This window comes from Eptesicus fuscus, chromosome 10 (genome assembly GCF_027574615.1).
Source record: "Eptesicus fuscus isolate TK198812 chromosome 10, DD_ASM_mEF_20220401, whole genome shotgun sequence".
NCBI classification, from domain to species: domain Eukaryota; kingdom Metazoa; phylum Chordata; class Mammalia; order Chiroptera; family Vespertilionidae; genus Eptesicus; species Eptesicus fuscus.
In genome coordinates, this window is record NC_072482.1 from 16,549,685 (window position 1) to 16,688,680 (window position 138,996).

Genomic DNA, 138,996 nt, shown 5'->3' on the forward strand with positions numbered 1-138,996 from the left:
CTGGGTTGGTTCTGATGTGCAGCCAGGGCGAAGAACCACTGGCATTGGAGAAAGCCTGAGGGCCGAGGTCATGACACTGGGTTTGAATTGCAATTACAAGTTACCAGTCTTGTGGCCTTAGAGCAATTTACTAATCTCCCCATTCCATTTCCTCATCCACAAAATGAGATGATAACACCTACCTCATAGAGCTCTTGTGAGTATTCAATGGGATAATGTAAGCCAAGTATCTAACACAGTGTCTGATACAGCACGAAGCACAATTAAAGTCAGGGAGGGTATTCTTTGCATATAGACTAGTAACAATAAATACATGTCCAATTTGAGTGATTTTTCTAATGGCCACCCATCCAACAGTGCCTGGATAATTAGGAGATGCCAAATCACTTATTCATTCCCTTGTTAACACACACACACACACACACACACACACACACACACACACACACACACACAATCTGAGTGCTCAGTTAAATTTTAATTTCAGATAAATGACAGAAACATTTCAGTATAAGTATCTCCCATTCAATATCTGGACCACACTTACACTAATACTAAATAAATGTATGCATTGTTTATCTGAAATTCAAACTTAACTGGGTGTCCTGTATTTTATCTGGCATCCCTACTGTGTAATAGGTTTTATGATAGAGATTCAAGGTAGAAATGCTGAGAGTGAGTTCTAGGAATAATTAAAACCAAGATAGCCCTGCTGGAGTGGCTCGGTGGTTGAGCATCAACCCATGAACCAAGAGTTCCCTGGTTCGATTCCAGGTCATTTGGGACACATGCCCAAGTTGCAGGCTTAATCCCCAGTAGAGGGTGTGCAGAAGGCAGCCGATCGATGTTTCTATCTCTCTATCCCTTACTCTCTCTCTCTCTAAAATCAATAAAAACATATTTAAAAACAAAAACCAAGATATGAAAAACGACAAACAGATGGAATGCTGAGATGACGCATAAGAAAAGATCACAGCTAGTTGTGTAGTTAGGAAGGGCTAACAGGTAATATTTGCACTTGACCTTAGAAGGCAAGTAGAATTTGCCTGTATGTGAAGGAGAAAGGTGGCATTTCAGGCCACAGTAATGGTGTGAGCAAGGATGTGGGGGTGGGGAAAAGTAAAGTTATAGCTAATCTAGCTAAGAGCAATGAATTGAGCTGAATTAGAACCCAGCTTTTTCTGTCTCCAGAGTCCATGCCTACCAAATTGTACTAATTACAGAAGAATGAGGTCTACACAGGGTAGAAGCCAGTGACAACAGTTGTTTGGGAACAAACTGTCCAGGGACTAGAATGCCAGGATGAGTCTTCTGGGCTTAATTAAGAACAACTTAAAAATAATGAGGAAAGATACCACCTCTCAAGGACACTACATGCCCAAGCCAGAATTAACCGAGGGGCTTCAGAAACGTTTGGGACTGAAGGTGAGGAGGGCGGTAGGGGTCACAAAGCTGGTCAGTTGGCCAGATGCTGTCCTCACCACCCCAAGCCCCACCCTGTGTGCACATCCCTAGCACATGTAACAGTGTGACTGGGAACCAAAGAGTCCGTGGCATTTTATTGGCCAGAGATGCATTTGGCTTCAACTAGTTATCAATGTTCCAAGCATCCATTTTGTTCTTGTTTTTACCAAAAAAGTTTCAAAAGTGTGAATCTCCATTGTAAGACACCAAAAAAGAGAAAAGCAGCTTAAGAAGCTCACCCATGATTGTGCTGACTCTGAAAATGCTTTCCTGATGAGTGGCTGGGCCATGGCAACAGTCATTCTAACCTTATCTTGTTTGCAAAAATGTGTCTTCTCACCCAGTTGTTCCTCCTGTGGAGAGTGAGGTTGGTCAGGTTGGTTGAGACTTTGGAGTGGGGGCGGGAGGAGAGGGGCAGTCAAAGTGGATAAATGTGCATTGTCTGTTACCAATGACTCACCGGAGAGCACCTGATCTCCCCGGGCTGTGTATCTCCAGAGTGCCTCATCTTGAAGAGCAAATCACTCACCACACAGGCATTCACCCAGTTTACACATCCATCTGAAGCTCCAGAGGAAGTTAGGGCCCATTTATAATCATACCCATGACCTCAATATTGAAGAGCTTTGTGAATGATATGCCCTGGGGAAGGAGAGTCCTTTAGGCAGGGCATTAAATGAGACCTCTCTGGCCAGAGAAAGGACACAACCAAAGCAACTGCTGTTTGTCTGTATCTGCCATTGGGCAGGTACTATGTATCTTTGAAAAGTGGACAAATTTCCTCTGTAGTTATGAGTAAGATCACTTAAAATACTTTTACCTTGACCACACTGAATGTGGCTCAGAGATACCATATAACTAATTTATGGGGATATAAATCAGAGTAATGCCTTCCCCCCGCCCCAGTGGAAGAATGATTGACTAGAAAAGGGCACAATGTAATTTTCCAGGGTGATGAAAAGAGTCATGTCTTCATTGGGATGTTGGTTTCACAGTATACATTTGTTAAAACTCATCAAACAGTACACTTAAGATCTATGCATTTATTGTATACTAGAGGCCCGGTGCAAGAAATTTGTGTGGGGGCTGGGGGGGTCCCCTCAGCCCAGCCTGCACCCTCTCCAATCTGGGACCCCTTGGGAGATGTTTGACAGCTGGTTTAGGGATCGGGCCTAAACCTGCAGTCAGACATCCCTCTCACAATCTGGGACCACTGGCTCCTAACTACTCACCTGCCTGCCTGCCTGCCTGCCTGATCACCCCTAACTAACCCCCCTGCTGGCCTTGTTGCCCCACGCAGCCTGCTGCTCAGTCATTTGGTCGCTCCTCACTGACCCCCCTGTGAGTCTGATTGCCCCACACAGCCTGCTGCTCACTCGTTTGGTCGCCCCTCACTAGCACCCCTGCCGGCCTAGTCGCCCCACACAGCCTGTTTGGTCTTCCATTCGGTTGCGATGGTCACTTAGGCTTTTATATATATAGATTATAACTCAATTTAAAAAAATAACAAACTTTTTTTTTAATGCCTGCTGCCTGATTCTACAGCCCAGAGACCATGGAAATCATCTGTCACTGGAGCCTGAGTAAGCCCTGTGGCCTAAGGAAGGACTTCCACAAATTCTACATCCCCATAAAGCACTCCAGAAAAACACTGGTAGTGACAGTCCTATTTCCAAAGTTAGATATTTAAATTCTTTATGGCTATGCATTTTGTGTTTTAATTTTTGTTTTACATTTTAACATGCATTAGCTCAACTGGCCCAATAGGTACATGACTGTACAGATTTTCTTAAGTAAGATTGAGTAAATAAATGTTGTGATAGATTTTTGCTAGTTGCCTAGACCCGTGGTTGGCAAACTGTGGCTCGTGAGCCACATGCAGCTCTTTGGCCCCTTGAGTGTGGCTCTTCCACAGAATACCACGGCCTGGGCAAGTCTATTTTGAAGAAGTGGCGTTAGAAGAAGTTTAAGTTTAAAAAATTTGGTTCTCAAAAGAAATTTCAATCGTTGTACTGTTGATATTTGGCTCTGTTGACTAGTGAGTTTGCCGACCACTGGCCTAGACTATCTCATCCTCTTACTTTATTCATAGAACCCAAGTTTTATTCTTAGCCATGTTCCTAGTTAAAAATAGTTATCTCCTCAGACTTTCTTGCAGCTAGGGTGGCATGTGGCCAAGTTCTAGCCAATGAAATGTAAGCAAAAGTCTATTGAACAGGAATTTTGGAAAAACTATTATTTTCCTGATAAAAAGGGTCATACACTGGTAGATACCTTTCCCCCTTCAATTCTCCATCGCCCCCCTCAAGCACCACCCTCCATCTTTTGCCTGAAAACTAGATGAAATGGCTGAACAAAGTACAGATATTTTGGATGATGAAAATGCTAAAGATGGTAGAGAAGGAACAAAGAGGCTGTTTCCTTGAGCAGCTGCCCTTGTGCTGCATATCTTAACTGTAGCCTCTTTATTACATGAAAAACAATTCCCAAGACTGGTTAGACCACTGCAGTTGGTTTTCTTGAATATCCAGCCAAATCAAATTCTAGTACTTTATATTTAAATTTTTCAACTTGAAAAGTATGTTAGTTAAGTATAGTTGATCTATTATGCAGAAGACACAAGTATGAGACACAAATGATTGATTTCTAAGATATACTGGACTATACTATGAGCTCTTTGAGGATGGGGACCATGTCTGCTTATCATAACACCTTTTCATGAGCCCAGCACTGGAACACAGTACATGTATGATCTATACCTACTGTGTAGAACTCCCTGATGCCCCATGCAAGGAGCCACATTTCAAGAGACTCTATTTCCCAGGTCCCCAGATTTGTTTTCTCTATAGAAACTTGTCCTGATAGGGACAGTTCTTGCATTTAGGTGACTCTTCCTTCAACCAAACTTGAATTCTTCCTGAGGCTATGTAAGCACTTAATTCACTCCTTTTTATCTTTAGTTTTATTGAGATATAATTGACATATAATATTGTATTAGTCCAAACTGCATAATATAATAATTTGATAAATGTATAAATTGTGAAATGATGACCACAACAAGTGGTTACACAGTTACTTCTTTTTATGACAATAATGTTAAAGGTCTCCCTTAGCAATCTTTAAATATACAACACAGTATTACTAACTGTAGTTATCATGCTTTATATTTCATCCCCAGAACTTATAACTGTAAGTTTTTACCTTTTGACTCCAAATATCTTACCTTCTTGGCCGGTCTTTATTCAAGGCAGAGAATAACATATACTATCATTCCGAAAAGTATGAACTCAAATTCAGTGAAGATCCTGAAAGGTTATTTTACTTATGTTATCTCTGGGCTCACATTAATATTATGGCCTTCCTATGTGAGGATTATGTTGAGAATTGCCATAATGTTTTGTGATGAAACTGGGTTTGAGCTTCTTGGGATGGTGTGTTGCATGGAGAGACCTGATTTGTGTATCTTTTCCCAACTTCTGGTTCAGTGACTTCACATTGTAGCTTGAAATGGGCCATTGTGGAAGTATTTATATCATGGAAATAGGTAAATGCTACAAATCAGGGTTCTTCCCACCCCATTCTGGTCCCAAGAACTGGCTACTAAATATTTACCGGCACACCACCCTGCTTATCAATCCATGTTTCCTGTCTCGGTTATAGTGACGGCCTTGTCTTTGGATAGTGGGTTACAGTTTTGAAAGTCGAACTACATAAATTGTCTCATTTGGCTCTCACAGCAGCCCTAAGAAGTAGACAGGGCAGTTATTATTTGCTTATAATAATAATAATAATAATTTGCTTATTATAGTTTCCTACTGCTACTGTAACAAATTTTTACACACTTAGTGGCTTAAAATAGCACAAATATTATCTTACATTTCTGGCAGACAGAAGTCCAAAATGGGTCTTAAGGGGCTAAAATCAAGGTGTTAGCAGGGCTATGCTCCTTCTGGAAGCTCTAGGGGAGAATCAGCTCCTTGCCTTCTCTAACTTAGAGAGACCCCCGTATTCCTAGGCTGGAGATCCCCTTCCATCTTCAAGGACAGCAATCTGACTTCTGCTTCGGCGGTCGCATCGCCTTCTCCGGCTCTGACTCTCCTACCTCTCTCTTTCACTTATAAGGACTCACATTGGACCCACCTGGATAATATAAGATAATCTACCCAACTCAAGACCCCTAATCACAACTGCAGATCCCTTTTTACCAGGTAACATATTCATGGGTTCCAGGGATCAGGGTTATTTGGGGGAGACCATTATCCTGCTTATCTCCCTCACTTTTACAGATGAGGAAGATAACAGTCCTGTGCAAGTTCATGAAGCTGTCAGTGGACTTGGGCCAAGGCCAGTGCTCTGTCCACTGCAGTGTGCTGCCTCTCTTTGTGAACATTTGTCCAATAGCTGGCCCAGGAGAGGACACACTCTGGAGCGATGTGCATAGCATATCTAAGGATAGAGCCTCTGGGGAGCTGAATTTTGGATCTTCTGAGCCCTCCCAGGCCCAATCTTCTACTAGCCAAACTTTCTTAATTTTTCTTCCCAGCATCCCTGGGAGACTTGGGAGGTCAAGGTACAGTGACCTGAAGTCCCTAAGAGCTGGATTTTCTAAGTGTCAGCTGAGACATAACTGAGGACCTGCCAAGACACAGGGACACATTTCCTCCCACCCCCTCTTTAACCATTCATCAATCTGATTAACCCCTTTCTTTGCTGGGGCTTAGCCTCCAGCCTCATCACTCCCTACTCTCTCCTCCATGGTAACCACCACCTCCCTTAGTCAGATGAAATAGTGGGTAAACAGGGGACACTATTAGGATATCAGAACATGGTAAGGACATCTGTTCCACTCAAACTGATTGGAAGGTGATGGCCTTAGAAATCCAGACTGGGAGAGGGACGAGAGCCCTTGGCTACTCCTACTGCTCTATGTCAAAAGAAGTCAGACTAAAAGATGCTGATTTAGGAAGTCTTCATTCACACTCTCCTCCCAATTCATTGCGTTCATGAGTCACTTCTTGTTGTGAACTTTCATCTCCTTGTCTGGATTGATGCAAGTCGCCGTTTGCTCCATAAGGTCCTCTAACTTGGTGTGAGAGTGCTGGATCTAGCATCAGACTGCCTGAGTTCATAACCCTGGTTCCATTAGTGAGTACACAGGTGAAGTTGGGCAAAATACTTAACTTCTCTGTTCCTCATTTTTCTTAGAAATAAAATAGGGATTCTAATAATGTCACCAACTTTACACTTTTCATAAGGATTAAATGACATAATATGAGTAATGCACTTAGTACAGTGCCTGACACATACTAAGCTCTTAATAAATGTTAGTTATTATTGCTGCTGATCAGTGATTTTCAAAGTGTGCTCCCTGGATCAGCAACCTTAGCTTTACCCAGGAACTTGTTAGAAGTACACATGCTTAGGCCTATTCCAGGTCTTATGAAAGGAAAATCTGGGAGATTGGGAAGTAGGATTCTGATTCTGGAGGTTAAAGTTTGAGAAGCACTGGTATAGATGGTTCTAAGATCCTTTCCAGTTCTTGAATTCTACTACTTTCTGCTAATGTATCCAAGGCTCAAGGAAATCATTATTATTTGCCCATGTTGTTCCACAAACATTTATTATATCTCTGTTCATGCTGAAATCTGGGGGGTGCTGGGCTGGGGGAGACAAGACAAGACAGAGATAAGGCCTCATCTAATTTACAGTTCATCTTACTAATCTTAACTTATAATTTTAAAAATATGCTGTTTGTAAGTTTTTCTGCATTTGTTCATGAATACATGAGTTTCACTACATGAAAACAGTATTTTTTAAAGTGTTTTCTTGTGGTTACAGTTTGAGTAAAATATTAGCTAAGTGACCTTGAATCTCAGTTTCTTCATTCTAGAGCAGGATTTGTGATACCTATCTCACTAATTTGTTATGAAGATTAATATGATTAAATGTGATGACATGTATGAAATGTTCTAGTTTGTTATAGATACCAGTAATGGTCAGTTAGATCTCAATTTGAATCTAGTTCATAATTAAATATTGTTGATTAGTATTGATTTGGCCTTATGGTGTATATTATTAATATACAAAATAAAATGAACATAGATCAACTCTTTATAGGTTGAAATCCAGCTCCTGAATACTATAAAGAGCATGCACCACTTTCTCTTTTCTAGACTTCAGGCAATGAAGACCCTTTGTACTTCAGAGATAAGTCACAGAAGTAGCTGGTGTTTATCCTAAAGGCAACGTGCAGGCCAGGAGTCAACAGAAAGTTCCCACTCAGCTATAGGCTTCTCACTGTTTATAGTCAAAACTTTGAAATCCCCTCTGAAAACTCCCTTTTGATTATTATCTCATTAGCCAGGCAGTCCACAGATTCCAGAAGACTTTCACCCCTTGTTATTTAAAGTCCAGGACCTGCCCTGAGCTTGAACTGGAAATGGGGCTCCTTCTAATTCACCAAATTCCATTCAATAAACATCAAAGACCACGATGCACTGCTTTTGAAGTTCATGACTTCTTCAACCACAAGGGCTCACTCAGAGCTTGGAGACTTTCTAGATGAGAAGAGAAACTTTCCCCACACAGGGAGGACAAGCACCACCCAACCCATTGATATGAAGCACTGTATCTGTTTTTCCTCTATCTGCTAGGTTACTGAGAGAGTACTTTTCTTGAAACACTTTGCACTGAGATTTGAAATGTGAACCAAGATCTTGCTGCTCCGGTAAGTGCCGGACAGGGAAGAAAAGACTGCTGAAAAAGGCACCTAGAATCCTAACTACAGATAAGGACATTCCTTCTATTTACTGCCTCATCACTCCTTAGGGCACTAGGAGTATTCCTCACCCTTCCCTGCTGCTTCTCACTCTTCCTCAATCTCCACCTGCCCAAATCTAAGTGGTTTCTTTCTTATTAATGAATCCAAGTAAGCTTTGAAGTTTTAACAAGGCATTGATAGTCCCAGGTCCTATGAAGTGAGTTAGCACATCCAAATAAGAATGTTGTGAAGGTTTCTATGTTAAAAGCTCTTGATAATTGCTATAAGGGACACAGTCTAAGATGCCTTTGTCCATTTGGGGAGATGTTTTATCTATAGGATGTTCTTCAGGGATCTTGGATTTAGCATGTTGAAACCCCAGACATCATCATCACTCCATTTCACTGAGTGCTTGGTATATAAGTGACAGGCACTGTGTGAGGCCCATTTCTTACTTGACCTCATTTCAACCCTCATGACTCTGCAAGGTTGATTTTATCAACCCCATTTTCTAGGGGGAGACATCAAACCTCAGCCTGGTCAAATAATGTAGCTGAGTTTCCATGGTTAATTCAATAAAAGTGAGATTGAACCCCAAAACCCATGTTTTTCCCTACTTTGGTTAGTAGTGCAAATAGAAATCCAAGTGTTCACATCAGAACACTGAGCACTAACTCCTCCTTCTTCTTCACCCTCATATTTCCCATTCGATGGACCATCAAGTCTTACGACGTTTTCTTCTTAATGTATTTTATATCTTCCCTCCTTCATCTGCCTCGCCACTCATCACTTCACTGCTAAACTATTACAGTTTCCTCCTATCGTTTTCCTGACTCCAGTTTTTATGGCTTTCCAATTCATCCTCTATATTCCTCTTAGACTGATCTTCTAGGAGTCAAATTTGATTATGTTTCTCCTTTACTTGGATCCCTCAATGATTCATCCATAACCAATAATAATCATTATAACAGTTACCATGTGCTAGACATTGTTTTAATCACTTTACATATAGTAACTCATATGAGGTAAATACATAATTACTTGTATTATCCCCATCTTATACGTGGTGAAACTGAGATATAGAGAATTTTGTTCATTACCCAAGGATACCAGTTACTAAGTAGCATAAGGAGGATTTGAACCCTATAAATACAGTTCTAGAATCTGTGGCTTTAACCTCATTCTGTTTGCAAAATATGGGTGTTTTTTGTTTGCTTGCTTCATTTTTACTATTTTTAATATATTTTCTATTGTTGACAGTATTACAGATATCTCCCATTTCCTCTCTCTGCCCCCTTCCAAGTCTGGGTGTTTAATATGACTTATAAGATTCCTTATGTTCATTTTATTTTGTATATTAATTCAAAACTGATTGCTCTGATCTTCCTCCCTGCCCTATGCTCCAACCATTGGTAGCCCTTAGAGTTTTCTGAATGCACTGTGCCCTCCAATCTCAGTGCCTTCCAATCCATAGTTGGCTCCCTCTGCCTACATCCTATGCAATTGACTCTCTTTCATTCTCTGAGACTGAATTCAAGCATAACAGCTCTAGTAGAACTTCCCTATGATCACAGCTACCCTCTGAGGTTTATGCTAAAGGCACTATCTATACTATAGTGGTCGGTTCCTTATGAAGTAGGCTACAGGCTTCTTGAAAGGGATTAGCACATAGTAAGTGCTCAGCAATTTTTCTGGAGTGAAAAATAGTGAAGGTAGTAGAAGACAAGGGACAAATAAGTTCTAGAGAAAATAAAATAGAAAAAAAACTACTAAAAAGTTTGAGAGAAGAAGGAGATCATAGTGGCTAGGAATCCACCAACGTCTTCAGTTTACGTAAGAGAAAACTGAGGCAACAGAGAGTTTAAGTAAGTTTCCCACAGTCACACAGCTAGTAAGTCAAATCTCAAGTTGTCAGGTGTCAGGTGTCAGATCCCATACTCTACCTATATGAACTTTTTGTATTTTAACAGTATGGATTTAATTCACAGTGTATAAAATATACATATAAACTAGTGATTTCATGAGTATCATCATTTAGAATGAAGATAAGAAAATAATTAGCCCATTTAAAAAAATCATAGAAGGAGTTTTCAAAAGAACAAAAATCAGGAATGCTAATGACCGATTAAGGGTCATCTTTATGAAACACGTACTTAACTATGATAAAAGTTAACAGGCCCATAATTTACATTACTGTGGCAGATAGTTGATGAGATGTACTGTAATGCTAGGCTTACTTGACTCAATGAGAATTGATTGACTGGTTAAACCTTGTTACTGTACCCTCAGGAACTCTCATTCCATTGTCAATAAATTTCTTTACACTTAGGACCTTTGCCCAGAACACTTGCACTTTTTCCTCCCCCTTCCATTTCCTTCCACTACTGAAAAGCTAACTTTCCTTCTAACCAGCTTTTCACCCTCTTGGAAGAGTTTACATCCTTCCTCATTTCTCCTGTATCTCAAAGTCAAGAAAGGGACATATTCTCAGTACCCTCTACTCCACTTGCATCCAGATCGAGTTTGCATTACTTTTTACCTCCTAAACACAACAACCTCTCTTGTTTGTTTGTACTTTTAATACATATATATATATATATATATATATATATATATATATATATATATTTCCCCCAGAGAGAGGAAGAGAGAGAGAGATGGAAACATTGATGAGAGAGAAACACCAATTGGCTGCCTCCTTCACGCACCCCACTGGGGATCGAGCCTGCAACCCGGGCACGTGCCTGACTAGGAATTGAACCAGTGATCTCCTGGTGCATGGATCAATGCTCAACCACTGTGCAACACCAGCTGGGCCCTCTCCTGTTTTGAAATCTATGTCAGATTATCACCTTCATCTTTTCCCTGCTATCTAGCAGTCTTCCACATGCTGAAGACTCTGGCCACAACATCTGAGTGTGACTGCCTTTTCCTTCTTGAAAAATCTCTTCATTTGTCCTTTGCTGGCTTTGTGTTTCACTACTGAAAAGATGGGATTTCAAGTTCCCCCTACATGCAGCACCTAACTTTTTTTCCTTTCTCTTCTCTCCCTGGTGACTGCCATGTCTTCAACCATTATCTCTTTTCAAAGGTCTCTCAACGCCACATATCTTGCTCAAAACTACTCTGAGCTACATACAGGCTGTCATTTCCAAATGTCTCTTTGCGATATCTCCAAAATATCCTGTGTCTATGAGAAAAAAAATCAACACTGTCTTCCTTCTAAACCTGGCTCTCCCTCTATATCCTTTCTCCCAATGAATGGTAATGATATAGGAGAGAATGCTGAGTGACTTCCAATGACTTCCTCTCTTTCATCATCCCCACATGCCTTTGGTCACCATCTCTCCAATCAATCATCATCTTTCTGTTCTTACAGTTTCTCAACCAGGCCTCACTTTATGGGACACACTGCATCAGTTAACAGTATGGACTATTAGACTAACGGTAGAACATGTCATTCTCTGACTTGGATCTCTTCCAAGTGTCACCTTTGTGTATAAGATGGAGTTAAAACTTTTTAGCTTGAAAGCCAAGATTCTCTCCCCAATTTTTTTCCACCTATGTACACCCTATGCTATCCAACCCAGATTTTTTGATGTCACCTGAACCACCAATTCATTCATTCACTCAAGAAATTTAAAAAAAGTAACCCTAGTTGGTTTGGCTCCATGGATAGAGTGTCGGCCTGTGGACTGAAGGGTCCCGGGTTCAATTCCGGTCAAGGGCATATGCCAGGGTTGCGGGCTTGATCCCCAGTAGGTGACATGCAGAAGGCAGCCCATCAATGATTCTCTCTAATCATTGATGTTTCTATCTCTCTCTCCTTCTCCCTTCCTCTCTGAAATCAATAAAAATATATTTAAAAAAATAAGTAAAATTATAATAAGATATCTTAGAAGTTGCTAGAGTCATCTTTAACCTCTCAAAATATTTCCACTTTTCTTCACATACTTTACATATTCTAAATTTTAAAAATCATTATCAGTTTGATTCTGGATATAAATGAATACTCCACAAACCAACTTTCTGATTCAAGTGAAATAATCCACTCAACTTTTTAAGCTCCAAGCATTCAAGTAGCAATTCATTAATGAGGCTGAGTTAACTATTCACACATATCTCCCTTTTCCAAAGAACAACCTAGGAAATTGTTAAAGCAAGCCAAAACAGAAAAGTGACATTGAACTTTTGGTTTTCTAAGCATTGAAACCAAAAGGATAAGTCATGTTCTTAAATTCTAAGTGTCTGATGGTCATTTGGATATGACTGATTTGAAGAGGGCAAGGACAATAGCTAGACTGATGGATGAATTTATTATGTTGTAGACAGAAGGACTTCCAAAATTTTTCAAACATTTTAATAGCTAGGGAAATTAAGATCAACTTAAACTCTATTTAATTTGTACAATTGATAAACTTCAGTTTTAAAATATTTTAGAATGTCTACTAAGCATTTTTCAAAATCCTTCTGCAACAGAATCTGGAGCTTTTGTCACCTCCCTGTTCCAAAGCCCCACCTTTAAAATTTTTTATTTATCACTTGATTTTTTTTAGGGAGAGAAAAAGAGAGAAATCAGACACAGAGAGAGAAACATCAATTTGTTGTTCCACTTATTTATGCATTCATTGGGAATTGAACTCGAAACCTTGGCATATCTGGACAATGCTCTAACCAACTGAGCTACATGGCCAGGGCCCCAAACAAAAAGCATGAAGGTAGCCAATTAATCCCTAGGACACAGGATAGAATTGGTATTAAAGTACAATGCTATAGTTCTTTAAAAAAAAACAACAACCTCTGAAGCAACTATGGCTAAATGTTAATATCTGACCAACTGGATTCTTTTCTATTGGTGTGAAATGTTTCATGTCTTTACAATGAGAGGGAAAATATCCACATAGTCCAAAATCACTGGAGGTCTCAATAACTGGGAGAATTTTCTGTACTGTTTCTTAATTATCCAAGTTCCCTACTTGCTCCATGAGCACCTAGGCCAGAGCTATGTCTTCGGTTTCCAAAGGAAGAAATAAAAAGACTTAGGGGAAACCAAGTGATATGTACTGGCGTAAGGGCAGGTCCACGCTCAAGTCAGAATTAGAATCCCAAATACTGAATGTCATAATAGACATTCAATTAATACTTATTTGATTAATTGGCTGCTTGTTTAACAGGAGTGAAAGCTCAGCTCCTTGAGAAAGCTGGGATATGTCACCTTCCATTCACCACTGACATGGCAGTGCAGGCTCAAACTCGGGAGACCTTTGTGTGACTTCAGTAGTGGCAACAGTTTAATGTGGGACCAATCATACTCTCAAGGTTCCCAGCGTGGGGGTGGTGGACCCAGGGTTATGGGTACTTTTTATAGCCTCAGTGTGAAGCAAAGTTAATGAATCCAAGACTAGAAAGAACAACTGAATCTAAGGACAAGAAAGAGCAGAGCTATCCCCAAAGAAACTGATTTCCAAGCTGCTCCCTCATTTTGCCAGCATTTCAGTGGCCGCAGAGGTGACTAGATGGCGCTGGTTTGGTTGGTGAAGAGTCCACCAACAAGCAAGGGAATGCGTGGTAGTCCCAGTACAGCTCTTGACTTCTGCTCTCTCCTTCAGTTCCATGCAGCAGCATTTATTAAGCACTAACCTTCACTGAGCACCAACAGTAAGACACCACACTGTCCTTCTCCTCTCCCTCCTCAGTGTTCCCTCTCTCTCCCTCTCTCTCTCTCTCTCTCTCTCACACACACACACACACACACACACACACACACACACACACACACATGCTCTGCCCCCTTCCCCCTTTCCAGGAGCCAGCTACTCAGCTCATTCCCAGTGTCCTTGACTCATGCCTCCTTCTCTCTCTCCAACACCACTGCCCATGAAACTTTGCCTCAAACAGGCCGGTCCAGGCTTGTGGCCCTCCTCTTTCTCACATGCATGTTGGCCCATGTTCTCCTGAGAAATCTCTGAGTGTCCACCCACTCACCCAAATCCTCCCAGTCCTTTCCCCCTGGAAACCTTCCCTGAACCTATCAGCTCCTCAGCTTCCTGAAGAGTCTGTGGCACTGGAAACCTCTCCCGGCAGGGGTAGTTTCCACATAAACCTCTCTTTAGGGTGGTTACCTCACTCCCTTAAGCCTTCCAGCTGAAACCTTCGCCTGCGCTGCTCTGGGACAGCACCAAGGGCCTGGGGCACCCGCATACCCCTCTCTGGGGGACTCTGCTGTTGTGAGGCATGAATAGCTGAGACAGGGGTCTGGAAACTCAAGGAAATGGGGCAGAGCAGAGGAACCAGGGCACTGTGTGTCTTAGGGATACAAGTCCATTAATCATGTAGTATATCCCTTCGCTTTGTCTCAGCCAGGGCCTTAATACGTGCAGGAGGATTTTAGTGACAAGGACACCAGGTAATATATTCACTGAAGCTTCTCAGGGTAAATGTAATTCAATTTCATCCTCTCTGGAGAGAGAGATCAGAGTCACAGGAAACAAAATTGTGAGTGTTTGGTGTGTGTGTGTGTGTGTGTGTGTGTGTGTGTGTGTGTGTGTGTCTGCCTGTGTGTAAGCATGTGTGTGACTATTGTTTGCAGGAATGGTTCCTACTTGGCCATGGCTTTCCTGTGCCCTCACTGGGCAGCCACAGTCTGGTTAGAGCCAGGATTCACACTGAGAATGGGAAGGTCCTTGGGGACCCTGAAGACGGAGCTGGAGAGGAGTAAGAGAGCAAGAAGCCCCTTCCCCATAGCACCAGTGGAGACGTGAGGCCTGGAGAGGGCGCAGAGCTTGGCCCAGGCTATGGCTGAGCGAGAGCCGCAACTCAAGCCCTGCTCCTGACCTGTCGTGAGGCGGGGCACCAGTGCCTGGGGAGCCTACTTTGTCACCTATAAATCACCGCCGCTGAGAGAGCAGCAGCAACCAGACTCGCCCTCTCGTTAAGTTGCCATCTGAGACTTGGCTGCACATAGTGTCTCTCCGAGCCTTGACGCTGGGACTGGCAGCAGCCTTTCTCCTCACAGCCAGAGAGGGTGGGGAGGCTTTAAGTAAGTGCGATGTATGAACAGGTGGGGGAGAGGGCACACAGAGGAGGGGCCGATGAGGTGCGCCAAAGAGAAGCCAAGGTGAGCCAAGGAGTCAGCCATGGACGTGTGACTGCAAAGGCCCCTGGCCAAGTTTAACAAAGCGTTTCTCCTCGCAGCAGGGGAGAAAAGCCAGACCAGGCAGGTTCTGGGAGTCACCTCAGAAAATCCAGCCTCCTGAGCCCTTTGGTTTACATTAGCGTAGCATAGAAGCAAAGCTGGTGTTAGGATGAGCCCCAGATGCAGACAGGCTCCCTAGGTGATTCCAGTCTTTCTTAAGGAGGCCGCCATAACTGCATCTTGGAACCAAAGCTGGGCCCAACCTCAGGATGTGGTAGTTCCTTTGAGATTGCTGATCAACCATTGGTCTGAACCTGTCTAAGACCAAGACGTCTTGTGCCTCAGCCAGCCTAATCCTGAAAAATGCTTTCATCTTACCCCTCCCTGGATTAGATCACTCTCCTGGGTCCACATAGCTTCCTGTTTCATGTCTAAACTGTTCTTCCCCATGCGAGGCACCCCATTCCAGCCCTGCCTCGCTGCCATCCTTAGACCCCTCTCCTCATGCACACTCCTGAATTCATCAGAACTGCCTCCTCACTCTCCCCTGCATCCTCTGTGCTCATTCCTAACTCTGATGCCTTTTTTCCCTTCTCTCTTCCCCAAGAAATTCTGTCTTCTCCCTCTGCCTGAAAATAATCTCCTACCCACAAAGGTGTAACTCAGGCTCACTCTCTTCCATGAATTCTTCGTTACCAATCCACACTGATCTCTCAAAATGTCATTGTAACAACCCTGTGCACATCAGGGAGTGAAGAGTGTGTGCTCTGTAGAAAGCCCAGGCTGATGCCTGGGCAGCAAAATCAAGATTCAATGCGCCGACTCTGGAACCGGCTGGGCCTGGATTCACATTGTGCCACCACTATCCCATAGGCACATTTGTGCCTTTAGAAAGAGGCGTTCCCAGCCTGCACAGCTGTCCACAGCAGCCCTGGTGCAAATCTCTCCCCTGAGGCCCACCAGCTGCATGATCTGAAGCAAGTCCTTTTCTGTTATTGCAGTTCCTCCTCTGCAAAATGGAGATAATAGTGCCTCCCCCACTGGGTTGTTCTAAAAGTTAAGAAAAGTAATGTAAAGTGCTCAGCATTAGAATCCATTGGGTGCTCACTAACTATTAGCTATTACTGCCATTAGTCTCTACTTCTTTGATGAGCTACCTGGTATCTCCAGAAATTGGAAGGGGCATCAGTCATTTCTTAAGAGAGCAGCTGACTCGCCTACTTCCTTCTCTTCCCTTTCCTTTGCCATTATATCACCACATCTTTTAATTGGCAATTTCAAAAACTTCAGAACCAAAAATAATACAGCTTTGTGAAAAAGTATATCTGCGGACTAAGAGTAATCATATTTAGCCTAAAGCAATTCAGCATCGGGTATACAGCTTCCTGTTTCATGTCTAAACTGTTCTTCCCCATGCGAGGCACCCCATTCCAGCCCTGCCTCGCTGCCATCCTTAGACCCCTCTCCTCATGCACACTCCTGAATTCATCAGAACTGCCTCCTCACTCTCCCCTGCATCCTCTGTGCTCATTCCTAACTCTGATGCCTTTTTTCCCTTCTCTCTTCCCCAAGAAATTCTGTATTCTCTCTCTGCCTGAAAATAATCTCCTACCCACCAAGGTGTAACTCAGGCTCACTTTCTTCCATGAAAAAGAGGAAAAAATTAACCTCTAAATGGGAGGAGAGTGAGAAAGTTTTCCCTAAAAAAAGTTTTCCCAGCATTTGAGAGTGGGATGGTATCAGAACAAATGAAATGGATGAAGAAACCAAGGCATTATCGGGTTGACTTGGGTGTTTCTTACTGATTAACTGAATTGGCTTTGGAGTCTGATGCCCTAAGGTTTGATCTTCAATCTATCCCTAACTTGCTGTGTGAATTAGACAAGTTATTGAGCCTCTCTGTGTTGTAATTTCCTATCTAAAGATAGTAGATGAGTGAAATCATATAAGGGATATGGCATGGTAAGTGTCCCCATATTTGGTGGCATGCAATGAGAAAAGCTATGCCCAGTCAATGTTGATGGGATTAATAAAAGGAAGTTAGGAAGTTAAGAGATTGGTTAGGGCCCTAGCCGGTTTGGTACAGTGGACAGAGAATTGGCCTGTGGACTGAAGGGTCCCCAGTTAGATTCCGGTCAAAAGCACATGTCCAGTTGTGGGCTCGATCCCTGGTAGGGGGCGTGCAGGAGGCAGCCAATCAATGAATGATTCTCTCTCATCATTGATGTTTCTATCTCTCTCTCCCTCTCCCTTCTTCTCTGAAATCAATAAAAATATATTTTTAAAAAAGAGAGATTGGTTAGGGAAGAAGACAAGACACTAAGAAGAAAGGGAAGCAGGAAAGGAAGCAAGATGTCCCTGGAACGCTACAGTATACAACATAAATTCAGTAAGATGGCTCTTGCCAGCCAGGTGTAGGGCCATTGATGACTCTCACCATCCCACCCCTCCCCCGCCAAAATGAATCAGAGTCAGGGTCCAGGACAACTGGATTCAGGTTGAGGAAGAAGCAGGAAATATAGGGATAGTTTCATTTACCACAGTAAATATCTTATGCCTTGTCAACAATCTGACACATTTCACATGTGCATTAAATTTTGATGAAGGCATATACAAGCATTCAGTTAGTATTTAATTTAGCCTGGTAAATTATTTAACCAGAGCAGGACTCATGATTCCTGCAGTATCTATTTTGCATTTTATATTAAAAACTAGGGGCCTGGTGCACAAAATTCATGCACTGGGGTGGAGTCCCTCAGCCCAGCCTGCCCCCTGTCACATACTGGGAGCCATCAGGGGATGTCCTATGGATGGCTTAAGCCCACTCCCCATTGGGAGCGGACCTAAGCTGCAGTTTGGCTTCCCTTTGCTTGAGGCGACCGGGCTGATCAGGGGAAGGCGCCAGCCCCATCACCCCACTGCTACAGCCACTGCCAGTCACCGCAGTCGCCCAGGTATTTTCATCACCACAGACCCCAGTCCCTTCACCATGAAAAAATGACAACTTTCTTTAAGCATTTTCAAGATGTCTTTCATAGAATATGACATTTCTTTATTTTTCTTTTTATCCTCACCTGAGGATATGTTTCCATTGATTTTTTTCCCCTTCCCTCTGATCCCAAGCTCAGCCCCTTCCCAAGGCAAAAGCCTCCTCCCCAGGTTTAGGCTTGGGAAGGGGTCCCCCCCGACCTCCCATCTCAGGCTCTGCCCCTTCTTAAGCCTAAAGCCTCCACTCCAGGCTTTAGGCTTGAGAAGGGGTTCCCCCCAGCACCTCCCCAAGCTTAAAGCCTCCTCCCCAGGCTTTAGGCTTGGGAAGGGGTTCCTCCCAGCACCTCCTCAAGCTTAAAGCCTCCACCTCAGGCTTTAGGCTTGGGAAGGGGTTCCCCCCCCCCCAGAACCTCCGATCACAGGCTCAGCCCCTACCCAAGCCTAAAGCCTCCGCCCCAGATTTAGGCTTGGGAAGGGGCTCCCCCCCGCACTTCCCCAAGCCTAAAGCCTCTGCCCCAGTCTTTAGGCTTAGGAAGGGGTCCCTCCCCCCCCACCCTCACCCCCCGCACCTCCAATCGCAGGCTCAGCCCCTTTCCAAGCCTAAAGCCTCCTCCCCAGGTTTATGCTTGGGAAGGGGTTCCCCCCCCCCCAGAACCTCCGATCACAGGCTCAGCCCCTACCCAAGCCTAAAGCCTCCGCCCCAGATTTAGGCTTGGGAAGGGGCTCCCCCCAGCACTTCCCCAAGCCTAAAGCCTCTGCCCCAGTCTTTAGGCTTAGGAAGGGGTCCCTCCCCCCCACCCCCACCCCCCACACCTCCGATCGCAGGCTCGGCCCCTTCCCAAGCCTAAAGCCTCCTCCCCAGGTTTATGCTTGGGAAGGGGTCTCCGACCCCTTGCACCTCCGATAATAGGCTTGGCCCCTTCCCAAGCCTAAAGCCTCCAACCCAGGCTTTAGGCTTGGGAAGGGGACCCCCCCAGCACCTCCCCAAGCCTAAAGTCTCCGCCCCAGGCTTTATGCTGGGAAGGGGTCACCCCCCACACCCTGCACCTCCCATCGCAGGCTTGGCCCCTTTCCACCCGAACCTCCAATCGCAGGCTCGGCCCCTTCCCAAGCCTAAAGCCTCTGCCACAGGTTTAGGCCTGGGAAGGGGTACCCCCAGCACTTCCCCAAGCCTAAAGCCTCCACCCCAGGCTTTATGCTTGGGAAGGGGTCCCCTCCCCCAGAACCTCCAATCGCAGGCTCGGCCCCTTCCCACACCTAAAGCTTCTGCCCCAGGCTTTAGGCTTGGGAAAGGAACCCCTGTCCCTCCGATTGAAGGCTCGGCCCCTTCCCAAGCTTAAAGCCTCTGCCTGATGGCCGGCTGGGAGTGACCTGGGTGCCAAGGAGGTTCCCCGGACCCAGGTATGTATGCAAATTAACCGCCATCTTGGTTGGGTTAATTTGCATACTTTCCCTGATTGGCTGGTGGGCGTGGCTTGGGCGCAGCGAAGGTGCGGTCAATTTGCATATTACTCTTTTATTAGGTAGGATAATTTACACAAAGTAGAAAATCTTAATAAGCCCCAGAGTAGCCATCGCCCAGATTCAACAATAATCAACTCATAGCCAAGCTTATTTCATGTATATCCCACCCACTCCCTGCTGACACCCAAACTATTTTAAAGCAAATCCAAAAAAACTGTATCATTTCATGATGAGGATACTTCAAAAAGAAAAAAAGAGGGGGGCAGGGAGGGAGAAGAAACACATGCATTTTACATAAATTTTACTTACCCTAAAACAAGGGATGTGACATGGCAGAAAGGAAAGCAAGACACCCAGTTCCTAGGATGGACAGAAAGCGACTAATTCTACTCCATTTTAATTGCTTTTCCACGTTACATTTACACAGTCTATTCTTTATCATTGCTGTTGAATATGTTGCCCTGTAATTTCAGCTTTAATCGTCTCACTTAGATTTGCCTTATCAATTCCTATGGAATCAGAAACACCTGGCAAACAAGAGATACCTTATTGCATTTAATGCTGTATGTTGTAGTGCTCCATGGCACATCTAGCTTACCTTCCTATCCACCTTCCTTCTTAATGCCCTGCCTTCCTCCCTAGCTAATTTCTTAACTTCCTAATAACTTCCTAACTTCCTTTTATCTATCCCATCAACATTTACTGGCCCAGCTCCTAACATTTAAGTAGACAAACTAAAAATGAAACAGATACTTTGCAGCCCCGAAGGGAGTGGCACGAAATATTTAAAATGTTGAAGAGCAAGGACCTACAATCAAGATTACTCTACCAAGCAAAGCTATCATTTAGAATCAAAAGACATGTAAAGAGCTTCACAGACAAGAAAAAGCTAAAGGAGTTCATCACCACCAAATCAGTATTACATGAAATGTTAAAGGGTTTTATTTAAGAAAAAGAAGGAAAAAAATAAAAAACATGAACAATATAATAAAGAGCTAATATGCAAATGGTCCTCACGCCCTCACGCCATCATGCCATAACAGCTCAGACACTCAACACTGGGGAGAGAGGAATGGGGACCAGCCAGGCACAAATGAGCTCACAAGAGAGGAATGGGGACCAGCCAGGCTGCAGCTCAAGAGAGGGACAAGCCACCCACCCCATAGTCCCAGGCGTCAGCAGCTGTGCCTGCACCTGTGGTCCGGGAGAGGGACAAGCCGTACGCCCCACGGTCCCCGCAGTCCCGGGCACCAGCACCTGTGCCTGTGGCCCAGGAGAGGGACAAGCCATCCACCTCGTGGTTCCAGGTGCCTGCAGCTGTGGCCCAGGTGAAGCCACCCACCCATGGTCCCCTGCAGCTGTGGCTAGCCCTGTGTGAAGCTGGCCTGGGTCCTGGTGCCTGCGGCCAGCCAGAGGGAGGGAAGCCCGGGTCCCAGGTGCCTGCAACTGGCAGGAGGAGGGAATCCTGGGTCCTGGGTGTGGGGCAAGGCAGAGGTGATTAGGGGTGATCAGGCCAGCAGGGGAGCAGTTGGGGCAATCAGGCTGGTAGGGAATCAGTTAGGGGCAATCAGGCAAGCAGGCAGATGAGTGGTTAGGAGCCAGGGGTCCCAGAATGCAAGAGGCAGTCAGACATCCCCCGAGGGGTCCCAGATTGGAGAGGGAAGGGTGCAGGCGGGGCTGAGGAACCACTCCTCTCCCCCCATGCATGAATTTCATGCACTGGGCCTCTAGTGAACGATAAAATGGCAATAAAACATATCTATCAACAATTGAATCTAAAAAATAAAAACACAAAATAAACAAGCAAGCAGACCAGAAACAGACTCATAGTTACAGAGAACATTTTGACTGTTGCCAGATGGGAGGGAGTTTGGGTGGATGGGTGAAAAGATAAAGGGATTAAGAAGTACAAATTGGCCTTCGCCAGTTTGGCTCAGTGGATAGAGCATTGGCCTGCGGACTGAAGGGTCCCAGGTTCAATTCCAGCTAAGGTCGCATGCCTGGGTTGTGGGCTCGATCCCCAGTGGGGGGTGTGCAGGAGGCAGCTGATTAGTGATTCTATCTCATCATTGATGTTTCTATCTCTCTAACCCTCTCCTTTCCTCTCTGAAATCAATAAAAATAAAAATATATTTTTTTAAAGTAAAAATTGGCCTGGCTGCTTTGGTTCAGTGGATAGAGCATTGGCCTGTGGAATGAATGGTCCCAGGTTCGATTCCAGTCAAGGGCATATGCCTAGATTGCAGGCTCAATCCCCAGTAGGGGGCATGCAGGAGGCAGCTGATCAATGATTCTCTCTCATCATTGATGAAATCAATAAAAATAGCATTTTTTAAAAAGTACAAATTGGTTATTACAGAATAGTCATGGGGATGTAAAGTACAGAATAGGGAATATAGTCAATAATATTCATTTTTAAATATTATTTTATCGGTTTCAGAGAGGAAGGGAGAGGGAGAGAGAAAAACATCAGTGATGAGAGGAAATCATTGATCGGCTGCCTCCTGCACGCCCCCTACTGGGGATCAAGCCCATAACCCAAGCATGTGACCTGACCAGGAAACGAACCATGGCTTCCTGGTTCATAGGTGATACTCAATCACTGAGTCACACCAGCTGGACAGTAATATTCTAATAAATATGTATGGTGTCAGACTGGTATGAGATTTATCAGGATGACCACTTATATTTAATCACTGGGGTATCTATATCATAAAAGGCCTGTGGTCATGACGCCATAACAGCATCATGACCAAACAAGCAGTGGCTCTCGCAGCAGGCAGGGCGGGGCGGGAGCTACTAGCAGCGGAGGGCGGAGCGGCCAGCTGAGGCAAGCGGAAGCAAGCTACTCGTGCACGATTTTGTGCATGCTGGGCCTCTAGTACATTAATATAATATTGTATGTCAACTGTAATTGAAAAATAAAAAATTATTATTAAAAAATGAGGGGAAAACACCTAGTAGGCAGACACTGGAAGCTACAAGCTGGCAGGGACATGGTGAGTGCAGCTGAGCCTTGAAGAGTAAGAATGAATTCGCCACTGAATGAATTCGCCCCTGACGGAGGATGTGGGAAGTAGTTGAGGGTGCAACAAAAGCATTCAAGGCCGAAGAAGTAGCCTGGCAAGCGTCTGGGATGGAATTTGGGGTCTAGTTGAGGAACTGCAAAATGTACCATGTCGCTGGTACACAAGAAATGTGATGGACAAAGGGGCGGGGGGGGAATAATAAAGATTGAAAATACAGAATTAAGCATAGTCCAGATCTTGGAGGACAGTACTGATTGAACTGAGGGGGTGAGGGGGCCCTGTTGGAGTAGAGCTGGTGGGAGAAGGAGTCCTGTAGACAGATGATGCCTCTCCAAGCACCTGGATTCACTGCAGCCCTTTCAATTTCTACAGCGTATCCTATGAGAACATAGCCTTCAAAATCCAGCATTTTCTTCTATAGTTTACTAAGGACTGGTGCCTCCACCGAAGATTGTTCCTTGATATAGAAATATGTCAGATTAACAATATTATCCAAGGCACTCACATTTATTAGTATTTAGTTTGCAAACATTTGTTTTCCCAGAAAATGTTCTCAAAACAGAAACTAGGCCAGACCTTATTATTTTTATATATTTGTTTCACTTGATGCGACAAATCAAATGCTAATGGGAATGGAAGGATGGTAATGCAGATAAATCATTTTTATTCGGGTTATTGTTTTCACTAGGTTGACTGTAGCAGCAATGCACCTGTGCCTGGGGAAATACATTTGGAAATGTTCACTTCATGGCACAAGAGCTGTTTAATCATGTAGCTGAGACTTTGAGCTAGATTTGCATATCTCAAAATGAAACCCCGAGCTGCCAATTGGCGGCTGAGTTGGAGTGGTGCAGATAAACATGGCCATGGCATTATCTCCTCTGGCTATCACCACTGCTCCAATTTGTTTGGCAGTTGAAAATTTTACACTTCGCACTTGACTGGTTTCAGAGCCCCAGGGCTGGAGGGAGGATGTTTTTTTAAGGTCCAGGGGTCATGAATTTGAATTGCAATAAAGTATGCAACAGAGAGCTTTGGAGTGAGAAGTGTGATTAAATGACCTCTAATGTTCCTTGCATTTGCATAATACTCTGGTCCTTGGTCCACAGCTATCTGGAGCTCCTAAATGTGTAATTTTTTTTTCTAAAATAAAAGTTATCCAGACTTCAGGGAGATGACTTGGTGACCAGTTTAGATGATGTTGGCAAGAGTTTGACAAGATTGAGCTCTAGTTTCATACTTAGGAGATTTAGATTTGGATTTCATCAAGAATCTTATTCCAGGACATATCAGTTCCCCTGCATCAAGATATGACCTTGTTTTCACCTATAAGCTCTCCATTTGAGTCAGGGGCTCACTCACCTGTTTTTCTCATTTGTAGTCTATGGTTTTTTATAAATAATGTTTTGTTTTGTTTTAAGAAACCCACTTTATTTTTTAATTGTTTTTGTTAATCCTCACCTGAGGATATTTTTCCTTTTTTTTTTTTTTCTTTTTTTTTTTAGAGAGAGTGGAAGGGAGGGGGAGAGACAAAGAAACATCAATGTGAGAGAGACATATCAATCGGTTGCCTCCTGCATGTGCCCAACCAAGTCTGCAACCAATGTATGTGCCCTTGATCAGAATCGAAGCCAGGACGCTTCGGTCTGTGGGGCTGATATATATAATTTATTTCAGAGAGAGGAAGAGAGAGAGATAGAAGCATCAATGATGAATTATCCATTGACTGCCTCCTGCACACCTTCTCCTGAGGATCAAGCCTGAAACCCATGCATGTGCCCTGACCAGGAATCCTAACCTCCTGGTTCATGGGTCAATGCTCAACCACTGAGCCACTTGGGTCAAGCTGTAGTTCGTGGTTTTCTATGATCTGATTGTACTGTCTTGTTTGGCTGCCATCCATCCACCTCTCACCTTCATCTATAAGCTCAATTATGCCTCCAACTCCAGGAATAGATGTGATCTTAGAGAAGACACACTGTTTCTTGGGTACTTACAGCTGAAAATCCTTGTCTTTAATCCCCTACTCACAAGCCATCACTAGTGGGGTCTATTTCCAATCATTCAAAGGCTGCTAGCTTTCTTCATAATAACATCCTGCTCTGTGGACATTGGCTGATCTCCCACACTACCCCTGCTTGGAGCTACCACTGAAGTTTAAACCATAAGGCCTTGAAAATTGTCCTTGTGACTACAACTTCTAGATCCCTGGGACACATACCCTGTGGAACCCCACCATCATACATCTCCCAGCTGGGCTCTCATATGGACCTTCAGTCTCTATCTTGACTTGACAGCTCAGCCTGGGCTCATACTCCCACAGTTTCTGAGTCTGTCCCAGACCCTGCCAAGCCTGAAGCCTCACCTATGACTCTGGACTTGGTTCCTGGCCAAGGAGAAAGTGAAAGTGAAATGTCTGGCTATGCCAAAGCCTTGCCTCAGTTATCAGCACCACATTATCACTTTCTAATTGCTTTTCTCTGGTATTGATTTTCTTCTTTATATGTCCGGACCCTGATCTGTGACCCAAAGTTTGACCTGACCTTGGTAATAGTGTCCGTCTTACACTTCTTGCTTCCCTGGAATTCTCAGGGCCTCTTGAGCCACTGGATACTACCTTACTCTGGTGGTTGGCTCGGATGTACTCAGACCTTTCTAGCCGTAACCAACAGTAGGTGGGGGCCCAGGACTTTTAACCCCAACCCAGTGTCCTTTGTAGAAAGCCACAACATTTGATCTACCTCAGAGTCCTCTAGTCTCAACTCTGTAGAAAAGTACTATTCTGTGAGACAATAGGAATTTGTAAAAATAAATGAAAATTAAAAAAAATATATATATATATATGTTTATTTCATGGTCATGTGAATTTGGGAAGCTTCATTACAGGACTTTCAGAGTCTTTAATATGCTACTGATGAGCATTATAATATTAAAGGGATGGTGGGAAAGGGGCAGAGTACCTATATAGCTTCTTAAATTTTTTTGGCCTACAGAAATTTTTCTGTGAAATAGTCTACATGTCACTAGAAGTTCCCAGGAACACCATGTGGGAAATACTGAGTGATTTAAGCTCTTTTCTTTGATGCTGACCTGGAGCCAGCTGAACAAATTTCCCTCTGATAGAACTTACATAGAGGAAGGGCATCAAGACTTGTCTAAATATTACAATGAAATAGGATCCTTATCTTACACCATACACAACAATCAACTCAAAATGGATCAAAGGTTTAACCATAAAACCAGAAACTATAAAACTCCTGGAAGAAAACATAGAGGGAAAGCTTCTTGACATTGATCTTGGCAATCATCTTATGGATATGACACCAAAAGCACAGACAACAAAGCAAAAATAGATAAGTGGTATACACCAAACTGAAAAGCTTCTACACCACAAAGAAAGTAATCAACAGAGTGAATGGAATGGGAGGAAATACTTGAAAATCATGTATCTCATAAGGGGTTAATTTCCAAAATATATAAGGAACCCCTACAACTCAGTAGCAAAAACAAAACAAAAAAAATGAATAACCCAATTTAAAAATAGGCTAAAAGGTTGCATAGACATTTCAGAAGACATACAAATGGCCAACAGATATATAAAAAGACGTTAAACATCACTAATCTTCAGAGAAATGCAAATCAAAACCACAGTGAGATATTACCACACACCTGTTAGGATGGCTACTATCAAAAAGTTAAACGATAACAAGTGTTGTTGACAATGTAGAGAAAGGGAACTCTTGTACACTGTTGGTGGAAATGTAAATTGGTGCAGCCACTATGAAAAACAATATGGAGGTTCCTCAAAAAATTAAAAATAGAATTATCATATGACCCAGCAATTCCACTTCTGGGTATGCATTCAAAAGAATTGAAATCAGGATCTCAAAGAGATATTAGCACTCCCATGTTCATTGCAGCATTATTCATAACAGCCAACATATGGAAACAACCTAAAAATCAACTGACAGATAAATGGATAAGGAAGATCTGGTATATACACATAATGGAATATTGTTCACACTTATAAAGAGAAAATTCTGACAACATGGATGAATCTTCAGGACATTATGCTAAGTGAAACAAGCCAGTCCTTGAAAGATAAATATTGCATAATTCCATTCACATAAGCTATTTAAAATAGTCAAATTTATAGAATCAAAAGGAAGAATAATGGTTGCCAAAGGCTAGAGGGAGAGAGAAAATGGACAATTACTCATCAATGAGCATAAATTTCAGTTATGCAAGGTGAATTACTTCTAAACATATGCTGCATATCTTTGTATCTATAGCCAATTATACTGTACTGTATGCTTTAAAATTGTTAAGAGGTAGATCACATGTTAAGTACTCTTACTACAATAAAATAAAAATTTTAAAAAAGAAAAAGAATACACTTGTAATAATTAAAAGTATCAGAGAAATAGGACTTTTAATTTTAAATTCTTACTTGCATTTGTTCAAAACTTTATAAATTCAAGTTTACATATTAAAATGACTAAAATAAAAAACATTTTAATAACATTATAAATAATATATTTTTAATAAAAAATAAAATACAACAATATTAAGGACTAGCAAGGATGCTCTCGAACATACAATGGTACTACCACTGCGAAAACAGTTTGATAGTTTCCTATGAAGTTAAGCATACATTAACATACAGTATATTCACTATACTACTGAGCAATCATACACCTGGGTATTTGCCCTAAAGTAATGAAAATGTATGTGCACACAAAAACCTGTACACAAGTGACCATCATAGCAGCTTTACTTGTAGCAGTCCAAATGACCTTCAGTGTGTGAATGGTTAAACTGTGATGCATCCCTATCATGGGGTACCCCTCAGCAGTTAAAAAAAAAACAACAAACTGTTGATACACTCGACAATTTGGTTCTCAAGGTAATTATGCTGAGTAAGAAAAAGCCAATCTCAGCAGGTTACATACTGTATGATTCCATTTATATAACACTCTCTAAGTGACAAATAAATAACACTCTCCATCACTGCAGGGATGGAGAACAGTTGCCAGGGTGTAGGGTAGCGGGAAGGCATATAAAGGTTAACAGGAAGAAGTGTCTTTGTGGTGATGAAACAGTTCTGCATTTGGATTATGATGGTAGTTACATGAATCTACACGTGATAAAATGTCATAGTGCTATACACCAAAAAGAAATAATTATAAAAGTGCATGTAAAAATTGGTGTGAACTGAGTAAGGTCTGTAGTTTGGTTAATAACATGGTCAGTTTCCAGATTTGGGTAATGTTTATGGCTATACAAGAAGTTATTTAGGGAAGCTAGGTGAAGGGTAGATAGAAATTCTCTGCACTACTTTTGAAATTTCTTGTATGTCTCAAATTATTTCAAGAAAAGTTATTTTACTTTTCTTGCTTAATAAGGAGAAAGCCAAAACTAAAACTAAAACTATTCAACTTTGGTGGAGTCCAGATGAAAGGCTCTAGGAAGACAGGAATTGAGTCTACCTTATTTGCCATTCAGAGCCATGCCTGGCTGACTCCATTCTATAGCTGGTCTTCCTTTTTCCACTACTTACTAGCTATGAGACTTTGGGAAAGTCACAATTTGTCTCAGTTTCTTCATCAGTAGAGTGGAAATAATAATGGTTCCTACATCGTAAGACTGGCTGGTGTGGCTCAGTTAGTTGAGTGTTGTCCCATACACCAAAAGGTCACTGGTTTGATTCCCTGTCAGGGCACATGCCCAGGTTGTGGGTTTGATCCCCAGTAGGGGATGTGAAGGAGGCAGCTGATCAATGTTTCTCTCTTTCTCTCTCCTCCTTTCCCTTCCTCTCTCCCTAAAATCAATAAAAACATTTAAAAAAAGATTCAGGTTAAGGTTAAAGATGAATAGCGTCAAGGGCTTTGAATACTTTATAGGAGGAGGAGTTCCATGGAGGGACATATACACTCTATCCTATAAATATGTGATATATACAAACAGTTACATGATTGGCCTTATGTCTGGTCAAGATGGTTAACAGTACACCTGAGAAATGGTGAAGGAGCCAATGTATAAATAATATGAACTTCTTGCTTTTATAGTAATTCTTCACTATACCTATATTTTCCTTATGGTTTTCCCCCTTTTCAACCTACCTCACTTCCCAAAGCTTTGAAATGCATGGAACACCAATTGTTAGTGTGTTGCTTTTGACACAATGTTTCTTGAAATGAATACGAAGAAGGGCTTACACTATGGAACTTTGCAATATTTTCCTTGATTCATTTTTTGTTTGACTCTCTTAAGATCCTTTTTGTGTTTCCATCATTTTATGTAGATACATTTGATTATAATGTCCATACATCTGGTTCCCTTACGGAGCTGTGAACCTGAGGTCGGAACCTGCATGCCTTCATTTATTCAACATACTAGAGGCCCAGTGCACAAAATTCGTGCACAGGAGGGAGGGGGGAATCCCCTCAGCCCAGCCTGGACCCTCTCCAATCCGGGATCTCTCTCACAATCCGGGACTGCTGGCTCCTAACTGCTCACCTGCCTGCCTGCCTGATCGCCCCTAACTGCCCTCCCCCCTCCACCAGCCTGATCACCCCTAACTGCCTCTGCCTGCTGGCCTGTTTGCCCCTAACTGCCCACCACCACCTCCCCCCCCGCCGGCCTGGTCACCCCTTAGTGCCCCCCCTCCTGGCCTGGTTGCCCCACACAGCCTGCTGGTCAGTCATTTGGTCGTCCCTCACTAACCCCCCTGCTGGCTTGGTCGCCCCACGCAGCCTGATGGTCAGTAGTTTAGCCGTCCCTTGCTAAGCCCCCTGCCGGCCTTGTCGCCCCATGCAGCCTGCTGTTTGGTTGTTACGACCAATTTGCATATTACCCTTTTATTAGTATAGTGACTGAGCACCTACTGTGTTCCAGGCACTATTCCTGGTGCTGAGGATACAGCAGTGTACAGACAAATGGCCTGTTCCTGTTGGTAGTTACAATGTTGTATGGAATTCTTCTTTGTATTTCCATAGTGCCTGGCCCATGGTAGGTGTTTAAATGTTTCATGGATGGATGGGTGGGTGGAGTAATTAAAATGAATATTTCTGATGTCAGGTACACTTATTTAAGCAAGATAAACCAAAACCTGATGTGAAATTGCTTCCTGAGAGAATGAGAAACAATTGTCATGGCTATTGCAAATGAGCTATTGCTTTGCATCTTCCTCCATCCCCACAAGAATTTCTAGTTAGCATTTTGCCCTGTACAAAGCAGTAGGTGAACAAAACAAGACGATGTCAGCAATGTCCTTTGGAGAGATGAAGAACTACTAAAAGACTCTTAAGAAATCTTTGACCTTTTTTCTCATGAAGATATTAATTATAAGCAATTTCGGTGTTGAGAAATATAAAAAGATTAGCCAGAAAATAGCTGCTATGCTCCTCTCTAAAATTCTAAGCTTGAATTGTCTCCATTTGAATTTTGCCTCACTCTAATGTTTGTTTCGGCCAAGTCCAGGGGAGGATCTAAAATCAGAAAGAGGTTGGGGGGTGGAGTGCCACAGCAGGACAAGAGGCTGATTCTCTGAAGATTGTACTAAAATGCTCTTCACAAAGCTATTACTAACATTTTAAGTCTGTCCCATGTAACTCCTATCTTGGTTTTCAGGAGTGTAGATTCACTGGACACCATAGAAATATTCTAAAACTAATATTAATTTTTTTTAAATTCAACAATACATACAATATGGTACAAAACTTACAAGGCTCCAAAGAACAAATTGTCCAGCTGGTGTGGCTCAGTGTTGAGTGTCGACCTATGAACCAGGAGGTCACTGTTTGATTCCCAGTCAGGCACATGCCAGGTTGTGAGTTCCATTCCCAGTATGGGGCATGCAGGAGGCAGCTGATCAATGATTCTTTCTCATGGTTGATGTTTTTATCTCTCTCTCCCTCTCCTTTCCTCTCTGAAATAAATAAAAACTGAAAAAAAAAAAGGATCCAAAGAACAAATAATGATAAAAACGTGTCCTTCCTCTCCTCCTCTTGTCTCCTGGCCACCCTGTTCCTCTCCCTAGAGAGGAACATTAATGTGTTTCTTATATCCTATATATTTTATGAATATCTATGTTTTGGAAATAACAAGACTCCAGCATCCAAACATGTTTCACATATGCAGATACTTGGAAGTCAAATAGACTATGTAAAACTTTTTCAGATTTCTAACCCTAACAATTCCTGTTCACATCATTAATTTTATTTTCTACTTATTTTCAAGAAAAGAAGCAAAAAGGGATTATCTTGGAATTACGAAGGAGTGCTGGTGGGGACTAAAGCAACCCGGCTCTGTCATTAACAGGCAGATATAGTCTGACTTCCCACCTAAAAACTACAGGCTCTCTAGATGACATCCAAGCTCCTTCCAAAGGTAAGACCCTCAATTCTGCTAAACAAGAGATCACACTTAATTTTCTCCAAAGTTCAAGACGTACCCACAGGACTGGGCAATGCTGTACGTGTTGTACCCTCAGGACTGTACTAGTACAATGAGATAGATGATCCAATGACCCAGGTGCTACAAATCTGAGATTCTCTGATACAGTCAGTGCAGTTTTATGACTCATTACAGGTTACTTCATTTCTTTGACTATTGAGAAAACTTCAATCAAATATATATAGAAATATAAATAAGAATAACATCACTTCCCAAATGTTGATTAATCATAACTTAATAACATCACTTCCCCAATGTTCTTGACTAATCATACCTTATACATTATGCTCAAAACCACAAATTGATTAGTTGCAGATTTTATCAATGCAGTGTAAGCTTTAAAGTGTTGCCCCATCCATGCTTGGTATTATATCAACTCTTAACAGTTCCATAAGCTTTTACAGTAGGGTTAAGGGTCCTACAGCAAGTCTACAGAGCTGAGTGGGACTCTCTATAGGAGAATCACAATGGCAGATTTATCCTGCTAAGATTTATCCATGAGATCTGGGGTGAGGCTTGAGAAGCACTCCCTTCACAAGCTCTTCTATCAGTGGTTCTCAAACCAACTCTACTTTGGGACCTCCTGAGGAGCATTTTTTGTTTTGTTTTTGTTAATCCTCATCCGAAGGTATTTTTCCATTGGTTTTTAGAGTGGAATGGAGGGGGAGAGACAGAGAGAAACATTGAAGTGAGAGAGACACATCAATTGGTTGCCTCCTGCACGCACCCTGACTAGGTCCGGGGATCGAGCCTGTAACCCAGGTACCTGCCCTTGACCAGAATCCAACCTGGGACCCTTCAGTCTGTGAACGGACACTCTACCCACTGAGCCAAATCTGCTAGGGCCTGGGGAGCTTAAAAATGCAGATGCCTGAGTTCCATCCCCTGAGACTGTGATGTGATTGGTCTGGGGTACAGCCTAAGCATTGGGTTCCCAAAGCTCCCCTGCTCATTCCAATGTGCAGTCAGGACTGAGAGATTCTGCTGTAGATTTCGACCTGGGTTGCCTGCCTGGAAATCTCTTTGGATCAACAGAAATTGTTTACTTCCCTCCCGTGGAATTAGTGTAATCTCCATTATTAGCGCTACTCTTCGTGAAAGCAGAGCGTAATCTCAAGGCCACTCAGTGTGATCTGGAGACCAGCAACATCCACATCACCAGGCACAACAACTGACACAGAATCTGCATTTTGACAAGATCCCCAGGTGTTTCACTTGCTCATTCAAGTTTAAGGAGCTCAGCACAGTGGCCTTAACCACTCTGCTGTACACCTGAAACTAAAAAACGTATTGAATGTAAACTATACTTAAAATTTTTTAAAAATAAGTAAGATCATTTGAAACAGTGGGGGGAAAAAACTCTGGCCTGCCTTCACAGACTGCTCATTCCCAGGTGATTCTTGTCTACAGGACGGTGGAGAACCACTGAAGCACGCCCAACTTGTCCCCAGGGTAGGAGTCATTCTCTCCTTTGCAAAGCACCCCAATATGATTGCTTAAAAGCTCCTCTGCATTTAACCTAAATCATCCCCGAGGAAACAGTAGTCTCTCTAAAGAAAAACCATCTCTTCCTTAGCCCTTCATAATACGGACGAGTCTTTCCCTTGCCCGTGTGATCCTCATCAGGCTTCGACTCCCCAGCGTTTGCTCCCAATTCTGTTTCTTGCTCTTCTGGTTACTCCCACCCCCACCCCACACTGGAAACCTTCCAGTTCAGCACACCCCTCAAACTACACAGCTCAAACCAGAGGAAACCTCCAACGTGAGCAACATAGTATAGAAAGGAGACGATCAACTCGGATCAGAATATTGTATTTTTAATCATGCAGCAGGAGGTCGCTTTGTGTTTTGTTTTTAGAAAAGCTCCATATCATGTTAACTTAATATTAACCTTCTGTTTAACCACAACTGCTATATCCCTTTCTCCTGGGTCTTCAAGAGACACCACCAATACTTTCACAATTATGCATTGAACCTAAGTATAGGGCTTTACTTATATAAACCATGTACATTTCATCACTTGACCTTTGCCCACTGTTTCAGCCCGACGGAATTCTTGTTACTAGTCCTGGGTAAACAGTCTTGGATTCAGATTCAAATCTGACCTCTACAACTCTGCTGTAGGGCCTTATGCAAGCTCCTTGGCCTTTGTAAGCCTCCTTTGCACACTGTATAGATACAATAATAGTTCCTATCATAGGCCAGTTGTAAGGATTCAATAAGATAATGTAAAAAGCCCTTTGTAAAGTACAAAGCTGTGCAAATGGTTAAGAGCATCCCCAAGCTTTGAATAATTCACACTTAATAAACGTAATATTTTTGCATCCATTGTTTTCCACCCTCACAATAAATAAGTGGCCATCCTGAAATCTTCTGTAAAAAAAAAAATCTATCTCCTCCACTACCATCTATGACCCATTCTAGTTTGCCTTTTTTTTAACCTTTTTCTTTTTTTTAAAAAAAAAAGAGAGGAAGAGGGAGCAAGCGAAAAAAACATTGACACAAGAGAAACAGACCTGTTGCCTCCCTCACGCACCCCAACTGAGGATCAAACCCGCAACCTGCGTATGTGCCCTGACTGGGAATTGAACCCACAACCTTTTGGTATTCAGAATGATGGTCCAACCAACTGAGCCACACTGGCCAGGGCTAGTTTGCTTTTTGTGATGGTGAATTCTTTATAGGAGGGGAAACACAGCCTGAGAACCAGTTAAACCAAATACCAGGATAGTTCTCTAGAAACACCCATGTGGAAGTGGATGAAACAAAAATACCCTGTCGGGTCCCTGACACGGGTCAAAGTGTTCAGACAGGGTATCTACTTCCAGTTTCTCATGGGAAGAAGAACTCAAAATTGCTGATTCTAGCCATTGGAATTGTTGAGCCAGGGTTCCCAAGATAAGCTGTGATAAAATATGTAATATAATAAATATAATGTAATGTAATATATCGTACCATAAGATTTCTCCCAGCCTTACTGCCAAGAAAGAAGTTACTCGGGGCAATGTGGTTTCATACAGAAGCCAATGAACTTGTCTAGATCCCATGAGTGGTAAGTTTCCTAGATGGAAATGAGTAAGACGAATATACTCCAAGCTCTCACCATTTGTACCTCTCCATCCCTAAACCCTCATTTCTTAATATAGGGACAATCTCGAGAACAGGAGCCTGAGGTTTACACTGCAAAAGACTAGGAAATGCTCGGCCACTTAGTGCTCGGGAGTCCTTCTCTGTGCATCTCCAGGGACTTTTCCAGACACAGACATTTGCTAATTTGCATGATTTACAGAACAGAAAGGCTGAGGTTTTTATAACCTAAATATTTTCCCAAGAGATGAATCAAAGAGTTATAACGTGAGCACATGTACAAGGCAAGGATTCAGTATACTCAGACTACTCAGGTAACAAACACCTAATATTTATTAATAAATTAGTACACTTGAAGGCATTTTTCTGATATCAGTCCCTCACCACTATCCACAAACCCCGCCCACACAAAGGGAGTCCACACCACCTTTGATTTAGAATCTGACAACTGAGCATTAGAGAGTATGTTTATAAATGGGAGCAGAGGTGCAAATATATCAGACAAGAGCTCTTACAGACAGCTGCAGCCACTTTTAATTGACGTGATTGAATGATGCAGGAATCCCACCGAGACCAAGGCCTTGATCGAGGGCAAACTGGACCTATCACTACGTGTGGATAAAAAAACAAACCTTGAAAGCAAAGCGGGGCAAAGTCCCTATTGAAAAGGTGCCCTGGCACTCAGTTGTGACTTTCCAAGTGCAGCAATATGTTCCCGAACAGCTTGACCTCTAAAAGATGAAGTTCAAGTTCTTTGGTGGTCCAATTGTTAAGCCACTTAAATAGCAGGTCCTGGTGGCTTGAGGATTTCACGTCTCCAGCCCAGAGCGCATTAGTGTAAGAGGAGGACAAATAATCAAGCATTCTACATGGTGTCCAGGTGAAAACCAGACAATTGGCAACAGTGTGGTCAAGTTTCGGCCATGAGTATGAACAACACAACAAGGCATATGAAAAAGACAACGCAACATCTCATTGAATTACAGTAATTCGAAGGGGTCTTACATGTCCTTCACCCTTAAGAAAATTCGCAAGTGACAATCATAAAAAAATGGGAAGAATAAAAAACATAGATGTGGATGTTGAGACACGCAGACCGCTGGCAGAATTCACAGGGCGCCATCACACTTCTGAAGAGGCTCACAGTCCGGTGCGCTGGAGCAGTCTCAATGCGTTTGTGCTACATGAAGTGAACGTAAAGTGCGCAGAACAACTTGGAAAATATGTAAGAAGGCAAAACAGAGAAAATACGGAACCTAAAAAACTTTAGTGGTGGGTATTTTGCAACAGTTATATCTTGAAAAGATTTATAAACTAACTTCCCAGAAGGGGGGAAAAAAAAAAAAAAAAAAAAAAAAAGGAAAGAAAAGACTGGCCATATACTCTGTTACACACACACACACACACACACACACACACACACACACACACCAAAAGCAACAACAACAAGAAGAAAACCAACCACCCTGACACTAAGATGAGTAACTTCCAGAGTGCAGTCTCCCCTGCGTCCTACAACAGGTCGGGAAGATGGCTATAAACAGAGTCTAGGAGGGTCTGGCTGGCTTCCTGGCTCTTGACGCCAATAATCTCAAATAGCCGGTCCAGCTTGTCCTCAGCCTGAGGAATCTCTTCAATCACACGCAGCTCCTCAGGATTCAGAATGTGGAGCATGTCATCAAAAATAGGCTGCAAGTCACAGGGGTCCAGGCGTACCTGCCGCAACACCGTGTCCTTCTTTTCTGCACAGGGAAGAGAGAACAGGGAAGGGGACAGAGGTAAAGGGACTGTGCTGGGGGCCAGGGAGGACAGCTGAGAGTGACAGCCACTCTCTCCCCAGGCTATCCCCAACCCACCACCCCAAGGTGAGTGAGGGAACCTCTGGCACACTGTGAACCACACAGGAGTGTTTACTTGCATTGCATGTAAGAAAACAAAACAATATGTGCCTAATAAAGATCAGACAAAGATCTGCTTCAATGGGTTGTGGATGTGCGTGTCTTTTAACAGGAACTTTGCCTATCCCTAAATGACTTCTAAATTCTTCTAAAACTCAGAAGGAAAATACTGTAATACCTTTTAAAAAATCTGAAAAACTATCCCCCCCAAATACTTTACTATTTTCCCCATCAGTAGTTTGCTCACTAAAAAAAAGACCTCAACCCACCTTTTCCCCCTCTGTTTATTCCAAGTCAATGTAATCTAATTATATGATTGTCTACTTATGATGCCATATTTTAAAATTGAGCTGCTAAGAGCAAAAATACATACATAAGAAAATAATGCTTCTTGGGTCATGCCTTACAATGGGGTGAGAAACTATAACTTATCTATATATATAAAAGCCTAAGCGACCGTTCAACCAGTAGCTATGATGCGCAATGACCACGAGGGGGCAGATGCTCTGACCGGTAGGTTAGGTTGCTGCTGGGGCCCTGTCGGGCCCAAATCTGGTTCACCCGCACCAGATTCCCTTTCAATTGTGCACGAATCTGTGCACCAGGCCACTAGTTATTATAAAAATCTTTCTCACCTGGCCGGTATGGCTCAGTAGTTGAATGTCGACTTATGAACCAGGAGGTCATGGTTAGATTCCTGGTCAGGGCACATGCCCAGGTTGTGGGCTCGATCCCCAGTAGGGGGCATGCAGGAGGCAGCGAATTAATGATTCTCTCTCATTATTGATATTTCTCTCTCTCCCTCTCCCTTCCTCTCTGAAATCAATAAAAATATATTTTTAAAAAGCTTTCTCTAAAATATAACACAAGATATAAATATTTTACATAAGTATAAAATAGATAAATATAAATATGTAAAGTATTTAAAATGTAAGTATGTAAAATAGAACATACTTTATAAATTATAAAATAGAACATAAAATATAACCCTTCACTAAAATATAACTGGAATTAAACAAACTAGGAAATTCCTAACAAAATATGTCATTGATAAAGTGTGCATGTTAATTCCTCACCCTGCTATTAAAAACTGAAAGTGGTCAATTATGTACCAAAGGTACCAACCCATAATGCTTACAATATTGTTATTTACAACTAAGCTTAACAGTGAATTTTAATTCGAGTCACTAAAACCTATACTTCAGCCACTCAAGAGAGGCTAATGCTTTCAATCTGTGGGTTCTGCAAGCTTGGCAAGTAGTTTTCAGAAAACCTGCCAGACTACATTTTATCGGACCTTTTCTGAAACACACGTTTGATAGCATCATGAGCATCAAGGGTGACGGACACTCCCGGAGCACAGGCTCTCAGACGGCAGCCGGGCTGTCAAGAGTTCCCACGTGGATCCCCCCTGGCTGCCGACATGATTTATCCCGGGCTAGCCTCATCACATTGTCGGGACAGGTTCTCTAGGGCTGTGGGAGTGGCAGGGAGTCGTCCTGAGGGCTCTTCTGGGGAAGGCTTCATGTCTGTACCTTTGGTAATAAAGGAGCCCGTCCTGCTCAGCGCAGAGGAGCCGCTGGATGTGGAGTCGCAGCGAAGAAGGGGCTCGGACTCGTCCACGAAGAAGCCCTTGCTCTTCTCCAGCGGGGAGGGCTCCACGGTCAGGAGGGCGGAATTCTCAAGTTTCGGGTTGGGGCTGGGGATGGGGCTTGGGCTAAGTGGGCTGGGGCTCATCGGGAGAGCCAGTTTGTCGGCGTCCAGCTGTGGGAGGGAACAACAAAAAGAATGTGTTTGATGATATACTTACAAATTATAGAGAGAGAAAATGAAATTAAAATTTTCTCAGATGCTTTTCTGTCTCATTTAATATTTTACAGATAAATTCTCCCATTGACAGTCCTTACTAACGTATCATATTATTGTTAAACACACAAACTCACCATACACAACACCTGAAAAAAATTTTTATTAATTTTTTAGAGAGAGAGAAAGGGAGAGGGAGAGAGAGAGAGAAACATCGATGTGAGAGCGGAACATCAATCAGTTGCCATCTGCACACTCTTACTAGATAGAGCTCAAAACCCAGGCATGTGCCGTGAGCAGGAATCGAACCGGCAACCTTTCAGTGCATGGGATGATGCCCAACCAACTAAGCTGCACAGGCCAGGACCACACAGACTTTTAAACCCTTCAAAAACAAACATAAGAATATGTATAGCATTAAAAATCCGGAAGCATATATATCGAGCTGTCACCTCATAGGAGTAGAACTGGACCGGGAACAAAGGGGAAGATCTCCAGCTTACAAGGTAATTTTGTAGAGCTAGAAAAGGTCTTCGATAATAACTGGTATATTCCTCTCTGATATGGTTTGAATTATGTCCCTCCACCCCCAATTCATATGCTGAAGCTGTAACTCCCCGTATCTCAGAGTATGGCTGGATTCAGAGATAGAGCCTTTGAAGAGGTAACTGAGCCCTGGCCAGGTGGCTCTCAGTTGGTTAGTTGTCCTGATATGCCAAGGTTGTGAGTTCAATCCCCAGTCAAGGCACATACAAGAATCAACCAATGAATAAATAAATAAGTAGAACAATCAATCAATCTCTCTTTTTCTCTCAAAGCAATAAAATTTTAAGAAAATCTTAAGGAGATAATGGAGGTACAATTGGGTGCTAATCCAATATGACTGGTGTCCTTGTAAGAAGGCACAGACACACACAGAGGAAAGATCATGCGAAGACACAGGGGGGAGACGACATCTTCTCCAAGAGAAGCCTCAGAAGACACCAACCCTGGTGACACCTTGATCTCAAAGGGGTAGCCTTCAAAATGGTGAGAAAATACACTTCTGTTGTTTAAGCTTCCCAGTCTGTGCTGCTTTCTTATGAAAGCCCTAGCAAACTAATTACACCCTCTCTCTACAAGTAAGGAAACCGAGGCCTCCAGAAGTGACTTAATTAAGGATTCCCAACCAGTGAGTGCCAGAACTAAGTCTAGATTCTAGGTTTCCTGGTTTCCACTTCAAACTAGCTCAGGAATTGAAATTGTTTGAACAAACGAGAACAGAGCACCCGAAGCATGAGCATGAAGCTTGCCTTCCGTAGTGGGCACCTGAGAGACAATAACGGAGAGCAAACACAAGATGGTTCAGATGGAGAGAGTGGGCTTCATGGCCCCTCAGGCTGGTGTGCAGACAAGAATCAAAGCAGGATGACAGCATGCTGCAGCTTTGGCCAGGCGAGGTAGAATCAAGGCTGTACCCGGTGTATATCGTGAAGATGGGGGAAGTGATAGTGTTACCACCCCATTTTACAGGTGAAATGACAGAGAGGTCACACAGCTACTGGGAGAAAACCATGTTCATCTCAGGTCTGCCTGCCACCTCTACACAGCCCAGTCGTTTGACACTAACACTTCAGAACTCTGGCAGGTACACGTGGTATTTTCTAGTCCATCGACTTTATCTTTTCATTGGCTCTTCTGGCATGGATGAAAATCTGGGAGCAGGTCACACAGGGCAGGGTCCAGGGAGTGATGGGCACTCTTCCCAGAGCTGTTAATCACTACTCATTAGAACCCTCATGACGTCACTCACACAAGTCAACTTCAAGTTCCTCAGCCAAGAAGACATTGACCCTCCTTTCAAAGCATCACGGTGAATAGTTGTAAAACGCACAAAGCAAACACAACTGCCTCTTTTACAACCTTTGAGGCCTAAGAAATTCTTGCAGCGGACTGCAGATTCTGAAGACCACTGATTACCTCACGTCTAATGTTGTTCCAAGAGCATTTTTCCTCTGTACCACCACCCACACCTCACTTTTGCTTCCAGTGCAAGTTTAAGACTTGGGAAACACGCATTCCCAGCGGCCCCCGTCTGATCCACAGACAAGTTTTATGTATATGCTTTTAACATTTCATTTCAATAGGCCCTGGCATGTGCCCCTGCTCCCTGCAAATGCACATGGCCATTCATGCCAATACACGGTTTTTATTCACTCAGACAAAGAGCACTTGTCTACACTCTGGTTCTCAGGGACATTACATTGGACAACATGGTCAGTCAATATAGTGCACTATTCTTGCTTAAAAAGAAATTCCCACCCACAAATCACATGGTAACAGGCTAAGAAATAAGATGTCCACCCACCTATTTCCTGAACTCAGTTCAAAACTTTAAATATTTACCCCCCCTCCCCCACTTTTGCCAAAGGACTAATCATGTGATTTCCAACATAACTTGGAAAGACAGAATGCTGATGTGATGCTCTCCTGTAATTAGAAATGAGTCAAGTGAATATGAAAATGCCCCTAGGAATTGTTTTAGCATCACCACACTGGAGCTAAGCTAACATCTACCACTAAAGCCAGAGACCATGACAATCATCTTTCTAGAAAATCTATTCTGCTACTAAGGATACCCAGTAGCTGGTTGCATTTGAGGCTTCTCTAAAGTTATATGCATTTTTTTCCCTCTAAGAAGAAAAAAATTGATCCTAGGAACTTACTTTTTTCCTCTTTAATATTTACAATATCCCCCCAAATTGGTTTGCAACACAGCATGTAACTCAAGCACTGCGTTACCTATGGTAGCTCTCCTCAGAAATTGAGTCATCGGGATATTTGGAATCAATGAATTCTTTATTTTATTAATTCAGAAAGTCCTTGGTTCAGTATTGAGTTTATACCAACTGAAGAACACTTATAATAAGATTTAGAAACTAAAAGCGAAGACAGATATTCTAAACAAGAAAGCCAGATTTCCACAGAAGAGGGTCTTTTCTTACAAAAGCTTTGAGCATACACTTTTCAAAACAGTCACAAAATGAGTAACTTAATTTATTCCTTATGCTTCTTTGAGCTTTCCAAATTCTCTGCAGGGACATATTAACTTTATAATTAAGAAAACAATAAATGTTATTTTTGAAAGCAGTCACCACTGATAAGTATATTTTCCTTCTGCTAACTTGAAAATGTTGTGGCCGCAGCCTCTTTTATTTATATCGGTAGCCAAGAAACAGGATAGTTGGAAGAGCATCTACTTGGCTGAGCTCCTCTCTATACTTTTGTTAAATGTTCACGGGCACAAAAGGGCAACACCCCCCCCCCCCCCCCCCAACTTCTTGCAGTCAGGCAGATATTAAGATGTAAAGAAGGGCCCTGGGAAACTGGGCCAATGAAGGAAATGTATCCACCAGATATCTGAAGTCCCTTTGGAGAAATGTGAAAAGTACGGTTCTTTTTGTTTTATGGCCATGAGGTAATCGTGCTAACTTGGAAGACTCAATTGAGAAATGAGGTAGAGACAGTGAGGCAGACCAAAAGGGGAGGGGGCAGGGATAATAAAGAAAGAACCAGCCCAAAACAGATGGTTCTATTGTGGAAACTTCAAGAGCATGTACTATAGTTTGGCCAAATGAGCCCCAAATGTCCTTCTGATTAGTTTCTTTCCATGGAAGTACACTTAGTCCTTCCAGAGGCTGCAGCTATTAGTCCAACCTGATATGGGAAGAGATAAATGGTTCCCCTGACTCAACAGCTGAGTCACACGTAGAGGAGCTCCACTGCTGACCTGACCATCTTCCTTTGATTTCCAGAGCCGCCGAGAATGAAGAACCATCCAAATCGGTGAGTAAACGGGGTGTTGACTGAAATGTGTGAGCTTGAACACCTCTGGGCTACGGAGGTTTGTAGCCGTGTTTATGAGAACAAGGGTGTAACTTGTACTTGTGTTGTACTGGAATGAGCCATTTCCAGCTGTGTCCTTACAACCCTCACTCCTACCTCGACCAGAGCCCCCAAACTGAGTGCTCACTCTGGGTGCTCCACCAAATCACAACCAGAAACCGAAGCTGGAGCTTAAGTCTCCTCTTTTCATATCAAACCAAATGACCACTTCCCGGTTGCCTGGCCTTCCTTAAGATGCTAGGAAATGGAAGGTCAAGTGCGTCTCTAGCCCCTCGGGAGGGTGGAGCCGGGAATGGTAAAGGCAAGTCCTTCCAAGCTTTATCCAAGAAAAGGGCAGTATGTACATGAAACAAGATTTTGAGAGCACTTTCCTTCTCTCCTAAGAGCTAGCAGCATTCCTGAATATATTCTACCAACAGGAATGCGCCCAGAACTCTGGCTCAGAGCTATCTTTTCAGCATGCATTTCATTTTCCCCAGTCAACTCCTAAAAATCAAAGTCATGAAAATCCTGGAATATCATTGCAAGGGAAGGTGTGATCTTAGAAAAACCATTTCCTTCTGCAGACCTGTTTCCCTGTTTCTAAATGAAAAAGTCTAGACAAGGTCATCTCTGTTCAAATTATGTCATTTATTGTTTGTCTTTCTATTACTATTTCATTCTCTACTCCCATCCCAACCCCCACCCCAAATCCCTTTCTCCTTCCAAGTTACCGCCAACTGGTTCACTCAACTAAGGTTTACCTCTGAGTTAATTTCAATTACTACCCAATTACAATCTCCCTGTGGATGCACAATCTGTTTTCATAAAACTAATTAACAACTTTGATGCCTCAGTAACCCCCTGAAATGAAGCAGTAATTACCCAGGCTGGGTGCTCCTTACCAATCTGCTAAAATGATTCAACTTAACACCCCTGGCTCCTGGCACTGCCCATTTGGATTCCAGGAGACACCCTTTGTCCTCTCTGCAGCCAGATATGAAGAAAGCTTCTTAGAGTCAAAAGTCACCATTTCAACTAAACTTTTCCTCCAGACCTCATCTAACACTTAGAAAAAATTTCCATCACTTTAATAATGGTTTTTAAAAACCTATTTGCTAAATTCAATGAAAAATAATTGGTATTCCATCTGAGTTGACCAGCTTGTTACACAGATCCAGTATACAAAAAGGGACTTGAAGAAATAGGCCATTATTAATACTGTGCAAAATGATCCAGCATGAAATATATGTAATCCGTTTGCTGTTGAGGTAGCCTTTTATTAGCTCCATTTTACAGATGAGAAAACTGAGGCTCTAAGAGGTTTAAGTAACCCAGTCAAGATCACAAAGCCCCAGGATTCAAGATGGGATCTGTCGAGTTTCAACTAATCCTCTTTGCCAAGCCTTGTCACTTCCCTGTCTGGACCCACTGCATTTAGGGAAATTGACAAACCCTGTAAACTCAATATAAAGAGTCTAAGGAGCTGCCCTGGCCCCTTAGCTAGAGGGAAGGGGTCAAAGACAGGGTCTGCAAGGATCTGTCACTCAGTGGCAGAGCTTACATCCCAACTGGTTGACTGCCTGGAGACAAAGATGAGAGATTCTGTAAATACCAATCACTTCAACTGTAGCCAATAACTTTGTTGTCTATTTGAAAACTAGAAGCCCAGTGCATGAAAATTCATGCACTGGAGGGGGCGGTCCCTCAGCCCTGCCTGCCCCCTCCCACAGTCCGGGAGCCCTCAGGGGTGGGAGGCAACTCAGTGATCAGAGGAAGGTGACACCCCCATCACACCTCTGCTACTGCCACTGCCAGCAGTGCAAGCCTCAGCCGGCCATGGGCACCATCCGAGGCTTGCTTGCACCTCAGGCGTCAGCTGGGCAGCGGCCATCCGAGGCTTGCCTACAACTTGGGTGTAGGCTGGGCAGCCACCATCCAAGGCTTGCCTGTGCCTTGAGCCGGCCCTGTGCGGCTAGGGGGCTGAGGGGACTGGATGTGGCCATCTTGTGGCTGTGGGCACCGCCATCTTTGAGGGCATGGCAGTCAATTAGCATATTCCCTCCTTATTGGCTGTGGGGGCGCCATCTTTGTGAGGATGTGACGGTCAATTCAAATATTCCCTCTTTATTAGATAAGATATTTCAGATCCCAACAGACCAGTGACTATTTAAAAAAACAAATTCCATTTCTATTAAAGCTTTATCTCAAAGGAATTAATGCACAAATAAATACATAACTACAACTATTTAAGGATTATAATATCTAAAGCTTATTTCCCCTGCTTTCCCAGCTGCTCATGTAAATGAGATTTCATGACCTCCTGTAGGTCTATGTAGGTAAGTGCAATTGAGCTCCAATAAAAACAAGCATTATTCTCCTTGCCCTTTAAGCATCTCTTGATATCTGAATCTATTCAGTCCGTTTTTATAAGAATTCAGATAATAAGGAATGCTTTGTTATCCAAATCCAGGATTCCAGCTATAAACGAGGGCTCAGGTAATCAGAGTTACCAGCCTTGATACCAAGGAAAATACCTATAAACTATGATTTCTCCCTTAAAACAATCAAACAAACAATAACAAAAACACAAATACACCGCCCCAACAACAACAAAATTGAGGCAGGTTTCTTTAAAATCCTAAATGATAGTTTTACAGGCGGTGTTGATGAAATTGGACCTTGGTTCTTGAGTTTGTTTGGCAAAGAAAGAGTTCAGAGCCAAGAACTCAAATTATAAGAGCAAGTTATTCAGAAAGTTAGAGGTAATAGAAGGGCCCTTAAAGCTTAGGAGAGAGAAAGGCAGAGGTTAACATTCCTGGAGGTTTTAAAGGCTGATTGTTTAGGGGAGGACCTCAACACAATACTCATCAGCTTTATGCTGATGCGCCAAAATCAGATGTATTCCCCGACTTCATCCGTCCTCAGGTGTGGTTGACACAAATGGCACTAACTGGATTTGTGTTATCTCCAGAGTAGGGTGATGTACGTTATTTACCCTCTGGTGGGGGAGAAATGTAAACCACTTACTCTTAAGTGTCCTTGGTTAGGGAAGATAGGACTTTGCAGTTTATTAGATGGCTATAAACTGCTTGTCTGTTTAACTGTCTCAGTTTCCCTATCCCACTTGTCCTGCTTTACCAACCTGTCTCAATGATTTTAGATTCTTCTGAGTGTGAATTCTTGTTAAACCCATCGCAGAGTAGGGATTTGGGCAAAGATAATCCACATTTACCATCATAATTTTTGCAAACAAAAGGAAAAAAAGTTGAAGAAAATAGGCAGATGCTAATTTTTAAACTTTTTTTTTAAAGAGTTAGGTTATCAGTTATCAGAAATCTGGAGGAAGTCTTAGAAATGAAAATATGAACTACAAATATACACTCACGTATATAAAGCAAAATGATAAAATGCAAAGAATTATTGAATCTAGCTGATACGTTTATAGGTGGTGGTTGTACTGTGCTTTCAACTTCGTTTTGTAAGTCTTATTTTTAAAACTCAGGAAAATAAATTTAAGACATGGGCTAAGAGCCAAATAACCTTATGACAAAAATCCCCCAAACATTTCCGAGTCTTTTCATTGTTTAGGCTTTTGTTGTCTTTCCTTCTTTTTTCTTCTGCCCAGCCATTGCATTAGGTAGGGAACAGCACTGACACTTAAATCTAAAATCATCCATTGGCAAGTAGACATTGTTGACCTTACGCTGTCTAGAGCTCCCTGAGGTCATTGTGACACAGTCCAGTAAGCCAAGATAACCGAAATAGGGAAACTGAGACAGATAAACTGAACAAACTGACAGAACAATTTACAGCAGATACAGAAGGTCACCTTCCTAAAGATAACATCGAGGCCTCTGTTGTATCCCAGATCCAGAAAAGCAGCAAAACCAGGTGGGTGACACCAGGACCAGCTGCAATGACTAAACACAGTCACTGACACTGACCCGCCCTGGGGGAGCACACCTCGAAAACGGACTAACATTCTGCTGAAACCTCCCCTGAAACCTCCCCAGAGATTCCTGCCTGGGAGAAAGAGATAAAGCCTCAAGACAAAGTACCCATTTCATGCTCTCTCTTTGAGGAGCAGCCCCGCTATTCCCCTTTTCCCTCTTCTTCCCCCACAGGCATGCATTTTCTAAACCCTAAAGGACCCCACAAGGCTTGAACCAGGGGGGCAATGGGCAGCAGCAGCTGGCAGCTCGTACCAGGCTAACCCCTGGACCTGATCCCAAGGTCCCTTTTCTCTGATTTCCCAGACAGCGAGGGCAGCCTAGCATGGGCTCTCCTGTTGCTTCTTCTACGCCAGTGGTCCCCAACCTTTTTCTGGCCATGCCTAACCTAAGCAGCTCTAAAGTCCTGATGCCTCCCCTGTGACATATGGTTCTTATTATTCAAAAAGTGAACTCCTATTCACCTGGAGGTAGCCTAAAAGCCACTAACTTGGTCTAAACAAGCTTCCAAAGAACATGGCATCCATGAAAGAGATAAATAAAAGCGTGAAAGGACAGTTGAAGTACTGAGGAAAAAATCACTAATAAATTGTTAATAATAATAATAATAATAATATGAAGTGATATGAAAAGGTAGCAAATAAAGTTTCAAAACATATAATAGAGAACTGAAATGTATAAATGTCACAAAATATATTTATATACTGTATGTGAGGCCCTTAGAACCACAAGAAATGCAAAAAATATTCACTGTTAATAACTCCTTCTCAAATTGCCCCCCTTAAAAATCAAATTGCCCCCCTGTGAGGCATGTGCCCCACGATGGGAACCACTTGGCCTTTGCTAAGCCCTTCCTTGTTTTACCTCCCCAGCTTTAATAAGTGTTCCCTCATAGTCACCTGGACTCGCATTGTGAAATTTTTCCCGCACGAAGTCAAGAACCCACACGCTACTTATTGGCTGGCCCTAGGCAGACCCACCAAGGGCCAGGTCCCCCTTCCGGTAACAATTGGAGATCATGGTGTAGAAGCTGGAATAAGAGTGAATGCCAAGATGCACCAGACCACAGAGGTTGCAGAACCCAATGAACTCTATGCACTGCCCAGGTGAGTGGGGAGCAGAGCCTGCAGGGTGAATTCACCCAGAATCAAGGGGCTCACAGGGTTAACTTGACTGAAAACTGCCAAAATACCCCTCACCCACCCTAGATCTGTCCAAGCATCAGATAATGAAAGGATTTTGTTTCAACTGCAACCTTACTTAAGACTACATTTAAACTTTAGCCCAGACTAGCTGGCCATGGTGTGTTTCTCCCTTAAGTGTCCCAAACTCAGGTGAAGGTAGCTGCTCTAGTCTTGTGTATACAGTATACTAGTATGTCATCTGTGAATCCTGATCACTTCTAAGAGTTAATTTCAAAAGGCTACAAATCCTGAAGGCCACACATCCACCTACATTTAAGTCAAGGTGTGAGTGGCCAATCCTTGCCCTAAGCAAGAGAACTGTTCCTCTTCTGGAAGCCAGGGGGAAACCACAGGAAGTCACACAAGTAGTGAGTGCTGTGCAGAGCTGCCAAAGCTGGTAAGAACCAGCCGGCTCTGGAGGGCGGAGGGCAGGGCGTGCCCCGCCCAGCTGCTGGTGCATGTGTCTGCAAGCTGTCCGGGCCGCTGACATCAACAGTAAGGCTGCAGCCCTGAGCTGACTCACTGACTGACTAGCTTTCTCAACAAAGCAGGCTGGCTCCCTTGGTCCAGAGTCGGAGTCCACTCACATTCAGACGTGCTGCCGAGCCTCTAAGAGCTCAGCTCCATGGAAACGTGAGGTTATCATGCTGTTGGAAAGGATCTCGTGTGCCCTAAACATCACTGAATGAGACATATTAGGAAGCCTTTCCACAAAAAAAGCCTTTGGACAATTCTAACCACGAAAAAAAAAAGTTGCACGAGGCATGCCATAAGACATCGTGGAGGATAGAAAGTTCACAGGAAACTCGTGACTTTGACCTAAGGAGGCTTGAGCTCATCTGTGACTCAAATGTTTTGAACTTGCCAAATTTGATTAGATTAGCATTATTTCATAAAATGGCCCATTGGATTCATGTCATCATAATTACACTATATGTGGTACACAATTCCAAAGGTTCAAAAGGGGATACCAAGAAATAGACTTCTCCCTCGCTAACCACTGACTTCAACCTCTGGCTTTGAGGTCTCAGCTACTCAGTTCCACTCCCGGGTGGTAACCACCGTTACCAATTCCCTGTGTACTTCCAGAAATACTCTACGCTCACACCAATAAAGAGGTATGTATATTCCTCACCCTACCCCATCTCTTCCTTTTCATTTTTTACAACTTTTTTACATTCCTTTTTACAATATGTGACACAGTGTACACATTGTTCTACACTTTGCCTTTTCCCATTTGAAAGCAGTTTTGGGGGTTAGCACATAAAAGATCTGAGTCACTCTTTTTGACAAGTTATATTGTCTCACTGCATGGATGTTCCATGACTTACATAACCATCTCTCTATTGGAGGGCATTTGTGTTGCCTCGCCTCTTGTTATTACAAATGATGCTATAAGGAACACTTGTAGGACCTGTCGCTAGAAATGGAATGTCAGTGGTCAACTGACAGTTACTCTGGTAGCTAACGCCAGATGGCCCTCCATGGAGACTGGGCCACTGCACACACCCATTATCAGTGGATGCGTTCTTTCTCTGTTCCCTCACAACACAAGAATTTTCAAGGCCATACCTTTCCCTCTTTGCCAGTCTGAGTGGTTAAAATTATATCACTGTAGGTTTCGATCCGAACTTTTATTAGGAACGAGGCTTAAAATCCGTATACCTTGAAGAGCCTTTAGTATTTCCTTTTGTGTGAGGTACCTTGTTCACAGACTGCCCGTTTTCCTTTTGGGTTGTTGGTGTCTTAATTAATTTATAAAAGCTCTTCATTTTTTTAAGGAAATTAACCTCACATTGCAAATAACTTCTCCCAGTTATTTTGTCTTTAGATTTGCATGTTTTCCAGCTCATACAGTTATTAAGTAGTTAAATCTTTCTTGTATAGTTTCTGTGTTTCATATTATTCTCAGAATATGAGCTTTACCTATTGTAATTATTTTTTTAAAAATTCCCATTTTTCCCCTAGTAGTTTTTGGGTGATAAGCCACTGGTCATTCCAGCTTCTCCCCTGACTCAGCCCAACTGTGGAGAAATCAAAATTCCCTCTGTGACAATTTTTTCATGGGAAAATCATGAGTGATAGCTGTTTCAAAGAAATAGTGAGGGAAAAGCAATTTAAATGTTGAAATTAATTGGTACATAATAAAACCTGCTACAATTCCTCTTCAGCAAGTGTACCCACTATTAGCACTTGGGCTGTAACTCACAACCATGGGTGGAGAAGCTAGGCCAACAGTGGAAGCTACTAAGCTCTATCCAGATATGTTTTGGCTTTAAAAAATGAAAATATGATCTTCAGCCTTGGTAATTGATGACGGAAATACGCCTCTTTTCACAATATTGATTCTGATTTCTTCCCAATGAACCTTCTGAGAAAGCCAGGAAGTGTGTAGAATAAGGGGCTGAAAATGTCATCAACTGACAGACTCAGCTTTTTCTGAATGTTCAGCACATGTCTCCAGAAGAAAACAAAAGCCCACCGGAAATCCTCTATATAACAGTTTCACAGAATATATCCTAAAGGTTGGCTCACAAACCTATGACTGCTCTAAAAATGTCAGCATCTGGAGGGATGATTACGTTTTTATGTTTTGGTGTGTGTGTGTGTGTGTGTGTGTGTGTGTGTGTGTGTGTGTGTGTGTTTCATTTAGTATCTTCAATGCTTGGTGCAGGGCTCAAAATACAATGGGTGTTCCATGAATGTTTACTGAATAAACTGCTTGTGTTAAACCATTTCATCCTTAAAGGCTACTGGGGGGGGAAAAAAAGAGGCATGTGTATATGTGTGTGTTGGGAAGGGAGAGTACATCGATAGCAAGACCCCAAAAATCTGTTTCCCCAACTTTTCTTTTTGTAACCTGAATACCTCAAGCTCAACTACTATATTTCATTAACTCTATGATGCATATTTTTTCACATTTTAACATCTCTGAAATAGGGATGTATCTTACAACTATAATTGGCAGTATTATTTCTTTCTTAGCCTGGAAAGAAATAAAAATACTGCCATATAATGGCAGTATTTGGTACATTTTACAATTGACATGGCCTTCAACAAAATACAGAATATATTTTAATTCCATTACCTACCTATACCTCGCATGACCATGAAGCTTGCTAGATAAGCACAGATGTAAAGCACCCAGATGGTGTTTGGGACACAATAGATACTCAGCAAATAATGCTTCCCTTTCTCCTTAATGTGCATTATTGAAGGTAGAGTGGTATTATTTGCTCTTGAGTCTAAAAAAAAGAATGTGGAATTCAAATTCTGACATAGGATACACTGTGCCCCTACTATATGTCAAGTGCAGGACTAGGCATTTATGCTCACTATATCTAGTATATACACTCACCATCTCTAGTCCTCACCAGATACTTAACAAAGCAACTACAAAAAAAAAAAACACACACAAAAAAAACTGAGGCTTGGAGACACAATAGGATTTGCTCAAGGTCACACAGTAAGTAGCAAAAGCTAGATTCAAACCGAATCCAGAAGAACAAAAGCAAACTGTTCAATTTGTCAGTCCCTTCCATTAGTCCCTGGAGATTCAAAATTCAAACCCAGCACTCGAACATGAAGTGGCACCTTATTCCTATACTTTTAATATTGCAGATCAGTGAGTGGTTTCTGAAAAGCTTGCGACGGAGCAAAACAAAACAAGATTCTGAGTAAGTCAGACGTTCTTTGCAGAAACAAGGGTTTGAGAAGCCCCTCGTGTGAAAAAGCAGGGAGGGGGCTCCCTAGGCAGAAACCAGATGGGAAAGTCTTGGGGAAAAGACCGAAATACAGTCTTGAAAACACAGTCTGTTTGTTTTAATGACTTTCAAATCAACTCATGCATACCTGCCCTTGTTTTTTATGTGGGTGGGGTATTCCTGCTTTCTGATACTATCTTATATTTCCTCGCGCACCCACACTTCTATTTAACATTTGCTTATCCCACTGAATTGTAATCATTTGCACACGTGTCTCCATCTCAGCTCTGGAGCTGTCGAAAGGCAGGGCCCATTTTTCTTCTTTACATTGCACCAGGCCCCCAGCTGATGCTCCATCCAAGGTCATGGACTAACTGAATGAAACCTTAAAAGATGATAAGAAGTAGTACAGCCTGAAATGTCATTCCAACTCTAAAGGCTTATTCACAGACATCACTTCTCTACGCACAATGACCACCTTACACACAAGCATCGTTCAGTGTACCTGGGCCTGTTATGTGTCAGCAATCCTTTTATAAGGTCTCCTCATCACCCCAGGAGTTCCCCAGAGCCGGAAGCCACACCCCACAAATTAAGTAACCTGACCTTAAATGGCCCCACAACAGAGGGCAGGGGCTAGATCCATGCAAGCTGAGCCAACATCTTAAGGCCTTAGGACAATAATCCCTATTTTATAAGAGATGACCAACTAGCAAAGTGAAGACAAAGACAAATTGGAATAGCCAAGAAGCCAACAGTTACGTGTACAGCTGGTATTTGCCTCAACTCGTCCTCACTACAGTACATTTCTGAAAGTGGCTGGTCTCAGGCAGGTCTTAGGTAAGGACAGCTGCATCCTGCAGCTGGTAAGCAAAGACCAGGAACTGTAGTTCCCTCTGGGGCAGAAGCCAAGACCATGCCCTGTGCTCTTCTGACTGTAAATCTCTCAGTTGATTTTACAGAGCGAAGCCACCCAGTCTCCAACAAAGAGTCTACTGTAGGAGAGAGAGAGAGAGAGAGAGAGAGAGAGAGAGAGAGAGAGAGAGAGAGAGAGCTGTCTCTGGGATATACTCCATGTGGTTTCTGGAAAGGATAAGATACCCTTAGAAAGAATCAAATCATTCTACCACATCCAAGTCAATAACAACAACATTGGCTTCAGTTCATTTAGTTGTTAAATTACAGTGTGGCTTTTATCTACCGAACCTTATGGAAGGATGGAAGGAGGAACAAGATCAATTCTTTACACTTGTGAATCTCTGGTCAAAGCAGACAACTAAAGTAACACTTGGTATTATTTTAAATTGTTGTGGTTGTTTTTAACATTATCATTTTTAAATGTACACAAAATTCCTTCTTCTTCCCCTTTTCAAAGGGAAACAACAAAGGAACGCTGGAATTCAAATCCCACTAAGCATCACTTGAATACCTCACTTTTCTATATCCCACAATTCAGCAAGCTATTACCTCATTTAATTCTGATAATACTTGAAGCCCCATTTTAAACAGAAAAATCCGAATCAATAAAAATGCAAACAAATTCACCCCCTTCAAGGTGTGTGTGTTTTGGTGGTGTGGGGGGGATTGCACTGATTAAGCCTATCTACATATACAACGTTTCAAAAAGAAAAAAAGCATAAAAGGGAACCCAGACATTCAGTTGCTCAATTTTGTTTCCCTTTTCTGACAGCTACTGAAAGAACAGACTGTTATCTTCACACATACCATCACCTTTGTTTCTCCACTAGAGAAAACATCCCTGCCAGCCTAGGAACATTCGCCCAGGCAGAAGGAAATATTTACCATGTGCTGGAATGTCCGGTCCTTGGGTACTGAACCCGGATGGCAGCCCTTGTGCTCCACCATGAACTTTAAGCAGCCTTGGAGTTGGGAGTACCTCCCCACCCGACACTAAGTAACCCTCGTGGCAGGATTTAAAGGATCTATTAGTACGTGTATGAAGTGGAGCTGTCAGAAACATTCCTCCATCTCTCTTACCTCCAGGGCCTGGGAATAACTGCAACTATTAATAGGATAGTCAGTAAGTGCTGACTGTGGGTCCTAATTCTCACAACAGCCCACAGGACAGGCACTAATCCTGTTCCCATTTTCTCAGGGAAAAACGGAGGCAGAGAGGCCAAAGAATTTACCATAAAGTGAGAAGCTGCCAGACAGGAATTTAACCTGGCACACACCTCCACAGTGATGTTGCGATCTGGAGTCTTAATGGCTGATTAGTTGTACATCCAGTACTCTCGCCTCCCACTCTTGTGGATTTACTCCCTTAAATTATATAGGTATGTCTAAATTTCTCCCATCAACTACAAACTACCTTGATGGCACTGACTGTCTTACTTATTCGTCTTTGCATTGCCCAAGGTGCCAGGTATAATATTGCACACATCGTTTCTTAGGTAATATAGATTTTAAAATAAAATCACATCATCTCCTTTGCTGTTCAGCAGGGGAAACATAAACCCAGGCATGCAAGTACTGAAGGAAAATAACTGTCAAGCTTCAATTCTATTTTGCAACGCTCCTTCAAAGACAACGGGCAAATCATGCAACTTATTGCTGGGAACCTGCAGGAAGTATCCTGTAGGCCAAAGAAGAACCATCGCAGGTAGAAGGTGAAGCTGCAGGGAGAAAAGAAGAACTGCAGAAAATATTTATCTGCGGGTAAATCAATGTGCAAGCATAATAATTATGTGTTTGGGGGTTAAGAAATGTGCAGTGTTAAAATTCATGACAAAAAAACACACACACACATAATGCAAGAAGACTAAACAGGACTAAAGTCTTCTGAGGCTGTTGCACCGTTTGGAAACAGTAAGAAGTGCACATTTATAAAATGTTTCTCATAATTGAAGTCTGCATGTTGTAATCTCCATGGTATCCACACAGAGTCAAGTAAAAAATGTCTAACTGACAAGCTACCAGAAGAGAAAAAGTGGAATAACAAAAAATACTTGATTAACCCAAAAGAAGACAAGAAAGAAGAGGTGGGGGGGGGGAGGGGAAGAGAGCAGATAGGACAAATACAAAACAAATAATAAGAGAGCAGATTTAAACCCAAATATGAGTAATTACATTAAAAATATAACCACACTGAAATCCCCTAATTAAATGACAGACACTGTCAGACTAGATTTTTAAAAACCTTACATATATGCTACTTACAAAAGACTTTCTTTAAATAAACCTACAGAAAAAAATCAAAGTAAACGGATAGGAAAAAAAAGATAATATACAATTTGGAATGTTGTGTTAGGCTTTTGTTTCATTTTGTTTTTTAAATAGCTCTGGTCAACAATCAATGATTCTCTCTCATCATTGATGTTTCTATCTCTCTTTCCCTCTCCTTTCCTCTCTGAATCAATAATATATATGTATATATTTAAAAACATAAAAAATAAAAATAAAGTTTTAAAAAAATAAATAGCTTTGGCCAAGTCCCAGTAACTTCCTATGATTGTCCCACTGCTTTGCTGTTGCTTCTAAATGCTTACGTCCTGGAAAGGGAAGAGTCGATATAATTCTGAAAGGCTGGGTTCACTTTAGATGTTTAAAGAAGGGAGTACATAAAAATGCATCTCATAGCCAAGATAAAGAGTGACGTGGGTGAATGGTTAAGTGTGGTACAACCAGACAGTGCAATATTATTTAGTGCTAAAAACAAATGATCTATCAAGTCATGAAAAGACATGGAGGAAACTTAGATGCATATTACTAAGTGCAAGAAGCCAATCTGAAAAGGCTACAGACTGTATGATTCCAACTATAGGACATTCAGAAAAAGGCAAAACTATGGAGACAGTAAAAAGATTAGTGGTTGACGGGGAAAGATATAAATAGGCAGAGCATAGAGGATTTGGGGGACAGTAAAAATATTCTGTATGATATTATAATGATGAATGTGTCATTATACACTTGTCCAAACCCACAGAGTGCACAATACCCAGAGCGAACCCTAAGGTAAACTATGGATTTGGATGATTATAATGTGTCAATGTAGGTTCATCCTTGGGGAGAAATAAAAAGCCATACTGGTAATATGGATAATGGAGGAGTCTATGAATGTGTGGGAAATCTCTGTACCTCCTTCTCAATTTTGATTAAAACTGCTTCAAAAGGAAAAGAAAAAGGTCTAAAAAAGAGAGAGAACTCAAAGAACAGTGCACCAAAAAGTGAATTTTACTATATAATTTTTGAGTATAAAAAAATTTTTTTAGTGAAAAAGTCAGGCTCTGAATGTGTTTAATTTAAAAATGGCTAATAGGCTACCATGGTTAACAATGAACCAGCTGTTCTGGACAGAGGTCATTGAAAAGCACACTGGGGCTGATCCTTTGAGTGGAACATAACATAGGTACCTCATGAATAGGAACAAGCATTAACCATTTTTAAGCGCACATACACACGCAGTAGTTTTTACACATTAAGAGTCCATTAGCTCCTGGGGCAAAGTCTCAAATCCCCAGCAGCACCACAATACACAAAGAATACAAATCCATCATAAGATGGGAAGAATCAGTCCCAATTATGCGCCCAGGGTTCTGATTCCTTGTTTGACTCTGACAGATCTCAGAGGTAAACTACGAGCCTACAGTTACATACTGTGCAGTTAGTAAGATCTGGCAGCCAGAAATCCATGTTCATTAGCTATTAAATTAGAGTCCAGAATGCTGCAGGACAATGATGGACATTATTAAAATATGGAACAAGAAGCATAATATTGCCTTCTTAGCCTCCATCATAACACGTAGGCTATACTAGCACCAAAAAGAAAGCTGTAAGATGCTTTGATGCCACTGTTTTATAAAAAATAACAAAAATTAGATATGAGATTTTGTGTGTGTGTATATTATAGAGGAAATAGAGCAAGGAAAGAACTAAAAGGTGCAAGAGTTTGGTACTTGGGACTGTTCTGCTTATTCATTGATGCAGTGGTTTTTCTTATGAATCACCCTCCTGGGTATGCATTCTCTTTGGGCCCCCTGTTCCTAGCACCTATGACAGTGCCTAGAAATGAAGTAGGTGCTCAATAAACTTCTATGGAACTCAATGGAAGCATCAGTGAAACATAAAAAAGTCACTAGTGATAGTCAATACCCTATCATCATCAGTACCACCCCCCCCCCCCCCACAAATAGTACCCCAAAGACTAGGTCCAAATTCTAAGTGTTGAGTGTACACAGAGAAATGAAATGGATTTGCAGAAACCAAAAATGAAGCAAGTTTTAGTAAGCTTTTGGCAAATCTGACCCAACATCACAAACCTCAGGCGGTCCTAATAAGGAAGAATTGACTGTCACATAAATCACTGCTCTCCTTAAATTAAAATGAGGATGATCCCTCTCTCAATTTAGCACAGTAAAGCAAGCCCTACCTATCCTTTCTCTTGTGCCCTTTCAGCTGTCATTCTAAAAATTATTTAAAATCACAAAAGTAATCTTCGTCATTATAGCAAATGATTTAAAAAGAAGAAAATCACTTCTAAGTCTACCATCTAGGTTTAATAACAACATTAACATTTTTATGCATTTTCATTTTCTTTTTTTTATATATCCCCATGCTTACATTTGCTTTTTCTAATGAGAAATATGAAACGCAGTTCAGAAACCTCCTTTTCCCTTAACAATATATCAGTCATCTTTCTACCTTATTCAATATTGCACTTAGCCTGTCCTAACATGGCATCCATCGCATTTTATCTTTCTTGTAGGCATCATCAAGGAGACAATGTGACTTATTCTGAAGTATCTAAATCCTTCTTCAAAAAAAAAAATTTTTTTAAATTTAAAATAAAAAATAAATAAATAAATCCTTCTTCAAGTCTGTTGCATGCCCTGCCAGTGCTTTCCTTAAAGCCAACACTCCAAGGAAACATAATAATATCCGCCTCTGGATTCCCTCCATTCCATTCACCGAAGCTGTTTTCTTTAATTGGACATTTAACACCTCCCTTTGCTTTCCCCAAATCCAGCTACTTAAAGCCCAGTTTTAGTTGTGAGCCACACATATTGAGATCATTCCTCAGAAAGTCATGAGACACTGCTGTGTGCCTTTGAATGTTTAACAAGACATCTATTAGGAATTAGTTTTTTCCGAAATTCCACATTTCAAAGAAGTTAAAAATATGCCAGGAGTTTTAAAGACCACCTTAAGAGTCAATTAGCCACTACAAAGTTCTATATAGTCACTTAGATAAAAGATCCACCTAATGACTATTGGTATGAAAAGATAAAAAGCATTTGGAGTTCTTAAATATGTAAAATGGAGCCCCTTGATATATAAAATTTAGTGCTGAAAAATAGTGCATTAGAGTTAATTCACTAGCTCTTTCAGGTAATAAGTCTGGACCACTAGAAAATACCGCAGGCAGAATGGCCTTTTACATTTTAAGTGGGTTTTAGCAAGTCTCAGTAGCAGCATTTTTTTCTTACTTTGGGAATATGCTCCAAAACTTTAATCGAAGTCTGTGAGGAATATAAATCAATACCCACATTTGTACTTGATCCATGGCCTTTCAGGGAAGCACATTATGAATAGGAAAGGCTAAGTAAAATGATTTACATCATGGTTATACCTACCATTTGTAGAACACCTTCAATGAATCAGGCATTTTATGTACTTCATTTCTAGTCTTAATTAACCCTACAAAGTTGGCTTACAAATGAGATACCAGAAGCAGAGAAAGTTGAAGTCCCTAACCCTTGGTCACCCAGCTAACTACGTATCACAGCCAGGATTCAAATGCAGAGACTATAAGTAAATCACAGTCCTGGGTCCCCTCCATTCCCATCTGATGTGGGGACTTGAACAACCCCAAGGAGGAGGAGGGATAGTGTTACTGACTGCTGCCAGCACCACGGCATGCTCAGGGGGTAAGCTGAGCCACATCACAGAAGGGGAGAGGGTCTAGAAAAAAGTCTTCCTCCTAGTTTTCAAGGAGTAGACCAGGCTGCACAGTCTGACATTAGAACCTACCCCAAAGACAATGATTCCTAACTGCACATTCAAATCACTGGGAGAGCTTTGAAAAATACCGATTCCTAGTCCCCCGTAGAGATTCTGACTTGACTGGTCTACAGTGGGACCACAGTACCAGAATTTTTAAAAAGATGTCCAGCTGAGTCTCATGAACACCCATTGAGAACAAATCCCTAGCCAGGCCAGTGTGGCTAAGTAGTTGAGCATTGACCTATGAACCAGAAGGTCATAGTTCGATTCCGGGTCAAGGCACATGCCCAGGTCTGGGGCTCCAGCCCCTGTGTGGGGCATGCAGGAGGCAGCTGATCAATGATTCTCTCTCATCACTGCTACTTCTCTCCCTCCCTTCCTCTATGAAATCAATAAAAACATTTTTAAAAAGAGAGAGAACCAGTGCCCTAGAGGGTGTGTAGGTGTGTGTGTGTGTGTGTGTGTGTGTGTGTGTACATATACCTCAACACCTAATATCAGGTATTTTTCCTTATTACATATTCCTAGCAAAATGGGAAGCACTGGAACCAAAAGGTTAGTGGGGAAGACAGAAGACCTTACCTGGGTCGTATCTTCCATGAGCCCACGGATCTTCTCTACCACGTCGTTGCGCCGGTACTGGCGCAGGGCGCTGATGAGCTGCGCGAGGCTGGCCTCGGAGCCGCGGATGGTCCAGTGCTGCAGGGCCGCGTAGGCCCGCTCGTGGTCCGCGGTGTACCCGTTGGAGAAAGCGGCCACCTCCCTCTCGCTGGCATTGCACAGGAACTGATAGATGTCCTTCCACTGGCTTCCCACTTGGGCTGCCACCAGCTTCAGGATGTCAATACCTATGCCAGAGATAAAATAAAAAATAATAACGATTATAATAAAAGCATGTGAGGGAAGGGTTTTGTATAGGCTGCCCTGTTTTAGTGAACTAAAAGAAGCATGCTTGCCCAGCCGGTGTCACTCAGGGGCTGAGGGTGGACCTATGAACCAGCAGGTCACAGTTTGATTCCCGGTCTGAGCGCATGCCCGGGGGGCTGGCTCCATCCCAGTCAGGGCCATGCAGGAGCCAGCTAATCGATGTGAGTGTTTCTCTCTCGTCATTTATGTTTCTGTCTCTCTCTTCCTTCCTCTCAGAAATCAATAAAAATATATATACTTTTAAAAAATAATAATAAAAGAAGCATGCTTATTGCTATATGCCAAAGGAGTGCATTGCCTACTATAAGCACTTGACACCCGCAGCCCATCCTGGGGGCTAGGTAGGTACCCTCCTGCAAATTTCAGTTCCTCAATGTGGAACCAGAAGAAGGAGCAATCCTGAATAAATCGCCCCTAGAAGATGTTTTGAAAGCCAAACCTAAACAAAGTCATCAGAGTGGTTCCTTTGTTACTGCTAAAAACAACCAGAACCAAATAGATTAGCGGCTCCCAGACTAAAAAAGTGGTGACTTCAAGAAATCTAGAAAAAGATAAGCCATAGATGAAAACTGCAGTGGAGTTCCTCCAGCACTGTCTGGGTAAAGGGTTGTTCAGATTCTGGCAAGGGCGTCCATTCTGTCAGCTGACCATGCACCCAGCTGTTCCAGCCCAAGGGGGGCATTCCTTAAGAACTTCTGACTTCTTGTGCTCTAATTGATGCTCAAGAAGCAATGTTCTGATCTATTATTCAGTCTCCTAAGTTGACTTGCAGCTATAATGAAGACAACAGCCAAAATGACACTATAATAACAATAGCAATTATCTTCCAGGCAGTATAGTAAGACATTAGCTCACTGAACATCTTTATAAAGCATTAACATTCCAATTCTACAGGTAAGAAAGAGAAAAAAAAAAAACACTTAGAAAAATTAAGCAATTTGCCCAATATTACAATATTCAGTTGGGTACTGAGCCCGATTTACTGGAGAATGTTATAAATTGTCACTCTGATTTATCAGTCACTTAGAAACTCAGTCAGTGTGGGTCTGCGGTGCTCACATTTGATGAAATACAGGATGAAATGCCAAAATCAAATCTCAGAATCTACAAACTCAAGATAGGCTGCTGGCACCGACCCTCTGTGAGATGTAGCTTTCCCTGAGTAGCATGCTCTGGTGTCTTCCTCTTTATGGAACCTTCTCTCTGCAATTGCATAACAGCTTTGCCCAAACTTATACACAGGGTGTGTATGCAACCGCACAGTAAGGGCTCTGGTAGTTTACCCAACAGGTAGGTGGGTGAGTTCTCTGAGTCAATACTATCTAGTCCAATGAGGCTATATTCACACACCCTGATACGAGAGTTATTTTGGTTAGCAATGCCTTAAAAACAGGTACTACTCAACTTTAGGACAGCATGGATGGACCTGGAAAATATTATGCTAAGTGAAATAAGCCAGTCTGAGAAAGACAAATATCACATGATCTCACTTATCTGTGGAATCTAATGAATAAAATGAGTTGACCAACAAAATGAGACCTGAAGCATGGAGGCATGGAACAGACGGGCACACCTCGATGTGGGGGTGAGAAGAGGTAAACCAAAGAGCTTATTTACTTATAGGCATAGCCCATGGACACGAACAATAGGGTAGTGAAGACCTGGGGGGGATAGGGGCGGGGGGGGGGGGATAGGGCCTAAGAGGAGGAAGGAAAGGGGGGAGGGAAATGGGAGATATCTGTAATACTATCAACAATAAAAATATATTTTAAAAAAACATTTGCTACTCAATAAACAAAATGGGGTCCCGTTCCCAAGTGAAGCCTAGTGAAGAAAGGCAAAGAGGAGACTCAAGGAGCTTCCTGTTAGGTTAATTGGCTTTTTCAATTAATTAGAGGTTAACCAAGAAAAAACCAAAATGTTTTGCTCCAATCAGTTGTTGGGAGGAAATGTTTATAAACTGAGCTATCAATTTTTGCTTAAGAAATAAGCAATACTAATTCCAGAAGTTTCTTTGAAAATGGAGGACTTTGTGATTCCCCAATATCAATCCTCCCTCTGCCATGCAATCCTACTGAGGCACACGGTTTAGAAGGCTGCATACACACCCTCAATCAAACTCCTGAAAATAATTTTCGGGGGAAAAAAGTTCTTAGCAGAGGCCGCTTTCTTGTCAACTGTAAAAGCAGAATGCCACAAATTGAGACATTACTGTACTTCTCACCCTGTTTTCTTTGGCAGTGTAAACTATACTTGAACTGGTTGCTTTTCAGTTTTCACAGCAATGCTTAGCCAGATACAGAGCTTTCGATTTCAAGCAAACCGAATCCTCAAAAAAAATCCCACAGGTACCTGTGAGAAGTAAGGCAGCTCTCTGCGGTTGATGTGGCAGCTTGTGCCAAACACCAAAAGGCTTATTAGTCTTAATTTAGGTCGGTTTGACTAAGGTCCACAGTGTCTGACATGAAAACATGACTGTTTTCTTGTATGTGGGTCCATTGCTTAAATCTTCATAATGCCAATGACAGCGTGGCTTTGGGCAAACCACTAACTGTCATGTCCACTTCCTCATTTGTACAATGGAGATAGTCACTGTGGACCCTGGGGATGAGCTGATTAGCATTTTCTATAGAGTTGATTTATTTTTGGAATACCCCATCATTATAAATGCTCCATATACTACTAGGCACTATAACTTAAGACTAAATGCATTTCTGATGCAAATACACTGCCTTTATAGAGTAATTACAGAGTTGAAAAGGTTTAAGTTTAATAACAGTTCCTTCTTCCAAAACCCAGTATTTGTACTTTTTTTTTTTTCAGCCACAAAATAAAAGAAAAAAGAAAAACACAAAGGATCGATACAATGGGATTTTCCTTCAACTAAAATTGCCTGGAAGCTAAATGTAAGGCCTACAAATTAGGTTTCATCTTATTCTTTTACTATGAAAACATGGAGTCAACGCACGTGAACTGGCCTGGGTCAGCAAATCTACACCATTGCCCCCTCCCATTGTGGGAAGTGATAAATCTAGCAATAGACAAGAAATACACTTGCTAGACCCAGAGAAAATCCTATATAATAAAGAGCTAATATGCAAATGGTTGTCACACCCTCACACCTTCACGCCGTAATGGCTCAGACACTCAACACTGGAGAGAGAGAAATGGGGACCAGCCAGGCACAAATGAGCTCACGAGAGAGGAATGGGGACCAGCCACGCTGCGGCCTGGGAGAGGGACAATTCGCACGCCCCGTGGTCCCAGGCGCCTGGGGCTACAGCCCAGGCAAAGCTGCCCGCCCACGGTCTCCTGCAGCTACAGCCAGTCCAGGCGAAGCCAGCCCAGAGCCTGGGTGCCTGCGGCTGGCCAGAGGGAGGGAAGCCTGGGTCCCAGGTGCCTGCAACCAGCCAGAGGAGGGAATCCTGGGTCTCGGGTGCGGGGCGAGGCAGAGGCAGTTAGGGGCGATCAGGCCAGCAGGGGAGCAGTTAGGGGCAATCAGGCAGGCAGGCAGAGGGGTTATCAGTGATTAGGCAGGCAGGCGAGCGGTTAGGAGACAGTGGTCCCGGATTGCAAGAGGTAGTCGGACATCCCCTGAGGGGTGCTGGATTGGAGAGGGTGCAGGCCAGGCTGAGGGGACCCACCCCCCATTTACGAATTTTGTGTCCCAGGACTCTAGTGTTCTATAAAACTATGGTAACCTAAACGAAGAAGTCAGTAATGCAGAGACAGTGGCTCCCTCTGTAGATGCCAGCCTTTTATCCTAGCACACAATCACTCAGCCTCAGCAGGTGAAGGGAGACCAGCCTGAACTAGCCCATGAGTCCAATGCACCTTCCACCAAGGAGAAAAGAAAAACCTGCAGAATATCTCAGAAGTATTTATTGAGCAGCCACTGTGTGTTACTGTGTTTGCTAGACAGAGAGCCCTTTAGGAACTTTTAAGACAGAAAGAGTTTATCACCATGAAACTGTAGTAACACCAGTTAAACACAAAATGTGATGGGCTTGAATGTGTTCTTTCTTTAGAAAAAAAAGTTTTAGGCAAAACTAAATACAACTATAGAGAAAAGCAGTAGGATGATAAAACCAAATTGAGACAGTTACCTGTGGAGGGAGGGAGGGGACTGTTACCAGGTAGGTGCACAGAAGAAACTTAAAAGCTATTCACAAGGTTCTATTTTCCAAGCTGGGTGGGGAGAAAATGGGTCTCTTTATTGTTACTTTATTTGATGTTTATTTATTATTCCCTTTAAAATTGTATACATAACACACTTATATGATGTGTATTTATATATACTTGATACATACACATACTATTATGTGGGATATTTTTTTTTAAGTGTTTCATTTTATTGATGAGGAACCTCATGTAGAAAGTGTTTAGTTCAAGGTCACTCAGCTAGTTAATGGTACCTCTATTGTGGTGAATAGGGAATGCAGTGTTGTAGAGGAGCATTACTATTCACTGGGATTATGTTCTAGGGCATGGCCATCTAGTCAACCTATGAATGCACTCAGGGCTGGCCATGGTACATGTGCTTCTTCCTGCCTGTTATTACTGATCAAGCAGATGCTGGGAACATTTTCTCTGGGGCTAGCAAGTGTATTTCTTGTCTATAAAGCTATGGTAACCTAAAAGAAGAAGTCAGTAAACTTTTTCTGTAAAGGGCAACAGTAAATATTTTAGACTTTGAGAACTATATGATCTCTGTCCCAATTCAACCCAGTTGCTAACGTGAAAACAGCCCTAGGCAATACAAATGAGTGTGGCTGTGTTCTAATTAAAACTTTATTTACAAAAACTAGTAGTGGGCCCTGGAGAGTTTGGCTCAGTGAATATAGTGTCGGCCTCAGACTGAAGGGTCCCGGGTTCGATTCTGGTCAAGGGCATGTACCTCGGTTGCGGGCACATCCCCAGTAGGGGGTGTGCAAGAGGCAACTGATCGATGTTTTTCTCTCATCGATGTTTCTAACTCTCTTTCCCTCTCCCTTCCTCTCTGTAAAAAAACCAATAAAATATATTTTTAAAAAAACTAGTAGTGGGACGGATATGGCAGATGCTATAGTTCACCAACCCCTGAAACTATAGCAAAGTTAAAGAGACCTAGACTATAAAATGGCATAACGACTTAGAAAATATTTTGTTAGAAGAAATCATGCGTGCACACACACACAATGGAAGTTTCCACCCCAATTACTAACCTCAATGTGAAATGATAGTAAATGAAACAGAGACCAACTTACTGCTTGATCATCTGTCCCATTAGAGTTCTAAGAGTTTTCATCTAGACAGGAGACAGGCACTGTGCTGAATTGACCTGGTCTGTTTAGCTAAATGTGATTCCAAAGTCTCTTTTTCCTCAGGCTGAAAAGCAGTAAAACCTTACATCCACCGAAGTGCTATGAGACAGAGGAATGGAGCTTACCTTTGCTTTTTCTATGATGTGGGGTCCTGGAACACTGGGAATCGCTGAAGTTTCTAAACAAGTTATGGAAGGAATCAAGGCCTATAAATCAGCCTGGTTATGGGTAACTGCCTTGTGAATTTTAAGACGCAATCCTAAGTAGAGAAAAGATCATGAACTTTGCCATCACAAGATATGGTTTCAAACTCCATGACCTTGGGCAAATGACAACCTCTAAGATTTCAGCGTCCACAACAGTAAAATGAAAATAACACCTCTTATCTCATAGGGTGGGTGAGGATATTTATGGAATCCAGTATAAAAACCATCAAGCACAGCACCTCACTGCACGTCGGTTCTCCTTTCCCCATCCCCTCCATTTCTGCATGGGCAAGTCTCACTGGGCAATGTACCTAAAAGGTGGGAGGACTTCTACACAGACAAAGGTTTTAGTACCAGAATCACAGGCGCTGGACAATGAAGCTAAGCACCAGAATTCTGGCTTCGTGGGCTTTTCGAAACCTCACTAGCCTGCGTGAAAAAGGGCACTACTGCAAAGGAGGGGCATCGTCCACAGAAAGGCACATGTGAAAGCGAAAATGCTGCCGCTGCCCCTGCCACATCCAGGGCATCGCACAGTACACGCTGCTGACACTGCCCAGACCCACCATGAGAAAGGCATGGGGTGATCAACTGGGCAATTACGGAAGAGATGGCATTTTCCAGTGCCTTACCAAACCCTGAATTAGATATATCTGGGTGACAACCCTAATTTGAGGCTCTTTCCTTTTTAAGCTCAACGTGAGCTACATTATGCAAAAAAGGGTTCCTCCTCTTTTTTATAGAAACCTGAATTGACCTTTATAATCAGAGAAGGTATTAAAGCTCTTTCCTGGAGACAAATATCTGCAATGAGTGCCATTATTAAGAGCCCATATTAAAGCCTTCCCTGGACAAGGTATGAAGGACAGTGCTGACAGAGCCAGAGGGAACAAAGGCCATCTAACCCTCAATGCAGCTCTCTGGTCTTCAGGCTGTGCGACCCGGCTCTGCACAAAGGGTGCATGAAGAAAATGAATATGTTTATAAGCTTTTTCATGGTACCAAATGCTCATCATTTAACCTTAAGAGATGAAAGCATTCCCACTACATCCCCCAACTTATTAAATGTAATGTCAGTTCTCATTATTCTTCTAGAAAGAGGTAGAGGGACAAATAATGAGAAAATTCCCATGGAGGTAATTAATGAACAAACTCCTCCGAGTGCAAACGACACCACAGTTCTCCCTGTGCTGGTTTATCTGTGCGCGCGCGCACACATACACACACACACACACACACACACACACACACACACGTGTGTATCAGGAGACATGAGCTCAAGACTACTTCCCTTTTATTACCACCCTGATCCCCACCCCCCACAGACATGCGCTGTGACCTCAGGCTTACCAATTACAGATACAAGGGCAAAGATGGACACAATATATGTACAGAACAACATAGGTCATGTTTGAAAATGTGAATAAAAGCCTGGCTTAGCATTCTTAGAATCCATGTTCTTTTCTGTACAATGGTAATTTTCTCACCACTTTTTGCCCCACATCTCCTTAGATTAGGTATCCCAGGACCTCCTTTGATTAGTTATCCCCAGAGCCTAGCACATGATAGAAGTACAATGAACATCTTTGAATGAATGAATGAATGAATGAATGAGTGAGATCCTTTTTTGTCATCCCTCACCTCTTCCCTGAAAGCCCCCACCATTTACCATATCATTAGCCTCTGTAGGAAGCCATTAAGTACCTGAGCAGCCACATACCATCACACCTTTGCTGTGTGGCTCTGCCAGGTCTCTAGTCTCTAGAATAATGACTAGAAAGGCCCACAGAGTGGTCACCAATTGGTGGAACCTGAGCTTCCTGGTACAGGAATTCAGTTCTTGTGCAACAACCTCTCCCTCTTCCCATTGAGGGTGGGCCACTGCGTCCATGACAGGAACAGAGCTCAGTAGGAGCAAAGTTCTCCTGGGTTCTCCCACTGCACGGAAAACCCCCTGCAGAGATGAGCCACCCAGGCCATTGTATGTCTGGCCTCATAACAAAGTAAGTGCTCCTACAAGCAACAATCTCACATGTAGATGTGCTATTGTAGTAACCAGCATATCATAGGATGATTCAAAAATGGTAGAACAACAGGGATCACTCCCGACGCATCACACTAGGAACTGGTTTGCCCAAGTTAAAAAAAAAACACTGCTTTCCTAGCTGAGGTACAAAAGTTGAAGAGAATGTTTAGATTTAATTTTAAACCCAAAAGGTGATTTCTGAAGCAAAATTAATCTCTATCTTGTTGAAGGTTTAATGGACAATTATTGTAAGCTCTGATGAATCTCAGGAGATACTAAAAACCACTGTGCAGAGGTCTCATGAGGTTAATGGACAGAATGTTTACCAATGGCAAACTATCAAAACAGCAGACAATTTTCCAGATGGAAGAAATAGGTATCACCGAGGCTGTGAAAAAAAAATGAATAATACTTTATTTCATTCCACCGGGGAAAACATAATACACAAAACTCATCTTAGTCAGTGTTTGAAGCGGTTCATTGAACAAAAGTGTAGTGAGCTCTTGCTTTGCACCAGACACTATTCCAAGCACTGGGGATATGGCAGTGAACAAAGCACAACAAAGCCCTTTCCTTATGAAGCCTGCATTCTACTGGGGGAAGCAGGAAGAATCAAGAAAATAAGTAGTAAGTTATATAGTGAGTAGTGCTAAGAAGAAAAATTGAGAGGGGGAAGGGGGTGGAGGGGGCATGGCTCAATTTTAGATACAGGGTCTTCTACCCATATCTGAGAGAAGGCCTCACTGACGTTGAACATTCCAATCAAGAGCTAAAGGAGGTAAGGGAGGAAGCCATGCTGATATCTGGGAGAAGGGATATACAGAAAGCGGGAGCAGCAGGTGCAAAGGATGGAAGGATGTTGGCATGAACAGGAGAAGTAGGCTGGAGCCAGTGAACCAGGAGGAAAAAAGTGGGAGTCAGGCTGAAACAAATGGTGGAGTAGGAGTATAAATTGCATTAGGCCATCAAGGCTGCAACTCTGGATGCAATAAAAGTCACTGGAGATTTTGAATAGAGAATGGCATCTGAACAGAATCATTCTGGCTGTTGTGTCAAAAATAAACTAAAGGGGCACAGGCAGAAGTGGGGCAACCAGTCAGAGGCCACCACAATGATTCAGGAGGGAGGTGACAGTGGCTTGCGCCAGAGTGGTGGGAATGGAAATGATAGGAGATGATCAACATCTATATATATTTTGAAGGTAGAGCTGACTGGACTTGCTAATGGGGTGAGAAAGAGGAAAGGGGTAAGGATAACTCTAAGGTTTTGGCCTGAGCAACCAGAAGGTTGGAGAAGCCACTTTGTGCACTGGGAAACTGATGTGGAAATATGGTTTGGGATTCAGTTTTATACATCTTAAGAGTGAGGTGCCTGTCATCATAATTAAAATGCAAACAGTTAAAGACAAACAGCAAATCTTAAAAAGAGCAAAAGAAAAGCAGTTAGCTACCTACAAGGGAGCTCCCATAAGAATATCAGCTGATTTCTCAAAAGAAACTTTTCAGGCCAAAAGGGAGTGGCAAGAAATATTCGAAGTGATGAAAAGCAAGGACCTACAACCAAGATTACTTTATGCTGCAAAGCTATCATTTAGAATTGATGGACAGATAAAGAGCTTCCCAGACAAGAAAAAGCTAGAGGTGTTCATCACCACCAAACCATTATTATATGAAATTAGAGGCCCAGCACGCAAAATCGCAAGACCCCAGACCCACCGCGCTGGCGGGACCCCAGACCTGCCACGCCACGAGACCCATCAAAGCACCTCCTGGTGATCAGTCATTTGGTCGTTATGGTGTCACGGCCACTGGCCTTTTGTAATATAGATGTTAAAGGATCTTCTTTAAGAAGAAGATAAAAAATATGAACAATAAAATGGCAATAAATACACATCTATCAACAACTGATTCTACAAACAAAATGAACTAGCAGAACAGAAACACAGAGAACTTTTCATTGGTTGCCAGAGGTGAAGGAGGTTGGGGGAATGGGTGAAAAAGGTGAAGGGATTAAGAAGTACAAATTAGTTGTTACAGAATAGTCATGGGGATGTAAAGTGCAGCATAGGAAATACAGTTGATAATATTCTAATAACTAGGAGTGGCACTGGATGGGTGCAAGACTTAGTGGAGTGACCATTTATTAAGTTATGTAGTGTCTGGTCACTGGGGTGTACACCTGAAACTAATATAATGATGTAGATCAACTGTAATTGAAAATAAAAGATGATTTAAAAAATAAAAAGAGTGAGGTGCCTGTTAGACATCTGGGTCTGTCAGGCAGGCAAAAAGGAGGATGTTTGCATGTTGAGTTCTGGTACAAGATCCAGGCTGGGTATATGTATGCATTTGGGAATGACCAGCAGGTCAAGGGTCTTTTAAAGCCATGGGTCATCAAGGGAGGAAGAGTGTAAGTAGAAAGAGTTGCATGTCCTGAGCCCTGGGGCTCTCCACTGCTTAGATGTTGATTAAAGAAGAATCAGCCAAGGAGATGAAGAAGGAATACCACAGCCAGAGAGTTGAGAGAACCAGGAGGATGCGGTGTCCTGCAGGCCAAGGGAAGAAAGGGTCTAGGAAGAAGGGAATGAAGGTGCCAAATGCTGCCAATGGGCCTGGTAGAGGAAGCCTGAGATCTGAACAACACAGGTAAAATCCTGTTGTCAGACTCTATGGGAAAAAGGCAAGACTGTGGCTAAAATATGTCTTTCACTGACTCTAAGACATCTCAAGGCATATTTTAAGGAACACCTTTCCACAGCTTGGTGGCGGTGGGGTTTTTTCCGTAGTGGTATGTAAATAATGGCATGTCTCGCAATCAATGGCATCTTAGATTTGCTGAAACCCAGTGAGTCATTTTTTTAAATTTATAAACTTGAATCCACCTATTTTTTTTTTAACTCAACATTATCATCAACACACCTAATATGTGGAATTCTGCACACATACTGCAATGCTTACAACCAATCGGTCGTAAAGAATGATCAATAGATGTCTAGCAATTCCTCATCCTCTGCAAAATCTGCTTACACAATGCCTGACCAGGTTAATTCGAGGACACTAATTTTGAAGGATTTTTTTTTACTGTTTGTATTTTAGACTTGTGTGGGGGAAATGCTGATGTATTTTTCAATAAACGGAATAGCTTAAATTCAAAGGCTGCTCAATAAATTATAACACATACATTTAAAAAATAAATACCTTCCTTCTAAAGCCTAGAGGAGGAAGTCATCAGTGTGGGGGGCCTGGGGAGGACAGCAGCCTCAACTCCCCAGGGCAAAGGCCACATTGTCTTTAGATGATGCTTTTTAAGCTACAGCAAGAAGCTTTTCCTCTGCAACGGTTCTGTGTGCTTTAGAATCCTCAAACATCCGGAGAGGTTTAAACAGAAAGGTGCTGTCTGCTGGAAGCAGCATGACTGGATGCAAAGGTGGCAGAGGCGGGGGGTGAGGGGTGTGGGTAAAAACTGCCCGCCTATTCCTTCCTCTGTAAAGCAACTGTGGCTGGGACAGCCCTGGGGGTGCAGCGCTGGGACACAGCGGCCTCTTAAAGGGAATAGTCTGCTCCCTTCAGCCTGGCTTCCTGGTGTTTACACTTCAAGTCTACTTCCCATAGGAAACTTGGGCTGAGAGGGGCTGACTGTCTGGAATTTTTAGTCAAGGAGGCTTCTGGCAAAGGGAGGACGGCTTCTTTGGTTGCAGCTGCTGCTCTGCCTGGTGCTGAGAAAACCCAAGTTCAACAAGATGTGAGTTCAGATGAGCAGGGCTCCAGTACTCTCACTTACTTGAAACAGCCCAATTTTTCTTTTTTTTTTAAATAGCCATCAGGGCCTTTAGCCATTGGATATCTGGATTTAGAATTTTTCCTTTTCAAGCAATCCCAGGAAAAAAGGTAGGAAATTAGAGCGACCTCTACAGAGGAAAACTTCTTATTGATGACCATTTTGTAGTTGCTTCATTTCAGAACAAGCTGGGGTGTGTTACAAAGGAAAATAAATTTTTCTTGACTGAGTATGGTAAAAAAATAAATAAATAAACCACAGAAACCTGGAAATTTCTAACCTGGAAAAATGAAAATTCAGAGTTTTATAAATCAAGATTCTAAGAATCAAAGCTAAACTAGAGCCCAAGTTTAAAACCTGTACTGCCACTTTCTAGCTGTGTGACCTTGGGCAAGTTACTCTCTGTGCCTCAGTTTCCCCATCTATAAAATGGCAATGATAGTGGTCTACCTCATAGGTTAAGAAAATGACATTAATCTTTATAAAATGCTGAGAACAAGATATAGCACTTGAGAAGCATGGTATAAGTCTTTGTTAAAGAAAAGTAAACAATGAAAATTTCATGGTAACAGAAATCTTTCTTCTGTTAGAAAAATATATTAGTAACCACAGTTTATGTCATATTTGCATCCCCAAATCATCTTGTAATCTGTCAGCAGTAGCAAACACCCCATAACCTTACTTCAGAATTACTTATTGTCGAATTCCTAACACACTTCATTTGTTTTTCATTTCTGAATACTGAATACGGGAGTTTTAATCCATTTAGAAGAAATGTTTTCTTAAGTCATTCCTGAAACCTGATTGAAGAGCATGTTGATATTGTTCAAATATATCTAGGGCACAGCTTCCAGAAACCCAAAATATGTCACCTAACCAACCACAGCAACCTCGAGGTTTTGGGGGTTTTCACACAAAAATTTTTTGTATATTTACCAAAAAAAAAATCACACTCCACTCCTACAATTGGACTGCATCTTACTACTTACTCTGGAAAGAGGACAAAGTCTGCAGAGTTGTGAACCTGGAAGATGCATTTCCATCACAACCCTCAATAAAGACCAGTTCTCCCCACACTTGACCAATCTTTGAAGAGGAGCCACAATTCAGGAGGAAAGGAAGCATTTTTCCTGAGCCTGTTGTGGGGATTCATAAGGACGGAACAGAATGAGATTGTTACTGAACAAAACCTAAAGACAACAGATGAGAAGGGATGTGTCGCTGTTTGTTTGCTAGGTAAGGTGAGGTGATGTCCTATTTTGCTTTGAGCAGTGAGTTGTGGATAGGGGGCAGGATGGGAGAAATAAAATATATAATACCAGGAACTCAAGGTCTATAACAGAACTTGGTTCAAGGACAGTGTCTGAACCTTTTAGATAAGTGCTCTAAGCAAATAATAGCCTGGTTCTTCATCAGCATTGTTTCCCCTAAGAGCAGTCTTTACATATAGATTAGGGTATCAAAGTTATGCAAATCAGAGGTTCAACCACCACGCCAGCTGGTCTGTACATAAACTTTGTCTTTGGGTTTCAAGCTTGAGAAAAAACAGAAAGAGTTAGGTTGTGGGTTGTTTTCAACTTCACATTTCCATTTTTGCATCACTTTAGGACAGGCTTTTAGAATAGAGGGAGACGTTAGACATACTTAAATCCAAGACCTTCATCCTACAGCTGAGCAAACCAGGCCCACAAGATCCTTCCCTTTGCACAGCTTCCCTCTCCCAGCCAACACTGCCCCACTCCACTCGCCCCATTCCACCAACAGCTACTCCTCACCCTACAGGACCAGGCCAGGTGAGCCTCGTTCCTTCCTTTCACCCTCTAGAATGCTGACAATCAGACTACCTGTGCCACACTGTCATTTTCCAGTTCCTTTTGTACTTGTCAATCGGCCTTGAAGGCATTTTATGGCCAAAATTCTAGTTGCAGATGTTTTCTCTGTAGCCATTTCTCCTGGTCCATATGGCTCATTAAATTTGATCCTTAATGGATTTCTACTTGGTTGAAAATTAGATATAGTTGTCCCTCTGCCCTGACCTCAGCTCATCATGAAATCTTCAGTATAGCTTAACTCCCTGACCTTCCTATGGGGAGAGAGAAAGAAAAGGAAGCTGAGCTAGCAGCTTCATCAATGTTACCTCTGATCTGAGTCAATGTTCACGAACAACCCCATGAGATAGACAAGAGTTATGTCCACTCTGCAGATGACAAAACTGAGGAGAGGTTCGGCAGCTTGGCACCGTTACAGAGCGAGGGCTGATATTCAAAACCCAGGCCAACCTGACTCATCAGCCCTCATCTTTCACTGCAGTGTGCTGCCTCCCGGGACTTAGTAAAGTATTATTAACCCTGTCTTTCTGAGTCTTAGTTGCTTTTTTGAATATGTCTCCCCACCAACCTCCATTCCCCAATTAAGTCAATGGCTTGAAAACAATCCAGTCTTGAATAAGGTAAGTGGATAAGTCACACACAGGTGCTCTAGATCAACAAGACTTTTGATGATGGAAATGGCCTGCACCTGTCCTGTCCAATATAATAACTATTAGCAACATGTGGCTGTTGAGCACTGAAGCTGTGGCTGATTCAACCAAGAAACTTGGATTTTTAGGTTTAGTTCATTTTAGTTTTCAATTTAATAGCTCATGGGATAGCCATATAAGCTAGCACAGTTTGCGACCGCTCCTCCTTGAGCCCTGTGCTACTGGCCCAGCATAGAGGACACACAATAAGACCCATTGTCTTCTAAGAGCTCCTAAGCAATGCGGGGAGACAAACCACATGCACACAGTTAAACGGTATGACAGAACAAGCTGAAGGAATTAAGAAATAGAATCTTAGACTATAGTTCTATAGAAGGAGACCTTTGCCCTTGTGCTGCTGCAGGTACAGAGCATCTGCTGGAGAAGGTGCACCAGCTGCTTTCACAACCCCTCTTGCAGTTCATTTAAAGGAGATGCTATCTTTATATCTCATGTACTTGGAGTAACTACACCGGAAGGGATTACTGTCCCAGTCAAATGCTTACTGTCTCCCTAAGGTTCAGGACTAAGAATGTGCTAATTAGGAACTAAGCCAGTTAAACCTAAATAAATCCAATTCCTTTGTCTCACCCCATTTTTCTTCATAACCTGAAGTCTGAAAGAAAAAGGAAATACTATCGAGCAGAGATACTGCCCATTTTTCGCTCCCTCTATCACCTTGCAGAACTTCCTCCACAAGTATTTTCAGGGCAATTTCCACTCCTCACCTGCTTTTCAAACTTCTCTTCAGACACCCAAGGTCATAGTTTTTCCAAATAGTCAATCGTAAGGGTGAACAAAGGAGAGAGGGGGGAAGAGAGAGAAGTGGGGAAGGGAGAGAGGAGAAGAGGAAGAAAGGAAGGGAAGGCCACTAGAAAGAACCCGTATTAGAAACAGCAATAAGAGAACAGCAGTTGGTTCTGTTCTCAGCCATCCCCGTTCCCAGCTGGGACTGGACCACAGCTCTGTGTCTTGCATAATTATAAGGAAGTAACTGTTTTGAGATCACTTGAGACTTTCTCAGTGCAATGTATGGCCAGCTGTGTGTGGGCTAAGTGTCACTATCTTTACTTTTGTGCTTTATGTGACAAACAAGATCAGACAAAATATACTATTTTCCATGTAACCTCCCAATTAATGTGAACCCGCATTAATCTTAATTTTAAAAAAAAGTTGAACATGCTGGATCCCACTTACCCACTTAGTACAATGTTGGGATTATACTACAAAAGGAAATAAAGTATTATTTAAACAACAAAAGCATAACAAATTGAGCATTAACATAGATTTACAACCTAATGACACCTGAATCTAGTAAAAAACTCATAAATAAAAGATTTGTGTATAAAAATTCTGGGCGCTCTCTCTCCCAGGATCACACCCATGTCTTTCTTCCCTCTCAGGCATGCATCTCCTAAACTCTAAGAGACCCAATGAGACCTGCAACCCGGGGAGCAATGGGCAGCAGCAGCTCGTCCTGCGCTAACCCCCAAACCTACCTCCAAGGCCCCTTTTCTCTGACTTCCCAGTGAGCTAAAACAGCCCCACCTTGGCTCATTTCTTTCCTCTAACATCAGTAGAGAGCCAAAGCAGCCCACCTAGGCTCTGTCCTGTTGCTTCTTCTATCCTAGGCCCTGCCTTGTTTCACTGTCTCCAGTTTTAATAAATGTATTCTCAAAACTGAAGAAAAAAAATTCTGAAGGTACTTCTGATGCCTGCTGCTGAAGCAGACACATTGCAAGAAACCACAGTCCAACCCCAATTTACTAAACATTAAATTGCTCTGACTTCATGAAGGAAAGAAGCACCCTCAGTCCTCCATCCTCCTAGCCACATAAGGTGTCTCCAACACCTGGACTCCATGAAAGTAGAATTGCAGTTTTGTGGAGTTCAACTTTAAAAACCATACATCCTTGGTAGGCAGAGAGGGGTGAGTAGAGCCAAATAAAGAGGTTCTTTTTTTTTTAATCTTCATCCAAGGATATTTTTCCATTGATTTTTAGAAAGAGTGGAAAGGACGAGGAGAGACAGAGAGAGAAAAACATCGATGTGAAAGAGACACATCGATTGGTTGCCTCCTGCATGTGCCCTGACCAGGGCTGGGATTGAGCCTGCAACTGAGGTACATGCCCTTGACCAGAATCCAAGCTGGAACCCTTCAGTCAACAGACGGATGCACTGAGCTAAACCGGCTAGGTTCTTGTAGAGGAAGATGGGAACCAATGGCTTAGCTTCAGAGTGCTGAGGGTCTATATGACACTCAGGAGCGTGGCATGGTCTGCTTAAGGAGGGCAGGCGTAAGTGAGGTCTAACCTGACCTCTTATAGAGAGCATCCTGGGCTAGGCAATTTTACTCTCATCCTCACGAACAATCCAGTGTAAATGGACAAGGACCAGAAAAAGATCTTACACAGGATTATCTGCTGCCCAGAACTCACTGCAATCAGAACAAGAAGATACTGTTTCTAGAGGCCTCTCTGAGCACCTGGAATGGTTTTTATTAAACAGAACCTCTCTTTGTAATGGGATTTTACTTAGTTGAACCTTTCTGAACAGAAATTTAGAAAAAATAGACCTCATTTAGAAAAACATCCTAAATATGAACATCCCAATGGAAAAACTGGGGGTTAAACTATTGGAAAAGATAGTTACACTTGAATGAGGCCACAGTAATCCCCCCTTCTCCTTGGAGGATACATTCCAAGACCCCCAGTGGATCCTGAAACTACAGATAGCACCAAACCCTAATCCATAAATTCAACTACCAAAGAAATGGAGTCATTCCTTTAATGAAGTAAATAAGGAGAGGAGAGTTTCAAATACTTACATAATCCAACAGGACATTCTCTACTAATTAGACATATCAGAACAAGTGTCTGATCACTTAAAGAGCTATTTAATGAAATACTGGGTCCTGGACCAGATTCTATACCAGAAAAAAAAAAAAATGTATGCTGTCTATGAAGGCCCTTACTGGACTGACTGAGAATATCAGAATATGGATGCCAAGTTACAATATTATATTCATGTTACATTTATTTGAGGTTGAAAACTGTACTATTTTTTTAAAGAGAAGATCCTTATTGTTTGGAAATACACACTGAAGATTGTAGGCACAAAAGGCCAGGATATAGTCCTGAAACATTATTTTCTGGATGTACACATGTGTGCATATACACAAAATATTGCATATTATATGTTATATTATATAAAAAACTATACTGTATTATACATATTTTATAATTTATAAAATATATTTTTAATATAAAGAGAGCACATAATGCAAAAGGGCAAAATATTAACAGTAGGGTGACCTGCGCATAGGTATACAGGTATTCTTTGTAATACTCTTGCAATTTTTCCATAAATTTGAAATTATGTCCAAATAAAAAGATTTTTATTAAAAAGCAGCAGAAGGTTGAAGCCTTCCTTCCCCAGCTGGGTTGCCAGCAAGGGGTAGTCTCCTTCAAGTCAGGGCAGGCTCTGTCCCCAGGAGGGGGTTCGTCTCAGTCTGATTTTCCCTTGATTTGCTCATTCACACAAATTAGCAAAGGAAAGTAAAATAAGTTACTGTTGTTTTTTTCACTTTCTCTAATTTCTGATTATAAAAATAGCATGTGCTTATTTTAGAAAATTTGGGGAAAGGAAAACTAACAAAGAAGAAAAGAAGATCCACACATTAATTTCACCAATCTTAAAGAACATCACTATCATTCTGGCCTATTTTCTTTCAGTCTCTATTTCATAGTTTTAAGGGAACTGGGATTATGTTATATGAATTGTGTAGTCTGGGTTGTTTTTTTCTTTTCTTTAACCTACTGTAAAACATTTTCCTGTCATCAGCCAAAAAATTCATAAAATCTTCAATGTCAATACATTTCATATTACAGATAGGCCATCATTTACTTAAGTCATTTCCTTAAAACTGTCCCTTTGTTTCCAATTTCAACTTATTATACATAATGCTTAGTTAAAAGTTTAAGATCTTTTCGCTTAAATCTTTTTTTTTTAAGTATTTCTGGTTAAAATAGATGAATGAAAATGGAATTGCTGGAACAAAAGGTATAAACAGAGTTTTAAGACTCAATACAAAAGGCCAAAGCACTTTTTTTAGAAAATTAGGCTAACTTTAAGGGGCAAGAAGGCACCTGACTGGAATTATCAAAATTACAGGCTGAAATCTCACTTTAGGATTTATAGAAAGGGAAATTACTGCCACAGTCTGAAAACTGCCACCTCACCTCAAACAGCTCCTGGGACAACTTCCGTCAGCTATTTCTGGCCTTCAAAAAAGGAAAAACAAATATTCCAGCCTGTGTCAACACACACCTCTACTACTATGTAGAAGACGGGAGGCCCAGCCTCAAATGATCACCAACATATTAAGCGTTGAGTGTCTGTAATCTAAAAAGCCCTTCCTATCCCTGATAGAAATGGGATCCTAAAAATATAAGGAGGGGGAAAGTGCATGGGCAAAAAGTACAGGGACCTAGAAGCAAGGTTGAGGTTCTAAAAGGCAACCTTAAGACAAGTTCTTTTTCCTTTTCTTAGCAGCCCGGTCGTGAAAAAGAAGTGAGGGCCCCACTAGGCCGGAGACGTGGAGTCAGTCCCATCTGTCCTGAACAAACAATTTTTGCAATTTTTAATTTAAAATTAAATTATCACTTAAAGAGCTATTTAATGAAATACTGGTCCTGCAGCCAGCCTGGGTCAAGGATGCAGCCAAACCTCTCTGAACTCAATCTCCTCCCATGTTCAACTGACAAGGCTGAACAAAGTCCCTAAACGTCCCTCTCACAGCTCTCATTTTGCAACATGCCCCTTTAAATGTGCCAGGGGAGAAAAGGGCAGAGTGGCTATTCTCTCTGAACACAGTGCATCAAATGCTGACCACCTCATTTCTCACAACACATCTAGATCAAATAGCACGAGGTGTACAAAAGACATTCCAGAAGCGTTGCATTCCCCACTCCTCCAGACAACAGGGACTAGGGAAAGAGAGGCAAGGAGAAGAAAAGAAAGCTCACCGTGGCCATTGCAGTAGTAGATCCACTTCTCCCGGGTCTGGGTTGGGGCAATAGATTTCTTCAGCCCCGCCTTTTCCACAATGGCGCTGGGATCCTGCCGGGGCCCCTTTTTTAGAGTCCTTGAGCTTTTCCGGATACTGCACACCACTATCACCACAAGCACCAGCAGCAGGAAAAGCACAATCATCCAGGGCAGATGTTCATTGATGTCAAAATGCTTGTGCGGGTTCTGTCTGGGATGACCCCTCTTGATGCCTTTGATGGGCGTGCTGGACTTCTCGCCCCCCGTGGCCTCCATGGGTGGCAGCAGCTTCAGGATGTGTCTGTGGTGGGAGCCTTGCTGGTGGTCCACTACCTGGAGGTTTGGGAGTGTCTTGTTCACACCTTCCTCCCACCTTGTGTTGTTGGGGACTGTCTCTTCGTGGATGCCACTCAGTTCCTTTGGTCTAACAGAGGCAGAGGAGTTGAATTCTGTTGAGTTCATGCCTAGAAGGAAAAAAAAAAAGAGTAAAGAGGGGGGTGAGTTTTTCTATATTTGGGGATCTACATATTCCATATGTAGATCCTCTTCCTGCTTATCTCCAAATCTGGCAGATAATTAAAGAAGAGATGACCTTTGGAGTTTAAGAATAAGTTATATTGCACATTTTCATAAAGATCTTAAAAGCACCTTTAGCCGAAACCGGTTTGGCTCAGTGGATAGAGCGTCGGCCTGAGGACTCAAGGGTCCCGGGTTCGATTCCGGTCAAGGGCATGTACCTTGGTTGCGGGCACATCCCCAGTAGGGGGTGTGCAAGAGGCAGCTGATCGATGATTCTCTCTCATCGATGTTTCTAACTCTCTATCCCTCTCTCTTCCTCTCTGTAAAAAATCAATAAAATCTAAAAAAAAAAAAAAGCACCTTTACATGGAAGGTAAAAACGAAGTGTAACAGCTAAACTCATTTACTTCCTCGTGCCATAACCAAGGACATCCTCAGGGATTCAACATCTGACCTTCACGGCAGCTACTCCTGTGCTTCACACCCTGAGCAGACACATACATATATTCAGAGCTTTAGTCGACTCTCAACTGTTCTGACTACTCAGAGAACTAGTTCAAGTTTAATTCCTTTGTCCTTTAATTCCTTTGTACCTCCTCTCCCAACTTTTGATTATGTCATAATGCAATGGTAAATTTGAGGATATGACTAAGGTAAGAAAAGAGCTCAAACTCAAATCCAAGTTTGATCAGTGAAAGGAAGTTTTGGTGAGACAGGTCAGTGAATAAAATAAGGCAGGACTTCCTTAGTACCTTCTATGAATACATTTCTCAATCACTGGCCATGGGCATGGCCAGTTTAGTGGACTTCTTTCAGAGAAGCTTCCACAAGTTGTCTCCATTAGCAAGTTGTGAGAGCCAGAGATTTTGAGTCCTGAGAAATAGGACCTGTCCTGTATCGGACCCTGAGAAAACCTGGTCAGGTCATGTGAGTCCGTTTCTTCCTTTCAAAATGGCAGCTGTAAGGCCCTCCTCACAGGGTTATCATCAAGGTCAAGTACCATCGCACCTGAGAGAACACTAGGAAGCACAAGTCTAGTGGGCTATCATCTCAATGAAAATTAAATTCAATCAAAAAGGATTTGAGAATAAAGACTAAATTTTATAGTCTGCCTGAAATTCTAAAGGAATTCTGAGAAAAACAGTGATACTCGATGACGAACATCAAGTTAGAATCATTTGGGGGGAAAAATACACATTATTTTCCAGATGTGAATGCTAGCTAGTTACCTTAGGTATGATACAGATTTGCTTGTTTCCTGAAGCTTCTAACTTATTTTCCCCTCCTTTGATCCAATATTCATCCCTCCCCTCCACATACCATGGTATTTTCTTCCCTGCTCCCTCCTTCTTACCTCTGGCTGTATCGACCCAGGACTGACTCCACGTTGGAAAACTTTTAATCGGAGAGAGACCTTAAATATCTAAATCACTCATTTACTAGTACTTGACAGAGTTTGAAACCAAGGCCAGAAGAAGTTCAGTGACATACATAAGGCCACACACTGTCCTTGTTTTACTAGGTTCTTATTTGCTAGCTTGATGTGACCTAGTTTTTTAGATAATTGATCCCCCTAAGTGCAACCTTCTGAGTCTAAATGTTTCTAAAAGTCCCAAAGAAGCTAGATTTAATTAGCCACAAATGCAAGCCACTTCATCAAGGGATATACAAAATGGCAAAACCACCCTTGGCACAAGCCCATTGCCAGTACCTTCACTGGGCTCAAAGCCCTCCTCAAATACATAACTCAGGAGGTTAAGTTACCTTGGGAAACATACGTGGAGGAAGGGACTTCATGAGATTCCATGTGCTCAAGGCGTGAAAAGATGGCTGTGCCAGGGGAAGGTGAGGTTGTACTGGAGAAGGGCGGGGGTGTGCCACAGACGTTGTCTGCCACCTTGGTGCCTGGCTTGATCACCACCAGGTTCTGAGCCAGACAGTCTGTGTATGCTTTGCATTTCATCACACTAGAAGGCACATCAGAGAAGGTACCCCGAGCACACTGCTTACACCGCACATCCTCGGTCTCCGTCCCTTTCTTCCGCACACCCCAGCCCACAGGACACACCGTATGGGGAGCGCAGGTAGCATTAAACTGGAACATGCCAGGTGGGCAAGTGCATTCTCGGTCAGTCAAGGCAGCGCAAGGTAATTTCTCAATCATTGGCCATGGGCATGGCTGGCTACAGTCATGGCATTTCTCTATGCCATTCTCATGCCTGGTAAAGGTCCCCACAGGGCAGCTGCTGCAGACACGCAGGCTTGTGTTGGTACAGTGCTCAGATACATAGGTTCCTGCCGGACACTTGTCGCAGGTTAGCTCCTGGCCGGTGGCGCGGTCAACGTGGCGATATTTGCCAATGAGACTTGAGTCCTTCTGTTCTGGCTGAGCAGAGGTGGTGCTAAGGAATCCAAGCTGAAAGAAATAAAAGGGGGAAGGGGGAGGAACAAAAACCACAAAGGTGTTATAAAGGAACAGAGAATAAAACATGGAACAATCCCCCCACCACCACTATCATTCCTAGTAAAGATCTGACGGGTACAGTATCCTCCTAAAAGTAGGCTGCTGCAGAATAGAGAGAGAGAGAAACAAAGACGCTGATTCCTCGCCAGCACCTGACCTTCTAGCTGTGAAGCTTTGGTTTCCTTGCCTGACCTTTGCCTCAGCTTCCTTTTCTTCCATGTGTAAAATGAAGCTGACAATACCTCTCGATTATAAAAATCAACTGAGAATATGGACATGAAAGCACTCTGTAGCTTGTATTAAAAATGTCATATCGCTCTAGCCGGTTTGGCTCAGTGGATAAACGGTCGGCCTGTGGACCAAAGGGTCCCAGGTTCGATTCCGGTCAAGGGCAAGTTCCTCAGTTGCAGGCTCCTCCTCGGTTGCAGGCTCCTCCTCGCCCAGGCCCTGGTCAGGGCATGTGCAGGAGGCAACCAATCGATGTGTTTCTCTCACATCAATATTTCTCTCTCTTTCCCTCTCTCTTCCACTCTCTCTCTAAAAATCAATGGGAAAATATCCTCGGGTGAGGATTTAAAATAAATAAATAAATACATAAATAAATAAATAAATAAATACCTAGTGGGTGTGGCTCAGTTGGTTGGAGCATCGTCCCATACACTGAACCAAAAGTATCAACCTTAAAGTCCTTTACCCTGCCCCTGAGCTGCCTCCAGTTAAATGACAATATTGAAAACAAATTTTCAGTTTAAAAGAATATATTCATCTTTTTTTTCATCTGAGACCCCCAACAACAAAGGATAGTAGTTGATTTTCTTGGTACGAGTTTTAACTTCATCTTGGTCTCTGGAGAAAAGTAACCTGCTTGATAATAAATTCTGTAGTAACATCCCTTTTTACACCTGGCTTTTTTTTCTTCTTCTTCTTCTTCTTGTTTTTGCAAAAATCAGCCCAGACACCCTCTTCTAAACATAGTAGATGCATCAGACTGAGGAAAGAAAACTCATTACTATGTTGTGGATCCCAAGTGCCACCTGCCAAGTACATGAAGACAAATCTTGTCCCAATCTCCCCAACGATAAGGACCCAACCCAAGAGGTTGCAAAAGAGGCTCTGCTCTGTACTTCTCCCAGTTCCTTCCTATCTGGTTTCTAAGTGCGAAAGCCACTGTAGAGAACTGCAGCGTTCGGGAAGTCGGAAAGATGTAAACACGCTTCTAAATCTACGGGGAGGGATGCCACTACTAGGTTCTGCATTGGTCCCCTGATTACTGAGTTACTGGAGGTCCCCCAAGAAGGATACAGAATCCACCTCCAAACCTCACTGTGCACCCACACACTTCTCTACTCATTAAGTAGATTTTCCAGTTCTTTGTTCATTTAAAATAACTGATCAAGTTTCTAATTCAACAAAACTCGGGGCTCTTTAAACTGCACCCTACTAGCTAACCCACTTAAGATGATGTGGCTCTAAAAGACGACCATGCTACAAGAGGCAATTCCAGCTCCTACAAAGAGAGTGAACAGAAGACATGCCTCGCAGCCTCATCTGGGCTGAACACTGGACCTGAACCTTGTGCACAAACGAGGTCCTGTGAAAGCACTGGACAAATATTTCTTGAAGCTCTACCATGTGTGTACAAGGACCTTTCAAACCCTATCCCAGGCTTTACGGTGCTTACCTTCTAAAGGAAGACAGACGGAAACAACTCATTACATCAGTAATGACATAATGAGGTGGAGATTACTGCTGAGAAGGAGAAATAGAGTCCGGTGAGAAGGGGTTTGACAGGCACTTCGCAGCTCAGAGATCCTAGAGAAATGTTTTGGAGTGTTTCTGAAGGATGGAAACAGAACTTCAGAGTCTGAACAGGGGAGTGGAGGGGGATTTGGCAGCGGGAGTCTCCGAGCAGAAGTCTGAAGCAGAGAAGGTCAGCTCAGGAACTAAACCACTCGTGTGGCTCTACCTCCAGATGCAACACAGTGGCCACAGTTAAACTCGGAGAGGCTCCGAAGTTTGATTCTAATCCAAAATGCAATGAGAAGTCACTGTTTATATTGGAGGTTGGTGAAAAAGGCATATAATCACACTTGTGAAGAAAAAAAAAAGTTATCTGGCTGCAGAGAGGACAGAGAAAGTGGTGTGGGAGGAGCGCAAACGAGAAAGCCCACTGAGAAGGTGAAAGCCACGGGGAAGTGGGGGATGACGAGGACTGGGGTGGAAGGAGGAGAAGAAAACAGGCAAGAGAGGTCAGATCAGCTGGATGTGGGGAATAGTTACCTATGGAAGGAGAAAGAGGGAAACTTCAATGGTTTCCAAATTGGACTCAAGATCGCACAGTTCCGAACACATTTCCCAGGGCTGCCCCTGGGCCTGGAGGGTGAGAGTCGGGGCAAGGACAGGAGGTAGGACTCTAAGTCCCCCCCTCTCCCCCCCCCCCACCTCTGCCTCCAACAATGCAGCTCTGACCTACCAATTTGCTAGCGGTTTCCAAGTAAGAATTCACTTGAAGGAAGGTTTACTCCCCCTGCGCTAGAGGGACCTCTAAGAGCTCTTCCAATCCCAAAGTTAACAGTTAAACCATCTGAGCTACGAAGCTGGAGGAACTGTTCCCGGGGCTGAAACCCGGCTGAGAGGAACAGGTGGCAATGTCCCTTTCTCTTAAGAGACACTGGATAAAAGTTATTTTCCTAAAGCCTCAGCTGAAGACCAGTTATCTAAAACTGGAGCTTTTTCCACTAGCCTGGTGGCAGCCCTCTGGTTTCTAAGCAAATTAAAATAACGTAAAAACCATTCCCAAAGGCAATTCAAAGGGTGAAGCAATGGGTAGTGGGGAGGAAGGGGATCAAGTTCAAAAACAATACTAAAGAATGTTCCCTATAAAATGTAAACACAACCTACGTGATACCGAAAAGCTACTGTTGGGGGAAACAGTGGAGTCAGGAGACACAGTCACTGAAAAGTGAACACCCAAGGCTGGGTTCTGCCTGGTCAAGAGAGTTAATTCTCTCACTTTCCAGAAGGGGGGAGACTAAATCAGAGGTTCCCCAAAGCCTCAGGCCTTTCAAGTGCAGCATCAAAATGACCTGGGAAGCAGCTTTTGCAAAAATTCACAGCCTCAGTCGCATCACCTGAGATCATGTGGGTCTGCAACAGGGCCAGGAATTTGTTTTGTCTTTAAGCTTTCCAAGTGATTCTGATGTGCAACCAACTTTTGTACCACCTGAACCAAGGGCCGAGCGCTCTGGTTTGAATCTTCTCTGATTCTGAGAAACACTTTGGAAACAGCCCGGTTTCACTGTCAGAGCCCCTCCCTTCTCCTCTTTCCCAACCTGGCCCGTTCCATTGCTTAAATATTATTCTTACTTCATCATTATTTTCATAATAAGCATTCTCATAATAATTCTAACAACTACAAAATGGAATAAAATGTTTAAGTATTTGCTCACATCCACCCATCCCTAGAGAAACTCACTGTTAAATTTTGTGCACATCTTTCCAGACCCTTCGTGAGCATTTTACACACAACACATGCATCCATAGTTGAACTTGGCTGCTTCAGTTTCACTAAAGGAGACAGGCCATACATAGTGTTCTTTGATTTGATTTTGTTCATCTTCTCACTGCATCACTGAACTCTCTCCATGTCAGAACATACAGACTGCTTCATTCTTTAAGAATGATCAAGTTCTCTTCAGCAGTATGCATCTGCCTTCCTTTAGAGGTACTTCCTACTGAAGACGTTACATATAGATTGCCTCCTACTCCTTGTCAGTGTATGCACACATTTTCTATATTCTGTATTCCCCTCCTTCACTTCCCACTCCCCACCCATTTCTCTTTTCTCCTTCCTTCCTTCCTTCCTTCCTTTTCTTTTCTTTTCTTCCTTCCTTCCTTCCTTCCTTTTTCTCTTTCTTTCTTTTCTTTTCTTCTCTCTCTCTTTTTTCTTTCTTTCTTTCTTTCTTTCTTTCTTTCTTTCTTTCTTTCTTTCTTTCTTTCTTTCTTTCTATGACAAATGACAGCTACAGTCACGTTGCTCTTAGGCTCTTAAGAACCACTTTGGTTCAGGGACAAAAGAAGGCTCTGTACACCCATAACTTGGAACCTTCACTCTTCCTCCTCCCTACCAATATGACTTAGTATTAATATGATATAGAATTAACATTAATACCATATATGTTTTTCAGCCTGTGGGAGGCCCAGATCTAAAGTAGAAAGAATCACTGGGCAAAGCTTTAGAAGACAGAAGACTAAGATCAGTTAGACCTGGTTCTTGTCCAGACCCTGCCCTAAGATCAGTTAGACCTGGTTTTACTTGCTTGTAAAATTAGCAGGTTGGACTAAGTCAACTCCAGCCTCCAAGGTGTCGGCGATTGTCAAGTTCCACCTTCTCCTTGAAGCCGTGACATTTCCTAGTCACCCAGATCCCAAGCAGATGAGCAAACTTTTCACCCCGTTTCCTGTTTCTGTTTGTCATTTAGGTGCCTAATTACATACTGTCTTGTCATGTTTGCTGATGGCCTCATAAGTGTATGTATTTATCTTCCCATAATGATTACAAGCAGCTCGAGGCCAGGGACAACCACGGAGATGGCATTTCCTCCCTTGCTCAACCACCTCAAAATGAGGATCACCAAAATGATAAAGAAAGCATCCTCTGAGCCAGGGGTCAGCAAACTAAATCCCGCACGCCACTTGTAAGTTTTATTGGAACCCAGACATTCATTTAGCCATTGCACATGGCTGCTTTCACGCTAAAATGGCAGGGCTGGAGAACTGCAATAGAGACTATATGGCCCGCAAACTCAGAATATTTACTATCTGACCTCTTTAGGAAAAAAGTTTGCTGAGACTTCACTGGTCGGTCAAAAGAAATGTCTAAAAATGCAGGGACAGGAGTCTTAGGCTTCTTTTAGAGTCTAGCAATGATACTGAGCTCCTGGCTGCCTTTCTGACACCCACTCTAACTCACACACCACATCTGATATTTTCATCCCCTGCTTAAAACTCTCAATGGCTTTCCACATCACATGACTTAGATATGCAACATCTTTTACAGAGATAGGACATCCTCTGAAATGCCATCTTTGCCCTCCTCTCCATCGACTTAAGTTAGGTTTTACTGCCTCCCCTCATTCTGCTTTCCCCTATATGACTACCATAATTCTGTAGTCAGGAATTTTTCCATTTATGGTATCTTCCCCTCTGAGCCACAAGCTCCAGGAGGACAAGGATAGAGTCTATTTGACATGCTGATGCTACCAAGTAACCTGTTCATGATATACCTGACAAGTGTTTGTGGACTAGTTGAATGAATGGATTCACAGACCATGAATAACTAGAAGCAGCGAAGCAACTGCGAGAAACCCAAAAAGCCTCCACTGTGTAAAATCGTCTGGCACTCAGTTAAGGGCAGATGGTTTCGCCTCCAAAGATCCTGAGGATATCACTCTGTTTTCACAGAATCACAACTGGCTTAAAAGCCATTATGTCCATCATGGTACTTAAGATGACAAGCAAATATAATGACAAATTTAAAACATACCCCCTCATTAAAAAAAAAAAAAGCATTACACTAATTTGATGCTTAAAATTATAAGCAGTATCATGAGATTGTTTTCCAGAAGTTATTGATGTTCTATCCTACTTTTAACTTTAGTTATTTGGTTCATTTATCCAGAGCACGTACTTCACCAACCATAATGGATAAATGAGCAAATATCAGTGCACCATCCCAAACTGTATGGGATATGGGAACACTATAAATACATATTGAGTAGATTAAAAGGTAACAAAGCAAATTTCAAAGGAGGGAAGAGGTAGCTCTGAAATGACCAGGCATAAATACTTCCAAGCTCTCCACACTCACTATGGTGACCCACAACACACCTGTCGCTTCTACTTGAGGGCACAGAGATGGATCTGACTGAAGACAAGACACACCCACATATACTAATACATGTTAGAACATGAGTGCCAATTTATCTTTACCAATTCTTATCCCATGACTTCATCCTTCAAACAAATGGGGAAATTTTTCCTTGCAGTGTACAAGAATAACATACTTATGTCATTCTTGTTCCCTATCAAATTGCAGTCATTTTTTATGAAAAAAACTGAAAGCAGTGATAAACTTTTGTCTATTCATAATGGACAAACAGGAAGACTTTGAGTTTAACATAGAAAAAATTTTAATGCTGCATAAAATTAGTATTTTAAGAAAAATCTCAGTTACTGTGGGTATTATAACAAAGATAAAGCAACCAAGACCTATTCCAGAGATGGTGACTGTAAAACATGCTACTAACAGGTGATCAAAAGGCAAAAGCCCGGCAGAGCTAGGCACTCCCAGAATTTCTGACCATTTTATTTTGAACATCACATTAAATTCGTAATAGCAATGCACTGACTGTTGGGACTTCTCTAGATTTGAAGGAAGAAAAAGAACGGATGAAGAGGAAAGCACCAAGGGCAGAGCTTCCGCAAAGCACACAGACAGATCTGCTCCCAGGAATGCTATATAAATTGGATTGGCTCTTGCATTTATTCCCTACTATCCTTTTTGATTTAAAAGTCTTCTGTTGCTAGGGCAAAGGCAGGGACTGTTATTAAAGCTACAGATACAGAGAAAGCCAAAGCTAGAAGGTGCTGACTTTAGGACTGGAAGGAGGCAAGCTTAGGGGACACCGGGGAAAGGAAAAAAACGGGCAGGGCTTCACCCAGATGCTGTCTTGCCTGGAACCTGCAATGCAGAGGAGTGAGCACTCCGCATTCCGTCCATGGACCACAGACCTTCATCTCCTTCTGCCCGCTGCAACTGACATTCCTACAGGATAAGACCCTCATCTAAGTGCAAAAGCCATTTTGTTAACAAGACAATGGTAAAGGTTTAGGCGAAACTCTCTTCTGTGCTTGCTAAGAATGTATAGAATCCTTACACAAACCAAGGCAACAGCAAGGACACCAGCCAGTACAGCAATTCCAGCATGAACGTATAAACAAAATCCATTTTAGCCTGGTGTATGCTAAGCATGCCCATTCTCCCAGGTCCCGGCTGGGGGATCTGGGCAAGGGGCTCAGCCTCTGTCTGCTTCCTCATTAGTATGATGAAGATACTAGTAACACCTACTCCCTTAAGATGGTTTGCAGAATTAATTGTTACTACAGGTAAAGCAGGGAGGACAAAGCGTAACACAAGTAAGTACGATGTAATGTTAATTATTTTAATTATCACTCCTTCTATTTATCATTTTACCATATTTTCACTTCATTCTCTTGGGATTAGACAATCTTTTTAAATGCCCCAATTAAAATGCAAATATTCACTTCCTGAGAAATATATCAAAGAGTCCAGACTTAAAAAAGCTCCTATGCCTTACTAGGCTTGGAGCATACTACAAAACAAAAAAATACAGATTGTACAACAATGAGGCAAAAGACAAACCCGGGGGCATTTCAAAACATATTTAAAACATAAACTTGGGCCCTGGCCAGCATAGCTCAGTGGTTAGAGCGTAGGCCTGCACAATTGAGGGTCTGGGATTTGAGGTTGCTCTTCTTTTTTTAAAATAAAAAATATGTATTTTTTTTATTGATTTCAGAGAAGGAAGAGGGCGAGAGAGATAGAAACATCAATAATGAGAGAGAATCACTGATCGGTTGCCTCCTGCACGCCCCGCACTGGGGGTCAAGCCCACAACCCGGGCATGTGCCCTTGACCAAAATCAAACCCAGGACTCTTCAGTTCTCAGGCTGACGCTCTATCCACTGAGCCAAACCGACCAGGGCAAGGTTGCTCTTCCTTTGATCTCCATCCCCAACAGGGGGTGCTTGGGAGGCAATCAATCAATGTCTCTCTCTCCTTCCTCCCTTCCATCTTAAAAAAAAAAATCAATGGAAAAAGTATCCTCGGGTGAATATTAGCATAATAAAACCATATATAAACTTAGGCCCTGACCGGTTTGGCTCAGTGGATAGAGCTTCGGCCTGCGGACTGAGGGGTCCCGGGTTCGATTCTGGCCAAGGGCATGTACCTCGGTTGAGAGCACATCCCCAGTCGGGGGTATGCAGGAGGCAGCTGGTCGATGTTTCTCTCTCATTGATGTTTCTAACTCTCTATCCCTCTCCCTTCCTCTCTGTGGAAAATCAATAAAATATATATTAAAAAAATAAAAAATAAAATATATATATATATATATATAAACTTAGCATATCTAGTAAATGAGAGAACACACGTGAGGAAAGAGGATTTACTATTAATAAATACACTTTAGACAAATGGGGCAGAATTTCAGCAAGCATTTTCCAGAGTGAGTTTCTTTGATCCAGTCCCACAAGATGTTAATGATTCTAGGGTCTTAAACATGGGTGAACAAGCGCCAGCCAGCTGCCTACTTTTTTATAGCCCAGAAACTAAAAATGCTGTTTACATTTTAAATAGTTGGGGGTTGGGAGAGGGATCAAAAGAAGAACAACATTTTTGTGACACAAGAAAATGACTTGAAATTCAAATTTCAGTGTCCATAAATTTAGTTTTATTGGAACACAGCCATGCCCATTCTTTTAGGGATGGCTTAGGCTGCTTCGAAGTACTACAGAAGCAGAGTTGAGTAGTTTCCACACAAATAGAATGGATTTAAGGATATTAACCTAAATTTGGCGTTATTAAATATAATATTCAAATTAGAATGTAAAAATATATGGCATACACAGATAATAAAAAGTTATAACTGAAAATGTAAAGAATTAATGCAAATGAGGTTAACATAAATTTCACTCAAGAGTTGGGACAGCTTGGCAGACGTGGCTCAGGGGTTGAGCGTGGACCTATGAACCAGGAGGTCACAGTTTGATTCCTGGTCAGGGCACATGCTGGAGTTGCCGGCTCGATCCCCAGTGCGGGGTGTGCAGGAGGCAGCCAATCAATAAATCTCTCTCATCATTGATGTTTCTATCTCTCTCTCCCGTCTCCCTTCCTCTCTGAAATCAATAAAAGTATGTTTTAAAAATATAGTGGGGACAGAGGGCAACGTGAGTAAAGGTAATTACCACGTGGATAAATTATGACATCCCTCGAAACGACTGGAATGCAAATTTGTGCAGCATAACTAAATTAAAGTGATAAGCTCCAATGCTGGCAGGCTTGTGGGATAAAAGACACATTAACAGCTTGCTGGTGGCACTTTAATCCAGTCTTTCCAAAGACAACCTGGACATATGCAGCAAGAACCACAAAGCTGTTCATCACTTGTTTCCTGTGATCCAGTAATTCCACTTTGGGGAATACACCTCAAATACCCCTCACCTTTGGGAACAGCCCAAAAAGAAAAAGAGCAATTGGTTTGCACACAGACAACTCATTAGTGCTGCTTGCCTGCAGCAGGAGCAATGACAGCAATCCAAGCGTCCAACAAAAGGAGGATGGCTCAACCGGAGAGGCGGCTTTTAGAAACCGTAGGCATGAAGGCTTGAACTGACACGATCATGGGTACCTCGAACTTACTAACACCCATCCAAACTCTGGGTTCCCCAATCCCACCCACTCCTCCCCAGCCTTTCCCTTCAAAGTAATCAGACCACCACAGACTCAACTAAATGACTGCTTTCCTTCAACCCCACCTGCCCCCATATATCACCATCAGTAAACTCTCCCCAAAATCTTTGAAATCTACCTGTTAATCCCCATCTTCACTGACACCACCCCAGAACCGTCATCTCTCCCCTGCACAGCAAAAGATTCCAACCCCTCTCTTGCTTCTATGCTTCCCTAAGTCATTCTCCATGGAGCTGCCAGAGTGAGCCTTTAAAAATATCTACCAGTCATTCAAGCCACATGGTCACTCTGCTTCCCACTGTACTCTGGGTGATAGCCTGACACTTTCACACTTTGAAAAGGTCCTGTATGATCTGGCCCAACTACTTCAACCTCAATCCACGTGCCCTTTGCCCCTATTTGCTGAGCACCAACCACATCGGCCTTCTTTCTATTCTTTGAACACCAAGACTCTTTCTTACCTCTGGGCCATGCCACATTCTGTTCCCTCTTTCTGACAAACTCTTCCTTCTGTTCTTGAAGGCTTGTCCTTCTTTTATCTTCCCGGATAAACTATGAACTCCAAGAGGGAGGGACCATAAATAGCCTTTTACTATCACATACCCAAAGTCTAGCAATGCGACATTTAACAGAAGCACCATATAAACATTTGTTAAATATATGAAAACTAGAAATATATCTCTGTAAGATAACAGAAAATAGCTACACAAGCAAATACATACACATTAGTTTTAGCTATACGTAAGTGAAGAAAAGCAGAACACAAGCAAATACATACACATTAGTTTTACTATACGTAAGTGTTTGTACAGTCAGAGAACAGAAATGAATTGGGAAGACGCATAAGGAGAATTCCATACCCGTTCTAATCTGCTTTGTAGCTCTCAGTAGTGAGATATGGTTCAATCTCCAACTGCCCTCTAACTTGTCTAGAATGAACTTTTGTTGTTGTTTTATTTTGTGTTAATCCTCACCTGAGGATATTTTTCCATTGACTTTTAGAGAGAGTGGAAGAGACAGGTAGAGACAGAGAGAAACACATCGACTGGTTGCCTCCCACACGAGCCCGGACCAGAGCCGGAAGTCAAGCCTACAACTGAGGTACGAGTTACGTGCCCTTGACCAGAATCGAGCTTGGGACTCTTCAGTCCATGGGCAGACACTCTATCCACTAAGCCAAACGGGCTAGGGCTAGAATGAAGTTAGTTTAGAGCAAGATCCTTCTGGAATTCATTCATCATTTATTGCTTAACTACTAGGTGTCATGGCACTGAACCAGAAACACCAAGATGAATAGCACATTGTCGTCTTTGAGAAGTTGAAATGGAATCGCAGCCTTGGCCCTGAGCACTCCAAATGAGGCAAGAAGCACACCCAAACCCTGTCTGATCTGGTATTTTTCCTGGACCCAGTTTTAACACAAGATTTAAACCCAAAGGAGAGGGAGAAGCCCTGAACTTCTAGAATTAAGGGAAGAGCAAGGAATGACTAATAACCAGTTACATTATTCTGGAAGCCTGTCCCCATTTGCCTTTGAAGCTTTTTCCTCTTTCTCAAACCTCCTACCTCGCCTAATCCTGATTAAACAAACTTACCTGGCCATACTGAGAATGAAATCAGATAATGGTCTTGTCTCAAAGGTTCTTTGGGAGACCAGAACTCCAACCTCTTTCCCAGAATTGGTGATTAAATTTCCTCTCACCCTTTGCCTTTAGTCTACTCAGTATCTGCAATCTATGAAGAGATATGCTTGAAAGCTTGCTATGGGAGCGCTACCAGGGAAGTCTGATAAACCTCACACAATCATGGAGTTAAAGCAGTTTCTCAGAGACCCGAATAGTTAACAAAGGAAATGCTCACAACCGATGATGCAAACTCATGCACTAATCCTATACAAATAACCAGGTTGGCAGCAAAGAAAACCTAAAAGGTCTTCAATTTCTCAGGATAAGTGAGTTGAAACCACACTGCTAAGCAGAACCCATGTCACACTGTTACTCACTAAGCAAATATTTTTCAAAATGACCCAAGTAGCAGGAAAGCAAAGTATCCATTCCCTATTTATAACATTTCAGTCTGCAAGCGTATCTTTCCACCTTACCATGGCACCACTGCCCGTCACAGTCACACCATAGGAAAATGCTTGCCAATGACTCCACGCCCTCCCCTTTCAACCCACACACACAGGTTGTTCATGCTTTCCAATCGGCTGTTTGGGCTAAAATTCCAAGTGCCATCCTAGGGCAGAAGTGCTCTTTGGATGGCAAGAGAATGTTCAACTCTCGAGTAAAACCATTCCCTTAACAGAAAACAAAATTCCAGTAAATTAAGGTTACTCATCCCCTACCCGCAACTTGGCAGAAACGGCAGTGTGTATGCCGCCACAGTGGCCTAGATTTGAGTCCTCTGTTTAGCAGTTGCCAACTGCTTCACTATAACCTCTCTTACATCTCATTCCTTCTGTGTAAAAGGGGGCTAATAATATACCCCATGGATGTGTAAGATTAACTGAGGTCATTTTTAAAAGGTGTTCAACGGTAAGCTATTCAATAGTAAGTATTCAATGAATAGGAGCTGGTAATATCAACATCAGTGATGATTAACATGAACAGCCCCCATATTCCTCCCCTCTGAGTTCTCAGCGCTAAAGCCCTCCTGAATCCACGGCTGCTCTCTCTTGATTCCAGAACTCAGGACCTCACTCCTCTCTCCTAAACCCATGCCAAGTCGTCGTCCTCCTCCCAAAACAGTTCTGCAAATGGCTCCAAGTGACTGAGCCACCAGGCAATTCCGGTGGCAGAAGAGCAAATGGAAAATTATAGAAAGATCGGATAATGAGCCTTGCTAGGACTTAGCTTCCTAAGCCCCCTCTCCTGTTTTTTTTTTTTTTTCTTTTTCTTTTTTCTTGAAAACAAACCCTTAGACATAATTTTCAAATATTCTAAAGAGAAGATGGGGCTATCACTCAGTGCCCTCACTACCCACCCACACCCTGCCCAGGCCGGCCCTCTCTGAGGTCCCTCTGAGCACAACGTTCCCACCGCTGCAAATATCTGTCACCTCCAACACCAGGAGGTTGACAGGTGAAAACGAAAAATTTAGAGAGCCAGAATCTAAGGAAGAATGAACCATTCCCGGCAGCCTTTATCACCCCTCGAAAAAGTGAGGTCACCACTCTGAATCAACAGCCTAACACCCGTGAGCCCCACCTCCCACAGCCCCAAACCCGGCACGCACGGACATCCGCCAGGTTCCTCCCAGATTATGACCTCTGCCCGGCTCCTCTTGGATCCAGGCTGCAAATGGGGGGGGTGGTAGGAAAGCCAGGTGGCAGCATTCACGCCAATTTAGGATTCCTGTTTATTTTCCGTATTTGACAAATACAAACACTGGGGCCAGGCCAGTGTTTATTCACGATCTCACCCCTATTCCTAAAGAATCAAAGCTCAGCAGCTGCTCCTCCAGCGGCCACAAAGCCCAGCGTCCAGCTGACGCTAAACGGAGATTCCATGTGGGGACCCTGTTGACTCCTCTTTTCATGCTGTCAAGAATGGTCCAGTCCAAGTCTGCTCCAAATGGTCACGGACACATGCCCAGGGGCAGTGAGGCGACCAGAGTTCTTCCTGCCATAGAAGAGAAGCACCTGAATGTGCCAGGAAGTTGCCAGTGACCTGGTGCCACCAGAATTTGCCTGACCTGCTTGGGGTTAGAGGGCCAGCAGAGTATTAGTGCTTACTGGACTGTAAGCTTCGAAGTATCCATAATGAAAAGTCACTTGGGGGGGGGGGGGGTGTTGGAGGTGGAAGAGGGCATAGAGGGGATAAATGGTGATGGAAAAAATAAGATAAAAACAAAAAGAAAGAGAAGTCACTTAGTTCAAGTCTGACGATGTATCTGACCATTTCCCATACCAAAAAAAAATCCTATATAATAAAAGCCTAATATGCTAAGTGTCCGACCCTTTGTTCCACCGTCTGACCAGTCGCTACGATGCACACTGACCACTAGAGAGCAGATACTCCAACTGGTAGGTTAGCTTGCTGCTGGGGTCCAGCCGATCGGGACTGGGCAAGACGAGCCGGACACCCCCTGGAGCCCTACCCCAGTCCTTCCCCAGCCTCTAAAAAATTTCTTCTAATTAATTTCCTTTCAATGTGCATGAATCCATGCACCGGGCCTCTAGTAATTTAATAAAGTTTACTTAAGCCAATTAAGTATAGTTTACATGCTTTGTAAAGGGCCAGCTGAGTACAACACCAATTTGCAACTTGCCTACAGAGTCTCCAAAGAGGCTTTACCTCTCACCTTCACGGACTGAATCAAGTGTAAAGTTCAAGTGTGATGTCTCCACCTTCTGATCTATGATGCAGAAAGTACACACATCACCTGCTGGAGTCGGCCCAGCAGCTCACACCTACTTGCCCTTATCCAAAAAGGACGTACCCCAAGGAAGGGGCCCTCTGCAAACTGCCCTGGAAAACATGGCATAACCGTGCGTACCAAATCCGGCTGTTTCATAGACTTTGTCCTTAACTCCAGATTAAACCACACTAACATATTAATTTACCCAATTGGTAGATCTCTGCCTACTTAGTCTCAGGGTTTTTCTCCATTTAAGTTAGTACACATTCCATTAACAAGGAGTTTTTTTTTTCTTGTTGATTTTAGTTTGCTTATGTATTTTATTTACACTGGAGGTTTGTTTTTTTCTTTTGGACTGGACCCGAGGCTGATTCATCCATATGCCTTTAGAAACAGTTCGGATATAAAAGCAAGCTTGATCGCATTCTATGCATTTGACAACAGAGATGGAGATTCCTGGGCTAAGTCAGAGGTCCTGCATTCCAGTCCAGGCCTGCCTTACCCCTTCTGCTGACTAGAAGCCACTTTCCCTGCGGAGGCTAATGTATGTCCTTCTGAAACTTGGCAGATTTTTCTTCCTCTGACTTGCAGACTAACAGCCAAATTTACTTCAGGTTTTTAAAGATTTTACCATCAATCACATTGTGTGCTTTGCCTTTGGTACATTCATCTGCTGATTCCATTCAAGAGAGTGAAATCCAACCCGCACGACTGATGGCCAGGCACACTCTATATACCATACCAACTGTACATACGGGCAAGATCCAAATCCTTGCTCATCCCCAGTTCCCACTGCCTCTCGCAGAGAACATGTGCAATGTAGGCTGATTGACATGAAAAATAAGTTGCTTTCCCAATCTCGGCTGGTTTATCTCCCCTCCAGGTTGGTTTCCCTTCCAGTTTCCACAATCTAGGATTCTGGAGTTAAGGTACACAAAAAGGAGAAAATCTTTTGGATATAATAGCAGCTCTGATTCAAAGTTCTATCTGAACGTGCCACCAAGTCCAGGTCAGGACTTCAGCCCCCACCCCCCAGACCACTCCATGCCTGCCTAGTCAAACAGCCAAAGTCAAGTGCCAAGATACTGATAACTAACCTTGATAAACGAAGGTCAGGAGCTAGACATTTAGTCACAACGACAGTGGCAAACGCTAATACTTGGTGCTTTCTAGGCTAGCACACAGCTGAACAGGTTCTTACAGCAAATGTCCCTCTATCTGGAATTCATGATGCATGCAGAATAGTGCTTTCCAAAATTTCAGACCTCATTTCTTTGTCAATTATGGCTCCCTTCTCTTCAGACTGCCCCACTGCCAACATTCTAACGTCCAGTCAAAGCCAGTTCCCTGAGGGCAAAAGGTACCTCTGAGTGTGCTGTTTCATACTAGGCAAGCTCTTCTAGGGCATTCCTTAACACTAGTACAAACCCAAAGGTCTCACTTATCTTCTCTACAAACTTTTGGCGGGGAACACATAATATTTTGTCTTTCAGTTTATGGTTGACTTTCCAATATCACGCAGACACAATTCATCAGAAGCACAAGTGCAAGCAGCAAGAACACCTCCTTCCAAAGGCGCTCATGTAATTTTCATTAATGTTTTGCAACAAATCAAACCACCAGTCTCAGCTTTCCCCCGGTGAGCCTTCTCTGTTGTGACATGTCACCATCTAGCAATTTGGAGTTATGAAATAGAGTGGCACAGGACTGGGGGGGTTAGGCAGTCCTGGGGTCCAGCCCCAGTGCCATCACGTGAGCTGTGTGGACCAGCACAAACCAATGCCGTTTTTGCCGCCTCCCATTTTCTCAGCTGTAAAACAGAGAGAATAGCACAGGCTCCACAGAGATGTTGAAAGTAAATAAGATACTGTAGATAAAGCACCTAACACATCCTACTTTTTATATATAATCATGACATAGCATAGTAAAAAGCTAGGAAAATTCCAGGACAAGTGGGATCGGGAAACTAAGATAGTTAAAGATCAGTTTGCAGCCACCTAGGAAATCCTATGCTCCCCTGAACCAAAAATACCTAGAAGTAAATGGTTTGCACTCCTCCTCCCCAACCAGAGGGTAAATAGCTTAAATCACCCTACTCAGGGAGAGATGTAACAGAAACCCAGTTAAGGTCCACTTGCCAACCACACCAAGGACAGACAAATGAAGAGAATAAATATCATTTTGGTACTTCAGTATAAAGCTGATGAATATTCTATTGACCCTCCCCTAAGACCTCCCCTAAATATCCAGCCTTTAAAACCCCTGAAAACGAAGATCCCAGGGTGCTCTCCTTCAAGGGAGCCTACCAGTGCCATTCCCTTCTCCCTCTCATTCCCCACAGGAATGCATCTCCTAAACTCCAAGGAACCCCACTAGACTTGCAACCAGGGAAGCAATGGGCAGCGGCAGCTCTTCCCAGGCTAAACCCCTGAACCTGTCTCCAAGGCCCCCTTTCCTCTGACTTCCCAGTGAGCCAAAGCTGCCCAGGCTCGGCTCTCCTGTTGCTTCTTCTATGCCCTTCCTTGTTTCATTCCCCTAAGTGTATTTTTTCTGTGGACAATAAATTCTTGCTTGCTTTTCTACACCGGAGGTCTCACTATCTCACCAGTAACAATCCTCAGTTTATTTTGTTCATTAGATTCCAGGTATGAATGAGATCATGCGAAACTTGTCTTTCCCTGACTGGCTTATTTCACTGAGCATAATACTCTTCAGATCCCTCCATGCTGTCTCAAAGGGTAAGAGGTCTTTCTTTTTCACTGCTGCATAGTATTCCATGGTTTAAATGAACCACCACTTTTTTATTACCTCATCTACTGATGGAACCTGGGCTGTTTCCAGATCTTAGCTATTGTAAATTGTGCTATTATGAACATAGGGGTGCATACATTCTTTCTGATCAGTGTTTTGGGTCTCTTAGGATATATTACTAAAAGTGGGATCAATGGGTCAAGTGGCAATTCCATATATACTTTTTTGAGAAAATTCCATACTGTTTTCCAGAACGGCTGCACCAGTCTGCATTTCCACCAGCCGTGTACTAGAGATCTCTTTTCTCCACATCCTCACCAGCACTTGTCATTTGTTGATGATAAGCATTCTGACAGGTGTGAGGTGATACCTCATTGTCCTTTTAATTTGCATCTATCTAATGATCAGTGACTTTGAGCATTTTTTTCATGTCTCTTGGCCATCTGTAAATCCACTTTGAAAAAGTGTCTATTTAGGTCCTTTGCCCATTTTTTAATTGGATTGTCTTCCTTTTGTTAAGCTGTATGAGTTCCTTATATATTTTGGATATTAACTATTTATCAGATGTATCATTGCCAAATATTTTCTCCCATATCGGGGGCACACTTTTCAATTTGTTGATGGTTTCTTTTGCTGTACAGAAGCTTTTTATTATTATGTAGTCCCATTTATTTATTTTCTCCTTAGTTTCCTTTGCCCTAGGAGATGTATCCATAAACATATTGCTATAAGAGATGTCTGAGATTTTGCTGCCTATGGTTTCTTCTAGGATTTTTATGGTTTCACAATTTACAATTGTTTTTTATCCATTTTGAGTTTATTCTCGTGTATGGTGTAAGTTGGTGGTCTAGTTTCAAATTTGGCATGTATCTGTCCAATTTTCCCAACAGCATCTATTGAAGAGAGTATCTTGACTCCACTGTAGCCTCCTTTGTCAAATATTAACTGAGCATAATGGCTTGGGTCAATTTCTGGGGTCTGTGTTCTGTTCCACTAATCTATATGTCTGTTCTTTTGCCAGTACTAGGCTGTTTTGATTATGGTGGCTTTGTAGTATAACTTAATATCTGGTATTGTGATCCCTCCAACTTTATTCTTTTTTCTCAAGATTGTTGTGACTATCTGGGGTCTTTTTTGGTTCCATATAAATTTTTGGAGTGTTTGTTCTAGATCTGTGAAATATACTATTGGTATTTTAATAGGGATTGCTTTGGGTAGTATGGGCATTTTAATGATGTCAATTCTACCAATCCATGAACACAGTATATTCTTACACTTGTTTATATCTTCCTCTATGTCTTTCTTCAATGTCCTGTAGTTTTCCTAGTACAAGTCTTTTACCTCCTTGGTTAAGTTTATTCCTAAGTATCTTAATTTTTTTGTTGCAATGGTAAAAGGTATTGTTGGTTTAGTTTCTCTTTCTAAGAATTCATTATTGGTGTATGAAAAAGCCATCAATTTTGGGGTGTTAATTTGTATGCCACTACATTGCCAAATTCTTTTATTAAATCTAGTAGTTTTTGGTGGAGCCTTCAGGGTTTTCTATGTACAATATCATGTCATCTGCAAATAATGAGTTTTACTTCCTCCTTTCCAATTTGGATGTCATTTATTTCTTCTTGTCTGATCACTGTGGCTAGGACTTCCAGTACATGTTGAATAAGAGTGGTGAAAGTGGACATCCCTGTCTTATTTCTGTTCTTATGGGAAATGGTTTTAGTTTTTGCCAACTGAGTATAATGTTGTCTATAGGTTTGTCATATACAGCCTTTACTTTATTGAGATATGATCCCTTTATTCCCACTTTGCTGAGTTTTTATCAAACATGAATGTTGGAATGTGTTGAATATATTTTCTGTGTCTATTGATAATATCATGTTTTTTCTCTTTCACTTTGTTTGAGTATATCACATTTATTGATTGGTGAATATTGTACCAGCTTTCCATCCCTGCAATAAATCCCACTTGGTCATGTTGTATGATCACTTTAACATATTGGTGGATCCTATTTGCTAATATTTTGTTGAGGATTGCTCATCAGGGATATTGGCCTGTAATTCTTTCTTTGTAGTGTTTTTATCTGGTTTTTGGAATTAGGATAATACTGGCCTTGTAAAGAGAGCTTAGAAGTCTTCCCTCCTCTTTAATTTTTTCGAATAGTTTGAGAAGGATGGGTGTTATATCTTCTTTGTTTGGTAAAATTCACCTGGGAAGCCATTCAGTTCGGGATTTTTGTTTGCTGGGAGATTTTTTATTGCTGCTTCTATTTCATTAGTTAGTCTATTCCGGTTTTCTGACTCTTCCTGATTCAGTTTTGGAAGATTGTATGCTTCTATGAATTTGTCCATTTCACCCAGACTGTCTAATTTGTTGGCACATAGTGTTCATAGTATATTTTTTACAATCCTTTGTATTTATATGATGTCAGTTGTTACTTCACCTCTTTCATTTCTGATTTTATTTGGGTCCTCTCTCTTTGTTTTTTGATGAGTCTGGCTACCAGTTCACCAACCTTGTTTATCTTTTCAAAGAACCAGCTCTTGGTTTCATTGATTTTTTGCAATGTATTTTAAAGTTTCTATGTCATTTATTTTTGCTCTAACCTTTATTATTTCATTCCTTCTACGTACTCTGGGTTTTTCTTGTGGTTCTCTAATTATTTAAGTTGTAGGGTTAAATAGTTTGTTATTAATTTTTCTTGTTTTTTTTGAGGTAGGCCTGTAATGCTATGAACTTCCCTCTCAGGACTGTTTTTGCTGCATCTCAGAGATTTTGGGTTGTTGTGTGTTCATTTCCATTTGTTTTTAGGAATTTTTTTATTTAATTCTTGATCTCCTTGCTAACCCATTCATTGCTTATTAACATGCTATTTATCCTCCATGGGTTTGAATGTTTTTTATTGTTTTTACTATAGTTGATTTCTAATTTAATTCCACTGTGATTTGAGAAGATGCTTGATGTTTTCAATCTTCTTGAACTTGTAGAAATTTGTTTTGTGTCCTAACATGTGGTCTTTCTTTGAGAATGAACCATGTGCACTTGAGAAGAATGTATATTCTGCAGCTTTCGAGTAAAATGTTCCATAAATGTGAATCAAATTCATCTGATCCCATGTATTGTTTAGAGTCACTGTTTCCTTATTAAGTTTTTGTCTGGAAGATCTATCCAGTGAGGTCAGTGGGGATGTTAAGTACTATACCATGACTGTACTGCTGTCAATCTCTCCTTTAAAATCCTCTAGAAGTTTTCTTATATATTTAGGTGCTATTTTGGGTACATATATGTTTACCAAGATTATATCCTCTAGTTGTATCTATCCCTTTAGTATTATGTAGTGACCTTTGTTGTCTCTTGTGATGGCCTTCATTTTTAAATCTATTTTGTCAGATGTGAGTATTGCTACTGGAGCTTTTTTTTTTTTTTCCATTTGCATGGATATATTTTTTAATCCCTTCACTCTCATCCAGTGTGAGTCTTTTGTTCGGAGGTGGCTCTCTTGTAGACAGCAAATAATTGGGTCATATTTTTTTATTCATTCAGCTACCCTATATTTTTTTTGCTTGGAGCATTTAACCCATTTAAATTTAAGGTTATTATTGACAGGTACTTATTTATTGCCATGTTAATTCTGTATTCCTAGGGGTGCTCTCTCTCTCTCTCTCTCTCTCTCTCTCTCTCTCTCTCTCTCTCTCTCTTTCTTCTTCTCATTACAGCAGTACCATTAGTATTTCTTGCAGTGCTGATTAGGTGGTGATAAACTCCTTAGCCCTTTGTGTCTGGGAAGCTCTTTATTTCACCAACTATTTTGAATGATAGCCTTGTTGAATATAGTAATCTTGGTTTCAGATCCTTGCTATTCATTAAATTGAATACTTCATGCCATTCCCTTCTGGCCTGTAGAGTTTCTGATGAAAAATCAGCTGTCAGCCTTATGGGAGCTCCTTTGTAGCTAGCCAATTACTTTTCTCTCTGTCTTTAATATTTGGCATTTTAATTATGATGTGTCTGGGAGTGGGCGTGTTTGGGTTCTTCTTGCTTGGGACTCTCTGTGCCTCCTGAACTTGTGTAACTTTCTCCTTCATCAGGTTAGAAAAGTTTCTGCCATTATTTTGTCAAACACATTCTCTATCCCTTGTTTTCTTCTCCTTCTCTCCCTCCTATTATGCGAATATTGTTACATATCCTGTTGTCCCACAGCTTCCTTGAGCTGTCCTCCTATTTAATTGTTTTTTATTTTTGGTTCTCTGATTGAGTGGTTTTTTTCCTACCCTGTCTTCTAATTCACTGATCTGATCTTCAACTTCCTCTAATCTGCTGTGTATTCCTTCCAATGTGTTCTTTTAGTGCTATGTCATTATTTATTTCTGACTGTTGTTTTTTTCATAGTTACTATATCTCTTCTCATGCTGTTGAGCATCTTTGCCATCATTATTCTGAGCTCTATATCTGAAATTTCTTATCCCCACTTCATTTAGCTTTTCTTCTGGAGAATTCTCTTATTCTTTCATCTAGTTGTTATTCAGGCTGGATTAGCCCAGGCTATTGACCACAACAGGGTGGGGCAAGAGGTCTTCCATTTTGGCTGCCTGTTTGGGTTTGTATCTATGTATTAGGTAGATCTGCTACAACTCTCAATCTCTAGTGCAGGACAATGTCAGACGTTGTTGGTTACTGACCCTGAGTACCCTGTTTGGACCTAGGAGCAATCCATAGCTTGTGGTTCCTTCTGCTGGGGCTAAATGTCTTTGGAAAGGACCAAGATGGGCACCAATGTCTGCTTTTCTTAGCCCAGAGCCCCAAAGGGGATCAGGCAAAGTCTCAAAGCCTCCAGAGATCTGCCTCTGCCTGCAGTCTGATTGTCAGGGTGGGGCAAGAGGTCTTCCAGCAGGCAAAAACCACCTGGATAGCAAAGGTCCACGGAGAAAAATGTCCTCCGCAGCGTAAGGGAATGAATCAGCACAGAAAACCAGGGTGGCTACCCTCCAAAGCCCCCAACCCTGGACTCTCCTCACACAGCTCCAGTCCACTCTGCCCTCCCTCTGGCGGAGCCAAAGGTGAGTGGCTGCATACACAATTTTGTGCTTTGGCCCTTTAAGAGGGTGCCTGCATTTCCAGCCATCTCTTGCTGGCAGACAGCAACCCTGCTGCTTTTCACAGCCACATGTTTTGTGGGCACCTTTCACAGTTCTGGCTCTCTGGGCTGGGGAGCCCAGCTTGGGTTTTAGACCCCAGAGTTCTCAGTAGGAACCCCCCACAACTGAGATATCTCTCCGGACCTTCAGCTGCTGTCTGGGGGAGCCTGGCCGGCCCTTTCGCAACTCCACACTTCCTACCAGTCTCCATGCAGTCTCCACTTTTCGCCCTTGGTTATCAGGGTTCTCTCCAGCTAGTCTTCAGTTGATTTTTCAGGGTGTTTTTTTTCTGTATTTTAGTTGTATTTCCAGTTTGGTCCTGGGAGAGTGTCAGTGTAGCTTCCACTTACTACGCCACTATTTTTAAGACTCCAGGTTCATTACTTTTTAATCTAACTGCAATGTATGGGTAAGGTCACTAACCTCCCACTTCCTTCAGGAGCATCCTGAGCACCTGACAGATTTACCTGGGCTCTGGGTCCTGGTGCCTGTCATTTTCTGTAGCCAAGAATCCAATGGGATAAATAATCCTTAGAACGATGTCATAAGATCATTTTATACTTTAACAACACCTGTCCTGAGAACTGGATCTTGCAGAGTGGGGATGTTAAAAATAAGATATTGCTCCCCACCCTGCTGTGGGTTACAGCACAGTCACACTGAGGGACTCGGATACACCCTCTCAGTCACACTGAGGGACAAAGGGATCAACCTCAGGCCATTCCATGAATTGAGTAAGAGCCTTTCTATTATAGTTAGCAAGAGTCCAGTACCACCCAGAACCACGGGAAAGCTGGCTGAGTGGAAGATTTACAACGAAGAAGAGAAAGAAGCACAATCGCTGAAAAGCTGAGGTACGGAGGCACGCGAATCGGGCCGGCGGCGGGCGGCTGGGTGCGTGGCTTTTCTTCAACCCGCAGGGAGACAAGCTCCCGATCACTCTGAAATCCAGTTTCTGGGGACACTCGGGGGACCCAGGCACCTACGGGGAGAAGCTGGACTCTCGGCCATCGGGTCGGAAAGTGAGAGTGACTTTTTTGCAGTGGTGCGCCCAGCAATCATTGTTTACTGCGCTGGAGCGTGGGGCGCAGGGACTTGGAAACGTGGAAAGGCAGAGACGGCTGACGGCAGCCATCGCCGTTGGCCACGCCCCAGCCTAGTGACGCCCTGAGACCCCGCCCAGCCCTGAGGCCCCGCCCTGAGGCCCCGCCCTGCACATTCTACAAACCCGCCCTGGCTCCACACAGCGGCTTTTGCATATAAATGGCCTGTTCTGGAGCAGCTTAACCAACTGCAGCTCCAGTCAGACTGCTCCAAAACCGCCCAAGCAAAGGAGGAGAAAACTAGCCCTTGCTGTAGCTCCTGCTGGGGGACACACAGTACACAAGGGTACACCAAGAGTGTCCACCTCAAGTAACTGGGAGGCTGACCCGTTGAGCCAATAGGACACCTAGTACACAAAACTACCCTACCAACTTAGGGAAGCAGAGAATATGAGAAGGCAAGGAAACAGATCACAAACCAAAGAAATGGAGGAGAACAAGCGACTGGACATAGAGTTCAAAACCACGGTTATAAGGTTTTTCAAGAATTTCATGGAAAAGGCCGATAAATTCCATGAGGACCAACTAGAAATTAAACATACACTGACTGAGATAAAAAATATTATACAGAGACCCAAAAGCAGACTAGAGGATTGCAAGAATCAACTCAAAGATTTGGAATACAAAGAGGCCAAGGACACTCCTCCAGAGAAGCATGAAGAGAAGAGAATTCAGAAAGTTGAAGATAGTGTAAGAAGCCTCTGGGACAACTTCAAGCGTACCAACATCAGAATTATGGGGGTACCAGAAGAAGAGAGAGAGCAAGATGCTGAAAACCTATTTGAAGAAATAATGAATGAAAACTTCCCCCACCTGATGAAAGAAATAGACTTACAAGTCCAGGAAGCGCACAGAACCCCAAACAAAAGGGATCCAAAGAGGACCACACCAAGACACATCATAATTAAAATGCCAAGAGCAAAAGACAAAGAGAGAATCTTACAAGCAGCAAGAGAAAAACAGTTAGTTACCTATAAGGGAGCTCCCATACGATTATCAGCTAATTTCTCAACAGAAACCATGCAGGCCAGACGGGAGTGGCAAGAAATAGTCAAAGTGATGAATAGCAGTAACCTACAACCAAGACTACTCTACCCAGCAAAGTTATCATTCAGAATTGAAGGGCAGATAAAGAGCTTCACAGATAAGAAAAAGCTAAAGGAGTTCATCACCACCAAACCAGCATTATATGAAATGCTGAAAGGTATTCTTTAAAAAGAGGAAAAAGAAGAAGAAAGATAAAAATTATGAACAACAAATACATATCTATCAACAAGTGAATCTAAAAGTCAAGTGAATTAAAAATCTGAGGAACAGAATAAACTGGTGAACTTAATAGAATCAGGCATAGAATGGGAGTGGATTGATAATTCTCAGGGGGAAAGGGGTGTCTGTGTGGGGAGTATGGGAAGAGACTGGACAAAAATCATACACCTATGGATAAGGACAGCAGGGGGGGGGGAGGTAAGGGAAGAGGGGGGGGTAGGAACTGGGTGGTGGGGAGATATGTGGGGAAAAAGGAGAAACAATTGTAATCTAAACAATAAAGATTCATTAAAAAAAAAAAAAAAAGAGTCCAAGGACTCCTCTTTTAGTTAACAGCTTGAGATTGCTTCTAAGCTCTGCTACAAATTTCATCTTTTAAAGAGATAGCTAATTTTAAATCTCAGGTCTTCAGTTACAAGTCTTTACATACTAAGTTTAGTAACTTAGGAAAAGGAGCTGGGGTCTTTCTCATTTGGTTAAAGCAACCTATAGACTTAGATTACATCGAGACCTTACTTTAAGCATCTAACTCATACTAACAGGTAAAATAAATGAAATATTACATTGACTTAAGAGTTCATCTAGGAGTAGAATCTATGAGAACAATAATTAGGTGTGTCGGTGGGACAGATACACATGGTGGGGTAGAATAGTAGATCTAAGGTGGACAAGGAGGACAGAGCTAACTCCAATGATGGTAAGGTTACTGATATGGATTTAGATGGCTTTCTCTCCACACCAAGACTGTCAATCCAGGTTTACTGTCTGAAAGGGCCCCCTCCTGCTCCTCAGCCACACTTGTTTCACGGACAGAAACCTTCACGTTGTCATTACTATAAATGGGCAGAAAAGAGTCTCTGAGGGGAGACTGGTACTTGCTTCATTATAAATGCCAACAGCACCAAACTTCCTTTAATCTCTCTCTTCCCCTTAAAACACACACTCCCACAGGGAACCAGAGTGTCTGTAGGATGAATTCCAGGCCATAGCAACTGCACTGCCCTGGGATCTAAGCAGATCTTGGCTGACCAGGCATTAAACCCCCTTTCCAGGAGGAGACAGCAAGCCTGCCTTTAGGCTTTTTGTTTTTGTTTGTTTGTTAGCTAAGAATCTCCATCTTCTCTGCAGAGACAAAAAGATAGGCACGGGAAGCTTATGGTGGCTCCAGGGTTTGATCTCAAAGGCATTTTCTTCACCTAACTCGCTCCCTCCCCTCTAACATTTGGAAAGAAAAGGAAGGGATCTGGGGGAGTTTGGGATAAGTTTTGGGTCAAGGGTAGTTTCAGGCTTCGACCATGTAAGTGATCGAGGACTAGGTTTAGGGCATGCCTTAGAGCTACATGAGTTTAAGTCCCGAAGAAGGCACCTGCCCACCCTGCAGGGTCACCAGCCTGGCCGCAGGTAAAGGAGGGATAGATAAGACTGGATCAAATTCATCTTCCTTTATGTAGTTCTCTCTCTCACCCCACTCAAGTGCCAGCTCTCTGGCTGGCTGAGAGCCGGCGCTCTGGAGGCGCCTGACAGTGGGGCTAAGGGTTCTGTGTTCTTGGCGGGCAGAACCTGGGACCCACCCGAGCCCAGGAGCAGAGGCGGGGGAGGGGTGGCTTGCGCCCTGCGGGGGAATGCTAGGCGCGGTGCACCGGGCGGGCGGGCGGGCGGTCTCCAGCGTCCGGCGCGCACCGGTACCAATCTCCCACTGCGGTAGCATCCCGACATGACACTGCAGCTGCAACAAAGCGCCCCACACCGCAGCCGCGGGCCCACGCCACCCGGAGAGAGCAGCGGCCAGAGGCCAGAGGCTGGGGAAGGGGGGAAGGTGGAGCACGAGGGGGTCGAGTAGGGGGAAAGCCCTGAAATGCGCAGGAAGCCCGCACCTCTAGCGCCTCCTCCAACGAAGCCCGATTGCAAGGAAAACAATTCGCCTTCATTCCCTAGTCCCAGCTGAGCCCGGCGACTCCGCCAAATAACCGGTCGGAGCCCTCCGGTGTGTTGCCTTCCCTTGCAAGCCCCCTAACCCAGCCGCCTGACGCCGCGCCCCCCGCAGTCCACGCCCGAGGACCCGCCCCGCTCCGGGAGAGCTGCGCCCGCGGTCCTCCGGGCGAGCGCTTACCAGGAGGAGGAAGCTCGCGATCATCGTGGCTCCGGCGAGGCGGCTGCAGGAGTCGCGGACGGTGCTGCCGCTCGCAGAGATCCCCATGGCCGAGCCGGGGACTCGCAGGGGCGCCGGGAGCGCGTGGCTCTCCGGCAGCTGGAATCGGCGGCTGCTTCTGCCCAGCGCCGCATCCACCGCCGCCTCCCCGGCCGGGAGCCCATCTACCTCCAACACCCCATATGCACTGCGGCAGCCGGGCGGCCGGGCCGTTGGGCACAGGAGGGAGGCGGCGACGGAGGCTCTCGGGGTGTTCAGCACCTGCCCAGCGGCGCGGCCGCCCGGGCGGGGAGAGACAGCCTCGGCTGCAACCGGCGCCTCCCCGTGCTCTCCTCCGAGAGCGGCAGCGGAGAACAAGGGGAGAGGGCTGGGCGCGAGAGAGCAAAGAAACAACTTCCCATAGCGAAGCTTCCAGGCACTGCCAACCACCCTCCTCCGCTGCCTGCACCCGCCAGCGAGGGACTAAGTCGGTGGCCGCCGGGCGTGGGGACACACGTGGTGGCGCCGAAGGGGCGGAGGATCGGCCCTTTGTGACGTCACCCGGGAAGAGGAGGGTCTCTTTGTAGGATCCGAAATGGGAAGGCTTTCCCGGTGGAGCCAGGAGGAAGAGGGCGCCCCTTGGCGTTCGCTGAAAAAAACTGCAGCCGCTTTCGGACCGAAGGAAAAACGCTGCGAGGGCATGCACACCCAGACCACAAGCCCTTTTTCCTGGGGTGATTCTGAGTAAACGATACCTGCCACAGGCGCCTTTCTATTGTTTCTGGCCCAAGGATTTAAAACAGCCGTCGAACAGAAGCACTTGGGTCAACTGCGTGTCAAAAGAGACCAGTGAGTTGGTTCTCAAACTTGGCTGCGTTTTAGAATCACCTGGACAGTTTAAAACATGTACTGTATACCGAGACCCGGTCCCACCCAGGGATTCTGATTTAATCGGAGCTGGGTGTGGCCTGGGCATTTGGAATTTTAAAAGTCCTCCAGGTGATTTTAATGGGGGCCGAACGTGGAAAACTTCCGGGCTAACGAATGCAGCTAAGGAAATCCAGGTTACGGATTCCAAACCCTGAGGCCCTGCCGTTGGCTCCAGGGAGGGTCCCCGGGAGGCCTTGGAAATCCTTGGAATGGTGGGCAGGTGCATTTTCCCAATTAAAGCACCCAGAGTTTTTGAATCAGATTGTCATCGAGATAAGAAACACCACCCCACCCCCAGAAAAGGTATTAAAATGTTTCAGTCGAGTTCCAAATGTCTTCGTGCATGTGGATGGGTAGAAAGAAAGGTAGCATCCTGGCTTCAGAGCAGCCAGAGCATGGTTCTGGATGGCTGGCATCCCCCACATTGCTGGATGTGAGAGTGGTACAGAATACGAAGAAGCTAGGAACATTTCAGGACAAGTGTCTAGAACTTAGTTATTCATCATTCCTCTCCTTCGATCTGTCATCAACACCTGCTAGTTCTATCTTAATCAATTCTAACCTATCCCTATCTTCCCCCCACCCCCCACCACCACCATCACCCCACTCCTCTTCTATAGCCCCTCTGCTCTGGTCTAGGCCGCTTACGTAGATGGTTACATAAACCTCAAGATTGGCATCCCTGCCTCGCCTTTTGCCTGGACTTCTCAATCCTTAATCTCTTCTTCAGACCCGAAGGAAAATGAACCTTTTAGAACCCAGATCTGATCGTGTCCTTCCCTCGCCCAAAGCCAAACAAACACATACAGATGTGGCACCTCGAGCCTTGATTTCCCATATCCCAGCTTAGTTTCCCATCCCCACTACCTGCCAATCCTTGTGAACTGTGGGTTCACATACTAATCCCATTAGATCATTCTTCCTTAACTACCTGGTCCCTGTCATATTTCCAGGCTTGTGTTAGGTGTTATTTTCTATTCATTTTCCCTCCTCTGCTTATTGACTTCTCACGAATCCACCCTTTAAGACCAAACTCAAATGCTACCTCATCTGAGAAGCTTTTTCTAATGCCCTCTCTTCACTTTCTCTACCCTCATTTGAAAAGGCTTCGTTGTTCCTCCCTCTAGTTTCGCCCCCACGGGTCTCTGTTATAGCATGTATGACATTATCCCAGGGTTCATTTACCTCTCCGTGTCCTTGAGCAGACTTTGAGTTCTTTGGGGCCAAAGTCCGTGTTTTAATCATCTTTATATCTCCATACTTGAGATTCAAGATGTTCACTTGGCTCAATCAATATTTGCTGAATGAAACAAACTTAGGAAGTTTGATAAGCAGTGGAATAGTTAACACACCTGGTATACCTTTTCATTTTCCAAGTCTTACTTCAAACATCCCGAGTTGTGTTATGAAAACAATAACACGTTTAATCTTGTGTGTTGCCAAAGTGCCATTTCCCAGACTGGGGTTAAACAACTGGCCTGCAGCTCTGTTTCCTTAGGAGAATTCATTTAAGAACTCGCTGTTCTTTGGCCTGAGGAGTAGCAGCCAGTCAGTAATAGATTGCAAGATTAAGTGCATGAGCATGAGTTTGACCAAGTCTCCATGGTGACAAGGCACTCACAGGTAAGATGAAATGGGAACAGAATTGCAAAGCTGGAAGGATTTCAGGAACTTCCTTTTCTCTGGGATGATAAAAGAGGATAATTTGAAAAATAAAAATAAAATAGCCAATCCTTTGAAGGCATGACATATTTGTCTCATTCCCAAGAACAGTGGGGTAATTAAATTGTTTTTCCCTTTGCAGGAGAGAACCTGCAGTATTGTGAAAAGAAGAACTCATCTTGAATTGCCTGTTATCCACGTGCATTAGAAATCCACACCTGTAATGTTTTCATTTTGCCATAAGCTTTTTCCACTCAGAGTCCTGAATCATTTCTCACTTGATGGGAGAGTTGATGAGAAAATAGACCTCGTTTAATAGTTTAATGGAAAGATAATGGGTTTTTTTTGAGCCACCAGATACAGAGCAAATCTCCCTTGTATTACTTAATTGGGTAAGTTTAGGCAAGAACCTTGCTATCTTTTTTGTTTGTTTTTTGTTTTTTGTTTGTTTGTTTCTCCATTTATAAGACAGTAAAAACTGTCTCATGGTGATAGTATGAGGAATAAATGAGGTACAATATGTAAAATTCCCCACACTGCACTTGTCTTTTAGTATGTACTCCATAAATTAACTCTTCTTCTCCAATCCCCTTTGGAGATGATAATCTTTCACGAGTTACTTTAGAAAAGAAACATTAGGTTTAACCTTTTGCACTCGGATGTTGAGTGTGACTCAACACGGTTAGCATTAGAATAAAGGAATCGAGAAAAAAGCAAGCGAGTGCAAAGGGTTAAAAGTTTGAAATTTCTTCAGACACACATTAGAATTTGGGGTTAAGATGGTTAGAAAAATTGCTTACCTGATATGCAATATAGTGTCAAGAAAAGGTAGTGGTTGGGCACTCTGATTTCTGACCTTGGCTCAGACATTGGAAGTCTGAAGAAGTGTGAATTTGAAGAAGTCACTGCACTTCTCTGCATTTGTTCGAGTTTTTTTTTTTTTTTTTTTAAGCTTCCCAATGTACAAAATGATAAATGTGGGTCAAGCGATCTTTTATTATCCTTTCTATGACTGAAGTTCCTGGATTCTAATTGGCTCATGTAAAATACTTTCTCCTGGTGATGAGGAGTTGAAATTGTTTGAAATACGAAGACAGAGAAGATTGAAGAAGTGAGAATTTGGGGAGGAGGAGGTCCAAGCAGATGCTGGGAGATGTGGAAGGAGCATGGAATACAATTAACTTGTGTTTAGGAGTCGTTTGTCCAGTTTGGGAATCATGGAGTCCTTGGGTTTTCCACATTTCTCACTTGCTCCCTCTGACTGATCTCCTTTCATCCACTCAATCACCAAGTATTTATGGAGGGCAGGCTTTGGCTTAGCACTGTGCTAATGTTGCTGCAGAATGCACAGGAAAACGATCAGCCAGCACTCCGAGGAAGGAACGTTTAACCTTTATTTTGCCTATCTGCTAGTCCAGGGGAATTCGGATCCAAAGCCTGAACTGAACGAGTGGGGAGACTCTGACCTATATACCGATATCTCCTCCTGTGGCGGGCCCCTGAGGGTCCCCACAGCTCCATCTCCTGTGGCAGGGCCCTGGGGTTAGGCTCTGCAGCTCCACCCAAGTCAGTCTGAGTGGGGAAGTAAGACTAGAGTTTTAACCAGATACTGAACTAGGTTGCAAGGGCCCCCCACCCCCATTTTCCTTTTCACTAAGAGGCAGGGTTGCAGACAGCACATCAAGCAAGTTCTCTGCTTTCCAGAAGTTTCCATAAAATCAGCTAGATGAGATGAACATACATGAAAGCCTTCAGGATCAGACTGTAATTTAGTGCTGAGATGTGTGGCCTGAAATGTCCAGGTATATAAGAAGACTGTTGAAGTTTTGATTACTTGGAGAAGGTTGGAGAGGATATTTCCCAAATGGGGAAATTTGTATTGGGATTAACTGGTTGGGTTTCTGAGCCAGGAAAGCAACACAAGCAAAGGCACAGAGACAAGGAAGACATGATATTGCCATTTCTAGCTCTAAGACCAAACACCCTTATAGAACTAGAAGCCTAGCGCCGAGAAATCGTGCAGCCCCACCCACCCACTCGCCCACTCACAGGCCCTCCCACCCACCGCTGCCAGCCTTGCTGTAATCAGAGCCTGTGGGCCATACCACATGAGCTGTGGGCTGGAGGGAGGGACCAGGAGGTACTCCATGTACCTGCTGGTGACCAGTCTTTGGTCGTTATGGTGTTATGGCATTACGGCCGCTTGCTTTTTATAATATAGATAGTAAGAAGCTAGAAAAATTCAAGGACAAGCAGATTATGTAGTTTAACAGCAGTTTGCAGCCACCAAGTAAATCCTATCTTCCCTAATCCCAGGGCACTTAAGAGTAGATGGTTTGCACTCCTCCCTAACCAGAGGGTAAATAGCTTAAGTCACTCTACTCAGGGAGACAGATAACAGAAACCCAATTAAGGGCTATTTGCCAACCACACCCAAGGGCAGACAAATTAAGAGAATAAGTCTCATTTTGCTACATCAGTATAAAGCTGATGAATATTCTAGTGATCCACCCCTAAGACCTCCCCCAAATACCCAGCCTTTAAAACCCCTGAAAATGAAGGTCCCAGTGTGCTCTCCCTCAGGGGAGCCAGACCTTGCCATTTCCTTTCCTCGCTTCTTCTTCTCCCCGCTCAGGCACATATCTTCTAAACTCCTAGGGACTCCAGGAGACTTGCAACCAGGGGAGCAATGGGCAGTGGCAGCTCATCCCCTTGAACCTGGTTAACCCCTTGAACCTGTCTCCAAGGCCCCCTTTTCTCTGCCTTCCCAGTGAGCCAAACAGCCCAGCACAGGCTCTCCTGCTACTTCTTCTGCGCCCTTCCTTGTTTCCCTGTCTTAAGTGTGTTTTTGTTGTGGTCAATAAATTCTTGTTTGCTTTTCTACGCTCTGCCTCTTGATTAAAATCTTTCTTTCAAGAAGACAAGAACCGAGGTCTCCAGTAACACCCTGTCCTTCCCCGGCCCCCTTCAGCCCTGCTGAGCCTGCCCTGTGTCTTCCTCATGGTTTCTGATCTATCTGCCTCTCCCTGCTCTTCCAGTCTGTCCTCTCTCCTCCTTTTGTCACTTCATTTGCCCCAGAAGTGTTCACCAGGTGGCCTACCATCCTCACCGTACAACATTTATTTTGGCAGAAACCCTGTCTTCATTTTCTCACATTAGTGTTGGTAAAGAAGTCCTGAACATGCTAACAACTCCATGCTGTCCTACCTCAGCTCCATCCTCACTGCTCAGCAGCAATCATGCTTTTCTCTTTTACTTCTATTTTCCTCAAATCCTCTCTCTCCACCAGATAAGCCTGCCATCTTGGCTGTGCAATGAAGCTTCCTTCCTCACAAGTCTGAGTCATTATTGAGAAATGAATCGGGAGCCGAAAACCAGGATTACAGGCTTTATTAGGGGAAAGCGACCTGCCGGGCTGTCTCGCAAGGGGAGAACAGCAACACGTGCCTTTTGAGGGGAGGAATGGGAAGGAATGGGGGCTTAGTGTACTTGGCTCATGCTGATTGTTGGCTTAATGTATGGTCCATATAGGAACAAGGGCTTAAGGTATTTGGCAGGTGTTGATTGGTGGTTCAATGTACACTGAGTGACCAGATTTTTATGATCCCTGAATACATAATAATCTGGCCACTCAGTGTATATCCTATATAATAAAAGGCTAATATTCAAATTGTCCCCTCGACCAGAAGTTCGACCAGCAGGCAGGCCAGCCAACCGCCTATGTCCCCTTCCCCTGGCAAGGGTGGCCGGACCCTACCCATGCATGAATTCATGCACCTGGCCTCTAATACTCTAATATATATATACTGAGTGGCCAGATTATTCTGTGTTCAGAGATCATAATAATCTGGCCATTCAGTGTATAGTCCATATAAGGTACATGCTTAGTCACTCAGGTATTTCTGGGCTGCAGGTTACGTCATACTCCGCCCACCAGTTGGGGGAAGGGAGAATCTATCAATTATCTTTCCTTTCCTTTTTCTTTTTTCCATTTCAGTGGTTGAAGCACTAGTCTTTCTTGCCAGGACTGAAGCTTCCTTTTATGATCTTGAGTTCCCTGCTCTTGCCTTCTCTAAGATTGCAACTCCTTTTCTCCCTGCATCTTAAAAATCTCTTTTCTTTTCCCTCATCTATAGGATGTCCTTCTCATCCATCTTTTCTAATACTCCTACATAGCACGGGCAAATGATGCTCCCCAAATCACAACCTTGATTATATTAGAGAGCTACTGAAGAACCCTTGATGACTCCCCATTGACTAAAAAATTAAGTATAAAATTTTCATTTTGACATTCAAGGCTTTTTCCACAATAATGGTCTCAACCTCCCTTTTTTGCCTCATCATTCAGCACTCCCTTTGCCATAAAGAACTTGAATTTTTCACTGTTGCTAGAGCATACCATGCATTTTCTTACTAAGTGATTTTATTTAGTCCATTTTCTTTTCTGGGAATCTCTACCAGTTGAACTCATCTGTCCAGACTCATTTGAGTATTTTACCTCTATTCAGTTTCATTCAATTCAGCAAATATTGACTAAGGACTGACGATGCTGAATGCATTATGCTAGGCAGTGTGAGTGTACAGTGGTGAATAAAGATGACTTCTGACTTTAAGGGGCTGCAATATTATTGAAAAGACATATTGGCAACATATAAATATGTTCAGCTTTTGACACTATACTAAATACCTACCTAGAGCTTGACTCACAGACCATGCAATGCATGTTTGTCGAATGACTGAATAATTGTTATATGAGATGCAAACATAGTGTGTACTATGCATAGTGCACAGTAGAGAATAGAAAATAAAGATTTATCAACTGGGGGTCCATCTGGGAGGCCCAAAGAAGTTGCATTACGAGCAGAGGGATGCCGTGCTGTGTAGTGGTCAAGAACCTGGGCACAACAGGAAGTTAGATTAAATGCTGCTATTGTTCTGAAAGTTCACCTGTCAGTTAAAGGGAGCCTGAGACACAGCCTCTGTCTCCTGAAAAGTCCCAGCTTGTTTCTTGGGCCAGCCCTCTCTGCATAGTCCTTTCTTGCATCTTTCTTTTTCCCAGCATCCCTAGACTTCCCCAGATCTACCAGGTGTCTGTCCCTAGGAAATCCCAAACTATTTTGCATAGAAAAACTTTCCCATCTTATAGAAGAAAGATTTTACTTTGCTATTTCAGAGCCCTCTGGACACCAGAGGATGTTGCCTTTCAATTAGGCATTTTGCAAAACAAAGGAGTAGTTTTCTCCTTTTGCCAACTTCAAACAAAGAAACCTGATTCTGTTTGCAATGGGAGCACAGAGAGGGTTTGGGGCAGTGGTCGGCAAACTGTGGCTCGTGAGCCGCGGTTTGCTGCTCTGTTGACTAATGAGTTTGCCGACCACTGGTTTGAGGCACTGTAGTCGGAGTAGCACTAATAGTCAGCAACATGTATTAAACATTTACTATGTACTAGTCACCATATAAGTCCTTTACATACATTATCGCATTTGATCCACACAGAAAACTTTTGAGGCATAGATTATTGGAATCCTCATCCCCATTTTACAGATGAGCAGACTGAGGCTTATAGAAGTTTTGTGACTTGCCTATGGTCACATACCTAGCCACTGGAAGAGACAGAACCTGAACTCAAGTCTTATGCCTTCACAGCTCACCTCTTTAGCCAATACACAAGAGATTGCTTCACAGTAATAGATTATTGGTTGCAGAAAAATTTTTAGATGAATAGATACACCAGCACCTCTCTTGAAAGGAAGATTATAAGAGCAACATTATAAGAGCTCTTATTGGAAATTATAAGAGCAACATTAAAAGCCTCTGACAAATGGACAGAGAACACCTCCTTGGCAAAAGAAAACTGGATCCAGAGTCACTTTCTTACACAATGGAAATTTGGGCAATATTATCACACATTCCCCAGTTTACTGTCACACACATACAACCTGCCTCACCCTTTCAACGGCCTTTAAAGTTGTTTTCTTTTTATGACTAGCCTGCAACAACTAATCTGAGGGGTACGGGGAGGAGGATCTTTTTCTCAGGAGGAAATTTTCCCTTCTGATTAAATCTTTCACTTTTGTTTCCCACAGCACTTATTATATATAGTGTTATATCTCAAAGGTCTTAGTGCAGTTTGAAACTTTATTACTTTCAGAAGAATATGTGTTACAAACTTACCAAAAAATTTTAGAAGTTTAATTTTTTAACATTTTTGTACAGTTCCTACATTTTTTTTATTTTTTGGAATAACACATATTTTATTTAATTTCCCCCCTCTAAATGAAGATAGCAAACATTGACCAAAACAAAACAAAAAAATGTTTAATAAAACAATTATTCAAAATGAATAACGGTAAAGAAATTGAAATAATACACTTTCAGAAGATTTGCTGTTGTTTCTCGTGGTGGTGGTGGTGTTTGTAACAAATGCACGAGAGGTGGGGGAGAGAGAGAGGGGAGAAGAAGAAGAAGAAGAAGAAGAAGAAGAAGAAGAAGAAGAAGAAGAAGAAGAAGGAGGAGGAGGAGGAGGAGGAGGAGGAGGAGGAGGAGAACAGGAAGAAGAAGGAGGAGTGGGGAGGAGGAGGAGGAGAAGAAGGAAAAGGAGGAGAAGAAGAAGAGGAGGAGGAGGTAGAGGAAGATGGGGAGGAGGAGGAGGGGAAGGAGAAGGAGGAGGAAAAGGAGGAGGAGGAGAAGGAGAAGGAGGAGGAGGAGGAGGAGGAGGAGGAAGAAGAAGAAGAAGAAGAAGAAGAAGAAGAAGAAGAAGAAGAAGAAGAAGAAGAAGAAGAAGGTGAAGAAGGAGGAGGAGGAGGAGGAGGAGAACAGGAAGAAGAAGGAGGAGGGGGGAGGAGGAAGAGGAGAAGAAGGAAAAGGAGGAGAAGAAGAAGGAGGAGAAGAAGGTAGAGGAAGATGAGGAGGAGGAGGAGGAGGAGGAGGAAGAAGAAAGAAAGAAAGAAAGAAAGAAAGAAAGAAAGAAAGAAAGAAAGAAAGAAAGAAACATTGATTTGTTGTTCCACTTATTTATGCATTCATTGGTTGCTTCTTGTATGTACCCTGACCAGGGATCAAACCTAAAACCTTGGCTTATGGGAACAATGCTCTAACCAACTGAGCTATCGGCCAGCATCCATATACACTTTTGGAAAAATTAAAGCTTAAAATTGCATTTAGATTTTGGGACATCCTACACATACTATGCCTTAGGCTACATTGAAGTAACTTGCTTGCACCTGCAGTCACTTCCCAAGCCACATGAACACCCAAACTTTGCTCAAAAAAAAAAATCACTTCACTAAAATATTTAAAAGCCTTACGTTAATCAGCCATGTGGTGTCACTTTGCAAGGTTGTTGGCCATCTCTCTTCACAGCACTAAAATTAATGCTAAATAAAAAATTCAAAATGATGAGCACAATGGATATTTTAACTGCTTTATAGACTGTCAGGAGCCAAGAGTCGGTCAAAGGATTAACTCTGACCTTCAGTAAGTTACTGAAACTAGGCCCACTTCCTCTTGCCTGAGGACAAAGCATTTCTTCTATAGCCGCCCTTCAACTGCCACACCCTTTATCTATAGTTACGACTTTAGCCGATATCTAGGTCAGCCCCCACCCCTCCTAGGCATCCACCCTTCTAGAAATCACATATAAAGAACGCTGTAAAAAATAAAATTTTGAGGCTTGATCAGAAACCCCTTTGTCTTGCCTCCATTCTTTGCGTCCCTTGTCTGTCTCTCATTCTCTTAGGTGCGCCGCCTCGGTACCCCCGTTAGAAGACCCCGCTGGCCGGGGCAATAGACAGTGTTTGAAAATCCACACTACTTACATGTCTGTTCCACAAATCAGTTAAACTCCATCTTTAAGATAGAGCTGTTCACTATTTTTAAAAGTAAGAGTTGAACATGCCTTTATTGGTTGCTGAATTGGTATTTTCTGAAATTTTTCTCTTAGAAGTAATTGTGAAAATGAGTGTCATTTTAAGGCAGGTGTCCTCAAACTACGGCCCGCGGGCCACATGCGGGTGTTTTTGCCATTTTGTTTTTTTACTTCAAAATAAGATATGTGCAGTGTGCATAGGAATTTGTTCATAGTTTTTTTTAAACTATAGTCCGGCCCTCCAACGGTCTGAGGGACAGTGAACTGGCCCCCTGTTTAAAAAGTTTGAGGACCCCTGTATTTAAGGCATTAAATTACTATTTCTCTAATAAAATAATTATATCTGTTTACAAGCATTTGAAGAAAAAAACCACTCCCTCATTTCTATTGTTCCCCACCACCACCCCCACCCCAGATTCTCCGGCTGTGTGGGCTGGGACAGAGGGATTTGCAAAGCAGAGAACAGAAACTAAGGATGGGGAAACCAGGGCTAGGGAGTGGAGTGTTATCTCTGCAGAGATCAGAGACATATATAACTTTAAATTTCACGGTTAGAAACTTTTAGAATGAGCGATTCCTGTATGCCAGAACTTTTCAAAAACATATCATATTAATTCTGTGAAGCAAGAATCCTTAACCATATTTTACAGATGGAGAAACAAATTTTCAGAGGCAAGCAACCAGTCCAAGATCACACAACCAAGCGACAAAGCTCAAGTCCAACTCGACTGCTTTCGGATGACACCTGGTGGCAGAAACAGACACAGTCTGAGAAGGGCCGCTTTATCCAGCTAGGAATCAGAGAAGACTTTGACCCTTGCTGAAGACAGCTCTCTAAATTCACTATATATGTTGCCACCGCCACCACCCAGCCCCATTATTACATATCCAAAGTATTGAAAGGTTATTTTTGCTTTCTTTTTTATTCCTTTACTACCTATTCATTGCAAAGATTAAGTGCCCATTATGTGCTAGTGATGGTTCTGAGTACATGGCAAAAAGCAAACAGACAATAACTCCTACCCTCAGGAAACTTACTAAGAGATAAAAATAAATACTTGAGTTATTTTTAATGGGCTGAATTGTGTCCCCCAAAAATTCATATGTTAAAATCCTAAACCCCAGTACCTCATAATGTGGCTGCTTTTGGAGACAGGGCCTTGAAAGAGGTATTTAAAGTAAAATGTGGTCATTAGGGTAGGCCTAGTCCAATAGAACTGGTATTCTTATAAGAAGAGATGAGGACACAGGCTTACACAGAAGGAAGATCATATGAAGACACACGGAGACAGCAGCCACCGTGGAGACAGGTTTAGGATGAGCTACCGCTGCCCATTGCTCCCCTGGTTGTAAGTCTCCTGGGGCCCCATGGTTTCCTTCTGCGAGGGATGTGAAAAGGCTGGATTCTGCTAAATAAAGAGCCCCTACTGTGCTGGGACCTGGATATTTTCTCAGAGAGCAAGGGGGGTTTTGAGGGGCAGGAGGAAGAAAGGAAGTGTAATCGGACAATCAATGCATCTGTGCTGCTTGTCATTACTTGAGCCAATTAAGCAGACACAGGGTTGAATCATATACAGTAGGTCCTCAGGTTACGTCGGAGATCTGTTCCTATGGTGCGACATAGCGATTTTTGCTGTAAGTCGGAACCCACCTACATAAGCACCTATGTCACTCACATGGAGCACATACACAGCAGTAATGAAGTGAAACAGTAAAAAAAAATTAAAAGAAAGATAACAATTCCTGACCTTGTGGTAAGTAAATAATAAAAAACATAAAGCACATATGTACATATGTCAAAATGACAGAACTTTTTTTTTCATAAATAAATGGGAGATGGCGACATAACCACGAAACGACGTGTGTCCAATGTCACCTGAGGACTGCCTGTATAAATAAGTGGAAAAACAAATCTCTCTCTCTCTCTCTCTCTCTCTCTCTCTCTCTCTCTCTCCCTTCCCACTTCCTCTCTCTCAGTCTAAAATCAATAAATATAAACTTAAAAATATGTAAACTTCTGCCCCTCCCCTTAACTACCTAGAAGAATTTGAATTAGAGGCCTTGCCTATAATAAGAGATAATCACAGATAACCTTTTTTGACCTATCTATGGGGCAGGACAAACTGCAATGACCCTCCTCCCCTCTAAAGCCCTAACATGATCCTTAGCTCAGAATCTCATACATAGCTAATTTTCCCTTCCTGTCTTTGAATCTCTCATGTATATGGGGTCTCTGACTCTCCCATGTATGCAGAATTCCCAAACATCCTATATAATAAAAGGCTAATATGCAAATCGACCGAACAGCAGAATGAACGGTTGCTATGACAGGCACTGACCACCAGGGGGCAGACGCTCAATGCAGGAGAGCCCCATTCAGGGAGAGCGCCGCTCAGCCAGAAGCTGGGCTTGGCAAGTTTCCTGCCCCCCTACAATTTGAAGATATTTGCTTTTCTGCAGTGTAAACCCTCCCTCTGTCTCCCTAAGTCTTCAGTGAATCCTATATCACTTGGTTGGAATGAAAGTTTCAGCAGCAAGGAGGGATGGCACCCAGAATTTTGCCAGGTGAATCATCAGAAAGTTAAAGAACTTAGGAAAAACAGGAGCTTGGAGCAGAGCACACTGGAAGCCTCCTGGAAATATAGCTACCCTGACATGGGCTTTGAAATCGCAGGGGGCATGGAATAAGGTGCACGATAGTCACATTTAGATATTCCGGGCCAGGGATGGTCCAGCTGATGGCTAACTTATAGAAGCTTCTCAACAAATTTATTGAAAACAAGCAACCAAATCAGTTTCTTCATCTGTAAATGAGATAATCATAGTATCAGTCTCACAGAGTTGTTTGTGAAGATTAAATAAAATGATATACGGAATATGCTTAGGACAGTGCCCCTTCCCTTAAGTGTAAATAAACGTTACCTCTTGTTATTGCAACACCCCAGCACGCCCTTTGCTCATGCTATTTCCTCCTTATGATTTCTATGAAAATCTCACACACTTCCCCAATTTTCCAAACTGGAATTTTTAGCTGGCTTTATTTCTTATTTAACATCCGTTCAGTATTTCTGAGAAGCACCATCACAATTATCCCCAAACTTGGCCGATCAGAGGAATCATTTGTGCTACTCGTAGAAAATACAGAGTCACTATCCTACCCCAGAACTTCTGGATCCTGAAATGTGCATTTTTAATAATGTGATCCTTATGATGAGCAATTTTAAGAAGCATGGTCATATAGCATAGTTCTCAAATACCTGGCTTTTAAGTCAGACTGATCTGCCTTTTGAATTTCCCACTTTACCAAGCTCAAAGACCCAGGTAAGTTTCTTAACTTCTCTAAGTCTCAGCTTAGAGATATGTCCTCATCTGTAACATGGGAATACTAATTTTACCTACTTCGTAGGATTGTAGTGAGAATGAAATGAGATCTTATGTAATGCCTTTACCCCAATGCCTGGCAAAGTAAATGCTCAGTCAATGTTGGGCTATATCAAGTGCCTACTATGTGCACACCACCTCTACTCCTATCTTTCTTTGGCAGATAATACTGAATTGTATAAATTATACATACTGAATGATTACTATGAGAAAACAGGTTCATAGAACTTAGCTACCTTATCCAAGATCATAAAGCCAGCCAGCGGCTGAGCCAAGATCATCAGTCTAAACATTTGTTGCTTCCAAGCCCACCTTCTTGCCACTATGTCACACTGAAACACATGATCTCTTCTCCTTCTTTAAACTGCTATAGCATTGCTTTTGCATCTCTCGTGGTATCATGATGTCTCTGTCAAGTTTTCAACTTACCTGTAATCATGTCTTATCGCCTCTGTAGACCAGTGGTTTTCAACAGCGGGCAACTTCCCCCCAGAGATCATTTAACAATATCTGGAGATATTTTTGGTCTTTACAGTTTGGGGAGGGCAGTGCTACTGGCATCTAGTGGGCAGAGCCCAGGAATGCTGTTAAGCCTCCTACAATACACAGGACAGCTGGCCCTTTCCAAGAAGGAACTATCCAGCTCAACATGTCAACAGTGCCGAGGATGAGACAGCTTAGACTCTCTGTTCCCTAAGAGCAGGAAGCAGGTACCGTCGTGTTCTTGTCCTGTACAACAGTCTTTCTCAACACCCTGCATTTCACAAGCACTCAGAAGCTGCCTAAATCACCCAAAAAATCTGACTAACTTGGTCTGGGTGAGGCTTGGGCATCAGTGTATTTTAAAGCTCTGAGGTGATGGAAATGTTCTAAAGTTGCATTGTGACAATGTTCACACAATTCTGCAAATTTACTATAAATTATTGAATTGTATACTTAGCACAGGTGAATGTTATGGATATGTAAATTAAACCTCAACAAAGCTGTTAAGAAGAAAGAAAAGAAAAGCTCTCCAGGTCTCCTTATTTGCCTTCAGTGAGTGAGAACTGCTATTCTTAAGCAAGTAGGTAGTGCTTTGTTCATAGTAACCACTCAGCAAATATTAACTGTGTAAATTGAAATGTAACTGGATTGATTTAAATGTGTGGGACAAATGGCCTTTATATCAAAGCCAGAATGTAACTACTTTAAGTTCCTTTAAAGGTTATAAGCCTTTCATAGAAATTTGCATTACATTAAAAAGGGGTAAAGCTCTGGCCGGCTAGCTCAGTTGGTTCTGATACAACAAGGTTGTGGGTTCGATCCCTGTCAGGGCACATGCAAGAATTAACCAATGAATGCATAAGTAAGTGAAACAACAAATTGATGCTTCTCTCTCTCTCTTTCTCTCTCTCTCTCTCTCAAATCAAGCAATAATTTTTTTAAAGGGAGTAAAGTTCTTTGGCCCGAGAGCTTTGGCAGTTGGTCACCCTGGAGCTGGCTGAGTGGCTCCCTGGGAACCACTGTGACATGGCACTTGAAAGGACACCCCATGTACATTCCACCAAGCAGGGCACTCAGCTTCTGCACCCGGAAAAATAGGAAACATCTATTTCCCACAATTCATGTGGCCATGAAATCATCCGTATGCTTAAGGATTTGCTATGCACTATCTGTCAATACCTTCCTTTTCCAATTAAACTATATATTTTTCCGATTGGGAGCTGTAGGATGAAACTGGCCTATTTGTGTGGGTTGGTATGTTATTGCAGGCCTATGTGAAATCCTGAGTTTAAATGAACTAGAAAAAGATAATTTTTGTAAATTTAAATTCTTTATTTTTTAAAGTATTACATATGTCTCCTTTATCCCCCATTGACCTCTCCCCTGCCCCTCGCCCCCCCACCCCCGCCACCCAGCACATGCCCTTGCCCTCCTACTGTCTGTGTCCATTGGTTATGCTTAAAGAGAATCTTTTTGACTGTGAGTATTGCCTTTCATCTGGAGAAAAGAATGATTATCTACTTTAGATTTATTGTAGGAAAAATAAATTGTCCCCTCCCTTTGTGGCAGCAGCAGAAGTTGAGTCACTGCTGTATTTGTGGAGCATGAGACACAGGATCTGGCTTCCCCTTGCTGGGGCCCCTTTAAAAACATAAAGAGGCGTGTTCTCCCTCCCAGGAGCATGCCCATGCCGTCCCCTTCCACCTTTTCTTCCCCCACACGCACGTATCTCCTCAACTCTAAGGGACCCCAAGAGACTTGCAACCAGGGAGCAATGGGCAGTGGCAGCGCGTCCCAAGCTCACCCCCTGAACCTGTCCCCAAGGCCCCTTTTCTCTGACTTCCCAGTGAGCCAAAGCAGCCCCGCCTTGGCTCATTCCCCACCTAGTCCCTCTCCTGCTGCTTCTTCTATCCTAGGCCCTTCCTTGTTTCACTGTCCCCAGCTTGAATAAACATCCTCTACAAATCCAAAATAAATAAAATAAAATAACATTAAGACAAATGAGTGTAGGTAGCCTCTCTGTGGCTGAAAACATTTCCTTCAATTTTGTTTTACCTAAAGGACCCTTGTCTGATGAGGACTTTCAGACTTTTCTTCTATCACTGGCCACCAGGGGGGTATTTTAAGGGAAATGCAGGGCTCCCTCCGTTCTCCTATCTTCATGGCACTTTGGGATGTGCAGTCAGGCTCCTGGGCTAATGAGTATTATTTTGGATCTGCTCCCAGGAAGGCATGCACACTGAATTCATCATACGCCTGTTTTCCTTTGTTCCTCTCCCTTCTGACAAGGTGGGGTTTTTTTCATGCCTCTCACAGTTCTGTGACCTTGCCTTCTCAGGTTTGTCACATCCAGGTCACCTGGCTATGAAGAAGCTCATCTCCCCCAGGAAGACTCCCGGCTCCCTGCTGACCAGGGAAGGCCAGGAGAGGCCTGGAGAAGTGGCCTTGCTGGCCGAGTCCTAACCGCATCAAATCCCCCCAGGCATTAGGATGGACCATGAGACTTCCCTCTGGCCTACCTAGTCACCAGGAAGTCTGAGGGACTTCTAGGGAAGCATGTCTGTACATTAAGACTTGTGAGGCACGGTGTGATTTTCTCTTTCTCCCACCTTATTTAATTCTCGGCTGGTGGTGGTGAAATAGAGTAGACCAGGTAATAGATAGAGACCTTGGGCAAGTTATTCAAACCCTGTGTGCCTCAGTTTCCTCATTTGTAAAACAGAGATAATAAGAGTTTATATTTCATAGACTTAAGTAGTCAATGAATGGGAAGTATTTTGCTATAAGGCAATGTAGAAATAGAGGCTTTGTCAGCAGAGCGAGGCAATGTAGTTATTCTCTGAGCAAAATTTTACATTGACAAAAGACATACTGTTTGCTTATGGCTCTGAAGTGGCCCTCATCCGAAGAATCTGAAGGACTTTATGCCTTTTTCAGCACCACCCTGGGCAGGGTGGAGATACTAGTGACTCCCAGGGCTCAGAGGCTCAGAAAATGCTCCCCTGGGTACCCTGTGGAGTGCAAAGAGGAAGGAAAGGTTGGGAGGGGCCAGTCAGGGGAGGAGAAAAGAGGGGCCACATTGGAAAAGGCCCCTGGTGCCTATGGGAGGTTGGCTCTGTAAGCACTAAGAAGCGACTGTGGGCACACACAGAAATACTTGGCACTATCCTGTGCACTGCAATTGTCCAACAGTGACATGTGGCTTCACTGTCTGGTAATAGACTTTCCTGCACACCTGTCCAGACAGTTTGCACCTGACTGAGATGTCTTTCTGGAGGCTTCTGGGAAGGCTGGGGGCACTCTAGTCAGGATGTCTACCAGGGTTGGTTAAGGGCCAATTCTTTAAGCACCGAGAGAGAAAATGCGGAGATGAGTTGAAGGCAAGATCCAAAGAAGGAAAAGAATAAAGAAAGAAAGAAGAAAGAAAGGAAGAAAGGAAGGAAGGAAGGAAGGAAAAGGAAGGAAGGAAGGAGGGAAAGAAGGAAGAAAGAAGGGAGGGAAAGAGGGAGAGAGAGAGAGAAAGAGAAGAAGAGAGAGAGAGAAAGAGAGAGAGAGAGAGAGAGAGAGAAGAAGAGAGAGAGAGAAAGAAAGAAAGAAAGAAAGAAAGAAAGAAAGAAAGAAAGAAAGAAAGAAAAAGAAAATTTTAAAAAATAAAACAAAGAAGGAAAAGAAAGTTTATGCCAAACTTTTCCTGGTACGATAAGACTTACACCATGAGGTGGGATTACAATCAAGACAGAAAGTTACTGCCCTGGTGGGGTTGGTTGGAGCATCATCCTAATACACCAAGGTTGTGGGTTGGATCCCCGGTCAGGGCACATATAAGAATCAACCAATGAATGCATAAAAAAGTGGAACAACAAATCAATGCCTCTCTCTCTCTCTCTCTCTCCCTCTCTCTCTCTCTCTTCCTTTCTATCTCTCTCTAACAACAACAATAGGAAGTGATAGAGTTATACTTACCCATGGTAGGGAAGTTCCAGGAAGAGAGCGATCAATAGGGACAGGGACATAGGGATAAACATTGATTTGAAAACCTACTCTAATTTTTCCACTCACAACTTGAAAGTTGGGCATTATTTTTCCTATTTCACTCAGAAAATTGCAGCACAGTGAGATTTAAAACAATGCCCAAACTCATGCAGCTAATAAGTAGTTGTGTCTAGATTTGAACCCAGCTTTGTCTGTATCCAGCATCCTTTCTCATCCCACTCTCTCTTGGACTTTAAGATGAGATTTGAAGAATGACGATGAATTGGATGGGTAGTGGTATAAAGAAGGGGCATTCAGTAGAAGGAAGTATAGTTTGGACTGGTGTTTGATAAGGGCAAATCCCCATTTTCTTTACTTGGGTAATGGCTATGCATGAATCAGACAAGAAGAAAGAAAATAGCCCAGTGGCTTTCTTCCTTTGGAAACTCTTCTGATGATCTGGTGTCACCAAATTTTGCCTGGGCAGCTCTGTGGAGATAGTCCAACATAGTGCTGGAAAAGTTCCAACAGCCTCTTCATGATTTTATGAGCAGATGGCACCATTTGGACCACATTTCAGAACTTACAGATTTTGTCTAGGAATTTTTTCGTTGCCTTTTCTCTGTGTAATCATATGTGCCTTGCCACCTTACCTTATTGAAACATTCTCTTTTTAAACTCTTCACTCCCAGTTGGTCTCTATCTGGCTACACCAATGGCCAGTTTAAACAAATAAATAGTAATTTCTTTTACAGTAATTCATGCCTGATTTTTGCCAGAATAACTCAAACTAAAATTTTTGTGAGAATTTTTAAAGTCCACTTGAATGATTATCTCTCTAATTCTGGTGCTAAGGTGGACAGAAAGAAAAGGAGAATTAGCAATGGGTGGTTGCACTACTAGTCACTTATGCATACATTATCTTATTTTGTCATCAGGAATATTCTGAGGTTCTCAGGCAGACAGAATTAGTCTGATAGGACCAATCAGACTCCTTAGTTTGTGGTGCATAATTGGCAGCACTACCTGATTGTCTCTCTTGTTTTTTATTAATTGATTTTAGAGTGGAAGGGGAAGGGGGAGAGAGAGAGAGACACTGATTTGTTGTTCCACTTACTTATGTATTCATTGGTTGATTCTTGTATGTGCCCTGACAGGAGATCAAACCCACAAACCTAGGCATATTGGGACAAAGCTCCACCCAATTGAGCTACCCAGCCAGGGCCTTTAAAGTCTCTTTTTAATTTAATTTTATGCATATATATTTTTATCATCCTCACCTCCCACACTCAATGCCATTCTCCATCTCCTCTCCCACTATACACACTCATGCTCATGTATTTAATAAAATTTGTATGACAATGAACAACATAAAGTATTATTTTATGTTATGTAAAATATATATATTTTATTTTGATAGTATTACAGATATATCCCATTCCCCCCCCCCTTCCTTCATGGAACTAGGGCTCAGACATTGAAGTAACTTGCAAAGACCCTCATCTGGGATTTGAATCTGTCTACCTAACTGCCAAGCACACGGTGTCTCTGTCCCAGCATCCTGAAACACAGGTCCCTGACCAAAGCTCTGCTTACCCAGCAGCCTCTCTGGAGTTCCTTTTCTGCCTTTTGTTTCTATGGTTGCATGTTTCCTTGCTTGGCAGTCTATTTGATGCCAATCTCAGTCTGAAAGCTGGGTGAGTGGCACCTGGCATGTGGGCAGACAGATAATTAAAAGACACTTTCCACCTCTCCTACGTTCTCTTGGATTAGGCAAGCAGAAATTAATGAAGCTTACTGACGTCAAAGGTATAGTCCTGTGGGAAGGTGTGGTGCTCTCACGCCCATTTCACAGACCAGGCAAACAGAGGACTAGGGAAAGAACCAGACCTACTCAAAACAAATAGGTGGGAAGATGAGCCTAATACTTTGTCTCATTGCCTCATCATTATACCTGTTCACATAGATTACCTTTGAGATAATCTTATTTTTCTAAAACTTGATATCTAGAGGTACATTTCAGAACTTTTCCAGAGGGGCCTGAGTATGTGCCCTGACCGGGTATTGAACCTGACCTCCTGGTTCATAGGTCCATGCTCACCCACTGAGCCACACCGGTTGGACGCATGTTTCATTATTCATTGTTTCAACAAATGTTTGTTGAGTCTCTGCTATGTATAACGTACTCCATTGCAAGCTGAGGATTCAGCAGAGAATAGGTTAGACAGTCCCTGCCTTTATGGAGCTTATAGTCCAGGTGAGATTACAGATACTATTTAAGTCATTACTGGGACATTAACTTTGACTTGACTTGGGGTGGTGAACACACAACACAGTGTGCAGATGATATATTGCAGAATTGTGCACCAGAAACCTGTATCATTTTGTTGACCAGTGTCACCCAATAAATCCAATTTTAAAAAAATAATATAAAATTTAATTTTTAAAAAGAAACGCTAAGATAGCCACACCTGGTTGAATTGGAGTGGAGGGGTGTTATAATCATTTAGAAAAAAACAAGAATGTTGAGAGCCACAAATCTAGAAAATCTAATTGACCTGGACTTGATCTAGATTTTTAGACATCTGCATCCAATGCTGTGTCCTAATATGGGAAAATTAGGTTCAATTTATATAATCTTAATTGGCAGGCTGTGTGAAGAATGTAGCTACAAAAATACATGAAAGAGCTGGGCTATTAATTTGTTGTGTTGGGTCAGGACTCCAGGGCCTGCTCAGAGTGGCAGAGCACAGCTGAGCTCAGTAGGTGGACGGAACAGCACATGCCACTTAACCTGACAGCCAAACACCGTGCTTACCCTTCTCACTTCCTATCTGCTGAGGTAATTAAGTGGTGCCCATCTGCCACTCTCCAGCCACTCAGAAAAAGACGGTAAACAGAATGAAAATATGGGATAGAAACTCCACCTAGACTTGCCTCTTCTATTTTCTACTCTGCCTTCATCACTGAAGCCCAGTGGGCCTCCTAACCTTAAACATAGCTTGACTGAGTGAAGCGTTTCCTGGCACCCTGTCAAATGAAGTTGACTATGAAAGTGACTCAGATCATAAACCACCTAAGTGCTAGAATGCTCTAATCCAATCCTGGTCTACCTTTCAGAACACAGACCAAGTATTTCCTTGTAGACTTTTCTGACTATTCTACCAAGTCCACATTGATCTCTTTGAATTCATAATCCTTCCAATGAGTTCAGGTGAGTCCTCTATTCTGACTTTCCATTTATGAATTGGTCAAGGAAGCAAAAGTGGTCATAATTTGTCAGTATTTGCTAAGGGTGGATCATTAAGATCGTTTTTATAAAATTAATCCTCACCCTAACTGGCAGCTAGACAACCACCCACATCACAAACAATAGCCATTGATGAATGAGGATCTGGCAGGGCACTACCAGTTTACAATGGAAGACAATAAGATTAACAATAATGACAAAGTCAGAATAAAAGGCTGATTAGAATACCAAAAGATTAAGAAAGGTCCTTAAAGCCCGGACAGTGTGCTCAGTGGTTGAGCATTGACCTATGGGCCAGGAGGTCATAGTTAGATTCTCAGTCAGGCACATGCCCGGATTGTGGGCTTGATCCCCAGTAGGGGGTGTGCAAGAGGCAGCCGATCAATGATTCTCTCATCAATGATATTTCTATCTCTCTCTCCCTCTCCCTTCCTCTCTGAAATATATATATGTATATATATATATATATATATATATATATATATATATGTATATATATGTATATATATATATATATATATACATATATATACATATATATACATACACACACACACACACACACACACACACACACACACACACATATAAAGTCCTTAACAAAATTTTGGCAACTCAATTATTTTTTTAAAAAGAGACTCTGTGAGTGAGTGCATTAGTTTCCTATGGCTGCTGTAACAACTCACCACAAGCTGGGTATCTTTAAATAACAGACATTTATTTTCTCATTGCTCTGTAGGCAAGAAACCTGAAATCAAGGTGTCCGCAGGGCCACACTCTTCCAGTAACTATAGGGCAGAATTTGTTCTTTGTCTTTCCCAACTTGGAGTAGCTGTCGGCAGTTCTTGACTTGTGACCACACCACTCATTGACTTCTTGGTTATCTGTGTGTCTTCTCTTCTGTGTTTCTCTCTTATAAGAGTATATGTGACTGCATTTAGGATTCACTTGGTTAATGTATGATAAGCTCCCCTTTCAAGATCCTTAACTTAATCACATCTTTTGCCATATAAGATAGTAATCTCAGGCTCTAAGGATTAGGACATAGATGTATCTCTTGGGGCCCACCATTCAATTTACTATAGCAGAGATTTTCAATCGGTGTGCTGCAAGAATTTTTTAAAATGTATTTTTATTGACTTCAAAGAGGAAGGAAGAGGGAGAGAGAGATAAAAACATCAATGATGAGAGAAATTCATCGAACAGCTGCCTCCTGCACACCCCCTACTGGGGATCAAGCCTGCAACCAGGGCATGTGCCCTTGACCAGAATCAAACCTGGGACCCTTCAGTCCACAGGCCGAAATTCTATCCACTTAGCCAAACCAGCTGGGGCGCAAGCATTTTTAAAACATGCATTATCTGACTATTTAATCAGGGGCACTGATCTCTTTCACCTTAGATTGTTAAATTTTAAAAAATGACAACAGCCAAACATCAATAGCCATCCAGCGTGAATGCCCTGTCTTGCTTGAACCACAAATATATAGGTCATATAATAGAGTTTCATCATATTGGTCATATCAATTCTTGATACCAGAAATCTTTATATATAAGAATAGATACCTGATTTTTTATAAAGTCACTTTGGAGCAAAAAGGTAATTACTATTATTATTATATTTGTAAGTCAATCAAAGGTATATGTATTTTTTTTGTCAGATCAGCAAAAAAATATAATTTATTCTTTGGTGTGCTGCAGAATTTCACTGATTAGTTTACATGTGCCATGAGATAGTTACATATATCATGAAGATACAGAGGACAGCAGGATGAACAAAATCATTACCCTCATGGATTTATAGTTTTATATCTGGTAACCAGTAATTACATTATGGTAACTAGTAACCATTTTTTCCCCAACATAAAATAAATAATCAATAATTCAGGGAGTCCATGTTTCCATCATCTTTTGTAAATCCCCTTAAGGTTCTGTTAATCTTGCCTAGGTTTAGTGGTCTATGGTTTTAAAGTTTATATAATGAATTAATTGAGCCATGCTTGGATGTAGCCAAACTTCTAACTAGTCCTTTAAATCATGACTAGTTAATTGCTTGGATGGAAATAACAAAAGCTGATTAGACAAAGATATGTGTTAGTTATCAAAAGGAAATTAAAAAAGTAAAACACAAATGGAAGGCAAAGCTCTTGGCCCTAGAGAAACGCGTCATTTAAATCACAAAGAACACATGCAGAAGTGCCAACCTGGAACTCCAGCTCTGATAAAAAATATACAATTAAGAGTGAAAAGCAGAAGTCAACAAATATTTAGTGGGAGCTCATTCAATGCCAGTTTTTGTTCTAGGCACAGAGGATAATGCAATGAACTAGGCCATGTCCCTGCCCTTGTGGGTCTTATGTTCCCATGCGAGACAGAGACAATGAGCAAATTAGCAAATACACATGCAATACAATGCCAGGTGCTGTGATGGAAAATCAAGTAGGGTAAAGGAATATAATTGGCTGGGGGTACTATCTTATATAAGGAAGCCAGGAAAGAAGGGAGCAATGAAGTATGAAGTGTGAAGTATGACGCATGAGAATATCTGGGAGAAGAGAGTTCCAAGGGGAGACACAGGCAATAAAGCATAGTTGGCATTCCAAGGACCAGGACTAAGGCATTGAGAACAGAGGGGAGTGAAAAGGGGGGATTTGCTATGAGGCCAGATTTTGTAGCCTTTTAGGCTAGAGTAGGGATTCCATTTGAAGGCCACCAGACACCAGGTCGGCATGTGTGAGGCCTAGTTCCCTTGCATCCCTTCTCCAGTTCTTCCAAAAGGTATTGTTTTGACAGCCAGTCTGAGGAAAGAGCAGGCATCAAACACATGGGTCATTGCCTACCATTAATGGAGTTAATTACAGGAGCACCACTGGAGAGTTTGGTTTCCAAGTGTGGATATTATCCTCCCCCACTTTCTTGTCTCCAAACACCTGCACTGGTAGGCGGCGGAACAGAGACAGACATCAACCTTGCGGAGTCTTCCTTCTGTTCAGAGTTCCTACTTCTCAGTAGGCAATTAATATCTAAGGCTATTCTCATAATTCATTTACTTGGGGATTTAGATTAATTTGTAAACAACAGTGACTAACTGTATGACATTCCTATTTGTTTTTATTTTTATAAGCATTTATTTGAGCCAAACTAATGACATATGCTGGAGATTAAGATCTCAGATGCTCCAGAGGTGGACAGTTTTGCTGTTTCTTGTCTGCATTTGACATTAAGGAGGGAACATAAGGAAGATTGGAAAAAGCAAGGCAGGGGATTGGATTGCAGGATAGTTAACAGGGCTATGTGCTATCTTGAGGGTGGTTACAGTTTATTTCAAAGGTGTGTTAACCTAGGTGCACAGAAACAATGGACAGGGCTTGCTTGAGACGAAGATAATAAACCTTTTACTAAAAAGTTATATGCCTGGGGTGTGACTAACCACCATGACCTGCCCAGTTAGGAATTTAGATCAGATCACACTGTCAGGGTACTTTCTGTAGAACCCCATTTTCATCCACATTACCATTTGACATTCCCATTTGAAAGATAGGAAAATTAAGTTTCAGAGAAGCTGGTCACCATGTCCACTGCCAACTAACAGGACTATGGAAAAGAAGTCTCGCTTCATAGTATTCATAGTTCCTATCCCAGGAGCTCCAGACACCTATCCAAGACACTGCCACATGTTACAGTAGATCCATGCATGCTTCACTCAGGGAGAGGCTGACAACGGGAATTACTTTAGGAAATGCTGATGAAATAGAAAATTCACTCAAAAGAAGTTTTGAGAAAAACGTCTTAGGGTTTCTTTTTATATATAAGTGAGTTTTCACCCTATCAGACCCAACAACCCCCTTTGAGAATAAATATTATGTAATGTCCTTTTCCCTACTCTAAAATGAAATTCACAGATGATATAATCTCCTGGTTGTTTGTAAAATAGAGATATGTTCTAGAACCAATAATTATAAACAGATTTTTCAGCTACAACAATGTCCTTGGGGATGTATGCAAGCTGGGTAGGACTTGGAAAATTTGTTATAAAACATGGGTCAGCTCCTCTTAATGAGGAAATATACTACACAGTGAGCATCCCAGATCCTTGCCCACTCTGCCAGTAAGTAGTGTATCGTTCATTATTACTTCCAAATTTCCAAAACTCCCACTAGGGAGCATACTATTTCACACCAAAGTCCTTACCTTTTGAACATTAGCATATTTGATCTATACAAGAAAGCTGGGATATTTACCATTAGCGATCTGTAGTGTCGATTAAATGGTAGCCCCTCAAAGATGTGTCAGTGTCCTAACCCCTCAAGCCTGTAATGTGAGTTTATTTGGAAAAGGAATCTTTGCTGGTGTAATTAAATTAGGGACCTTGATTTGACGTCACTCTGGGCTATATACGTGGGGCCCTAAATCCAATGACAACTGTGCTTATGAGAGACAGCAAAGGACACAGATAGGAGGAGAAGGCCATGTGACAACAGGCAGAGATTGGAGCTATGCTGCCACAAGTCAAGGATGCCAAGAGACAAGGATGGATTCTATCTTAGCGTCCTTAGAGGAAACACAGCCTGTTAACACCTTGATTTTACACTTCTGGCCTCCTGAACTGTGGAGAATAAATTTCTGTTGTTATAAGCCACAAAGTTTGTAGTAATTTGCTATAGCAGCTCTAGGAAACTAATATGTTGTGGGTACCTCTTCTTTGGAGATAGGTCCTAAAAATAACTTTACAGTGTTAGATTCTGAGACTGGACAACGAATTCACATTCTTTATTCTCCAGAAGGACCTCCTGTGCTGCTTCAGCAATAAATAATTCCTCCTATAGAATTGTGTAGCAATGGGAAGGGTTGAAAACTTCTCTTGTCTCATTTCACAGATGAGGAAGCTGAGGCCCAGAATGGCAAAGGTCATGCAGCTGTTGATGGCTGAGCAGCGAATAAAAGCAAGTTCCTTTGACTTCCAGAACACAGCTCCATCTGCAGCACCAGCCTGCCTTCTCCGCGGAAAGCTGGCTACTGTTGATGCCAGACATTTGGCACTTAGCCCTGCTATCTCACAGCCGGTGCTCAGAACCCTGCTCTATAACTTCAATTCAGGCTCACTGGGCACGCATCCTTCTTTTGTATTTTCTTTACCAACACAGTGGTCTAAAAGTGCTATCATTAAGACATCACTTTGATTGAAGACTTTCTGTTCTCTGGATCCCTACCCCTTTCCAGCATCCTCTTGCATCACTTTCTTCCTCACACCCTGTGCTCTATGACCACCAACCTTCTCTTTATTCCTCTACCGTGCCACGTTTATCCTTTCCACGGAGCCTTAATGTGAACATTTATCGGTGCCTTTCCCAAGTGGAGGTTTCAATCAGCATCCTAGAAAAAGTATGGCAGGAACCAAACAAAGGGAAACAGAGGGGAGAAAAGAGTAATTCCCAGAGCTAACTTCATAGAGCCTTGGCTACTCAGGCTTTATTCATAGGAACTCAAGCTTATCCTCACACCTGCCAAGGAGGTTGACACATCTCCCCTATTTAAAATGTGAGAAAATTAAGGCAGAAAGGTTAAATAACATGTCCTGAGTAAATAGTCAGGAGGAAAGAGACCTGGGATTCAAATGCCTGTGGTCCAGCCTGTTCTTAGGGTACGTGAAAATTTGCCCTCAGTGCAACTGCAGCCATAATAGGAACAACCGATCATATCTTATATGCATTAGGGGTTTTGTAGTTATACCTAGAGAACTGATGCAAGAAGATCCGTGCAAGAATGGGCCTTCCTTACCCTGGCTGCTGGCACCACCTTCACTGTGGCCCGGAGCCGCCTTTCCGCCTTCCCACGCTGCCCAGAGGAACAGAGCGACTGGGGTGGTACGGAATGCCTGCATCGTCGCCATGGTGATGATGCAAGCATCCCGCCCCGCCTCCAGCTGCTTGGCGCCTGCGTATGCAAATTAACCCTCCATTTTTGTTGGGTTAATTTGAATACTCACTCCTGATTGGCTGGTGGGCGTCGCGAAGGTATGGTCAATTTGCTTCTTATTCTTTTATTAGTGTAGATAGTTATAATCTCAAATTATCAAAATTTGTGCAAAAATAAATGTAATCATCCTCCTTTCTACAGATGAAGAAACTGAGGGTTTGAAATGGCTTGCTTTAAGCCACCCCACTGGTAAATGGTATAATTGACATTCCTAATCTGACCTCTAGCTGCTGCCAACTTTGCTTATCAAGTCAAGCTGATAAATCACTAAGTGGGAACATGAAGGGCTGTGCTCATACTATTCTATGTGTGGCACTCAGGTCCCATAACCAGGAACAGAGCATGCCATGTAGACAGTGTGTGTGGGGGGCGGTGGGGGGGGGAGGAGGGAGGTTAGCAAGTAAAAGCTCAAATACACTGTGACCCCTTTACAGAATCACCTGTACAACAGAAGACAAAGCTCCCACGCCTTTGATTCTCCCTTTGAAGTCTTGGTTTCCTTTATACTAAAGCCAGAACCATGGAAGAGGCTGTCAACTTGATGGTGATCGTGGTGGTGGTGGTGGTGGTAGTGGTGGTGGTGGTGACAATGATGCCAATACGTTTAAGAATCTCATTTGGAAAAAATCTTTCACACTTAGCCCATTGGCACAAAGCTCTCTGGCTTGTAGAATTGGCATCTGCAAGATTAAATGGGAAAAAATTAATACAGAATTAGTCCTATTGAATTTCTTCAACTTCAACCTCCAAAAGGCACTTGTCTATATCATGTAAATAATAAAAAACTAAAGAATGTCATTAGAGAATTGATTAAGCCTATGTTTTGTAAGGATTATTCTGTAGTCAATATAGATTACAGGAGTGCCATAAGCTTTGGTAACTTCCTGCAAACACTCCCAAATTAATCTTTCTTAAGCACAGATCTAAGAAAAGTAGCACTCATTGAAAATGTGAAGGTCATCAAGGAGAGAAGGTAGAGGGAGCAGAGCAAAGGGCTGAGATAAGAACCTTGAAAAATGCCTGCCTCTAAAGGGTTGGGGGAATAAGAGCCAGGTGGGGTGAGAAACAGAAAAGTCCAGGCTCATAGATTCCCAGGGTGTTAAGAATTTTCAAGAAGGAAGCTATGGTCAGTACATGGAATTCAAGAATGTGGAGGCGGTATTTAGAAGTTGGAAGGTGACAGTGACAAAGCTGGAAAGAAGTTGATGACCTGATACCCTGTATGTCAGGGGACAAAGATTATCAACCACAATGGTAGAAGTTAGTACAATTATCCGGAAATAGCACTAAAGAATAACAAAAATCAGAGCCTTTTTTCTGGATTCAGAAGTTTAGGATAAAAGAACAAAGAAACAACAACTACTTGAGGGGGTTATAAGATAGAAGAAATAAGGTTTAAAATAACATAAAAAAATAGAAAGGGGAAGCAATAGAGACTGATCAGATCAAAGTGTAAAGGATTTACTGATAATAGTATTAAGGTTGCAGAAATTACAAAGCAAATAGCTGGCATTCACTGAATAAATTACCTTTGAGTCAAGTCAACCCAAAGGAGATACAAAAGTTACTATATGTCATCGGTTATTATCTGCCAGCGGAGAAAATCTAGCATATGTATGAATATATAAATATCAGGTCTGTTTATCTTTCCATATCAAAGTTAATTTAATGTTTCAAGTCATCTTCAGTTATTGCTTTGTTTCCCAAACTTTGGGCATTTGCATGTCACCAGTATAGACTATTATACAATTGACTTCTATATATGCTATAAATTATACACTGTAATTATAAAATTTACAGTGTACATTGTTATAATTATAATATATAGTAAATATGTTATCTATATGTTATAACATGTACATTATCATTATACATTTACAATATGCATTGGTGTCTACAATTGCTTTATACAATTTACCACTACACGTGTTATAACCTATAGTATTGTTAGTTTTAAAAAAAATTTTAATGAGAAAAAATAGTTATATTTACTCACATATTTACCATTTCTAAATGTTTCATTTCAACTCCTCAGAGAAAGAGAAGAAGGAAAATAAAAAAGATAAGACTGAAATCAATAAAACAGAACAGTGGAAAAAATCAATAAGACAAAAAAAGGTAACTCTTTGGAAAGTTCAATAAAATTAATAAACTTCAAGCCTAATGAGGAATAAAAGAGAAGTAAATTATTAATATCAAAAAAATGAGAGGAAACATAGTGACAGATTCTATAGATTTTAAAATGATAATAAAGATAATATTAATGCAACATTATGGCAATACATTTTACAGCTTTGATAAAATGGACACATTTATTGGAAGATATAAGCTGCTTAAGCTTAATCAAGAAGAAATATATTACAGACTCAGTGAGCGCCAAGGCATTGCTGCATCAAGACCCAGCCCACAAACATGTCTCCTGCACAGCAATTCTTCCTATATGGACAAAGAGGGTCCTCACGGCCAATTGGCCTGGAGGACAATTCCTCCCAGTGACACCAACAACAATCAAGACTTAACTGTACAAAGGAGGACCAAGATGGAGACATAGGGCGGCAGCCTGATCGTTGCCTACCACAACAATATTGAGACTACGACGGGAGAGCAGAGCAGACACCAGCCAGAAAGACCGGGGGGCTGGCTGAGCAGATGCTCTACAACTAGAATAAAAGAGAGGGGTACGCAGGATGATGCTGATGCCGGTGACCCAAAGTCCACACTTTAAGAACTATGGCTCAGGCGACACAATGGTGGCCTGGAACGTGCTCGGCGCAGTTCCCCCGGCGGTCTCCGGCTGAGGGGACGGCTCCACTCGCTGCCGAGCACGGACAGACGAGCCCCTGGGAGACATGGGGTGGGAGACTCCGTGCTTGCTGACCTCCGAGTCCTTCAAGAATCTCAATGCCCCGAAGTGGCCAGGTGCGCACGCTCAGCGACTGGCCACCGTTGCAGACCCAAGGGCCGACGCAGCGACACCGGACCAGCCCACCGCCGGGCACCGGGCACACCGGAGCCTTGCCGAGCCCGCCGCCCAACGAGTTCTGTGGCAGCCGCCCTGGAGCTCTGAGAAAATGACCGAAGGAATTGCTGAGAGGGAATTGACCAACAGGAATTGGGATCAAGAAGACGAAACCCCACTGAGACCCGAATCCAGGCGAGCCTGCGAGCCTCTGGGCTCAGATGTGGTCACACGCCTCTGGGTCTAGGTGAGGCCTCACGCCCCTGGGTCCAGGTGAAGCTGGATTCCGGGTTCGGGTGAGGCCATGTGCCCCTGGGTCCGGGCGAATCTGAACCCTGGGTCCGGGTGAGGCCGTGGGCCCCTGGATCCGGGTAAGGCTGGGTCCCGAGTACGGGTGAGGCCATGAGCCCATGGATCCGGGTGAGACCACGCGACCAGGGGTCTGAGAGAGGTAACGCGCCCCTGGGTCCGGGTGGCTTCGTGCACCTAGGTCCAGGTGAGGCCACGTGCCCCTGGGTCTGAGAGAGGCCACGCACCCCTAGGTCCGGGCGAGACCATGTGTCCCTGGATCCGGGTGGGGCCTCGTGCACCTAGGCCCGGGTGGGGCCGCGTGCCCCTGGGTCTGGGGGAGGCCAGGCGTCCCAGGGTCCGGGTGAGACCGTGTGTCCCTGGATCCGGGTGAGGCCTCGTGCGCCTAGGCCCGGGTGAGGCCACGTGCCCCTGGGTCTGGGGGAGGCCAGGCGTCCCTGGGTCCGGGTGAGACCGTGTGTCCCTGGATCCGGGTGAGGCCTCGTGCGCCTAGGCCCGGGTGAGGCCACGTGCCCCGGGGTCTGAGAGGCCAAGCGTCCCTGGGTCCGGGTGAGACCATGTGTCCCTGGATCCGGGTGAGACCGCGAGCACCTAGACCCGGGTGAGCCCAAGTGGCCCTGGGTCTGGGAGAGGCCAAGCGTCCCTGGGTCCGGGTGAGACCATGTGTCCCTGGATCCGGGTGAGGCCTCGTGCACCTAGGCCCGGGTGAGCCCAAGTGGCCCTGGGTCTGGGAGAGGCCAAGCGTCCCTGGGTCCGGGTGAGACCATGTGTCCCTGGATCCGGGTGAGGCCTCGTGCACCTAGGCCCGGGTGAGCCCAAGTGGCCCTGGGTCTGGGAGAGGCCAAGCATCCCTGGGTCCGGGTGAGACCATGTGTCCCTGGGTCCGGGTGAGACCGCGAGCACCTAGACCCGGGTGAGCCCAAGTGGCCCTGGGTCTGGGAGAGGCCAAGCGTCCCTGGGTCCGGGTGCGACCATGTGTCCCTGGATCCGGGTGAGGCCTCGTGCACCTAGGCCCGGGTGAGGCCACGTGCCCCTGGGTCTGGGAGAGGCCAAGCGTCCCTGGGTCCGGGTGAGACCATGCGTCCCTGGATCCGGATGAGGCCTCGTGCACCTAGGCCCGGGTGAGCCCAAGTGGCCCTGGGTCTGGGAGAGGCCAAGCGTCCCTCGGTCCGGGTGAGACCATGTGTCCCTGGATCCGGGTGAGGCCTCGTGCACCTAGGCCCGGGTGAGCCCAAGTGGCCCTGGGTCTGGGAGAGGCCAAGCGTCCCTGGGTCCGGGTGCGACCATGTGTCCCTGGATCCGGATGAGGCCTCGTGCACCTAGGCCCGGGTGAGCCCAAGTGGCCCTGGGTCTGGGAGAGGCCAAGCG

At 42.9% G+C, this 138,996-nt stretch overlaps 1 protein-coding gene across 1 annotated transcript; it reads right to left on the reverse strand.

Moving 5' to 3' along the window:
* Positions 1-34,694: 34,694 nt before the first annotated feature.
* Positions 34,695-107,393, reverse strand: TNFRSF21 (TNF receptor superfamily member 21). Its single transcript, XM_008153210.3, has 6 exons — positions 106,823-107,393; positions 79,846-80,497; positions 77,541-78,026; positions 58,339-58,604; positions 37,818-38,046; positions 34,695-36,126 (listed from the first exon to the last, which is right to left on the reverse strand). Exons 1-6 carry the CDS (start codon positions 106,907-106,909, stop codon positions 35,897-35,899), a joined length of 1,950 nt encoding a protein of 649 aa, XP_008151432.2. The 5' UTR covers positions 106,910-107,393; the 3' UTR covers positions 34,695-35,896.
* Between the last annotated feature and the right edge of the window lie 31,603 nt (positions 107,394-138,996).

Coding starts and splice junctions, on each gene's coding strand:
- TNFRSF21 (XM_008153210.3), bottom strand. CDS start 106,909: ATGGGGATCTCTGCGAGCGGCAGCACCGTCCGCGACTCCTGCAGCCGC. Junction 80,498..106,822: donor TCGCGAGCTTCCTCCTCCTG/GTAAGCGCTCGC, acceptor TATTTCTTTCAG/CTTGGATTCCTTAGCACCAC. Junction 38,047..58,338: donor TCATGGAAGATACGACCCAG/GTAAGGTCTTCT, acceptor TCCCTCCCACAG/CTGGACGCCGACAAACTGGC.